Here is a 143,389-nt window from a genome sequence, read left to right as displayed (position 1 = left end):
CCTGTCACTCAGCCCAGGCCGGATGAGCTTCCCGGGTCCCCTGGCCGGCCGGCTGGCTCGTCGTTATTTACTTACATAGGGCTGGCACAAGGACGAAGCATTTTTATAGCCCTTCTGCGAGGTCGGAAGTCGAGCGGCCACCGGCGGAATCGGCCATTTTGATTCGGGTGTCGAGGGACAGTAAACCCCGGGAATGATGCGGCTGCGGACGGGCAGGGAAGTTAAACAAATGCCGAATATTTTGATTGACACTTGGCTGTCGCTGTCTCGCGGGGACGCAATTAGCAACCGGAACGGAACCGCCACCGGACAAAGAATTTTATGTTGCTTGGGCTGGGTTCGGAAAAAGGCATCAGCCGACCGTCGGCTTCGCTACCGGCGGCCATTTTCCAGTGTTCGGGGAGCCAGGACACGGGCACACGGTGAACCGATTCGTATGCTAATTAAAAATAATATTTTTATGATTATAATATCGGGTTAAATTGGCAATGCGTTGTTTGGTGAGTAAACAGTCTATTAGCAGAATGGCCACCCCGGACGGATCGGGTTCGGTGGCCGGCTTTCCGGCTGGCCTCATCTTCCACCGACACGGTGGCACAGGTGTCGTGCCCGGTCCGGGCAAGTATCCGTTTTCTTTATTTGTCTTCCTTAAGCAGTGCGCGCTTATCTCGGGCCGGCGTCTTGGCTCAATTCATACCCTTTCTCCGGTGAAGGGGGGGGGCAGCGCCAGGAAGGGGCGCCTACAGATCGCCATTGAGACATAATGTTGCTTGTGTTCTCAGCAAACATCAACGCCATGATTACCGGGCCAACGCAAATGCACACGGCGCCCGGTGTTGGCTTTCGATTAAGATTGTAAATATTTTCTGTTTAAACACCGCCCGAGACGTCAAACCCGCCCGACCACCGGCGTCTTGGCCCAGTGCCCGCGCCACTCTCTCTCTCTCTCTCTCTCTCTGTGTGTGCTCGTGTGAGGAAAATTTGCGGAACCGGCGCGCACTCCGGCGGGTCCCTGGAAGGAATCTCGGCCAGCGAATCCTTTCGGCCGGCGTCTCGGGTGGAGCATTTTTAAACCACAACCACAGAGGTTCCATCGCATAAATATTCAATGCCGCACTGTGTGATACCGCAAAGCTGACGGCAAGGTCCGTTGGTTTATTGATTCAATCCTTTGCCGAAGACGGTCTCCGTTTTGCTCGTTTTCTATCCAAAAAAAAAAACGATGCTCTCAAGACGTTACGACGCCGACGATTTGAGCACATTTTGCTCGTCCTTGCTCGAGAACAGGGAAACCAAATGAGTCGCTAGCGATTGGAAGCCGAATAGAAATGGTAAAGAACCCCCAGTCCGAAGGCCGAGCCCCCGACGAGACGCCGTGTCCTTCGAGGTTTTCCGGACCGAACCGAACATCGATATTGTTTCACCGGAAAAACACCGTCGGTTTGTTTACGGCCGCACTCGGACTGATTTGCTGCGGGGTGCGAGGAAAAGAACACATCACGGTGCCGCCACGCCACGGTGATGACGTGACTTCCGCTTTCGGCGCCCCGGTGAAACGGGATTTTCCGAACTCGAATGGAAACTCGATCGATAATCGACTGCGGAATCGCCAGGACACATACACCCAAGTTGGACCAGCTCGGTCTCTGACTGGTTGAGTATGAGTATTGAGGTCCTTCTTCTCTTTCTACGCCTAGCCCCAGGGACTAAGGAAAGAGCATCAGCATATGTCTGCCATGCGATGGACCCCCCCATGACTTGGATTTATTATTTTTTGCCAAACACATCCACAACGCTAGTGATTCATGTTTTCATGGGGACTGCCCGGGGGTTGAGGTGAGTTTCGGGTCTGTGGCCACCGCTTTGCTTCGGAGATTTGCGATGATTTCTTCAGCCGTTTTTTTGCATGTCAGACGCATAATTCGGTTTATGATTTGTAGGCTCATTTCTTTTCGAATTCAATTTTTCCCATCGTAGACTGATGCCGGTGCCTAAAAAGGTAACAGCACAGCCGAGTGATCGTTTCGTTGATTGAATTAGGTGCAACTAATCGCACTTCGTTTCGCAAGTTCACGGACCCAATCGGATTGCCCGTCTGTGTGGGAACGGACCGTGTGCCAATATCTCCATTCCGTGCCCGCAAAAGGCCATTCCGCCAAGAAAGGAGCGCCCGAAAAGAAAGATACGAAATAAATTGGAAGAAAATTCCTCGCGGCACAGAAAAGGACACCGGGGTTCGGGCCGGGTTCACGGATGAGCAACGGGACGGGAGATTATCCGTTGCGCCGCCGCCGCTGCCATCAGAGCTGGGCGCTGCCCCGGGAATGCCGATGTGTAAAACGAACCGATCTGTTTTCGCAACACGCAACCATTTTCTCGAAAACGGTTTCATCGAAACGCCACCGGGAAACAATAGTGCCAGACAGCAGAGAGGCAGAGCGACCGAACCATCCGGCGAACGTTCGCTTTATTGCGCTGTCAGATTAAACGCAAGAAGGTGGAAGGATTATCGATTAAATGTTGCGATTTTTTCATTCATTTTTCAGCCCAATCGCCGGCTCGCCGAGGGCGAAATAAAGCTTTGGCCGTTCGGTCGCTTTTTTGCCGAGACGATATTCCGATTGACAATCCGACGATCGAATCACCGGAACGGACACCCACAATGCTTTGGCAGGATGGGCAGCGGAGAAAAGAAGTGGCCACCGGCAGTGTGTCCGACCGACAGGACGAAATAATCCCCCGGCCCGGAACGGTGCGCCATGTTTACTCAGCGCGCACGTGGAATTGGCGAATTTTAATTACTTTGGACAACAAATCGATCCCGAACGATGAAGACCGGCCTCGAGGACATCGAACATCAGCGGGTTCCGGGCGCCCGGGCTGGGTTACTATGTTTCGAAAACATCCCGCCCCAATTTCATGCACGATCAGACGAATCTTCCCCCTTTTCGGATGCGTTGTTGTTCGCCGGAAATTGGTTCCGCTGCATTCGATTAGACTTTTGAATGGCTCAAACTTTCAGCTGAACTTTCGGATCTTTTATTTTATATGGTAAATATCGAGTACTATCTACCCTCGATAGTACTAAAACGAGATTTGGAACTTAAATTTAAATGAAGGCCTCACGAACGGGATCCGAGAAACTTTACACCAGTTCGTCATCTTATCACATCAGAGACAGACACACTCGAGCGGTGACTGTCACCGGCCGCGTTGAATCGGTTCCCGGGAAACCCAATCCCCGAAAACTCGAAAAAGTCCCACCGGCCTAACCGAACCCAACCCGGGATCGAAAGGGCCCATCTACAGTGGAAGGAACGAGAGCGCTCCGGAAAGTGGGAATTGCCCTTCCCGACTAGGGCTAGGGAAAATTGGCTGCCGCAAGAAATCGGTTTCACATTTTCGGTTCCGGCTGCCGACGCTGGAGGGCTCCGAAACCATCAGGGCAGGGCTCCGCACGCCGTGGAACGACGGGACACCCAGCCAGCCAGCCAGCCAGCCAGCCAGCCAGCCAGCCAGCCAGCCAGCCAGCCAGCCGGTGCCGTGACAGGAACCCGGCCCAGGCAGGGCCCGGCAGGTTCACCGTTCGCCGGGGCTCGGAACTAAGTTCCTTGGAATAACAAAAGCCACACAAAATTTCATCTAAAATAACAGAAACTTTTAAGTAGCAGAAATTGTTTTTACAGGCCGGCGTGCTATACGCCCAGCGCCCCTTCGGGCCGTGGGCCCTGCTTCCCCCGGGAGCCGTCTCTCTCCCCGGGGCCATGTACGATTCGTTTTTGCCAACAACTGCTGCTGCTGCCGCTGCTGCTCCTTGGAATGCTTTCTCGGTGTGGTTCCCAAAATGTTTGATCGGCGGAACGGCATTTTTCGCAAGAGCACGAGCCGGACTCGGGGGGTAGCAGCCGTCACCCGTCACGGCCCCGTTTGAGAGGCTGAGCGAGAAGAAGAAGAAAAAACGCCCTGTAAAGTGCGCAAGACACGCGCGCAAAGTAAAGCCCCGAAATGATCAGCCACTTGCGGAGAGCCGTTTGAGGTGGGCTTCGCACATCTCGGCCCAACAAAATTGTCCCAAACGGAATTGTCAAGCGGCAGCTGGTCAGCCATAATGTCGAATATAATTAGTCAGTGATCGGCCCGGTGATCCTAAGGGAAGCTATCCGATCCGATGCGCGAGTGTCCGAACAGGAGAGGCTCCAATCCGGTCCGTAGGAAAAAAAAGGGTGTTTTTGTCAACACTCGGGCCACTCGGTACTTGACAAATGTTGGAAGAAATCGACCGAACAACGAGTGTTCCGAGGGCCCCGCGGACACTCCGGTACTACTCCAGCGGCACTACGGCGACAGGCACTCCATCACCTTGCTGCTTGCTGGCTGACGTTGCGTTGGTTGCGATGATTGGCAACCGCTCGATGTTGATTGAAAAGAAAACACTACAACCATAATTACTTGGTGCTAGAAAGGCTGTCGAAAGTGGTCGAAAATGAGAGAGCGAGAGAGACCGGATGGGATGGTTCCTGGACGGTTCGCCAGATGGAAAGTCTGATGCGTGTGAAAAGAGAGATAAAAAGTCGACCAAGTGGCCGCGTCCGAGTGGATCGATTTTGAGGATAAGAATTTCACTCCCCACAAGACGATAAGGAAGTCGACAGAGGATTCGCTTGACTCCGGAAGACCGGATTCTGAAGATTATCTAGACCAAATCATTTAACTGACTGGCACTATTTTAACGAAGCAGAACAAACGATTATGATAACATTTAACATATGAACTTCGAGGTACCAATTAAGCTAATTAGTGTATTCGCCACTAACACGAGAGGTGGCTCCGATTCCGTCACATCCGCGCAGCTCAAAAGTCCACCCTAATAGGGGCATTAGTCAGTGACAGTCAGCGACGATGGCGACGGTGGACACATTTGAAGATAAACAATAAACAAACAGTAAATTACATCCCAAATCCGAAACAAGATGTTACCAGCGCACGGTGGACGAATCTCGCGCCCCTGTCCATCCATCAGCGTGGCAGTAAAACCTGGGCCTGGCCTGGGCCGGCCTGAACGGGAGTCGTCGTCGTGACTGATATTGCTGCCCGGCTGTCAAACACTGGCGGACTGGCGAGAACCTCCCGGATCAGGATCGTCGTCGTCGTCGTGAAACATGTGTTCTGCCTGGTTCGTGGGTTTTTTAGTGTCGCCCAGCGGCCGACTGAATTTTCTACATCGGGCCACTTTTTTCGTTCCCTCGGCCCCCGAAACTCCGTTCGGCTGTCAGAGGGAATGATCGGGATGGGAACTTCTTGGAACGGACCTCCAGCCGGCGTCGCCGTCATTAGCCACGGGGCCGAGATTTGGTCGGGCCACATCGAAGAATGCAACTCGGGTTGGGATTCTGGGATCTTGACAACCCCCGTGACAACCTACCAACCTACCGCAGCCGCGCCGAGTGCATTAAAATGCGCTCTCAGCCGGTGGTTGCAGTTTGATGGATGAACTCCACGGATCCAGGGGGCACGGTCGGTGATCACTTCCGACGTGCTGCTGCCGGCCTGTCTAGGTTGGGCTGGTCGGACACGATCCATACCGTGCCGTGTCGATCGGGGACTCCCGGCGATATCAGTTTCAATTACACGCGCAGTCGAAGGTTAAGTGAAAGTTTTATCCGCTACGTAAACCATTTGTCGTTTGTCACCGATGGCCCGCGAAGGTGCACCAAAATAGACACACCCGGCATTCCCGGACGGAACGCGATCATCAAAATGTGCTCCATATCGTCCCGGGTGTAAATGGTGGTTTTCTAAATTCACTACCCATCGACGACGCTCGGACTCGGGACGAGATTTCGGAATTGGCGTTGATGTCGTTTATCATGGCGCGCAGGAAGGCAGAGAAAATGGTCGGAAAAACCGTTCCCCGATCCGCGGGCGTGCACGGAAAATAAAACATGAATCAAAGTTCGGTAAAGATCAAACAGGGGCGGTCGGGCCGTGTCGGCAACTCTTTTAGCGACTTTTATTGCCACCATAAAAATCGCCCAGCCCCCCGGGGTCCATCGGGAAAATCGGCCGTGGCAAACATAAACATGGCCGCGTCGGATGGTGGAGCGCCGCCGCCGTGGAGAAATAACTTAGCTCGCAATGATGTTATCGCGAAACACGCGCTGTCCAGTTTGACACGCAGTCGCCGTGTGTCCTTTTCCAGAGGCCCCGGCATTGCGTTTGGCCCCGTTTTAGACGAGGGTCAGTTTTGCGTGTGGTCCTGTTGTTCAGTGGCCGGTCGATTGTTTGAAACAATAAAGTGAAACGACGGGGCCAGGCCTCCCACAAAACACACCGGGGCTGTCGCGTACTCTATTTTGTTTGTTTACGTACGCATCGATTTCGAGCAGTTTTATGGCTATTCAATACAAAACATGCCTCTCGTGGCCTGGCCTGGCTCAGCTCCCCAGTCGCGGTAAGAAACGGGCCAAAGAACGGACACCGGTGCAGATAGTGGTTTGAAATTTCAAAACAATTCAATTTAATGCTGGAATTGATGTTTCGGTTGCTTTCATTTCTCTGACCCATTCTCTGAGCCTCTTCTTGCGAAGAGTTTTTGCTGGATAAGTATTTGACAGGGAAACGCCAGCATCAGTTCACTAATCTTTTTCTAGTATCCTTTCCACTACACCAAAATTTGTATCAAAAACGACTTCGTTCACAAAGTTTCAATATTGCTTGCAGTTCCACCATCAAAATGATCGTGAATGATGCTCACCTCTGACGGATCATTCACTTCAAAGTGGATCATTTCCAGATCACGAACCTTGGCGGCCCTTACCGCCGAGTCATTTCGATACCGGTTATTAACACACTCGCCTCGGAAAATATACACGCTTTTCACGCTTCCACGGCCACTAACTTGCGGTGCATTCGCGTGCAGTCCACGGACGCAACAAAAATCCCGCCAGCAGCTCATTAAGGAAAACTATTTCCCAGCTCGGGCCGCGATCACCGGACGATCTTGGGCGATGAAAAGCGATGACACTCTGCCATTCTCTCTCTCTCTCTCTCTCTCCCGGGGCTGTGTTCTGGTTTTTCGCACATACGGACCCATTTAAGTAACTATTAAATTTAACAGCGCTTGGCGAAAGATCTTTCGCAACTGCGAACGCCGTCCGGCCGGCCTGCCGCTGAAAGTGTCTTCAGATGTCTTCACCGTCGTCGTCGTCGTCGTCGAGGGGCCCATAAATTAAGTGCCATCATTCGCGCGTATAATCGATCGACCCTCGAGCCGTTCGAAGCGAGATCGAAACCAAACCCAGGAGGGCCAGTGCAAAGGACCACTGAACCGCAGGCGCTGCATCGCTGCATCTGCAAAATTGCAAATCTAAACAAGACAAATGAGATTGTAAACGAACGTGCATTGCCGCGATCCGGTCCGATCGATTCCATCTGTGGCCGTAAATCCTGTGGCCGCCTGGTGCGAAGTGCATCCCGTGGCTGGCTGGCTCTGGGATCTGCTGCACCCCGAAAGTGAACGCAGCGAGGCTGCTGTAAACATTTGGTGCATTTTTGCCGACCGCTTGACGGTTGTCGAATGTTGCTGAATCGCATCAAAAGTCAATTCGGTGTGCACCGGATAACCGCAGCCGGCAGCATTCGTTGCGGGTTGAATCCGGGTAGAATCCGTGCGGATTTTGTTTTCGTCATGCGCGTCCGAGCGTTTGGGAAGGTTACGCAACGCTCCCGATGCATATGCTGTGCTGCAGTTTCAGCTGCAGCTCCATTTTTTTTTACACTCTGTCCTGGTGCACTTCCAAGTGGTCGGCCATTGCCACCGCAACGGCAATCCCCATCAATCTCGGTTCCCATGGGCCGCAGGGGCGAAGAAATAAAGTTTCCTGTTTACAAGACCGCAGCGAAGTGCAGCGCAGCGGCGGTGCAGTGAAACAATAAACAAAATCTCGTACGATTTTCTGCGTTTTCACGAACTTCCCGGGAAACACACTTGAGTGGATAAATTGTCTTCGTGCGTTTCACGGACGAGGATTTTTAAACTGTCCACCAACCGGCGGACCGGTGAGTTCCTGGAATTCGTTGATCGATTCCTCTTCCCGGAAACCGCCTCGCGGTTAAATTTGAATGTTGACCGCGCTGCTCCCACACGCTGCGTTTCAATTACTTTAAATTTAAATATCCCACTTTTTGCTATCTCCGGTGTCTCTCCCGTTTCTGTATTTACAAAGTCGAATGGCACCCGACAATGGAAAGAAAAAAAACTACAAATTGATTCATCAATAACTTTGGCACAATTTTCCGCCATCCTTAACCGAAGGGGGGAAACTGGCAACCCTTGAAAAACCACTTTCCCAACATTTACCCAGCAATTACGCCTTCACTCCGTTGCTCGGAAGCGAATAAAAAGCGCAGTTTAAACAGCAGCAGCAGCCATTGTTTCTGTTTGGCAAACAGTTTCAACCGCTGGCTTTCTATCGCGCCCCTCTCGGGACCGGTGCGCAGAGATGGATTAACTTTCTTGCGCCGCGGTGTGGAAGAGTGCCACTCGCAAGCATCGAGGGCACCGCGAGCTCTACGCTTCCCGGAGGCCAACCGAAGCGTGTCGCTTTCGGTGCCTGAAGGACTCCCGGGTCGAGCCGGACCGGGTCGATGGAAGTGAAAATGGCGAACGACGCGCGGGAATCGGGAATTTTCACCCTCGAAACGGAGGGTGTTTGAGAACATAAACAACCACCCAGGGGAGGTTTAGCTGCCGCTGGCGAGTGGCCGCCCTGTTTTTTTTACTTCACCCGGCCTTGCGAACGGAAATTCCGGGTTTTTTTGTGCAACTCTAGGACTCTGCGGAACATCCCTTCCCATCCTGACGGGGGCTGGCATTCCGTTTTGGGCGATACTAACGGCGATGGCGCGCAACTCCGCGGTTCCGAAGTTTGTCAATTACTCGGGGCGCAGCGCGTGGAAACGGCGGGAAACCCGATTTTCCGCCCGGGAATCGTATCGTCGGTGAGCCTCGAGCGCGAAAGTAGCCTGATAATGTAGCCCGCAGTAAGTGGCCCACCGGGGTGGGATTTTTCCAGGATTTGGACACAGAGTGCCGCAGATGAAGGCGAACAGAAACTCTCCATTAAAGACCGTCGCCTTCGTGTGAATAAAGCCCTTTTCGGCTTCGGGAGGAACGATGGAAAATGGGGTCGTCCTTTTTCCGGGTTTCCCCCGGGTCGGATTGGGCGCGTTCGAGTGGCAGCTGCACGGGAAAATGGTTTCCTGGAGCAAAAAAGAAAAAAGAATTTCCATCACGCGATTTTCCATTCGGTGTGTGTGGGATGATTTTTGGTTGTATTTAGAGAATTAGGCCTTTGTTCGACACTGAATAAATGTTTTGCTGCACTACACTTTTTACCGTAAGATTAATTTCTGTTCAACAAAACAGCACTTAGTAAATTATCAATATAGCAGCTTATAAAGTCTGTTTAAAATAGTCTTAGTCTGTTTTAAATAGCTATTGGTATTTAGCTATCTGACGGCTGATGGTTTGACGACTGGAACCTAAACTTTGGATGGCATTGAGTGTTCCGCTTCGTATTCATGAACGATTTGTGTTTAAAAAAGATTTCATTAAGCTTCGACTTCAATTGGAAAAACGATCGAGTATTTATAGGTGAAGTTGCTGGAAAATTAGAAGCACGATCGAAGTCTTTTGTAAGTGAAAAAAGATCTGCAAATTTATCTACATTGTCTCTTATTTTCAACGCAAAAATATTTTACGCTAAATGGGATCACTACTAAATAGTTTTTACTAAAAATACTAACGATACGGATCCTTTTGTAAATAATCAAAAGTGAATTCTGCGTTTTTCATAATGTCACAAACTGTTCAACAATGCAGATCCATTAAATCGCCCCAATAAAACAAGACGTCTACACATCAATAAAATCAACGAATTGGTGTTTCAAAATCGTCGAGTACCAGTCCGAGAACTTACTAACCTTGTTGGAATGTCGAAAAGATCAGAGGAAACCATTTTTAGTGACCGTTTGGCCCTTAGAAAACTGAAATGTCGGTTGGTCCCCGAAATCTGATGTATTTGTATCATATTTTCTTATCATCATAGACCCCGAAACAAAAAATGCATTGATGGCTATGCGGAAAGAAGACTTTGCGGCATGTTTGAAAAATCTGAAAACGTTGTCACTAGTTTGTTGCATCCGGGGGTGACTAATTTGAGCGCGATGAAAGGAATTTGGAAGAATGAATGAAAAGTTTTTGAGATGTAAGCAAATTCCTTTTACTTTTTGTGTCGTTACAGTATTAGAAAGATTAAGCAATTTATGATCCAAAGATTTCCAAAGATTGAATAAAAATGTGGAACAGACTTCCGTTATTAGCGTTCATACATGATGTACATGAGCCATAATATTCTTCTCAATTTTGCAGTTCCTTTCTTCTGTGGAAAAGAAATTTAGCTGTGGATTTGTGCCGAAAATCGACGTTCACCATGTCGTTCAGCAACCCTTAGCTGCTGCGCCCTTCGGTCTGGCAAGGCCTCTTCTCACCACCGCAACCGCTCTGGGGCGCTGTTCCGCACCTTAAACGGCCACAGGATCGACAAAATGAACGAAGGATCCGCCGTATTTGAGTAGCAATTAATTTTGCGCCGCCTTTTTACACGCCTCGCCACGGCCACTCTGTGGTGGGCACTTTTCCGAAAGGGGCGCCTTATTTGTCGAGAAATCGAAGGGGCGAACCGATTCCACCGCCAGCGGAATGGTGTCGGGAATCCTGGGAGCAAACTTTAATAACGGTTAATAATGCATGCGTTTCAGGCTCGGTTCCGAGCTACTCTGTCGGTTGTTTAAGAGGGCACGTCAAGATGGCGTACCACATTTTAATAGGCCAATAACCAATCATAACCCATCGCAAGGGAGAGCCAGTTTGGGGTTGATTGTGCCATTAGACAGACTCACGGGCACGGAAGACACATTTATGAGTGCGTACGTAAATAAAAGGCTGCTCGAAGCAACGATTCTTTATGATGCACGAACACTCATAAATGTGAGCGTTAAGACACGACACGGGAAGAGAAAGATACAGGCACGTCCCATCGTTACGATCAAGCGATCGAGATGAGTTCAAAAATGATCTATGGAAAATCGGTAACTGAATAGGCAGATGTGTTGGAACGCAGGGATCGCGCTTCAAAAAGGATTAGCGTTTTTGCTTGGGTCAATTTATGACAGACGCTTGCGTTCGACAGTTGCCTTTAGTTCAAATTGCCAACAATTAATCAGGTTCAAGTGAACTAAAGTTTATACTAAAAAAGGACGTTTTCACAAAAAAGGACGAATGTTGCTCGCTTAAAATGTTCCACTTTGAATGCTCATTTTTATGCTGACAATAAGGACCCTCCCTCCATGGGCCATGGACCTGACATTTGGAAAACCGCTACTCCATTCCCAGCGCTGTTGTGTTTGTTTTTTGTGAACTTTTAAATTTATGAAAAACTGCCTCAAAGTGCCCCCCGGGCGGGAGCCAGGTTTCAGTTTCGCAACGTTCGCCCAACAACAACGGACGCTTACCCCCCAAACGGAGCGCACTCGGGCGGTACACTCGAGGGTAGCAAAGTTTGCTTCCTAATTCCTCATTTCGACGTAATTAAAATGATAGAAAACACCTGCAAGGGTTTCGCTGGTGGCGCTGGCTAAGGTAAGCACACCGAGCAGCAACTTTGGCCACTCAACACGCCACGGTCCGGAGCCGGGGCTGAAGTGTGCTGAAAAGTGCACGAAAGTAAAGGTGAACGTCTAGCGCATGGCTGCGAGGCGCTGGGCGGCGTAAGCTAAACTTCTGCGGCCCCGCTCGGTTGCGGATGATAATTAGACTCCACGCAAGTGCATCCTAGGCGTAGGCTTGGACGCTACGGCTACGGTGGAATGGAACCTGTCAACGACGAGCTTGCCAACCGACTCCGACGGCCCACAGACAGTCACCTCAGCAAGTTGTGCAGATGGCTCGCTTCCCATGGAATAATGTTTTAAAATAACAATGGTGGCGCTCTCTGTGCGAGGATGAATTAAATACGGAGAAAGCCGGAGCGAGACGGGACATTTTGATGATGTAAACTTTCCGGAGGTGACGACATTTTGTAGCGGAAAACGGAGCGGATCCCAACCCAATCGATCATCAAACACGTGTGTCTCTTGGGTCCGTAAGATGCGCATCTTCAAACAAATCGCCAAAGTCAGAAGTCGAACCGCGGATAGTACCGTATTCCCCGGGGTTCGAGAAAGTAACGAACGCCTTCGCGTACGTCCTGCGCTTTGATGTTAACGTGCGCCATTAAAACCTCCGCAGCTGACCTGGACTCGTATCCGCACTTCCTGCACTGTAATGGGCACCCATTACAGCCCTTTTAGTTCGCTTTCTTCCGCTTTATGACTGGCCATTTTCTGTTTGCCAAACACGCCATTCCCGATCCCGGAAGGATCCCGGCTTCCGTCTCCGGAACTATAGCCGAAAGACGGGGTGAAAGTTTGCCGCCGATCCAGTTATCGATCGATGTAATCGTTTGTTTTTATTTTGATTACATTTCTGCGGGGAAGATATTGGGCCCAGGGCTTCCTGTGGCAGGCGTTGGACAGTCGACAAGGCCGCGGACAAAATTATAAACAATATCGTTATTCTTTTGGACAAATAAGGGAACCGTACTACATTAAAGACGTTTATACCACTATAGATGTCCCTCTGAAACTAATCTTTACAAATTGTTTTATCTTTCTTCGATGACATTGAAGGTCGCGACAACAGCAACACGCAAACAGTGCGTTGTTTTAACAAACTATTTTATAGCCATTGCTTCGTTTTCCGTTCCATTCGACCCACTTGCCGCATCGGAGAAGCATCGACATCGACCACTGTGGGCCACTCTGTGTACATTAGCGCGTAACGCTCTTTCGGGAAGATATTAAAACCGATTTCCGGCGTCCGCAGAACGCAGCCCGCCGTCCCGGATCCCAGGGCACAGTGCCACGATGGCTGCCACGGTCGGGCGGCTCGGAACTGGAACCACGGAAGACAGCGCGACTCCATCGCGCTAATGGAGCGCTAACTTATTTATAGTTAATCAATTAGTGCGCCGGAATGGAGTTGGAACAACGGCCGTCAGTACGTCCAGCACATCCGGCGGCGCACAGCGGAGGGAGTTCGCGCAGACGGCCAGGGTTTTCCTGAGCGCAGCCCTGCAGGGAGGTCTGGTTTTTCTTTCTCTTCTTTTTTCTCCTTTTGGGAACGGAAATTTCGTCAATGGATTGCCCGTTTCCCAACCGCGATCGGTCCGCAGCACGTGCCCAGCTCGGTGTCGAGGTCCCGCCTTGGACTTAGAGGGCTTAGAATGGGTGTAAATGAATATAAAAATAACTGTACCGCCGGCCAGAAACGCGATCAGAAATTCCATTTTTGATGGACAAATATGGCGATCGATACGTAAGTCGCTAAGCGTAGCGATTATTAGCAAAATTTCCCTGCACAACGCAAGCCCCATTTTGGGTTTTTGTTTGTGATTCAATGAACAGTACATATTCCGGGATCGAAGCCGTATCGAAACAAATCCTACCAAAGTACGATAAAAGTTCATTCTGATTTCAGACATTCCGTTTATTGCCCAATAAATTCAATAAGGTGTGGCTCGTCCTTAGATCATCCGTCTGCGCTGCACCCATTAATCGGTTTTTAAAGTGAAAGACTTTAGTTCGAACTGTGACAGAATATCAACTTGAATTGAAAACTTGAAACTGGTTGGTTGATGCTTAATACGGTTCTGCCCGTTCGAATAATAATAGATCAATAAATAATTAAAATAAACCTTCAATAAGCCCAAAACCGAGAGGACAAGGCCAAGGACCCCAAGACGGTTCACCAAGCCAGACAGTGAAATTGAAGCGGATTTGCTAACATATTGGCAGAACTTGTGCATATAGCGTGCATATGTTGACACTTACGGATAATGTTTATTGACCCCTAAACACCTCGCCTCATGCCATTATGTTACGGCCAACAATATTTCTCAACAAACAACCCCGATACTTCCAATAGAACCTCTAGTGAACAGCATCATCCACAAATAGAAACGGAACACCGTCTAATGGCAATTAAAAGATCCACATTCAGCAGTCTGGAACAGCAAACAAAACAACAAACCGAACCCGACAACAACAATAATACAACATCAAGCGATACTCCCAGTGCAGCGGCCACATCTTAGAGTCGAACTAGCCAGGGGCAAAGGTTATCCTGGAGTGGAGGAAATGCCACATGTCTCTTAAGCTAATCTTTTTAAATTACATTAAGTAAACTATTAAGCCACTTTTAACTAAATCAAATTTCATCAAAATCGTCTGGTCTTTTCTTCTAAGATTAAAAAAACTCAATACTTATTAATTTATTTTCTATTAATTTAACTAAATATTAGTTTGGGGAAAAAGAAATCCATTATTTTTGCACGAAATCCAAAACTGTCTTATGGTTAATCTTTAGCTCCTGGCCGATACTCTGACCACTAACAAGTCGATCAAATTTGATTATTTCTGTGATTTTACCGATATTTTCGACGACGGGTCTGCCCTTGTGAGGTGCATCTTTAAAATAAAAAATAGTTGAACCAGGTCAATGAAACCAAAATTCCATGTAACTAGCTGTTACAGTATCGGCATCATAAACACCATGTCTAACGGCCTAACTTGAACTTGTGCCTTTATCAAATAAAAAGAGTAAAATGTACCGAATTTTCTATCTGTTGACTTTGACCCTTTAACACATAAACGAGCGGAACAAACAAAAACAAAAAACAGTGAAAGTATATAAACTTGAAGCTGTACGCTCGATCGAAGACGAGGTATCGATCACTAAAGCCATCTACGACGAAAATGATAGATTTCTTTTTCCACAACTCAACATTTCACCCAAAACGTATGTTGTAGCAAGAATGGAGCGCATTTTCGTTTAAACAGATAACAACATAGTTTCCGACAAAAGTTCCGAACTCAAGGACATCCCGATCGACCCACTCTGTCGAGATTAGTGTTGCAGTTGTAATCGTAAGTGGTCTTACCTCAACCTTCGCTAGTTCTTTCGCTTCCCCCCGGGGGAAGGGTCCACAATAAATGAAACAACCATTGCTTTGGATTTGGATTACTTCATATCATCACGATTTGGGTTTCTTATTTTATTGTGTACTTAGTTACTCTCTCTCTCTCTCTCTTTCTCTCTCTTATGCTGCGTGTCGTCCGCAATTTGCTACCTCCGTTTCGACATCGGTTCCGCATAACTTAGTGACAAACCTTAAAGTCCTATATATCCTTCACTAAACACTTACTCCAATAAGCTGTACACGGGAGGGGGTTTCGGGGGCTCCAGAGGCCTCTCGGACACCGCACACCCTCTTCTCGTCCCCGGCGCTGCTACGAGAATGCTCCTAACAATTTTGGTTTAGGCTCTGTTCCTGCTTCTGTCTCTCTCTCTCTCTCTCTCTCTCTCTCTCTCTCTCTCTCTCTCTAGCAACTCCTAATCGGCCCGCATGATCGGCAGATTCGCGGTGCTAGAGGACGATCTTCAGACGCGTCTCAAGGTCGTAGAAAAAACGAAGCCACCGGTGGCCGGTCTTCGGGAGGCCCCTTGATGGCCTCGCCACTGAAAACGGGGGCCGCCTCTCGAAGGCCTCTCCGCGACTCTCGATTGCACTTCAGAGCCGGGCCCAAAACCCCTCTGCTGGGCGCGCTGACCTTGGATCGCGATCGATGTCTGCTTCGGCCCCTTACACTCCGTACTTCAAGCCGCAGTCCTGGTAGTAGCCGACGTGCGACCGATAGTGGCCAAGGTGATGGCTGCCGAGATTGCCGCCCAGGTGGTGGCCACTTCCGGTGCCGCTGGCGGCTGCAGCCGCCGCCGCTGCTGCTGCTGCCGCCGCCGCTGCGGCGGCCGAGTTCATGGGCGGGCTGGCGGACGTGAGGCTGTGGCCGCCGGGACTTCCGGCCGGTTCCACCATCTGACAGTTGACGGCGACGGCGGCGGCTGCGGCGGCCGCCACCGATCCGTGATTGTGGTGATCGAACACCATGTCCCGGAACCCACCACCACCGTTACTGCCGCCCGATCCTAGCCCACCGCCGACGCCGCCGTGCACCGAGAGACCTCCACCGCCGCCACCCAGTCCAAGTCCTCCACCACCGCCACCGCCCCCCAGTCCGCCCGTCGGGGTGACCGTCACCGAAGGCAGGGTGGTCGGGGTGGTGGTCGAGCTGCCGGACGTGTTGCCGATCGATTCGGGCGGCGTTTCCGGCGTGTACCAGCCGCCGTGCGGTGGCGGGTGATGCGTCGCGCTGTGGTGATGCCGCCCGACCAGCTGCCCCCCGGGCCCTCCGCCCACCGTCGTGCCCATCAGATTGTCGTCGTTGAAGTGGTACGGGTAGCTGGCGGCGTGATGGAGCCTCGGATTGTACACGTTCATCAGCGAGTCCACGGTGAATCCGTGGTCACTGCCGACGGCCGCAACGGCCGCCGCCGACGAAAGGTGATTCATCTGCGACGCGAACGAGTCGGCGTGGCAGGAGTTGAGCAGCGAGGACGTCAGCCCATCCTTCACCATACACTGGGCGGCGGCCGCCAACTCCAGCCCCGGTTCCCGCTTGAACGTCTGGTGGTGATGATGATGCCCCAGCGCCTGATGATGGTGGTGATGGTGGTGATGATGGTGGCCCACCATCTTCCCGTCCAGCGCCGGGTGGTGCGCCTGATGGTGGTGGTGCCCACCCCCACCACCCACTCCACCCCCCACTACGCCACCGCCCGCCATAATCTTGATCGGCTTCAGATCGCCCATCTTGTCCTCCAGCAGCAAACTTTGGCGCTTCATCAGCTCTTCCTTCTCCTTCAGCGCGTCCTTCTTCTTAAACCGACGGCGCCGTCGCAGGAACGACCCGTTGTCGAACATGTTGTACGAGTCCGGATCGAGCGTCCAGTAGCTACCCTTGCCCGGCTTCTTGTCATCCCGAGCGACCTTCACGAAGCACTCGTTCAGGCTGAGGTTGTGGCGGATCGAGTTCTGCCAGCCCTGCTTGTTGTCCCGATAGTACGGGAACCGGTCCATGATGTACTGGTAGATCCCGTTCAGTGTGATCTTCTTGTCCGACGAGTTCTGGATGGCCATCGCGATCAGGGCGATGTACGAGTACGGCGGCTTCACCATCTCCTTGCTCTGGTGTGGCGCGGCCAGGGCGTAAGCCGAACCGGCGTACGCGTACCGCGAGTACTGATCGTACGTGTAGTGGTGCGCCGCCGCCGCCGAGGCCATCGTCGGCCCGTTCGACGGGTATCCGGCCTGCCCATGGCCGTAATGGCGCTGGTCACTGAACAACGTGTGCATCCTGGGCACACCAACAAACGGCCGAACTTATCACACACTCTTATCCCAGGAGTCACCGATCAATCAATGTCCGTAATCCTGGCCGGACCGAACACCGTCGGAACAGAGAGTCCACCGGTCCAGTGTCCACCTTCGAAAGGCTTTCCCACAAACACAAGCACACACCGGGGATGGGGTCGCCCTTGGTAGTACACCTGCACCGCACCTCGATCGCCGATCTTTCACTCAAAAGACGTGTCAGCCCAAAGGACACCGCGAGAATGACGGGGCCACTGTAGCACTTGTTTTATTATTCTTTTCGATAAGCACACAACCGCACAGCACAGCACACGTCGCGAAAGTCCAGTCCGGGAAAGGCAACTTTTCCGACGGGGTCCGGGACCAACGACGCGGACGTTGATGACGGGTCGTCGTCAGTGCGGATCGGTTTTTCGAACGATACTGATTTAAGAAAAACAGGCCCCGGACCGTCGCGGCATCGAACCCGTACGTTCCGGCAGCTTGCCTCTCGCTCCGGCGCACTCTCTGGTGCGCTCTCGCTCACGCGCCCAGTCCTTGGGTCCTTTGGGCCGGGCCCAAGCACCGTTTGTCTTCTTCTGGCGCATCGGCGATCGCGTCATTCATACAATCGTCTGGGATAGGGTTTGGTCCGCACACGCACACATACGCAGTGCCAGTGTTTCCCGCACACATACACATGCAGGTGGGCGCAGGCGCGGTGCGATGGGAAATTCGAACTGTTTTCCGTTCGCAACGCAGGCTGCACTCGTCACGCACCCGCTTCCGCAACGGCCAGCCGGGAGGACACCTTCCGGTCGGTCTCGTTCACGCGCACCCGGATTCGGATCACCAGCGATGCGGCGGGGGGGCCGGAATTTGCTGCCGGCACCGGAAGTGCCCCAGAAGCGCTTCACAGTCACTTCCGTCATCGGCACAATTCCGTTTCCCTATTGCGATCGATTCGTACGGGAGATTCCTATTGCTTTATTGTGCAAGACAATGGCAATGGGGGACACGTTTTTCCGGGACGACTCCCGGGTGGCAGCTTTTCCGCAGCTTGGCCACCCCGGGGGGGGGGGGGGCTGGTGTGTTATGCTTTCTGTTCAACTTTCGCTCACATTGTTGCCGTACGTCCGAGCCCTTCGATCGAGGATCGATGGCTGGCATTCGGAAAACTCTCGTTGTTTTTCCTTCGTTCGTTTTCCTTTCCAGCACATTCAAACAAATGTTCAGCTCCGGTCTCTCTCCCTCTGTGCCTCGCTTTCCATTATATGATCGTGGTCCGCGATGCGATGCGATGATGATGACGCCTGATGACGACAGTCGAGTCGCGGGGATGAGTTTTTACTTCATTTTCCCAGCCCCAGCCCAGCCAGCGTCCAGCGACCATCCTCGCACGGCCAGCACCGCGACTATTTGTGTTTGCTTTAATGTTTATTTTCCAAATTGGTGCAAGACAAATATTTTCTCGTTTAATTAACTTTCGCTGATTGAACCTCGCCACGGCAGCGGCAGCGGCAGCAGCAGTGGCCATTGCTTCAGATATGGGCGATGATCACCGCGGCGAAGAAGATTGCATCGGAAGCCCACCACACGGAATGCGGCGGAGAGGAGCATACGTTTATATGCTCGGGCCGTTAGTTAGTTAGTTGCTGGCCGATGTTTCGCACTTCGCGCCGGGGAATTGTCAAGTTGTTTTAAATCTCGTTCTCGCGCGCTCCGCTGTTTTTGTGTGGTCTGCCATTCTGGCCGTTTGATGTTCGGGTCATCCTACGCGGTCCGCAGTCCGGTTTGTGATGGACGATTGTACGTTAGCCATTTAGCGCCATGAGCAGTCGAGCGGAATTTAGGTCTGATTAGATGGTGATAATGGATTGGTACATTGGTCTAGACCGGGTTATTGGTTCCCGAACCGAACGGTAAACATTGAGGTAGTAACTTGTGGTCACACCATCTAAGAAGGTTTTCACTAGCCGAAAAGTTCGCTCATTAAGTTCCTTATTGTGGGTTTGAAGCGGATAGTAAATTGTGAAATTAAATATTTATAATATTGTTTTTAAGGTCTTCCCAACTGAAATGATCCGGAATTGTTTAAAATGCTTCAATGTACATCGGAAGCATTGAAGGATCTTCAAGGCCGATTGGCGAAGTCACCTGAAATCAGCAGCAAGTTCATGACATGGCAGTAGATGTTTTGTTAATAAATTGTTTGTTAATAATAAAATAGTAATACTTTTTTCTAAAAATAGAAAACTATATTTAAAAAATTTGATCAAAAAGGATAACGAATTTTCACGTGACTTTTATAGTCGAATTTTCCAATTACCGTCGGGTAACATGCTGTCTTGTTCTCTTTCAAAGGACCTGTCGCTGGAACTGGTGTGTACTGGTTCGTGCCTCTAATGCCATCACATTCCCATGTTCGGCGCCGATTGATCTGGCTATCGCCATTTAACATCGCAAAGACCCCGCTTTCCGACAGACCGCGGACACATCGTTTCGTGGCGATCCAAAACATCGAGAGCCTCACGAGAGCACGGTCTGTTCATTAGACAACGGTCATTAGTGTCCTTGCATGCAGCCTGCCCGACGACGATCGGTGGCGAATGATGGACTAATTTTTGGTCAACGACGAGATTTAAGAAAAAGACAAATATTTACTCTCAAAGCTTTCTCGGCTGCCGGTGCGCGAAGGACTCGAAGATGGGCCCGTGTTTGATATCAGGAACAGTGGCTGGCTGTCGGGGTTCTTTTTCCAGTCCCAACCCACCTCGGAGGCCCGTGTCCACTTCTTTTCACACCTTCGCAAATGCACTTCGCCGACGGTGCGACGATGACACCCGGAAAGACACACGATCCGGTGAGCATCCGGTGCATCTCTGATGCACCTCGAAGGATGCGACCGAGGAGCGCTGTTTTTGTGGTTCCGTGTTCCAGACCGGAGGTCAGCTCGCCGCAGTTTTGATTGAATCGTGGAAAACTCTCGGCCCCCGTGACGGCCTGACGCCGGACGGACGGCATGTTGTGATAATCTTTGACAGGTGAATGCATCGCCTCGGAGGGTGGCAGACGAATGGAAAAAGGGAAAATGCATCTTTTCTGCTGGCGGCCGCAGAAGCACAACAACGCGTCTGATGAGCCCGACAGCGATACAACGGGGCTATGTTATCGTTCACAAGACGTGCTGCAACATTCTTTCGGACGCGCTCTGAAAATAGCCATTCGGTCGTCCGAAAGTAATCTGCAGCTTACGCCGATGGTACGCAAGGATTGGACCGTGCGTTCTCCGCGTCTTCCGGGTGTCCGGGTTGACTGGGAAAACCCGTTGTCGGTACAAGTGCCATCGGGCGTTTTTACTTGGCTGTCCGTGTCTGTCGCCGAGAAGAACACTTGTATCTCTGCTTAAAGATGTGTTAATTCAAAATGGAAACATTGTTAAGGTGACATTTGAAATGTAAAACATTTGTTCATTTGCTTTTTTAAACCCTAGCATATTTAAACCATACGGCATAAGTGATAAGAATTTCTGGTGAGTTTATCGTATCTGAATTATTTTAATTCCATTCTCTTGAATGGGCCCCACTTTCTAGGCTTGGAGAAGGGATTCTATAATTTCTACTGTTAAATCTATGATGATTACATAGCCTTCGACTGTGATCGAATGGATGGAATGGAATGGAATGGAATGGATAAGAGTTAAATAGATGGGCCTTCATCGTTCTCGTACAGCAGAAGAGTTTCGGCCGTAATCCGCAGAGCCCCCTGCCGAATGTAACAACAAACTTTGCCTTTTCTGCTTTCGAAGATCTAGACGAGCAGCTTAATCTTTCGATTGGCCCACACACGTTACCTAATACACCCTAATGTTCTGCATGCTCTGCCCGACACGACGGAAATCCCAAGTCCAAATTCATCTCCTCATAGCTCAACCTCAAGAAAAAGGGTTGAAGGAAGCGTTTCGGCAATAAAACCAAAAATAAAATCAAAAGACGTAACCTGCCCGGGTACCTGCTTCTGGTTCATTCATGAAAAGCGAGAAAAGTGCGCCCGAGCTTCATTCATAAGAAATGGCGAGCATTGAGGCCAGATCCCGAGCCAGCCAGCAGAAGGACGATGCGCTAGGAAGGGGCGCCCGGGTACACGGCGCTGACCACAGGTAGGCCAAGGCACGGGGGTGTGCATCGAAAGTGCGAACGGGTCCAGTTTTTACTGAGCCTTGGGCCCGGGAGCCAAAGCGGCGAGAGTTTCCCCGAATTAGTAAGGGAAACAGGAAACCGGGAAAATCCGTCGAATCCGTCTGGCAGGGTAAACGCAGTACGTTAATGGCCACACGATGGAGCATGTTGGAGTTGGTTCATACGCTTATCCTTACTGAAAGGGAATTTATCACTATCGCCGATTTTTTTAGCGCATCCCTTTTTGAAGTGGAGAATGTTTTCGCACCCAAAACACGACCCGGAACTGGGAAGCTGCGGTCACTGGTACGAACTGTCGGCCGGCCATCCGCCTTTTACGGCATCCGGACCGAGAGAGATCCTGCAACATCCTGTCTCGCGACCGCCAGGTTGGCTGGCACCTGTAGCCTGCGCCCAGTCGTTTGGCACCTACTCCGGGATGATGATGATTACTTTATGGCACCCTCTGTTACGCCGGTGCCCCATTCTAGTGCCGTCTCTCTACGTGTCCTCACTGGGTCGCGTTACCTGGGCCGGGTTGGTACACACTTTTCTACAACCCTTTCGAGCTACCCGCCGTGGAGGGATCCATTGAGCAGCAATTTAAAGGATTCACAAATTTGTTTTTCTGTACCTCACGAGTTATGGTCCCTTAAGGACAGGCCAACCGGCTCTCGGTTTTTTCTCGCCGTTTCAACAGCGCCGTGGGCTAGCTAGCGGTCGACCGGATGTGTCCGGGTATTTCCCGGCGTTAAGACCACAGTACTGTCGTCGCAGCCGGACCGGGGTACTGGGCCCAGGGTCTTTACGGTTCTGAATAGGCCACCACGAAAGCATCGGATCGGATTAATGACTTTCGTGGATTTGGTGGGATTTTTCACCACGATGGAACGAAACGCTGGCGGAAAAATTGGGAATCGATGCTGCCCGCCATCAGTTCTTGCTGAGAAGTGAGACGTCTCAGCAACCGATGCCAATGGCTGGTTTTTGGCGAAGAGGATGTAGAAGTAGTAAAATTTGAAAAGGCATCGGAAAAGGACATTGGGTCTCTGGTCGTCTTAGGACGACCTTTGGCAACTTTGCGTAGTAGACCTGCCCAACTACACAGGTTTCGTGCCTCTGATTGAATCCTTCGCAGCTTTACGCCAGTTACGTTTCGGGTTCTGCTCTTTAACTCTGCTCGAGATAATAACTGATTTTATTGAATTTCGATTGTCGCATTGCTGACGCAGCGACTTTGCCAGGCGGAAACTGCTTCCGCTTCCGCTTTGAGAGATGATTCAACGATTTAACGAAACTTTAACGAAAAATACGAAATTGAACGAAGTTCATTCATGAACTCATGAACTTTTGAACGAAAGAATGAATTTTTTAACGAAAAAAGTAGGCGTATCCAAAATGGCGGAACTGTCATACTGTTATACAAACTGTTATACTGCGCATGAAACCGAAACAGATGCTGTCTCGCTCTCTCTCCCGGTGCAGCATAAAAAAAAAAAATAAATTGTGCATAAATCAGCCTTTTTCGAGCATAAAACTTTAATATTTGCGTTTTATGTTGTTTCCGAGGTTGCCCTTTTTTCCTATCATTTCGATTTAGTTTCCAAGTAGTAGTTTTTACACCGGCCCAGGTTTTTAATGACTAATTAATTGGCTAATGTCCCGGTCAAACGTTCCAATAATGCTATATAAAATTTTGATGGTACTTCCCTTCTCAAGAGATACAAAGCCATTTCCCCTCCAGCATGTGAAGGACGCGATTGAGGAAAAGGACTCGTCAGAAACCAACACATCCACACCGGCGCACACGACCACTCGTACTCGCTATGTGTTGGGAGGCAAATACATAGCACGCTTTGTGTCACGAAATACATACTCTTATCAGGACGTAGCCACAAAGGCCCGGATTTGGAAACGGCTGTCACTTTGGCCGTCGGAAGGGGAGCAAAAAGCAGTCCGCAGGTCGTTAATCCGCATCGACACACACGTGGCTTTCTTGAGGGCAACATAGAATTCGCCAGCATTAAATTAACAGCATCACGTTGAATGGTGGCCGAGGAAGAGATGTCGTTACACATAAGGACGAGCGGGAAGTGGCCATATACAGCCATTCCCTTGCCATGCTCTGTTTTTGCTTCCTCACGGCGGGAAGCTGTTTTTTTTCGACAGACGCTGATCGACCGAGGGAAGTCGTTTTATTGATGTTCTATCTAATTGAGCCAATCGTTTTCGTATCTTGAGCCATCACTATCGGTGGCCATGTCCGCACACACGTCCACTATCTAACACACACTAGCACTCCGCCAAGCCGATCGGCTACTGATTTGGTGGTTGTGGCTTATCCTTCCTAGTTCCCGCTGGGCCTGGGATTCCATTCATCGTCTGAGGTTTGGTTCGCTCTCCGCGCCCGGCACCCCGTTGGATCAATCCGACCTCCGTCAGTGATTGCTCACGGCGCTAGTTGGCGGATATGAAATCGATGTTCAGCGCAGGGCGATGGATAGAGGAAATTGAATATTGGCCTTGCTGGCAGAGGCGCTGTGGTTCCAACAGGCAGAAGTATATAAGAATCGGGGGAGATGCCCACCGCGAGGGCTGTGCTTTAATATTGCTGACGGAAACACGATCGAACTTCACTGGCATAATTTAATGTGAATATTTATGGTTGAAGGGGAGACAGGCAGGTTTTAAGGTTAACAATGTTTTCACGTTGATTGTGCTGTGGTATTATTTATTTTTATCAGAAAGAGTCAACGGGTCACGTGGCCTGAATGACAACACCTAATCACAACTGACGATGACGAAAACCTGATCAATGACTAAAACGGTTTCTACGGCGGAATCAAAGGAAATACATTGCGACACTGACTCAAGGACCTATCAAAGACCTATGAAATAACGAGAAGTTAAACGAACAACGAAGCGCCATGACTTTTGCCTAAGAATGTATGGCTTCGATGCGATCAATCCAACAGAAATATTGGGGATACCACAGAAAGGAAATATACTCAAGGTTTTAAGTCACATAAGTTCCCGGAACTCAAAATTCATAGGAATCAAACGGATATCAAAACTCACACATTTTTGTAGGCACACATAATCATGTCCCAATAAAGCAACACCTTATGAATGTAAACTCGCCGGTCCTATTTCTAGTGGTATTCTCATTCTTCCCTCCAACAGACGACCGTAGAATGTGTTTTGAAACTACGCCATTCCAACGATTTCGACAAGTAATAAAATCAAATCGAAGCTAATTGTGGCCCCCCTTTCACCGCCTTCAGGTCCCTGACGAGCATCTTCAAAGAAACATTCTCCTATCATCCATCTGCCGGAGAGCTGAAACTCTCAAGCCCCACGGCCACCGCGCTTTCTTCGGCGATTGACCCAAATACTGCGGCCCATCGGACCGGATCAACTGGTGCCCCGTCTCCGTCGATTGGATCGTAAATATTTTCACGCCCAATCACACGGCCCATCGGGGCACCGGGCACGCGGCACGGGCAGGAAAATGCGTTTTCCGTGCAGCTCGCGGTCCGTGAGCGGTTTTTAATTGAGGAAATGTACGCCCGGGATGTGCGCTTTGAAAATATCATAATTAGCTCGTAAATAATGCATCGCAGCTGCGGAAGAGCGCCCCAATGGCCACGACGACGTGGGATTTATGGTGTTGAGCAATGGGACCGCAATAGGGAGCGAAATTCAACCGTCTTGCAGGGGCAGTGGAAGGTGTTTGATTACGTTCGGAGTACGCTATGGAGCATAGGGAGTTATCTATCGATAACGTTATCAATCGATAATGGTTGTGATCAATGCTTGGGCGAACTGTCCTGTATTCATTAAAAATTATTTGAAGACGACGATGAGGCATCGATGAATTTTGGAACCATCTACCAGCTTTGGAGTAATCTTATGAAGGAAGCAGAAAAAGCTAATCCTCACAGATCCTCCGAAATCCTTTAAAAAAGTCAACGGATTTACCGAAAAGCCCCTCTAAGGGAATAGAAAAAACGCAAAGGCAACAATTTGCTCGAATCTTAGCCACGAAAAAAAACTGCATCGCTGCCAGTGTCCGATGCACCTTAAAGTTTTGCACCCTCGGAATGTTTTCGAAGCTTCATTGCTTGATTTTAAATAATGTTTTCTTAGCCCGTCCATGTCCAGCAAAAAATCAGGATACTTAGAATGGCAGCCAGCCAAACGCGCACCAGCGGAGGTCATCAATTTGTGGTTGACAATTTTTTGAATTTTAGATGCAAGTGTTATTTTTGGCACCTCTCCCCGAAGTCCTGTTGCCTGTTTTGATAAGTCACCTTTCTTGCGCCCCGTTTTTTTGGCAGCAACCCGAGGCTGCCGATGTTTTCTTTCCATAAATGAAGGCTCTTGAGTAAACACTTATGTCACATGCTGCTCCGTGTGCATCCGTTCGTGTCCTTCGTGGCTACCTTCTGCTTCTGCGTCCCGCTGGCTCATTTGCCGATTGTGGCGTGGCTCTCGTTCTCGGCATTCCCTGGGCATGCTCGACGGCCAGAGCGAAAGGTTGTTTTTATTTGGCTCGCCTTTTTTGCATTTTCAACTATCCGTGTGGGAAGATGCAAAGCTGAAGTTAATTTCGGGGTTTGCGTTGCCCGTTGGCCGCTTTTTAGTATCCCCCACACGGGGAATTAACTTTAAAATCTTTTTAAATATTCCATTATCTTCCCCGGCCGGGCTGAGGGACACGGACTCCCTGCCCGTAAGCCGTGTGCGAAAAGAGCCGGAATGATGCCGGAACATGCCGGCGGATGGTGGAAAGTTGACCTTTCGCTTCTGGAAAATCCTTGACCAAACTTGGGAGTTTCCTCTAGCCATTACCCGGCAAATTGAATGGAGTTACGCTGCGGAAGGGTAAACGGGGACGCCCCCTCGGGGTAAGACCCCGTAAGGGCCTGCTGAAGATGATGAGCAATTAAGGATTCGCCAGCCCGCCTGCCCGACCACTTCCACGCTTCGCGGTTTAGGACACAGGTTGACAGGTTCTCAAGTGCCCTTCCCGGGGCCCTGTCAACCGAGCAGCGTCCAGGTGAGGCCGCCGAGGCCCGAATGAAAGAAAAACATTTCCCAGAGCAGAGCGGTGAAAAGCGAAAAAAATGCGTACAGTTCCTCCTTCGATTCCGTCGATGTCGATCGGTCGATTGTCTACCGGAGTGCCACTTGTGACGCTCGAAGATAAACATCCTTTTCGGAAGGGGGAAGCGACAACGTTCAGCGGCAGCCCTTCGAACAAAAGCTGCAAAATTACTAGTCGAAAGGTGAATGAATTTTCTTTGAATCACTCTGGACCGCCATCTTGGGAGAACAATGTGTTGGGAAATTGATTTTCACCTCCACGGGCGGGTCACTGGAAACGTTTAATCATTATTATTTTTAATATCAGCATCCTGGGGTCCGGTTTTCGGAAATCGCCAGACCCACCGGCGTTCGGAACGCTGGTGACGAATGTGGAACACAGTTTTATCATAGTTTGTACGATTTTAAATTTTGAACGCTGTTCGAAAAGTAAAGTAATGGTCCAATTATTTTGTAACCACTGAAAAACGGGATCAACATGAGGTAATAGCGAACGCAATGATAAAAATTAAAAGCCGCATCCTAAAGGGATACACAATTCTGAATGGGTGCCGCATTTGTGCTGCTCAGTATTTGGCCTAAGACGGATCTATGCTCTCTCGATTTTGTTACTGGAAAGGACATTCCAGAGGGTGGCGAAGACGACGACAGAAAGGACCCGGCACAGTGGACGACCACTTGTAACGAAAAGATAATATTTAGCTAGGATGTTGCATTTACGTCGGAGATGTTTTCGTTGCCAGCACCGGCTCCGTCTTCCAGGGGGCCCGTGTCCCAAGATCGGTGTTTCGGGTGTGGTACGGTTCGGTATTTTTTACTACTTATATTTCCAATCCCCCGAGCCGTGCCGTGGCTGCAGTGCGGGCTTTTTTGTTACTTAAAATGGTTCATTCACAGTTCGATTGGAAGAAATGTATGGTAGTAGAGAGTCTTGATGGAGTTTTGATTATCTACGTCTTTAACAATTAAATTCAATTGTCGAACATTTTTGAATAAATTTTTATCCAATGAAATGGTCTTTACAACTCGGGACACAAATAACGTGGTAACGTTCCCAGCATTTTCTCTCAACTTTGAAACCTCCACGGACAAATAGTAAACAACGGCTCATTACCTATCCCAAGCGGTTTCGGCGTACAGTTTCCAGCAGTGGATCACCCATGCAACCCCGTAAAGGCCACAAGCCACTCGAAAAACAGTCTGGCTAGCTCATCGTTACACCAGCGTCCCCATAAATATTCTGGGCTTTCGAACCCCTTCAGCGGTCCTGTCTGGCGCACTATGGAGCGGATTCGGAAAACTCCGACGACGACGAAAGTCATAAAAATGAATCCAACAAGTATGTCCGTGTCCGAAACCCCTTTGGTTTCCGTTGTCGGGGTTCTTCGTCCATCTGTTGTTTTCGTTGAGCCGGCTGGAAGCCACACTTTTCGGAGGCCCGAACCACCAAAGTCCCCCAAAACCGTTCCGTCCGTTCCGTGGCTGCAATGATTGTGTAGCTCGAAGTACGTTTGTTGAGAAAATACGGTACGTATTTATTTGTTTGCCAAGTGGAAGACATGTTTGAGGCTCTCGCTAGAACAATATTTTGTCTAGTGTCGATGTGGGCCACAGTGCACACCCGGGATGGTCAGCTTGAGGCGGCCACAATCGGTAGGTTTCACTTTCACGGCCACAGGCGCGCAAGTTCAGGGTCAGTGAATTTTGAAACACACCTTTCTTTTTGCTTTTTGCTCCAATTAGTAACAACATGGAGGGTTTTTTCGGGTTTGATAAATCGAAAATAGATACGCAAAGATCAGCTTTTTGTTTTCCCAAAACAACTTGAGGCACGAGCCGCGAGCCACGGAAGGCTACGTGGTCTGTGACCCTTTCGTGTGGCTGACTCTGAGGGGCAGACGGAGCGCGAGACGCCCGAAACGATCGAAGGGTTTGGCGAAGCCCATGGCTTCAACGGAACAGCAAATGTGTTTACCCTCACATCGTGCCGAGGAGTTGTTTAGTAAACATTCGAGTGGGGAATTGAATGTAAAAAACAGAATCTAAACAAATGCACCAAACTGCATCCACTCGAGCATTGTTAAACATTTGGCCGGCCAAATCTTGGCCAAAGAGGACTTTTTGTTACTCTCCGGAGGTCCCTTCGGCGTAATCCGATCCGAGGTCGTAAAGTTAATGAACCCGGCATCGGAAATGCACACTTCCGATCGTTCGGGCGATCGGGTAGGGCCTTCGTGTGGGGTTAAGCAATTTGCTGGTCGCGAAGGAAGCATGGGAACTGGAAGAGGAAAAGAATCGCACCAAAGGATTTGCCTCGGTCATTTAACGAACGTTGGCTCGTTCGCTACATTCGTTTGGTTTACTCGTTGTTGTGTGGGAATTACCCACTTCATTTGTTTGTAGCATTGTTTACGAACATGTAACTGTCCCTAAACGTACACTTGTTGTTTACATTTTTTGTTTACATTTTTTTCCCAATTTTTTGACAGCTGTCAATTTGAAATTAAGGAAATTAAGGAGAAGACGAAGCACAAGATTCAAACGTGACTTACAATTGCATACTTACAGGCGACATGAAACCGGTCGACATTGCGTCTAAAAAGTCGACATTAGCCGAGACACAACCCAATCTGTTCAAAATCTAGTTTCTTCGAATTTCGAATCTAGTTGAGTTTTGAATTTGACTTTTCACACTTAAAATTTCAGTTACAAAGCGTTGCAATTTTGTTTGAGTTTAATTTCGAATAGTGAAAAATGTTTCGTTCAAGAACACAAAAGATTTTACGAAATACGAGTAACCAATAAGAATTGTTCCTTCTTGAATGATTTTTGCTTTCGTGAAGTTTTTGCTTTGCTTTCACCATGAACCATGGAACTTTTGATACGTTCTTTCGTTTGCCATCGGCAGCAGTAATTCCGTACGCGCGGGTGTGCTTTCTGTGGACTTTATTAACGGATTTTTGTTTTTAAAACATACACGTGTTACTTTTACGAACGCCGATACAATGTTTTGTATGCTTTGCGCGAAAGCACTTGCGGCATCGCTCCCGCGAAAGGCTGGACCACCCGACTGAGGTTTTGTTGGTCGATCGCGACGGTAAAGCTGTGTGCTAAATATGTTGTATGCTACTTTAGTTTGCATGTTTTTAACAGAATTGTTCACAATTAAAGCAGCGCCATTGCTGCGGTAGTTACTGTAGAAGAGATATATTTACATCACACAATATGCTCGAAGAGAAAAAAAACTATAAACATCGTAAGGCATATCGTTCTACTTGCTTTCTCTCTTTCTCTCTCTCTCTCTATCTCCCGTTGGCTCGCGTTCTCATCTCGGCGAGGCACAGCCACCGGCCAGCGTGGCCTTTTCTAACGTTTCCTCTACTCCGAGTCGAGTAGCCGCGATCGCGCCCTCAACCTCAGCTAAATAATATATTTTACACTCATCCAACATCTCGCAGCGAAGCGCGAAACTAATCACAAGTCGATGTATACCAAAAAGTTACAGGAAACAACAAAACACAGTTAGTGGTGGTCAGCGTGTCACAAACAACGCACACCACAACCCTAGAGTACGATGCTAGTAGAGCGTGATCGTGATTGCCACTAAGGATAGGTCCTCTTCCTATCTCGGGCACAAATTTACATGCTAAGCGACTACTGTAGTGTTAAGTCAATGGCCCGGGATGGGTCCCTCAAAGCGTGCACTTAACTTAAATACAATCTTAACAAACCGTACGACGCTAGACGCGTCCAGAGATACTGCATACTGCGTGGATGGCAGGGCGAAGGACTAAGGACCGCTTGCGTCGGTTCCGGGAAATCCCTTTGGGTCGTGATGATGATGATGATGATGGTGATGATGATCGTTTCGTGTTCGCGTATTCGAGCTCGTCACATCTTCATGAGCGACTTCACCTTCTTCGCGACGTACCGCATCAACGGTTTCTGGGTCGGCTTCTTCGCCTCCTTCTCGCCGGACGCGCCGGATGTGGACGCGAGCGACGAGTGCGTCGAGTGGCCATCCTCTTCCTCGTCCGGCTCGTACTGTCGGGGCGTGCTGTCCACCGTGATGGTTTCCTTCTCGCACAGTGGCTCCTCTTCCGGCTCGTCGCGGACGAAGCGCCGGTTGAGGCAAATGTTTCCTCCACCGAGCGACGGCGGAGGACTGCCGGGTGATTCCGGCGGCGGGCTGTCCCGCTCACTCGCCCCGCCGGCGAGCAGCGTTTCCATGCTCTGCGTGTTGTCGAGGTACGAGTCGGCCCCACCCGGCTGTTCCTCCGCGTCGAACAGATCGTCCATGCTGCGTGACCTCCGGTTGGTGCTCTTCTTCGTGTCACTCGCTTCGGCCGTGCCTGCCACATCCGGCACCCGGCGGAAGCTTGACCGATCGTGATCGTGTTCATCGGCTGATGGTGCCCCATCGCCACCATCCACCAGTTCGTGTCCCTCGGCTGTCAGGGTGGCTGTTCCGGGAATCGGTTTCCGTGGGCGCCGTACCGCTGGCCGCGATGAGTCATCCAGCAGCCCATCGTAGCTGTGGCTCCGGAGCTCGATCTTCGGCGGCAGCGGGGGTCGTTGCGACACCACTACACCGGCCGCCGAGCTGCGCCGCCCGTCGCCTGCCCGCAGGTTCGCGGGCCGTGACAGGCCCGGTGTCCGGGTCGCCTTCGGGAAGCGCTGCCCAGCGGAGCGCTGCCCCACGGAGCCTGCCACTACCGGCCACTGGCGGCCCGGACTGGACGACTTCCGGTACAGCGGGGCCAGCGTCGAGTGGTACCGCGGGTGGTGCGGTAGCGCGTTCAGTGACCCGCACGACCCACCGCCACTGGCCGGACTGACAGCCGAAGGGGCATCTAGTCATTCGAGGTTCCGCCCTCCGTTCTCCTTGTCGCTGCTCTTGCCCGAGTCGTTGCTGTGCGTGCGGTGATAGATCACCGACGACGGCGTCACATCGCCGGCCTGTCGCAGCGGCAGATTGGAGCGCCCGTGCCCGTCGCCCCGGTTGTTCGCCTCCGTTCGCATGAACCTATGGAAACGGAAAGGACATTAGGTCCACGACGCTCCGGAAAGGTGTTGAAAGTGAAGGTAAGCGGCGAAGAAATGGCGATGCCGATAACGGAACGGAAACAGTGACCTTAAGGATGATAACGAAAGTAAAACGCACCAAAGAAAGGTGATCGCAACAGAAAAGGACGAAGAGGACAGAATCGAAACAATACGGTTAACCGAACATCAAATGATACTGTTAACAAAGAGAGTGTGCGTGCGGAGCGAAGGAACTACACGCAGGACTACGGGAAGAGGTAAACAGAAGTGAGGGGCGAATAGTGGGGTGCGTCGCGCGTGGATGGTTGATTAGGGAGTTATTTGCCAGCAAAAAAAACCTGCCTCACGACCCCCAGGTCCTGGTTCCGTTTCCGGTTCCGGTTTCGGGTGTGTCGCGTCGCGTCGATACTTTGCTCGATTCGGTTTTCTCGGTGGTGGTGGTGGTTCTGTTGTTTTGTGTTTCAGAGTTCTTAACGGCCCGAAGCAGAAGAAGAAGCGGAAGTCGAGACGAAAGGAGTGTTTCGCGAGCCAGCCACACACAGGATGATCCCTGCTGGTGTCCCTGCACACCGACATGTACACTTCACAAGCAGCGATAAGCAATAGTCAAAAGGGCTTCGTAAGCACCGCATCCCGTTTCGTTTGAAGTGTCCAGTTTCACACACAAACACACAAGCACGACCAACCTGCCCACGGGTGAGGAGGTCACACGGAGGTTTAGCACAACGCAACAACGGCCGTTTAGCTCTTAGCGCGCGGAGTTGGCTCGACTGTTATGATTAATGGTATTTCGAATGTACCTGAGAGAGAGAGAGAGAGAGGAAGGGAGAAAAGAGAGAAACGCGGGAACGTTTAGTGACACAAGTCTACTGAGGCTCTGGCATGCGGAACCCAACAACGTGCGTGAACAATCGTGAGGCAACAGGGGCCGGGAAGGATCGTGCTGACATGCAAGGGGAAGCCATCCTCGTGGAGTACTATTTACAGGGACGATCGGACAACAATCGGATGATGGGAGATGAGTCTCTCGGCCTTGGAAACTCTCGGTCTGCCCGACGTACCTCTCCAGTTTGTCCACGCACGCGTCCTGGTAGTCATGGATCCAGCGCACGCCATTGAAGTGGCACACGCCCCGCATATCCTCGGGCAGCTTCTCCGGTTCCGGCCACTGGAAGTTATCGATGATCGGAATGATGTTGCACTCGGAGTTGAGCGCCGCTACGATTTCCTACAACGAGCATCAAGGACCGGTTAGTGACGCTGTCACCCTGCCCTCCCCTTTGGCCCACTTACCCGGTGCACCCAGTCCTTGCCCTCGGCATCGTCCAGGCAGCGGTCAAGCGCCTCGGGGGTCAGCACCAACAGGAAGTGCTTCGCGTGCCGGATACTCTGCAGCAGATTGTTGTCGAACTTGCCCGCCTCCAGCCGCTCGACGTCGATGAACACGGAGAACCCGCGCAGCTCCAGGTGCACCTTCAACAGGCTCGCAAGCTGCGATCCGTTACTCCTCCGGTAGCTCACGAACACATCCAGGCTCTTCTCACTGCTCTGCTCCGACCGGAACGCCGGGATCGAATCGCTCAGCTTGATCACGTTCAGGATGCGTGCCCGGTGGATCGAGTTCCGGATGCCACAGGGCGAGATCAGCTGATCCTCGTCCAGATCGCGCAGCGACTCGAGATCAACGCCCGCGTTCAGCAGCGCGTACGTGTAGATCGTGTACTCCGGTCCGATCCGGTTCAGGAAGCTATGCAGTCCATCCGGGTCACGCGAACTGTAGTCGGCCATTTTCTTCAGGTTCTGCAGCTCCCGCTCGAACCGGATCCGCTGGATCCCGTTCTTGATGCCGATGTCGTCCCGCAGGTTCGGTTCCTGCAGCTGCAGCAGCAGATCTCCGTCGACCTTCGAGTCGTAGAAGTGCTGCTCGTACTCGCTGAACCCGATCTGCTTCACCCACTCGCGGACGTCCTCCGTCGACCAGAGCGGGACCTGTTGGGACAGCTTGTGGGGTACCTCTTCGCCGATCAGCCGCAGCGCTTGGGCCGCAAACTTCGAAGCGATCGCGTTCGGGGAGCTGGCCACCCGGATGAGCGGCTCGATCGCACCGATGTCCTTGAAGATGTTCGTGTTGCCCTGCTCCTTCTTGATGCCCGCCTCCATGCAGAAGTGGAACGCGGCCAGGTTGCGCGCTTCCTCGCGCTTCGAGCTCAGCACCGGCACCAGCCGCTGCAGCCAGTGTTTGCTCTGGCCGTGCGCGTGCGCCAGGTTCGACTTGGCAAAGTCCGACGGGTTGTGCGTCGTCACGAACGGCTCCACCAGGTTGAGGGTGCCCGATTTGATCACCTCCGCCTCGATCTCCTTGTTCGCGACCAGCACCACGATCGCCAGGCACGCGTAGTACTTGATGTTCTCGTCGTTGTGGAACGCCAGCGGGAACAGCCACGACGGCACCTTCCGGTTGATCATCGCCTCCTGGTTCTCGGCCCCACCATACAGCGAGAGGTTGGCCAGGGCTCCGGCACAATGCCGCAGCGTTTCCACGTCGTTCTTGCGGCACTCGAACAGCACGGCGTCGAGCCCACCGAGCCGGATCACGTTCGAGCACGTGTCCTCGCTGTGCTTGAACAGGTGCTCCAGGATGCCGGTGCCGACCCGCGAATGATCGGTCGCGTTGTTGCGCGTGCAAACGCACGCCACGTTCACCACCTTGTCCAGCCCGTTCTTCACCACGTGCGTCCGGTTCTCGGTGGTCAGACACTGCTCGAGTAGCCGGGCCGACGAGAACTGGACCTCCGAGTCGTTGTCGACACAGTTCCGCATCAGCAGATCGAGCCCGCCGGTGTTGCGCAGGGTGTCACAAAGGGTCGCCCCTAGCTCGTGGCCATGCGTTGGGACGGCCCAAGCCCGCCGGATGATCTCGTTCATCTGGTTCAACATGGTGGGCGCTCGCTTGAGGGGCTCCGTCTGCTGCAGACTCTGCACGTACCGTTCCAGGTGGGTCGAGTACTTGGAGATCGTGCCTTCGATCTCGTCCGGGCAGCTACCGAGCCGCTCGAGATCCTCGAACGCCAGCATACCATCCTGCTGGTCCTGCAGCAGCATACCGTTTCGCGTGGAGGACGAAGACAGGGTGCTCATCTGCGCCGACGACGCACTGATCGTGCTCGTGTTTGACATCGTGAACGAGGATTGCGTCGAGGACGAAATGTGCTTCTCCTGGTTGAAGATGCCGCCCGCCGTTACGGTTTGCTTCTGTTGTGCCTGTGATATCGCCTTGTTTTCCGCACTAAAACCGAGGGGCAGAGAGAGAGAGAGAGTTAGAACACGTGCGGAAACCAGACACCCGAAATACGCACCTGAAGTGATCGCTCTGCACCTTCCGACTGTGGGCCGCTATGTTGTTCGCTTCGGCCTGCTGGAAGTCACCCATCTTCATCGAGCGGGCCTCCTGAAATGGGGAAACCGTGCGTGAGGGCGATAAGCAGTATCAGCGGTCTTACGGTGATCCGTTACGGGGTAAACATCACTTCACGCCACGATTGTCAAGTCTGGCTCGCTGAAGTACGCCATTTCGCAATACGGCAAAAGGTGGCCGGGTGAGCTACGGCCATGTGGCTAGGCCTGGCCTGGATGGAGTCTAAACCGCCCCCTTTTCGTGACGTGACCCATTCCGATTCCGGTCCGATCCGGAACACACAGAGCACACAAAGTGGCGCCCTTTTGGCGCTCTCATTATCACACTTCACAGTCGGTGGCTTCAATGGTTGAGCTTACCAGTGGCCACTGTTCGAACCCATAAAATGAAAGTTCTAAGTTACATTAAAGTCTTCCCCTACATTAGAACCCCGAGTTCATGAGTTGAGTTCATGAGTTCTTTAACTGCAAGTTATGCGAAATTTGGAGGAGCTCAACAAGAGCACAAAAAAGTATTTTTTGAAGGACTAAAAAAACCTTTGGCACAAAGGTACATTATCCGATGGAGGTTACTCTTCAAAGGCGTCAAAATATTCAAAGGCGTCAGATATTCATAAATAAATAAATATTTTTTTAAGAAAACAAAAATTAGCGATACTTTTAGAACAGACCACGTTCATGGGCATGTTTACATGATTGCAGTTGTCGTTCGAGTCTCCGATCGAGTGACACTACACACGTCACGGCAGTCCCGACTAAAGATAACGATATCAACTTCGGGCGCCTCCCAGTCGGCATAGGAGTCAGCGTAATCATCGCTTGAGTGCCAAACTTCAAGCTGTGCTTAATACGACCAAACGAGAGCCGGTGAGGTGAGTTTACCATTTAATGCTCCGATACATTGGCGATCAATTTAATTTGCAAAAAAAAATCGCTTAATTCGGCATCGCACAGACATCAATGAAACTCGTTCATAATTTACTACAAAACCCGGGCCCGGGGGGCCCCGGTGTAATCGGGTCATACTTCATCCCGTGTAATAACTTTCGCTGTCACTGTTTATTGAACCCGCCTGATCGTGTGCACTCAATGCTCACACTCGATCACGGCGATCCATTACGGGAAACCGATACCGGGAAACATCTGGCAAACCTCGCGGTTCCGGCACTCCAAACAGCCAACCCCTGGTCTTTTGATGTCCTGGTTGGTGTGTAAACACCCGGCCCCGGGTTGGCCGGGTTGGCCGGGTTGGCCGAGCCCGATCGAAAATCGAACGAACACCCGTTACGGAGCGTTACTAGTGTCCGGCGTGTAATTGTTGGTCACCGCGATTAACTGCCAACACTTACGGACTCTGTTCGTATTTTTAGTTCGGCCACCATCATAACGGGTAGGCCGATCTCTAATCTAACGTTCTATTTGCGGCACGTCCCATCATCCGGCGGGATTCATTTTTCCTTTTCCGGTCCGGTACTCGGAAGGGGGTAGTAATTTTCTATTTTCGGCCACACCATTGTTTACCATCGGTCAAGGACGGCCGTACGTTACGTCGCTTGTCCTTCGTCCTTCGGGTGGCCCGCCCCCGACTGGACTCTCACCTGCGTAACGCCCTCGATCGGGACTTCGAACGTCGTGCGGATCGCACTGACCGTCGGATTGCCGAGTGGACTCTCGACGATCGTGACACGGGGACTGCCGGGCACTGGGCTGGTGGCCAAGTTCAGGGTGATCCCATTCCGGTGATGCGACACCGGGCTGCCCGACTTGGACGAGCCGGACAGCGAGGGAGACCTCGGTGGCGCTTGCCCCGGCCCACTGGCCAGTGGAGGGGGCGGCGACAGGGGAAACTCCACGATCGGGCTCGGGGTACGCGTCGGCACAAAGTCCGACTGGCCGGTCGACCGGAAGATACCCTTCCGGACGGGCCACGGTGCCTGATTGCTCATGGGGCCCGATTACTTAATTCGTGCGTCGGATTACACAACACGTTCGGGTTCGGGGGGGGGGGGATCGAGTTTTTCTTCCACCGCACCGCACGGAATTCATTCACAAATCCTTGTCACCGTCATCGTCAACGGGGTGCCGATCGCGACGCGAAAAACAACGTTACTTTCACTAGAGCAGCCTGTCACACCGCAGCACGTTGAGCTTGAACAGCGATCGATTTATTAACTAGACACCGTGCCATGCACAGGAGTGAGGTGTGGGGAAGCTAGCAGCTGCCGCGCCACGAGGATCGCGTTCATTCACCGTCACTCGAGACGATCGTTTCGCTCGATCGTTCGGCCGTCGACTAACGGGTGCGCCGCGAAAGGGCACCACGAACCACCTCTCGCCACAAGCACACCGACACTTGGCCGTCATCGCGGCGTAGTGTGTGTGTGCTGGTGGAAAATGTGGCCGCCTTTCGGAAAATTCTACGCATTCGGGGAAACCTGTAGCTGAGCGGTTCGTGTGAGCGGATCATTTTCGCACGGCAGCGCGACGGTCACGCAGGAACGACAGGAACGCACACGCCAGGCGGCGGGATTGACGTCTGTGACATAAATCAAACAACTCCCAAGGCCAGGATGGCTGGCTGGTCAGGTTTGTTTCGAAGGAAATCGATCAAAGGTCGACGTTTTCGGAACGGAATTTGCGTCACGACCTTCGCCCAGGGGCTGGATTCGCTTCGGATAACCTCTTGAAGTCGATCGATAAGAAATACGGTTACGGTCAAGGAGCCGATGCCGATGCCGTGCATTATTAAAACCCTGTTACTAGAGACCCATTAAATTACAGACGCAGTAGAGGAACTCCCAAAAGGGCTGCGTGTTGTGGGTTGGACACATCATCACAAAACCCAGCCTAAACTCCCTTAATGAGGGCCCATTTGCTCGCGAGGGAAATTATTCGTAAATTGCAGCCGTAAGTTTCAGGTTCCACTGGCTCTCCACTGTTTACGATGCGTAAAGCACCACGAACACACGCGCGTTTCGAAGCGTAAGCAGTTCGTGAAGGTCACACGTGTGCCCGCCACACTGTTGTTTGGGCGGCGAAATTCTCCCGAACTCGGGCATTACAAACACACAGACACACACGCAATGTTGTCACATTCCGTCACGATGTTCCCGCACGACCATGCGGTCGATGGGAACTCAACCCAGCAATCGATCGATTCTCTCCGGGCGGTTCTCCGTGGTTCCGATTCTACGTACCGTTCGCGTCGAGCGATCTCGTTTGCTGTCCCCCCGATGTCCCGATGTTGTCCCGCTCGTTCCGTCCGGTCCGTGGCACAGCTGGCGGCGACTGATTAGCGGTGCATCGCCACCGCACCAAAGTCGCCCACAGTCGACGAGTGTCGGCTTCTTCGCTGTCAAACCGACACGAATGACGTAACGGCCGAGCAGCATATTGTAGTGTGTCGCTCGGTCGCTTCCGGTTCCGGTCGCTACGCACGGCAAAGGATGCCCTGCATTCCGATAGGGCGGAGTGACAACGGTGTCTAGACAGGATTGCCCACCAAAAAAAAACAAAAAACGGGCCGTTGAACTGTCACCCTTTCGAGAGACGGCTCGTGCCCGCACTCCGAACCCACGGGAAGGAGGCCGAGAACTGAACCGGTGGCATTCGGTTGGTTTGCGTTCGGCGATGGGATTTGGCGAGTGCGCATGTCCAGGACTTGCCCCAAGGAATCGGGCGGACAGGTCGCCGGAGGATAATGGAAAGTTCGCGACCACATTGACCGAGTTCGAGTCTCTATGGATTTCCCTAAAAAATCGTTCGTTCGCGAAAAGTCAACAGAGGAACTCTTTGTCCTATAACCTTGCCGGCAATGTCATAGAACGCGACAAGGGGCCGCCGTATTACACGCAAACTGTCAATGAGGTGTCGAGTCTACGAATTACACTAGGAAGAGGGCAATGAAGTCCCAAGAATTCTTCGCATTCCCACGCAACTCAACCCATGGCCCACGGTGTCCCCGTTCTGTGTGATTCACCGAGACAAGCAATAGAGGGCCCGCAGAAACCACTAGAAGCCTGTTGGGGTGGCCAACATAATAAAATGATTCATCACGCCGAGACGCTCGCTGTCAGCTAGAGCTCGGATCCGAGCGGACAATAAATCAGTGGCGACGTGTCCGTTCCTTCTTGCTAAAGACCCACGACCCACACCCACCTTCAGTATGGCGCCCTTCTCCTCCGCCGTCACGCCGTCCACCTCCGTCCGGGTGCTCATGGCGGCGAGGGCCGCCTGCTCCTGATACTGCAGGTCGCCGGCGTGCAGCTTCTTCGATTCGGCCGACGCGAGCGTGGCCTGCTCGCTGCTGAACCCATCCTTGACCACCTTCGTCTTCGACTCGGACGTCGTTTTCTTCTCCTCGTACTTGACCGACTCGATCGTGCCGCAGCCGGCCCCTCCGTTCACCGCGAGGGCCCCCCCACCGTGACCGTTCGGTACGAGGGGCCCGGCAGCCCCGTTCGTGCCGCCGTTCATCGGCCGCAGGGCCGACGCCATGCTCGACAGATCGTCGTCCGTCTCCGAGTCGGGGAACGTCACCAGCGGGTCCTGGCCCTGCGGATCGTCGAGACTGTCCATGGACGAGCGTAACCTGTGGGAGAGAGCGGAGTTGAAGGACCTCTACTGTGCGGGTCAGAACCCCCTCTTACCGCTTCTGGAGATCGCTGATTTTGGACGAGGTGCTCGACAGGGCGTTCGAGAGCTTCCGCGACTGGTGGTTGTGGTTGGCGATTTTGGTGGACGACACGGAGGACGACGAGCTCTGCTGCGTGGAGGACGAAGACGTGGAGGTGGTGGTGGAGGACGAGCTGGTACTGTTGTGGCCCATCATGTTCTTCATCTCGGCGATCGAGTTCTGCATCTCGCCCAGGCCCTGCTTGACGGCGGCCGCCGACGACTTTAGTGAGGACATCCGCTGCGTGGAGGAGGACGTGCTCTGAGCCACATGGCTCGTGGTCGTGCTCGAGGAGGACGTGGAAGTCGACGACAGTTTGGAGCTTTTCGTGCTGCCGACGCTTCGGTTGAGTAGCTGCCGAGGAACGGTTCGAGAAAGGAAAGGTTCGTTACCAGAAGGATTTGCGGGCGTGACAAAAATCTCTCCAGATAATAAAGTCCCTAGTCTTGGGACCCCTGGGAAAGTGGGGTCTATAATTATCACTAATTGATAGCAGCCGTAGCCGTCACATGAATCGTACACCCTCTCGAGCGATTTGCCGGCCCCGATGGCAATTACGTGATAAACCAGCGAAGTGGTACTAAATTAGCGCCCGTGACTAATGCCGGGGGACGGTCATCGAATGGTCCCGGATTCGACGACGGGCAGGCCGCCCCGGCGATCTGCCCCCTTCGTAGTCTTATCAGCCGGGGGTAGGGTCCCGAGAACAACAATCGAACGGCAGATTTAGGAGCCTCGCATCATTGTCCGGCGAGTCATCAGCTGTTGAATGCCGGCGTGCGTAATTCCATGATATCATCGGGTGACGAATGGTGGAATTTGCGTTATCACTAAACAGCAGTTGGCGATCCTTTATCGAACGAGCCTTTAGGTCGAAAAAGCCCTAACCAGTTGTGGGCGATTATCGTGGTTTGGTCTATTATGAATTCCTTATGAGCCGACCAAACCGGTTGTTCATATTTCCCAAATAACGAAATTTGACGACGGATTGTCTCTATCTAATCACTTTCGGTAGTGTCACCGCGAATACTCCACCGGACCGGATCGGATTACAACATTAATTCACCAATGGCGGTTTCCAAAGAGAAACTTCTTGTATCGATTTGGAAACATTGACAATTCTTTTTAAGGTAAAGTGCTCTGAAAACATCGATGAGTCCCACAAAGTACTATGAAGACAGTGTGTCTCGTCGAATTTGCATTTGCAAATGCATTTTGCACACGAACGCCCACTAGTGTACTGTGAGAAGTATCACCATTAACCCACGCACTAGTCTCGGATTGCTGCACAGTGTGGAACTCGCCCAGAGTTTCCCCAGGATCCTGGACACTACAACCAAACCTGATCCATTAAACCGTTCTTTGTTGACCGCATTAGGTACTACTTGGATCAAGGTCATGTTTGAAGTTCCCGGAAAAGGCACTACCGTCTATTCTCGGAGTGTAGAATCCCGCGGTCAATAGGCCAGATCAGATTCCGAGTTTATATGCCATACCATACAGGGTAACAAACTACGAACGCTAGTCGTCGAATATGGCTGTTAGCTTTCATCGTCCAGTCGGCAGGATTAGGCGTGGGACGAAGCAGCGAGTTGTGGTCACCGAATGGTAACTCCCATTTGGCTTTCGAGATGGCAGACTACGTAATCCCAGCATTTTATTGCTTAATCAAGGGTCTGATGGTATAAAATAAGTATTTAAGTACAGGGAGAGAGTCTTCACAACTACTTTACTCTACGTTGCACTAGATACATTAAGAATTTGGAGAGAGCGTGAAAATTAACATCACAGTTATGGCAGTACCCGAAGAGAACCTGGGAATTCCCAGCACGCTGGACAATAAAGAGAGAATGGGAAACGAGCCGTGGCTCGTACGCAACGTACGATTGATGCCAACTTTATGGGCCCATATTAGCGAACCGGTTCAATAATCCGTTACTTTATGGATAGAGCGCAAACATTCCCGCACGATCCACGATCGGCAAGGAAGGCGTAACAGGCGCACCAGGCGGCAACCTAAATTGAACCGCTCACACTTTAAACGGGCCCGGGCCCGGGTGGGAAAAAACGCCCATAACCATCATCCCGCCAGCCAAATGGACGCTTCCGGGGAAGCCATTAAAACCGTGGCAACCACTACTGGCAGACGAAACTACCGTCTCTTCGCCGAAATGCAAATGCTTTTGGCCGCGAAACCGCGAACCGAAACCCGCGCCCGCGCTGGGGTCGGACTTGGGCGTAGTAGTAATATGTTGAGAAATTATTTTTAGCTGCGCACTTATTGACCTTCCCACTCGCGCGCTTCCCTGGCAGCCTGATGGTGGCGGCGGCGGCGAGGATGATGATGCTGTGCCGGTCGTTCCGATGACGATGTCACACTTAGCGCTTGTGGCTCACCTGCTGAAGATGGCGCGGTTTGGCCGGGCACTACACTCCAAAATGTTCGAGGTTTCGAGTTGTCGTTTTTTGTTTCGCGTTTAGGTCGATAACTATATTAATGCACTAGACCACAAACGTGGCGTTCGAATTGGCGTCACACGGTTCGGATAGGAAAGGAAGTTCGCTTCGCTTCGATCTCTTCTCCGTCGCTGATCGTGAAGGTCGATGTTGATCGTTCGTTCGTTCTGAGTAGACTGACTGCTCGACTCGACTCGGTCACCTAAGTGGGGCTGCTGCTGCTGCACCCTGTCCCGTGGTTTTATTTTATTTCTGCCTTTTCGCTGCCATCATCATTCAACCGTTAGGTTGACCGAAACGTTCGAGTGTGGGCTGAAGTGGAACGATTTGCATCATTAATCTTCTGAGCGATCACCACCCATCATTTAGTGCGAAACGCCGACTTGAAGAGCGACCCCGAGATAGAGCAACGAACTTTTTCATTCACCCAAAACACGGTGGACCCGATTTCGCATACAGGAGACGTCGCGGAAAATCTAATGCAATCTGTGGTCTTTGGCGCTGGCACGCTCACTGACTCAACTCTAGACCCGAACCATATACACAGGAGACACTCTGCGATCTTCAGCACCGTCGTAACGCAAACAAGTTTGTGCCATTCTAAAAACGGCAAGCACGCCGGCAGCGGAAGAAGACGAAGACAGCTTCACGCCGCTGGCAGCTGGTTTTTGGCGTGAAAAATAGATCGCGACCTGCACGCGACAAAATTCGGCGAACGGCGGCACCGAACCGCCGAAGGTGGGTTTTTACGCGGAATTTGTACGCGCCCTGAGGGGGAAACCGATCGGTTTGCCGTTCGGAGACAATTTATGGAAGTCTGTCAAGTCGGCGCGTCCGCCGTTGCTTTCCCCCGGAACATGTCAGACAGCGACGCCAGAGTTCATCGGAACCGTTGCTCGTACTTGGCGTCGTTGTTGTCGAGATTTCTAGCTGCGATCGTGGCAGTGTTTTAGCCCTTGCGTGACAATTTAATTTATTTCGATCATGTTCAATTTCCGCGATGGGTACCAGACAGCTGGAGATCGGTTTGGTTGCTTAGAGGCCAACGATCGGCTGGAGTCTGAAGATGCGGTGAAGATTGCTCTTGAACACCGTCCAACGCTATTTTAAGGCCGACAACAGATCCATTCCCTAATAGGCCACGATGTGGTTAGCCTTTTGCGGACATGCCGGCAATCTTCCGCCATGTCAAACATCTGTCAACGGTTTCCGCCGAAATCGGTTAGTTCGGCAAAACCTCGGCCCCCCTGACAGGCATCATTTTACAGTTTGAGTCTTGGCCAAGAACCGGGTCGTTCGGCCGGACCAAAATTGACCTTTGCAGCACCAGGCGGCTCCATGGAACCGAAAGTCGACGAGTGACGAAACAACATCGTGAGAGATAGAGACTCGGACCAAAGAGAGACTCGTTGAAAGTGCCTGTCATCAGCCGCCATCCGAGCGTCGTCACTTCGTCTTCGACTTTTCAATGAAGAGAGTTTCGCGGGCGATATGAGTTTATTATCAGCCGTCCCGAGCCCCGAGTCCATTCACCTGCGCCCGCACTAGTGGCAGGATTAAAGGCTAGTAGCAGTTACATAAGGACAACCCGTCATCGGAAGCCCTGCTCGATCTCGTCGCGGTCGAGCAGTTCCGAGAATCGTCCGAGACCGGCCGGTGAATCAGCTGACTTTCGCTCGGTCGCTCGAGGACGTCGAGAGATTACGAAAACGGACCAACGGGAGGGTACCAACCTTGCACTAGAAACCTCTCGCCGTTGACTTGGGCCGGCTGATTGAGCGTGAAGTGCTTTTATTTATATCACAATTAATACGCAAATCCGTTCGGGGGCTTTCCTGTGGCTCGCTCGAGGGTTAATGATTAAGACAAGCCCCGAGTAATTTATGGACTTTGAAGCACTGCTTTTGCGCTGAATCATTGGCGCCAGCATTGGCGCGGTGGCGCCGAAGTAAAAGGTGAGGTGACCGAACACGATCTCTCGTGGATGAGGTGTTCTTGTTGATTCCGGGTGAGCGGTTCCGGGAATCGCCGAAAACTTACCTCCTGGGCGGCCGACGACGACGACATCGAGCTGGAGGATGCTGCGCTGGAACCGGATGCGGAGCCCGACAGTGGCGCATTGGAGGTTGCGAACAGATTGTGTCTCGTTGAAGTCGGTGTGGGCGTGCCGGTGTCAGCAATGTCGGACATCTGAAGGTGGGCAAAAAAAAGCCCGGGTTGGGCAAAATATGGCCATGCATTAGTCGTGGAGTCGGAACGGAACTTGGCTTGTAAATATAACACGGGGTTACAGGGGGATTACGAAAAAGCGAAACGGAGGCAGTGCGAGATTGACGTTACTGAATGACAAATAGAGGGCTCTCGACCCCCCCACATTACTTCCTAATAATAATTCGATTGTTAACACATTTGTAGCTACGGTTACACAGAGACACGTACATTGTGATGGGATTGTAACTTATTTGAGAACAACATAAATGGGGAGTCGCTTGTTAATATTCCTGTTTGACGCAAACCAAGCGTTTGACATGCAAATTCGAGCCCTAACGAACCAACCCTAGTGCTATGAATAAACATGCGCTAAATGCTGCGTATCCACGCAAAAGGAAACAATAACCTCCCCGCCCGGTCGTGTTGGCGTCCCGCTTGAACACTTGAAACATTCGGAACGGAGATCAAAGTCGGGCTTGTCACTTGGTTGGAAGAGCCGTGCGGTGCGGTGTATAAATGATGAAGGCCGGACGTAATATCGGCGTTCTTATCGCACCAGCACCGGTGGACAAGTGTGGACGCCATTCTCTTCATCGCGTGTATGTTTGCCGAAGGAAACAGCGGACAACATCTTCCGACAAGTTCCCGGGGTTTCGTGGGTTCGCTCAGAGAGACCGAACGTTAACGCCTGTAAGTGTCACGAGAGTCTTGTTGGCGATGCTCGACCACGACACCTGCGGACCGGTAGCTTGTTGCTGTTCAAACAATAAATCGTAAAGCAAACAACCTGACTAATTTGTGGTGACAATGCAAAGTTACCGCACCGTGTCTTCTGGCACATTCTGGTGGTTTTTCGATCAATGCGTGATTTAAATTGATCATTTGTTGGCGATCCATACTAAGTCCCACACAACATTGTCTTTTTGCTGAATCGATCTGGCTTTGCAGTAGAAGTTGATGGTTGCCCCGGACTGATCCATGATTTTTCCGTTATAGGATTCTGAAAATAAATCCAATTTCGCCAGTCACGATCTGAAGGAGATCATCCTTTTGACTTCAAAGCATTGCGATCTTGTTAAGAGCAAGATCACCAAGATCAAGATAAGCTTCGCCAGCATTTGATGCCGTTTTTTAGCAATTATCTTGAGCTATAACTCAAACCCAAGTTGCCGACTAAAACATGTTTCATTTTAAGTTGAAATCCTTTGCCTGGATGTTCAAACAAGTTGCTGTTGGCAAAAAAGCATTATTGGGAAGACCAAATTAACAGTCATCTATTGACACAATCTCATTTAGGACTTTTAGACCTGGAGATTTACAGCCAGCCAGTCCTTTTTCGGGCCGCGCCAGAAGCAGTTGGCGGGATGATTTGTGGCTGGGATTTCCATAGACGCTATTTTTATCACCGGGGCCAAGAATAAAACGTGCATCTAATCGTGCTCTTATCAGCCGTTCCAGAAGGAAGAAAACAAACATTGCACCACCATTTCTCCGAACCCGTCCGTGCCAGATAGGGGTCCAGGCGAACACGCACACACGCGATGAGTAACGTTTGCGAAACGGGTCGACAGTCGAGCCGTTTCTAGCAAGGCCCTTCTTCTACTCGGCTAGCGGCTCGGCGGTTTTCTTGTTTTCTGCCGAGGAATTCCATATGCAAACATGCCAATGTAATGAGTTTGTCGCACCGTACTCCCCGAGGTAGTCAACGAGACGTTGAATGAATGTCGGTTTGTTGGACCGTTCCGCGGTTAGTATTTAAATTTCCTCACGTCAATTGCAGGGTTGTTGGGCACAACCCATTTGTTGAATTTTGGAACGACGTTGAATGGGTGAATGAGGTTTGTTTCTGTGTGGACAATGTGCGGACGTATTCACGGTAAGGTTATTCAAATTAGTAGTTAACGTAAGAGACGTACCACTCACATGGAGAAGGAAGCGAACGAAAGATTATGCGACACACAGAGAGAGAAGAGATGCTTTTGGGTTAGTTTGGAGGTCCCTAATGCTCTCGGGACTGGCCAGGCCGCGGATCATTCAGATTCCGATCCTCTCAAGCAGCAACAGAGCGCACAGATACACAGGCACAAGACGCAAGCACAAGCGGCAAGACAGAGCAACAGAGCATGGTTTCATCATAATTCATCGTGTGGATAGGAAACAAAAACCAGAAACGAACCGATATGAAAAAGTTCTTTCGTGCACTTTCGAGCGAATTTCTGTTCATCGTTTGGTGCGCGCGTTGCCGGACACTGCAACCGGAAGTGGCTTTCTTGCTTTTTAATGGATTATTTCACTTTCACTCCAACACACAACACACAAACCAAAAAGGGTCAATTTTGCAAACGGTTTGGTCCAAAACCATGCGGTCCAATTTTCTGCTCGCTTAGTGATAGCATTAGTATGTTGAGTTGTCGGTTCTCGATTCTCGTTCCCTTACCACTCGGGACCTAAATTACTACAGCACTCTGGCCACCGTCGATACCCCCGGATCTTCTGGCAGTGCGAGGTTCAAACACTAAAATCACAAGCGAACCGCCCTTTGACACACTTTGACACAACGCAATCGCACTCCTTATCGATCGATTACAGAAGTACCATGCGACTCCATCACCCGTGTGGGTCCCGAAAAAATCAAATTATCGCAACCAACGTCGATCACTGGTGTGGTCGATGTGATTGCCGAAAACGGTGCCAGCGGAGGGCATAAAATGAAAAAAATCCCCTGTCCCCGGGGAGGGCCCCGGGAACGGACCCAATCATCTTTCAATTACCAACCCCATTGGCCGGTAAAGTGCGATGTTTTTTGGACGCCTCGTCCAGCATTATCTTATCGTAATTGCCGTCCCGTTGAGTTGGGCAACACAAACCACAAAAAAGCAAAGCTGGAATGTTGGGAATTTTTGCGCGCCTCATCATCGTCGCGGTTCTCTTCTTCTTGGGATGGATTCGGGCCTAATCATAAGCCTCGCCTGTTGGCCTTCACACAAACCACGCTCGATCCGGCCGGTTGAAGCAATCACCACGAATTACCGCGAGCGGAGCCATTCAAACATGCAACAACCCCTCAGTCGTTTACAACCCCTTTCTGGGTTGGTTGTAACGCCAACTGGCGTGGTCCACACGTTTCGGTTCCGCGCTCTTACTATGGTGCGCGCGCGCACAAACACAGCAACAACGTCGATTTCCTTGTTGCGTTGTTTGGGTTGGCGGCTCGCGCGTGTGTTCGATTCCAATCACGTACGCAGTAACCCTACACGCGCGCTGAGGCTAGACAGAGAATTAAACCTCTCACCAATAAGCTAGGGCACCCCACAGACACCTAGACTAAGAGACGCGAAAAACTACAATAGGAAAAGGGGAAACAATAAATCGTCACACTCCACGCGGTTTGAGCTGCCGTCGTCGACCGTCGTGTCGCGCGGTGGTTGAACGAACACTGAGCGAGTCCGGCAAAATCACAACGCTTCGTGACGACGCCGGTCAAACATTACGGGTGCCATCGGATGAACGTCACGCCAGGCCGTAAGCAAATATATGCTCCCGATGGCGCGCAACCCCAGCACATGTCGCGGATTCGCGAAGTGGCCGTAAATCGCCAGCGTGTGGCTGTGTGTCTTTCCAAACACATACACATGCACAGGGGACACGGGTTTTCAGAACGGAGCCGAGTGGGTTGGTAAACAAACGCAATTGGCACACCACCACCACCGACTGGGACACGGATGCGACTCGCGGATTCTGCTCGCGGTTTGCCGCGAAACTATCGGTGCCGTGACGCGCTTTTGGCCGCGAGTATTGCGCGATCACGATCGTGAACTATTAACGCCCCGATCACTTGAATTAAAAGAAGAGTCTAAAGAGGGAACTGTGGTTCTTCGGAACCGAAACGAGTTCGTGTCCAGAAATCGGACAAGCAGGTGTTACCATCAATTTTTGGACTTGCAAACTGGTAAAACAATAAATCATCTAAAGGAGAAAATTCGTGTGAAAAGCCACGGTATGCAGAAGAAATGATCCTTTTTATTAGGACAATGCACCAAACCAGAAGAGCATTTTGACTGTGGCAAAAATCTATGAATTCATTAATTAAAAATCGGTTCAAATTGTTAGAGCATCCACCGTATTCACCAGATTGGGTCCCTGGCCTAGCGACTTCTATCTGTTTCCAGATCTTGAAAAAAATAATGTAAAGTGTTTTTCATAAAATGAATCGCATTTTGCAGCCCTTCCAAATTCTCATTTCAGGGCTTCTTCCAAATACTTCCATAACAAAGTATATTTCAAACAGTAAAATTGTGCTTTTCATATCGAAGCTCAAAATTTACTGAACATTTCAGTATCATATAATGGCTTTTGTGGTGAAAGGACATTTTGCGTAACCTTTCATTTACACAAGATCACCCAGTAGCCAGTTTCCACCGGTTCTCCGGGACAGTCTCCGCCGTGGCACATTTAGGTGACTATTCGAAACTATTCGTAAAAAACCGGAACACACTAATTGATGCAAATTGAAGAGCATTGAAAACGATCGAACCGGATCGTGTGTGCTGCAAAATCATTCCTCTGGTGCCACGGGTCACCGGATTCGTAGCACGCACATGATATTTCGACTTCGGCCGTACCTGTCCGGGGAACCATGCTTCGCGCTGTGTTCCCTCCCCAGAGACGTAAAAACCCGTTCGCACACCCACATCAAGTTGTGTGCCGAGACGAAGAATACCGGGAAGTAATTCGCAGCTTCACGAAGACAGCGGGCGAAAAAAACACCCGACGCCTTTGCCGGTTGGCACCATTCTCGGTGCCGCGAAACAAAGCGAAATTCGGCTTGATTTGCATAATAAAATGCGCCGTGCCGTGCACGACGCTGCCGCTTACGAATCTAATTGTAACCTAAAAAAATGGCACCTTTGCCGTTTAGAGATGCCGTTTGCCAATCGGAAGCTTAAACATTTTAATTAAACCCCACGGGCCGAGATGAAGCAATCGTATGGGGAATGGGGACAATCGTAATCTGTCGCGACGAGATGAGCGCCACCAGTAAGTAAAACCGGTCAATTGACCTGGACACAACACCGGTTAAGGTTATGTTTACACCGGTTTCCAGTTTTGTTTGGTTTGCCGACGAAACAAACAAATCGCGCGAAGAGTTTATAGCAACCAGGCGCGTTTATGGCACACGCGCGAGAGGAGAGACCTTTCGAGAACACGAAAAATATTCTCTCACCACCTCTCTTTTATGCTCTCTTCTCTCTCTTTGTGTTCGCTTAGTATAACAGTATATCAGTCTCAGTATAACAGCTTGTATGGAAAGCATCAGCAGAGCGAGAGAATCTCACTCCTCACCATATTAACATAAGAGATCATCATTTACTGCTCACGACAGGAAGAGAGAGAAGAACCATTCCTACATTGTTGTTGTGTGCGTGACACAACAAGTCCTTCCGATGGGTTTGAACCGACGGTTGGGCGCGCGAGAGCGGATCGCCCGCCTAGCACCACACTCCACAGCCCCATAACGATTCTGGGCCGCTTAAAACCCGTATCTGTTCGGCTGTTCGGCAACAACTTACCTTCCGATCCGGGAACAGAAACTGCGATCGCAGCAGCGAAATCGGCGTCGTGGGCTGACGATTGATGCCCATTTTTACGATAAACACTTTTTACGGCCACCAGACACACAATAAGCTTCTCGCACAATTAAACAGAATGTTTTTCCTTTTACTTTTGCTTGCTATTGCTTTCACTATACGAGTTTAACGGAACCTGCTGAGAAAGGAAACGTCAACTTCTAGCTGCCGCGGCCTACTGGGTGTCTGCATCCTTTTATGCCATATTTCATTCCTTTGCTTATGCGTTCTGCTTGCCTTTTTGCGCTGCACTGAAGGAGAGTGAAACATTCAATGCACAGCGCACCCTTCGCCGGGTAGTCGGGTGTGTCCCCGAGACGGGACCATCCGGAGCCGGAGCCCAGACAGGGGTGCGGACAGCAATAAACCGCCAGGAAGTTGGTCGCCAGATAAGACCCGTCTGCCGGGGCCAGGCCAGACACTGTCGGCGACGGTAACTTTTCAATGCAAATCATCGCAAGTACTTGCGTCAATTACGGCACCGTGTTGTCGTGGCTATCGGGGCAAGGTTCGAGCAGGCCCCTCGTCGCTTTGGCACTTGACCAAAAACCTGGGTGTGTGATGGATTGCTTTAAAATCGGCTTAACCTGCTGCTCCTAGCAAGACGAGAGTGGTTGAGTTCGGCGACAGTCGCCACGAATGGCACTGCAAATACGCAGCTCGGGAAACAATCGACGATCGCAAGCCTGTGGCCCACGAACCGCTCCGCAAATTCTGGGATCTTTGGGACGGAAATTAGCATTTTTATCGAAAAATACAATCTCCTAATACGCAACAGGAGGTGTGTCGGGAGGAAGGAAGCTGCCGAGGCAACACTGTCTCAGCTTTGTTTACGTTCACAAGAAACGCGGCGTGGCGTGCGTCAATGCAGTAAATTTAAGCCGCGGAATTTCGGCGGACGGCGGAAACACGAAAAAACATTAAACAGGCCTTTGATGCTCCCACACGGCCCAACCCATATGGTGGCAAGGTCAAGTGGGAGGTGGTTCGAGCACAACGCACTCGACTCGATATGTTTGCCGCGATCCCCAAAAAACTCAAGCAGATCTCGGCTGTTGATCTCCAACATGCTGATAGAACGCCCGGGAGGCATGATGTTCGGGGCTTTGCGTAAACACTGATCGAGAGCGCTCGGTAAATGTGTGGGACAGTCTTTAGGAGTGATTTGAAAAAAGGGAATTGATAATCTCAACAATCCCTTCATATGCTACTATTCTAGTGGGGCACTCGATCCGTTTGCCAGTGGAGCAGGATTTTTACCAGTCACTCGGAACAGGAATTTCATAAATATAAATACTAGTCGGGATTGAAAACACAAATTATGCAACGATGCCCAGCACTGTGAACGGATGCCACACCAGGATGATAACCGGGGCTGATTACTGCGAGCCCGACGATTTAGACTATTTGCGCCAAACTATAGTCACTTCTCATTCATTATTTCATTCCACGCGGAGCACTGAATATCACCGCTAAGCATCGCGTGCCGCCTTCAGTAATGATCATTGAGCGGCACGATCGTCAGATCGCGACAACACACAAACACAAACGCGCACAGGAACCAGAATGTGGCACATTGTCGCAGCTTCCATCTCTCGGTTCCAGGCTCGGGCTGGCCGTTTGATCGCGATTATCACTCACATTTGACTTCCTACGTTACTCGATGGCCAAACATGGCCCTCCCGAAAACGAGTTGCCCTTTGACCACAGTTTGCCCGGGGAGGCTAGAGAAAGCACGGCACGACAGGTTAACTGGGAGAACGGACCAGGAACGCGTTGTTTGCCTCTATACATTCGCTACTTTCACTACCGCGACTCGCGAACTGGCGAATCAGGCAAAACCATAATCTGGGTGGATTGCAGAAACCAGTTTCCGTCTCGCGTGGCGTTCGCTGAGTGACTGACCTGGCGACGGCGGCTTGCGCTGGGTTATCATTGCGCGGCCCAACACCGGCCGGCGTGTGCGTTGGTGTGCGCGAGTGTTGTGTCTCTCTGGGGTGTCGCTACATGGGGCGTGAAAACTAGCGTAACATTAATTTGTAATGTCAAACCGTTTACGCTTCGTGTGGCAGCAAAAATATAAAAACGTAACGTCAAACGTGTTTACGTTCGTATTTTTGGTCCGAGAAAATAGAAATAGCAGAGAAATCAATTGATTTCTGAATATTTTTTTCTGTTTTTTCCGATTTTGTTGCTATACCAGCAAATAAGAACTTAAATTATCTTCTGTTTGTAAGCAAAGCGAATGAAAAAAATAATTACGCTCGAGTTTACGCCCCGGCCGACCCGTAAACGTTTGGACAGCGGCGCAGCAGTTTGGCATTAATCTGTAATGTCAAAACCACTACGTTACGCCTCATGTAGCTCCCCAGTCTCGTGCCGTCTCGGTCTCGCCCTCGGTCCAATTGCGCCGGTGAGACAACATGACAACAGCGAAACATACCCCGATCCCGATGGGCGCGCGATGCTGGCCACGACACCACCACTAGCCTGTTTTCAAGTGGCCTGAACACAATCTGTGTTTCGATTCCTCTTCGAAGAACCGCCCGAATGAACCCCTTCGATCACTTTCACCGCGATCGTGTAGTAAACTGTGAAGTTTTGCCAAATTCTTAGCCCAGCTGGCGTTGGCGACAAACCGAAACCGAACGACCCACATGCGGGCGGGCACGTTTGGCGCGGAAAGTATTACGACTTCCGCTTTCCTGCTTGGGTGCGAACTTGTGCCAGCATCGTAAAACAGAGGTGTAAATCAAAGGTGCTAATAGTGTTTACCCATCCGGCGAGCGGATCGGCCCCCCCCACGACAGGTTGAGCTATTCCAGCTGAAGCACTGTGAAACCGTCCGTGCTGCAAAGGACCTCAAATAAATGTACTGAGTTGGGGTTGAACTGTGTCAAACATTCACGCAAATTGCGGGGAATCAGCTGGCGAGCGAAATTTGCCCGTCACACCGACACTCTGGTACGTCATTACTTCCCGTGGTTCATCCTTATCACGGGCACTGGGCACAGTGTGTTATCAACCATTACGTTTCCAGCTCAGGTTAGCTGTGATGTAAGCGTACTGTTGTGGAAATGCGTCACCTGGACGTAGCAAAAAAACACCCTTCACACCTACGAAAGCTGCGGAAATGAGCCATCCTCAAGCGCGATCGGAATTCTCGGAACTCGAGAGAATCGCAAAATGTGTGGCTTCGCGATGACCGATTATGCTGGCATCGGCTTGAAGCCCGATCCACAAGGAACACAATTAGGGGAACATCTGCGATTCCGGTTAAATGTTTTTCTTATTATGATGTTCAGTAAGTCGTTGAGACAGGTAACATACGTTCCAGTCCAGCAAGCACGGACAGCAGTTTCGTGAACGATCAATTCGAGAAGCGAACGCCTGTTTTCGACGATCCGAACCGGTGAGTCATCCAGCGTAATATCCAACCGCAACATTATGCTCAATTGGTGGATGGGAGACGCAGAAAGACGACAACCCAATTCCCGTTCAGCAAGTGGAGTACGAAAGTGGGAAGCAAAAGCTCCGGCTACATAGAACGCAGGCCGTGGGCCCGATGAGTAATACGAAGAGTTATGTCCGGCTTCTGCGTATGCGTGTTATGTTTTGGGTATCACCTTTTCGGTATCGTTTTCGTTTCATTTTTATTCCGTTTCACTTGTCTGCCATTGTTCCGCTTAAGTTGCGGGCCAAACGCATTTGCAGCGATCGCCAGTTTCAGATCACATTACAGACAGTTTGGTTGGGTTTGTACGCACCGAGAGTAGGTAACAGTCCGACTTTGACCCATTTTCCCTCGGTCTAAATGTGTCAAGAATTGTCCACAAAAATCGGGCGCAAAAGAAGCGCAGTTGTGGGGCGTTTAACTGGATCGCCCGATATGAGCCATGCACTTTTCTACGCAGAAAATGTTGATATCATAGCTCGGCACTCGACCGTCGACCAGCCGGCCATCGGTTCGTTGATTGAGGTTGATTACCCAAGTCACCGGAGTCAGATTTGGGGGTCACCTTTGGGGTGGTGTCGAAAAACAAGGCTCAATGGCGAACACTGAGTGATCCACATACACTGGACCGCGTGATCCGAAATGTCCTTAAGTCGAAATGTCCTTCAATCTTCGTTGTTAGCTGAAATCGATTATTGTTATCATTTATGATCAATTCTTCTCCTTTAACACATTAATTCGTTGGCCGCTGCGCTGTGTCAGATGAAATTGTATTCTTGGTTAAGCCGTTGAGAAAAGATGGAACTGGCTTACGATTCGTCATCTGGCCACAAACAAAAAGGAATAATTTATAATCCAAAAATTGACTGTGGTGAGGTGAGTCACTGGGCGCATCCATTCCAGACTGAGAAGGAAACAACGTGCTTGACAAGTCGGGAGCCGGATCGGATCGCTCCAACGTGAGGATTCTGCTGAACCTTTGCTCTGTGCATTCGACGAGCGATCGTAAGCTTTAGCGATTAAAAGCTAAGGGAGAAGATACCTGTATAATCGATAACACTTCCGTATGACTCGGCTGTCGATAATCCGTTTGCGGTGAATCGATTCTTCGATTTCTTTGCGAAAGTCGCCGCTTCGAATCCTGACAGTGCATCGGCTTGAGAGCAACACCTTAAGTTGGTCTTGATGTCCGGTCTAATAATAAAATAATAGCGCTTCGTCTGTGTCCGTTTTTGCAGATGGTTACAATGAACTGACTGCCTTCCCAATGATTGCTAACGTCCTTTCGTCTTAATGATCAATCAAGAGAGGTGGTGATCAGAGTTGACGCGTTGACACTATGCTCCTTCTTCATACCGGCGTGACGTGTGCCGGCTAGAGGCTGTTACTCCCGGACAAACCGACAAGTGTGTTTGCCTAATAAACAGTACTTCCGGTGGAGAAGCGGCCGCGAAGCGCACCCATACAACCACGGTTGCCTTACGTTCATTGATAAAATTGAATGAACCTTTCGTGAATGTGGAGAGCAAACCGGTGCGTGAATCATTCCGGCCCAACCGGTGCACCATTTTCGGTTGATTGTGATTAATTCGGGTTCACTTTCGAGTGGCTGGGTCGCTATAAATCATACCGGTTTTCTGCTCGCCACCTTTGGGTAACATTCGACGGTAACAAATTGGAACTGGAAATGGAAAGGAACCTTGCTACCGTGCTTCGGTAGCCGGGAATTGTAAGAAAAGAGTGCAAACCGTAACCGGGAGCGGTTTGGTCGGCCATGTTTGGACGCGAGACAATGAATTTATCGGGCTCATTGAAACCCGTTTTCGGGTGTGTCGTCTCAACATACGGGTGACCAATAATGATTCTAGAGGATCAGGATCTTAAGAGGGAACATAATATTCAATATCCGTTTCTGTATCCTCAAGGTGGGGTTTTCCAATTCGGTGCCTATCCATGGTTCAATCAACCAACACAACTGTGGGGTTTCCCGGGTCCGTTTTGCAACCGAATTGATGGTAAGTTTTGTTTGCGCTCGTGTCAATAAAGTCACGTACTGCAACCAACACCTATTCGGGCGCCGTGCCTCAGCTCAACGATGGTGGAGTAGTCACTTTGCATACTAAACCGTTCTTAGTCATTGACCAAACACCGTGCGCTAGTTAGAGGTTCGATCAATGAGATCCTCAGTCAATCGTACCCAAGAACAGAACGGTATTTCCCGCTGGCAATTCTACAATTGCTGTCACCATTTCCCCTCGTCATTTTTTTAAGGTTCTGAGGTGGCTCGTTTCCATTAATAAGATCCGATCATCATGCTGAAGGGGTGCGAAAAATAGCCATTGACTGGTCTGGGACAAGATAAAGCTCCCCAAGAGACAAACAAGGCTCCATCACGATGTTTTTGATTGATTATGATGAATGTGTCACAATAATGGGTCGTGGGCGGAGAATTCATGCGAATAATGTCGACACTGCACACTGCAGATGAAGATAGCCAAGGAGCCTAGTCGCTAAGATAAACGGCTTCCGAGGTGGTGAAAGATCTTTTCTGAAACCTGAAACTTTTCTTATTAATTGCTGTGGCGGTAGAAGTAGTTCAGTTTGGAGCAGTTCCGCCGTACCTACCTTTCTTGGCAACGTGAACTTGGGGCCATCGTGAAACGCGCCCTCCGACGAGCGCCGCAACCTGAACCGTTCCATTCGTGAGTTCTGAGCGACGGTCCGTCGATTTCTCTCTCGAGAGAGAGACTCGACCGATCAGACGATCGCACAAAAAACGCGCCAAACAAATATCTCAAACAACACGCGGACTACACAATTGCACAACGGAACACACACGAACGAAGGGAAACCCCTTTTTCAAGGTTGCGTACAACCTGGGCGCGGTAGGCCTTGAGCACACGGTTACACGACTGGCTCTCTCTCTCTCTCTCTCTCTCTCTCTGTCGTCACTCACCGTGGATCGTTCACAGATTAACCCTTTTGGTAGTGCTCGACTTGTGGATGCTGCGATCGACGGAGATTTAAATCTATCACCTTAAAGCACACTCTCTCTCTCTTTCTGACTCTCCCGTGGCGTGTCTGATCGCCAACTGCGTGGCGTTGTGTAATAACTCGCGACGCGCGGCGATTCACTTCTAGCACAGGGCTGCTGCGAGCGAGATGATTGATTGATTCGAGCAGCGCGACGCCAACTGCTCGAAACCGTCCCCCACGAAACTCGATGTCTCGGCCGAGCCAATCGAACAGATAAAAAGCAGTTCACTCTGTGCTGATCCCGACGCGCGCTTGTTCCCATCGGGATGCCCGAAGCGCGACTGCCGGCAGCGCTACGCAGTCAGGGTCCGGTGGCCCTCTTGGGGCCCCCGGACGAATCCGGGTGGGTTTCGTGCCCCAGACGACGGGGGGGGGGCACGAGGGTCGGGGTTCGTTCGCAGCGGCCCCAGGCCGGGTTCGGGGGATGCCCTGATTTGGAATGGCCATTCTTTTTTCCTTCTCTCGTTCTCGCTTTGCCATCAGCGTAAACAACGATCGCCACGGGGCAGAGTAAAACCCATTTCAAAAACTCCAGCAGCGTAAGAAGTTGCGATCCTCGGATCGCGCGGGTGTGCCGGGTGAAATCAAGTGTAGCGAGGCAATAAAGGCACACGAGTGAGCGAAAACTCAAACCGAACCCAGTGGGGGCTACGGAAAAGGAAACAGCTCCTTCGGGCGTCTTATTAAATGTCTTATTTCGGAGTACGCTTCCATTCAGTTTAGGAAGGTTCAAACTTTCACACCTAAACCCGCCGTAGAAGGACGATCGATTGTGAGGTTAGTGGGACATAAACCCAAGCTCTGGCCGCTTGTAAATGGAAGTGCAAAAAATGGTTCGCCGTTTGGGCTCATCATCTGAACGCAAATCCCTGTCACCCGAAATGGCCCGATCGCTGGGTGATTAATATCGACACATTTGGACGGTCGTGCCGTATTATTATCTTCCGGCCGCTTTATCTACCAATCTCCTGCTGCTTAATTGGTGATTAATGTCGACACATATGGTATCGGTGTTTGATACGAGGCCGTACGATGCGTTTTGGCAGCTCTGGAATTGTATAAAGAAATAAATATACCAGCAGCTACTTATCAGCTGCGTCAGCTTTATCGGCTTCAGGAAGCCATTACTAACACGCTGTCGGGCTCAGCTTCGTAATCTACTCCCCCACCTCGTATTTAAGTCTAAAAATATAGGCTCTTCTCAGGATTCGTGTTTGCAAACGACAGATTTGGAAGTCACTCTGCTCGTTAAAGTAATTCTTAGCCAGCCTCTGTTTGCTGGCACAAATAAGTACATCGACGCCTAATGCACTACAGGAGCACGTGGTTTACTCACCACTTAATGCACCGGTAAGTGTCGAAGCTTGTCCTAACTCGATAAAACATATTTGCATTCCATATGAGCGTCTTCGATCTGTCTAAAGGCTGCCCCAAGAACGCGCCGTTCTTTCTGTTTCCTTTCTTCTGCTTAGTTTCTTCACATTCAACCCGGCTCAAGTTGGCTGCGTCGCGTGGGCGGCTGGCGTGGGGTCAATTACAAGCCTTCGACGGGCGCACACATCGTTCAGCCGCTAAGTACGGCGCAACCCCATTCTGCCAGCCGCCGTGAAGCATGGCGCCCGACACTCGACATATTTCTCCAGCCATCCGGCGTCCCCGATACGTCGTTGTCGTCGTCATGGCGGCTCCAGCGCCACGTGAAGGGTGTGTGTGCTTGGAAACTGCATAATGCATCATTCACTCGTGGAGCCCTCGCCATCCGGTCCCGGCTAGGAAAACCTATTCCCTGCGCCGGACGGTGCTGCGGTCAATCAAACCAAATCGGGCACCCGACACAACCGCGTACATTGTACGTGCATTTTGAACTGAAGCTGTTGCGAAAGATCGACGACTTTAACTTTGCCAACCCTCTAGTGGAGTTGGCTAGGAGTTGTATAAACAGAATTTCATTCATTCAAAGAGACATGTTACAGTGCAGAGAAATTGGGTAATATCTCTATTGGAAGCCAGCGATGTTGTGATGCGATCTACATCATTTGACACCAAAGAATCATCTGTGGAACAATTAATAGGTCCATGGATAAACTGACTACCATGCCCGCTTGATTCGACGTTGTTGTATATTTAGTCTATTGAGATATGTCCAGTAACTTGTTGGCGATGATTAAGGAATCATTCACAATCTGGAAGGCTACCTCCGATGCATTATTGCCAAATATAAATTAGAATCTTATACATAAAAACAAAGTTGCGTTCCAATGATCGTTCATCAATCAAATCGTCTACCGAATGTTTATAAAGGTTCTCGGAGGCTCCACGTATTTCGAATAGTCATCGGATGAAATGGGTATTTAAAATGTTATTTATATCACGGTTAAATAATTCTGAATGTTGGTCGCTCGAAGAGCTACGCATCGTAGGTTTTCGAGCACTTTTTTCTGGGGTCAAGTTCAAGTACAAAATATTGAACAGTATGAAGAGATGATTCAACCATGTTCTATTAAAGGCTGTTGAGAGTTAATTTTCGAACTATACCACTTTCAGTGAGATAGTATGAAGCTTTCCGTATTTTATTCTCCATTCTCCGCGCAAAACAAAAGCCATTCCCAAGACGTATCCCCCAACAGTTGTTACATCAAATGGGTCTTCATAACCGAAGACTGTTTGCCATGTGCGTTTCCACCAAGTGCAAAACCTTTCGAATCGATGCGCAAAAGTCTACCTCCCCGATGGGCGGCCGTCTGCCAGCAAAGCTCGTCAATCACTCCCACTCGAGTCGCGGCCAATGTTGATGTACGACGAACGAGCCCCACGGTTGATGGGTTGAGGGGCGCTAAAAATAGTCCCCGGTCACGTTTGGGACGCACGACGCAACGACCGTGGTCTGCTGTGCGAATCGCGCAAAACTGCAACAATGCAAGACCACCGCCGGGAACGGAAACGAAGCGCATTCTCGATGCGACGTTTGTTTTTTTTTCTTTAATTTTAACTGCTTTTCACGATAATCGTTTCGCGGGCTGTGGGAAGCACGGCTTCCGAGTGCATACCGCTCGAAGTGCAGCACGGAAAGGCGAACCAAACCAAAACAGTTCAGCGATCGCCCAGCTCGAGCTTCGAACGGCGCTTTTAGCGCTGCTTTCGACACGCTGGCTTTTATGGGGACTGCCTGTGGTGATGGCCGGACATAATCTCCGCTTCCAACCCACAGCCAGGGTTGGGTTATTGGGCGATTTGGCCGCTTTTGGACGCGACGAGCCTCGTTACCAGGCGGCAGTAGTTACGAATTTTACGATGTTTACGATTTATGCCCACAGTTTCCTCTATATGGACCGCCGCCGTGAAGGCAGATAATGGTGGTTGCAGATAATTTACTAGTAGTTGCTTTGGCTACTCGACGATAAAACCGGAGAGTAATGAGATCCCAGCAAGTTAATAATCTTATTAAAACTTAACGCACACTTCAAGGATCCAATCGGCAAATAATAGGTATAAATGCAGCAACCCTCCGGGCATCGGCGCTACGGCACATAAACGGCACTTTAATTTTATTTGGCCATTTCCCACGGGGAGGCCACCCGGAGGCCCCTTAAACGGTCTATTGGTTTTGCAGTGCCACCACGCGCTTTCATTAGTATCATTTGCCAGCATTAAGCAAACATTCACCGGCTTCACGCACGCACGAAATGCCCGTTATCATTCGCCGCGAGCGAGCAAATGATATGGAATTTCCTAACGAAATTATGCTTAATTCCAGTGGCAATCGCGGCGACGCGCAATTATCCTGGCGACCGTGACCGTGGCGGCTACCGGTTGATCGTGAGCCGGCCAAACCAACGCGCACACTGTGGCGAAGGATATTGGTTCCCCTTCCCGCGGGGTATCCTTCCGAAGGATGTTGGCCCCCGCCGATCGATCGGAAGCGGATCGGTTCAAGATCGTTCGGGTGCGTGGAATCGATCCGGCCGACGCGACGACGACGACGACGACGGCGTGTGCAATTATTTGTCCATTAGAGTGAGTCCGCGAGTCCGTGGGAGTGGGCCGGCCCCCGGGGGTTGTAATTGAGAAATTATGTAAATGGTAATTAAATTCAAATTAATGTCAACAGTGTGCGGGCCGTACGAGGGTAGCGACGACGAGTGTGCCGGTTGATTGAAATAAGCGGAAAGGTGGCTTGGGCACTGGTTTTCTTACCTCGGACGGGAACGGGGAAATATTGCCACCCGCGTGATGGTAAAGGCCTGGGCTCAGGCGCATCAGGCGAGAGATGGAGGATGCGTTGCTTCCGTTGCTGCAGGTACTGCCCTGGCTGGCCGGGGTGCCCGGGCTGGTCACTTCCATCAGCTGCGTCAGGATGGGCGAGTGATCTGACAGGCAATAGAGAGATGGATCGATTCTACAGCCACTCAAATTTATTTGAAGCGTTTTTGGAAAACTTTTAGTTTTACCCCATTGTCTCCTGAGTTAGTTCCCCTGTTTATGTAGTATTTTAATTTCAATTTCAAAGTTTCTTAATTTTTAGTCTATTACACGCGTTCAAAGATTCTAAATTAGCCTTTTTCGATATTTTAAGGTATGTGAACGCCCGAAGTTATGCAATCGCCATTGCAACTGCTCGGATATCAGTTAAAGTTATGACTTTTGAATAGACAGTCATCTGCAAGTACCAACATTCTATTGTAACCAAATTCAATTGTAACCTATTGTAACCAATAAAAATTCTATTGTGTACCAAAATAATATTGATTAGTTAATATTATCTACTTCCTGATAAGTTAGGCCACACAATTGTCTTCTTTTCACACTATTTTCCTTGTCAAACCAATTACTTCTTTCTAACTGTTTTTATCTTTCGGCAAATTTTTCATTTCACTTATTCTGATCTTATTTCTCATTTTTGATGCTTGCTTGTGCTTCTCGAAGGACATCAGTGCTCTCATTGGTCCTGGATCAACATTTTCGATATTTTCAATCTCCAATCTTTTAAAGATCAGATAAAATCTATTAGTTCTCCAATGGTATACAATATGAAAATATTATCGTTTGAAGACAGTGCAAACGATCGCTTTAAATCAATAAAGGTGAAAAAGGTAAAGGTAAAGAGCAATTTTTATCTTTTTTTTATCTTTGACAGGAACATTAACAATTCAACTATACATTTTAAACCTACTTCATTCATCGAAGCACTTAAAATGAAAGAGATAGAGTGAAAAATACAACGTTCTTGTAGTAATTCGACTTACCGGGACTGTGGAGCTGCAGCATGGGCGACTCCATCGTGTCGAACTCCGGAAACGTCGAATGGTGCTGATGGAAATCGTTCATCCGAGGGCTACCGGAGGGCCCGAATCCGGTAGTAACCGGGGCCGTCGCTGCCTGAGGCATCTCTGGCGATGTAAGGCCCCCGAACGATGCCCGCGGACTCGGAATTGACAGCTTCAGTGGGGCTTGCCGTTTGCCAGGAGGTAGTTCCGAGTTGCGCCGCGGAATCAGTGGCAGAATGAGGACATCCTCCTCGGTCGGCATGTCGGCAGGGGGGGAAGTGCCAACCCTGGCGCTACCATTTGACAGCGTGGGTAGTCGAAGGTTCGAGAATGGACTCGCCATATTTTCACTTTCACTACGACCAGTCGCCGCGTGTCGGCAAATGCGCAACTCACGCAGTAACACTACCCGTAACACGGGCCACCAGAAACGAATTCTTCCGTCGGCTCTAGTTTATTCCCCTGCGGTGGGATTCAAACGGTAAACATGAAAACCATTTCGGAATGGATGCTGCGGGCCATGCTCGGTGGTGCCGTTTCGCGGAAAATCGACCTAGTGTTTACACGCCACCAAGAAACGATCGCGGTTGAGAGCGTTTCGTTTCGACCAGGAATCGGTTACTGTGCGTTTGTTTAAGAAGCGTCCGGTTTATAGGCGATTTCTAAAATAAGTCCTAATATTTTTTTGGAAAACGAACTTCAATTATTTGCATAAAAATTACAACACAAATGGACGCTGCTCAACGCTTAAACAACCCCGATTTTTAATAATGGCTAGCTTAAAAGCGGATTAACGATAGATTTAACGATAGCGGATTAAAAGCGAAGGACGACCGTCCGTTGGGTGCCGAATGTTCGAAGAACTTTACAAGATTGCTGACCCCACAAGGCAGCAGATGCAATATTTTAACCATGTCTTTCCAAACCGGCGCATTTCGGCACCGATATTTATTCCTTGATCGAGCTCAACCTTCGCTCGTCACGCTCGGGAGCTTCACCCGGGCCCCGGGAAATTCGCTCTCAAAACATGTCTCATGTTCGTTTCGCTATATTTTTGCTGAATAAAAAGATCGCGGCGGTAATAAAAAATTTATACACGACCCACCGGAACCATCAGTCGATGCGCCATCACATGCGCGGCCAATATTTTATGTTCGCCCGAAGCCAAACATTCTAATCCCGACCGATTGCTTGCCAGACGATGGAGGAAGCCGGTCGCGGATCGCACATTTTCGTGCGTATCCGTGCGTGGTTGCCCTTCGAAAATCTTCACTTCCTCTGACGGACCTGACAGACAGCTAAACCTCTCGACGACGACGACGTCGATGGTCCGCGTGACCTTTGGCTGGCCACGTTCCATCCCTTTTCCCGGCGCGGCCCGGACGGACCAACGGAGGGAGGACTCAGTTTGTTGTTTATTTTGGGGTCCAACATTCGGCGTGTGGGAACGCCGCACATTCTCACGCCGATTGACCGTCGTGCCGATTTTACTTTTGTTTGTTTTATGCTAAAAATAGCGGAAAAATTACCGCCCGACCGAGCGGTTCCCAATATGAATGGGTGTTTTCATTCTTTTTTTGCGATCCACGAAGGTTTGCATCTCGCAAAAGTCCAGGACCGCGTGCTCCAGCCGATCCAGTTGGGTGATCGTTGATTCAAACGGCAAACCGGCTAAACCCGAACCGAGAACCTATTTGGCAAAAACGAACCGCAAAAAAAACGCCATAAGATCGTCGAAAGAGTTGGCGCACGTGCGTCAAAAAACCGACCCAATTTCCCTTTCGATTCGGGGCTGACACTCCGCTTCATTGCGTTAATTGGACGATGGATGGCAGAACGGAAGGCGGCCAAAATAAATAGCATCAAACGAATGGTGCTCCGTCCGGTGCTGGCCAAGATAAATCAAAATTAAAATCAACCCCAACCCCGGGCGCAGTCCTTGGGCGGTTTTAAATTTGAATACAATGAACACCAGCCGCCAGCCGTTTGCTTCATTTTTCAACGGGCAGCCCCTGCAAACCGGAGGGTATTCCGCGTGTCTCGTTAATTAATGGCACAACATGCGTTTAGCGGTAGCCGCTGGGGAAAACCGGAAAGTCGAGCGAAAGCCCCGCTAGGCAACCTTCATCCGTGCCGCGGGGGGGAGACCATGAGCTTTAATTTAGCGACGGCGGCACAGGCCACCGGCGTAAAGTGAAACATCACCAAATGTCAGCGTGGGTGAGCACAGCGCCCAGAGGGGCTCTTGAGCATAACGATCGCTCGCCGACTGCACCGGAAGCGTGTGGGAGGTTGGCCAAAGTGGTTAAGCATTAGTAAAGTTCGAAGCACACACCGGCTGACATTTGCCTGCTTTTATCGCCCCCCCTCGGCAAGCCTCAAACAGGACCAAGCGGGGAGCGCACGCGCCCACCATAAAACCTTCGGTCGGTCGTCATCGGCGGTGGTGGCTCAGGCGGCGCACACGTTGGAGGCACGTGAAACTTCACGTTGCTCTCCAAAGAAAGGAATACGCAAGGCACGGAAAAGGGAGAAAAAACAAAGATCACACACGCGGGCAACACCACAAAGAAGAAAAAACGCAAAACAAACTCCGTTCGGTCGGGGAGGCGGCCTTCGGGACCCGTGGCTCGCTTTTGGACGCGACACGTGTCACGTTGACGACACGTGTCACGTTCGTTGTGAGACGCACCTTGCGCACGCACGGCGTATCGATCAATCGACGATCGTGCACTCATCCGCGGCGCCGCGATGTGAGAAACGATCAACAAACCCCGATATCGTCGGCCGAATTCGCGGAACAAATCACACGCAAACACTCAAACGCACGCAGGTCGCGATCGCGCCCGAAATGGTGTTTTATCGGCGAAGGAATGCGAGAAAGGGATCTCAGCCGCGCCGCGTTGACGTCCGATCGCGTTCATCGATGCCGACCGAATGCGCGAACGCGAGAGCCAGAACCGCGCGAAGCTGGCGACGAAAACGACGCCCGAAGCGCCAACGACGAGGACGGCGCGACGATCGTCGATCGATCAAATGTTGATCCAATAATTATTAAATAAAAATACTAAAAATTATCATTCTACCTCCATCATTTAAATGATGTACATTCTCCAGTGCGATAGAACTGTGTCCGATCAGAAGGATCTATCGATCAAAACTGCGCGATCAAACTGACGTACCCGAGCCGATCCGGCTCGATCGTGCAGCCGACCCGACTCTGTTCACTCTGTTTGGCGCCATCTGTTGCGGCAAAACAGGCACATGTGGGAAAATGAGAAAAACACGAACCCATTAAAGGAAACAGAAACATGTTTTTTTGAGACGTGCAAATTGCTTCAGAGGTGCCAAACCAGCATGCTTTTAGAACGGTTAGCGATCAAATCAACGGTTCAACTATCAAAGAATTGCCGGCCGGAGAATGATGTACGGTGTTGACCGCGCGCGGCCCCAAATTGAACGATAAATTAGCATTTCATTTGTCCTGACACACCACCATTGGATCGTCCGTGTTGGTCGCCTGACCGCCACCGGACCACCGGGATGAGTTTATTGATTTAATTTTTGTAGCGCATCGTTCGCTCTGGGGGCGCATACTGCGAATGCTATTTGTCACCGATCGTGTCAGCCCCGCGCGAAATGCCGCCGGAATGGCAATGGAGTGAAATTGATTGCAGAAATGGTTTAACCAGACCCCGCGAGCCGTGCATACTTTGTACTGCATAATTGGTTTGGTGCTCATAATTTTATGATCGGTAGCGGATCCGTTCATCTCATCCGCTGTGCTACGATCTGCTTTATCGGGGTTAAAATATTCAACCCTACGGCATGTTATAGGGACGCTAGAAACACAGCGGAATTTTGCCGCAATTGGAGACAATAAAAGTTATATTTCTCTCTCCCGATCATGCCAGAGTGGCGCCATCCGGGAAGCTAGGTTCCGACGAGCAATAAAATGGACGGTGCAACATCATTTGCTTCACTAGGCCAATTTAGTAATTTCTCTTTAATGCTACAAATGTTAACATCTCGCTCCACTTCAGTCCGTGCTTCAGTCTCACAATTCACAGCACAGCCCTGCGTGAAGCCTAGTTTTGTGATCGAGCGATCGTTGACGATCTGGTCGAACGTGACCTTACGAGGGAGCCCACCCGGGGAGGGGGGTCGGGTGGAGATCATAAATATGTATTTAGACAGCGGCGAGCGGGTGCTAAATTATTGGCGACACTCAAAAGTGCAACACGATCGCATAGCGAAACGGGTGGTGAACGAACGGAGCTATCATCATCCGCGACGAATTGATAATTGCTGTGCCCACCATCCACGGTGGCGGCCACGGCTATGGGAACGCATCACGCAAACATTGCGTTCGATTTCGGACCCCGTCCGATCGATCGAGTGGGGCTATGTTTACGCTCCAAGCGCTCCGGGCGCTTTACGCATTTCCATTTTAATTACCGCGTTCGCTGGTGGCGTTGCTGAAACGATTTATTAATTTCAAATGCCTTCGGCAACGCCAAGCCACGCCTGTGGATTTTTGCGCGTTGCGTCTATCGGGCGTTATTTCAGCTCTAAGGCCATTCACTAGTGTCTCGCCGCCGGGTGCGAGGTTTGTTGAGAGGAAGAGAAAAGGATCTCCTTCAACTCTGGACCGCAAGCTGGTGGTGGTAGAAAATCTGAAATGATCGATTGATCTGATGCCTGCATGCTCGGTGACGACAAGGCACAGGCACCGGGCTGATACCGGAGCCTCGTATTTCGATTGGACCGACAATTTGATTGTCACCGAAGGTTTCAGTACGCTAAGCCCTGGGCCATAATTAGCTGTCCTCGGAGATCACCGTCGTTAGCTGCAAAATTATATCGACATGCCCTCTCAATGCCACTTGCTTGGGTGCGATGCGATAAAAGTATTTGATAAAAACGAAAACGATAACTTCTTAAATTGAAGAAAAAAAACAGTTCAACATTGAATTATGTAGAAATAGTAAAAATTCGAAAGGCAGCGCAAGACTGCCTAGTCTACCTAGAACACCCGTTTCCCGCCAGCGTTAACCTTGCGCGTAAAGGTTTTATATTTATTTGCAAACACTTCGATACACATTTGGTTTTTATCGCATGCCGGACCGGGCGGGGCGTCCGTCCGGGGAGACCGACCTCGGATTCGCGAAATGAGGCCACTCACGGGGAAGTGCTTCGCGCCGATATTGAGGTCAAAGTTACGGGCGCGCGAGCGCGCAAAAAAACAGATCGTAAAGGGCCAATCCGTTTCGAAACTCGCTCGGGTGTAGCCTGATTTCCGGCTCGGCTCCGGGCTGGTTCGGTTGGGTGCCAAATATTTGAATTTTGCTGTCGGCACTTTTGGCGTTTGGCTTCCAAAATTTACGCTGCCGAAATGTTTACACGCAAAACCGTGAACCGTTTTTGGCGGCACATGGGGTTTTAATGCTTCGTGTTGTTTGGTTATAATTTGGAGTTTTCAGTTTGTGTCTTCTTTTCGTTCGCTTCGGTAGCTGGACTTCGGTGTTGCACGTGTTTCGGCATCAAATGATTTTTTCCCACGAGTGTCATGATCAGCGTAATGGAAAACTTTTTAAAACATTTTTGAAGTGGTATAATGAAATCAATGTATCCTTTCGAAGGTCCTTGAAATGTTCGTCTTCTCAATCGTTCAACACGCATCCTTACCATCACGTTCCATCACATATTCCCATGCTAGGATATCTGGCTTTCACCCAGAAGGCCCAGGTTCGATTCCCGGTATGGGAAGGAGAGATATACTTTTTCGTGTTATTTTGGACCCCAATCTTACGAATCTTTTTACCGAAATACCATCGTAATCGACTAAAGCTTTCGACGATCAATTGCTCTTTTCAGATAGATTAAAATTATACTTGCTATATATAGCATAGTGCAGCATTTCTTTCACGCTTGTATAGAAAAGTCGGTTTTTACATTTTGTACAATCACTGTCCTGTTTATGTATATATTTTCATGTGTATATACCCATTATACATATGCATGTGTTGTGATTCTCTTGAGTGGAGTGTTTCCACTTATTTTGTGTCCTCTTCCGTGTGTTTCGTGTCCGTGTTCCAAGAGTTCTCTGAACGTTGCTCTGAGTTGCTTTTTTATATGTGCTGTAATCCTTTTTCCCTCTTCCATCCTGAATTTACCCTTCACAGCTATCACCATGTGTGTCAAAATATACAAATATATACACGAGAGATTACTGGTTGCTTGTATGCCGGTCATAGATTTAACCCCGAAATCGTTAGCCCGTTTGACCAATCGGTTATCCGTTCGTTCGAAAATGCGCCTTTTGCTTTTAGGGATTAGCAACAAATTTTTAACAATTTATGTTCACAATATATTTTATTGTTGCAGTTTTCTAATACCCATGCCGGAGCGGATGTCGGACCGAGTGTGCCTGGACACAAGGTGCCATCCCCAAATCCGGTGCTTGTATTCGACCATCTTCTTCCAACGCGTGCGTCTGTAAAAAAATTCTTATCCTCCTTATATGGTTGGTTGAGTTCTACCAATAATGTATGACTATGTTTTCTTTTTAATTTTTCCCTGAACATACAGAAAGCATTGCTCGGTGCAGCCGCCGGAGCGTTCGAGCCGCATTGGCATTTTGCACGGTGCGTCCTCTCGGACTCTAATGTACCAAACGGTTCTTCACGTAAACGGCTCTACACTAAGGGATGATACGCCTTGGCGGTATGAACGAACGAGAACGCTGGAAACAATTTTAGGAAAGGACCAGATCGTTGTTCGTTAAATAAACCAACTCCAAAATCTATAACTCTATATGCACAGAAGCCAGAAGAATTTCGTTGGCGGTCAATTAAGCCTCCCCACGCTATTGTCACGATTTTGTCTTAAAATTGGTTGGGTATTGGTTGAGTTTGGTTCCATCTACGATAACTGTTTGCTATTTCCTAAAAAAGTGTTGTTCCTTTTTTGTCATAATTTACCGTTTGCCGCCTGGCCGCCCTGCTTCCGCTGGCGAGTGCAAACTTATCACTAGTGTTACGGTTTTATTTGCAAATTTCTTGCATCACTGCTTTGGTTGGTTGGTTGAAACCGAAAGTTTTCCTTACTGTGCGCTATGTGGTTCGTGAACGGAACGGAACGGCCGCTTTTCATCTTCCGCCGTCCGTCACAAGTGTATAACGTGCTGGCCTTAACGCGATCCCGTAGCAGTGTCAGTTTCGCTTACGGATTTCGCATTTTACAAAACGAGGATAGTTTGAGTGCTGGACTAGGATTAAGTACATTGGTTGCCTCCGGTGTACATCGGATGGGCAGGTATATGGGCAGTAAAAATGCAGGAAGATTGTTCCGTTGTGTTGTGTTGGTCAATGTGTGTCGGTCGGTAACGAAGCGGACTGGAAACGGAATTCTGTTGGAGGGTTGAAGGTGTAGAACAGAACGGCTTTCCCTGGTTCCACATTATCACATTGCCAAGTGGGAAAAACGTGCGACAGAATCAAACTGTAAGCTTCTACAAGGTTTCGAGATGTACAAGTCGTGGGCTCCACAGAGCACAATGAGTGATACAAACCGCGCCCAAGTACGCCTTGATGAAGGACTCGCTTCGTATTTATCGCTATATGTCGTTTAACCATATCATATCCGTGGCGTTGGCCCGTATTATATCGATAGTTGCAGTAGTTTATGCTAATACTCTTCGCTTTTGCTTCCATTGTAAGAACATAATGCTATGTCAATTTCATATGCTCCTACAGCGAATAGCAGCAATACAGTAAAATTGTGGCGACAACATCATCTACGACACGACTATACGGTGGCTCTGGCGTGCCTGTATGCTTCACAAGTACTACATTGCATATGTCCGGCTCTGGAACCTTGACTACCGTGGGTTAAAGACAATCAGTAGTTAACGCTTCAACCGTTGCTAGTGCATCATACAAGCAGAGTATATAATGGTTGTAAAGCTTCGGACTCTACGGTCTGACTTTAGACAGCAGCAGCAATGGCTTTCCTTTATATCATCGTAATGCTCTACTCGGAAACGCTATCTCCCGACCCTCTTTCTCGTTTAGAATAAAAATGTTCGTCCGCAATTTAGTGTACAACTTCAACCCACAACTTCATTTTAACGATAATTATTGTTTGTGCCGCGGCAAATTGTTTTCTTTTCAAACTTTGCGTGTGACTAAATGCATGTAGCTGGTACCTGGGGCCGCCCGTGGGCTCCCCGTTTACAATGTGTTTAATATCGATCATCCGCGTTTGCTTGAGTATGCATCTATCAATAAATAGTGCCCATTTGCACCGGAACTTGCGCCCCCTAATTTGATGCCTTCTTTGCTCTGCTGTGCCCATCATCCTCATTCGGGCGGCAGCCGGATGGTGGGTTTCAAATGACCCGCATTTTCAGTCAACCACCGGTCAGTGTGCCCCAAACCCGATCGACGACAACGGTTCAGCTGCTCGACAGTATTGGTGAGATAGACACTGTTGCCTATAACAGACATCGAAGATGAGTACATAAAAAACAACACCTTTTCCTCCCACATCCGGCACCTTTTCCTCCCCAGGTGGCAGAGTTTCTCCGATAGTGTTAGTGTTACAAGGATCAATTGCTGGATGTTTGGAGCTTCATTTCAACAAACTCATCGCCATATTTACTTGTTTCTGTGGGTTCTTGTGTTGCTTTTACCATAGCGTAGGAACGTTCCTAACAATTTTGAGTTCTAGGCTCTCGCGAGCCGAATTTTATACCAAAGTTTCAAACACACTCGGCAATACACTATGTACACTCGATTATATAATAACAATTGAATATATATAATTGTGTGTTGTTAATTTTGTGTTCAAATTCATCTCTTCATACCGCTTTGTGGCACCGCAGCTTTTCGAGCATTTCTGCTACAGTTTGCAAATGCTCATCCAGGGACACTACTAGTCACATTCGAGGTTCCAAAGAGGCACATCCTTGCGCGTGCCATTTGTCGCTTTTCTTTCCATTTGCACTCCTCTGATGGCTTATGTGTATGTGTATTTCATAAAAAAACGTAGAAAGCAAAAAGAGAAAGGCAAACAAAGGCAGAATACTTACATGAAACAGTAAAATTAACAGAAAAGAAGTCTACAAAAACAGCTAACAAAATGAAGACAAGGCACACAGAAGAAAACGTAACTGGGAATGGTAAAAAATGAAACCAATAGAAAACCGCAAATGTGTTTGTTTGTTGTTTGTATTTGTGTACGTGTCTCGCATTCTCTCTCTCCTCTCATCCGGTTCCACCTCATCCTTGACCGTTCCTCACTCTTCCGTAATCCTACACCGACTGCAGTCCTTTCTCTTATCAAATATACACATTCTTATAAAGCTACGGGGCCGCCGCTGGCATGTTCGATTACTAACCTCTCTCCTAACCGATCGCTATCGTTTACATCTAAATCAGTGCTTAAACTTTGTCCCGTTTGTGGGCGCAGTGTATGTGTGTGTCGGGAGAATAGTGCTTCAGCATTCGTGTCGCTGCGCTCAGTAGATCCAATTAGAGCTGCTGACAATGCGTTTGTCGATACTTTCTCCGCAGGTTTGCTTAAACATGCTGATGCTTTACACAAAGTAAACAGAAGAACACATAGTGTTACGTAATGAAGATGCGCCTCTGATGCACCTTCAAGTGGTTCGTTTCAGTTCTGTCCAACTAATGTATCAATATTTGTTCTAAACACTCTGCCCATCGTAACTAAAGCTATTCAGTTACACAGTTCTCGATTACACTACGGACAATGCATAGTCGACCTACGCGAACCATCGGCCAAACACCGGTAATGTTGGTGGTTCAGTACCGTGCGCTTTTTTGGGGCCTGATAAAGCCTTCATCGAGAGTAAAATTGACTAAAAATAAACACAGAACATAAAAAGAAAATCGCCAATCAAACCAAATAGAACCGAAAACTCAAAAAAGATACGCTAAATCGTTGTTTTCGTAGGATTACTCAAATTTTCCGTCGGAATCGTCGACGAACGACGATTCGGCGTGCAGCAGCGCCATCTAGCGACAGCTATACGGAAGAACGCAACCACACGCACGCAGCCATCGTTTGTGTCCGTGGCTAGTTTTAGCAAAGACATTAACCAGAAGGATTTCAATTTGCGATACATTTTTTACTGTGTTTATGCTGATCACTACGGTTTTCCTTTAATACCTCTAGCGGTTAGTCGTTAGTGCGGCGTAACGTTACTATCATTCCCTTTTCCCAAACTATAGCTGTACACACCCCGAATTGCTTTTTTCTTCTCATGATTTAATAGCAATAGCAACCATACAGTGTCACCATCCATTCCATGATCATTTGCTTTTCGTCATTTCGCTAATTATCTTTTAGCACGCATGCTTCCCTCATTTTAACAACATGTTGCGTGCATGTCGTCTAACATTACCCTAAAACATTTCGCTGCAGCTTCATTCCACGTGCTTGCTGATGTTCGAAGGAGAACTTATACAAAAGCATAAGACATACAAGATTTGTTTTTCTGTGTCGAAAAAAACAATAGTCTAACACGTCTAATTACGTCAATAAAACAGGAAGGAAGAAAACACTAATAATGAGATCTTACGAACATATTTGCGATTCGTCGGCGGCGCAATGACGCTGTGTGTATCCATTTGTAATTTGCTCTTCTCCGCAGTTGCACGTTTCGCACGGCAGCGATGGCTGTATCTTTTTAACTAAAACCCATGGTTGGTTGCAGAACGTCGTGAGGGGATGCCTTCATTGCCCTGTTTCATCAACCTGCGCCTGAATTGGAAGGCTTTCCGACCACCTCTCTCTTTCATTTTGACTGAACACAATTGTTGTAAACTGGCTTATTGATACGCATGTAATCTCCACTGACACTATGCTCGTTTAAAGGTATAGTAATGTATGCGTATTAGTCAACCGTACTATTCCTCCTTCACTCATACTCCCTTTTCCTGTTATGCTTAAACCAATCTTAAGAAATGTAGATACTTTTCTTTTAGAAGCTATAATGGGTAAAAGGATGAGCAGCAGCAGTTTGAGAAATGATTTTGCTAGTTCTGAAATCAATCATATGATGCTTAGAGCCTATTATTTACAATTGCGGGTCGAACGGATGAAATCGTTACATCCCCTTCGCTTGGGGCGTTCGGGATGATCCCCCAGAACACCAGCCTTTGCAAACCTCTGCGTAACTCATCTCATTGCAAATAACACTGCGAAACAGTCTGGTAAGTTGCTCCATTCGTATGTTATGGTTTGAGCGAGCAAGCAAAATACATTTGTAACTCTCTGCAAGAGCATCTTCGTCGCTCTGAACTAATTTGTATAACTAAAACGGTATTCGATAGTATCGTCAAAAGTCAATTTCTAAAGAAAGTATGATGGTGTTCAGCTATCTTGAGAGCCCGCCGCCACCAGACAAGCTACCAGAGTTCAGTAACGTCCATTCATGTCCAAAATTGTTTGTCAGATTTGCTACCGGCTAGGTAGAGATGAGCTATTTAAATTACTTTCCAATTCTTCTCGTGCGTCAGTAGTATTATACTTTGGTTCCGTTGGCGCTACATCACCGTGGTTCTTCCTATTCGCAGTGAAAAAGATGATGCAACTGGTGCTAGGAAGGGATACCGTTGTCACAGTGTTGCCGCTGCTGTTGTTGTTGCTGGCGTACAGTAGACCGTGCGATAGCGATTGTGGTGGGTCGTAACATAACAGCTGAGCCACTGGTTCTCCCACTCGAAGGCTACATCACAACCCCAACAGCGATCGGTCGTGAGCGTTGAATGAGATTAGCCACAGAGCTTCTCAATCGATTGTTGGTGCGATGATGATAGGTTTTCTTGTATCTTTCTTGGCGCCATTTCGATCATTGCTTGGCCTGAAAGGGAGGATGGTCGTTGTCATCGCTTTCGCACATCAATCCATTTTACGCGGCCATCGCTTCATTGTGTCATTCCCATTGGTGCGGCGACGGTGGCAGTTCGGATGGGTGTGCTACGGTGGAGCTATGGGTTTTGTAGTGCAGGGTTGTTGGGAAGAAAAGGTAAACAAGAATTTGCTTGAGTAAATACAATTCGGAGCTGAGGACTAAAATCAAAAAAACATGTGCACAATAAAAATAATGTCGTTATACGATTAGGGAGAGAAAACTCATTCCAATATTAGTGCATAGAGAGCATGCTCACGGGCAAACCGGGTACAGTATAAACAGAAACACACAACGCATACGAATACAGTATCCTATTGGTTGTTAGACACGTGGAAGTCATTGGTCGCATTCAATTGTACAACATTCTTCGGTAGACAGTTAAGCAAATCTAACGCCATTGGACAAAGGGAGCATCCAAATGCCATTATCAAAGAGTTTATAATTTCTGTTCGAATTAAATCAAACTGCTCTTTGAACCATGGTTTTTGGAAGGCGAATATCACATAAGCTTTGGCAGTTTGCAAGGTTAAACAGGCACCTTTTTCATTGCCTCTTCATTTTAGGGTTTAAAGTTATGATTCTGTTAATATTAAAAAGCTAGTTATCGGACAGCAGGCTCTGTTCTTAAATATACAACTTAAAATTATTGTTTTTTTTTTGCTAATAAGAGAAGTATGTGACGAATGTGGAATGTTAGCGGTACAGAGTAGAAGTAAATGTGGATATTTTGCTTCAAACCCGATGGTTCGTTTTGAGGTAGATACCCTGCGCGGGCTACCAGTTCTCCCTCGTGAGGACTGCCGACTGGCGGAAGCATGACTATTGCAAGGGCGCGTTTGGGGTGGAAGTTAGACAGGCAGGGCGGTCGCGTGGTGAGAGGATTGATTTGCCAAAACAGTATCAAACGGCATGTGGATGAAGGGGTAAGTGAAGCGCATACAAAGAAAGAAAGGTAGATAGAAAGAGCACTGAGCTTATGCCGAAGAGCAAGGCGTTGGTGTAAGGACACCAGACAGCGGTGAAGCGTTGGAGCATTTTGTTGTTGTTTCATTAAATGATTAGTAGAAATGTAATCAAAATTGCGAAATAAGTGGGACCATCTGTTGGTCTCTCTCAACCGTTTATGAATTCTGACTATACAGAAGTGACTACATAGAACGTTTATAGTACAATAGTGGAAAAATGTTAAATGTTGTATTTAAATAAACTTTACTTTACTATGTTTAGCCATTCATCATTTCGAGTGATCTGATGCTGAGCAATTTCCTTTCAAGTTTATAACAGAACGATAAATATTGTGCTGATAAAAACTCCAGGGACTTGAGGTTGAATACAATCAGTTCGAAACGAAAACGAGTTTACTAAAAGAATAATATCAAACAATGCAAAGTACAGGAACAGGATCAAACGAAAGTGAAAAACTCAACTTGGTGTAATTTTCATAGTTTTTCTAAGATTTGGGCTCGCTTGCAGTGTCGCATTCGCATTCGCAATCACAAAAGTAAACACAAGAGAAACGACATCCAGCAACAGTGTTGGGTAGGTGGTTAGGTTAGTGTGTCAGGCCAACCAAATGCACGAGATGAAATGGTTGGAAGGCGTTAATAAAATTGAAACACAAACAAACATATGAACAAATGCATCGCAATGAATAGAAACGAAAAGGCAAAAGAAAGAGAAAGCACGAGGGAACAGCACTGGCAAGGCGAGCGGTGAAGGGAAACAGAGACAGACAGAGAGAGAGAGGGAGAGACAGGTTACGCGATTAATGAATGAAGTGACTAATAAAATGGGACACGATGAAATGGGGAAAGCAAATAAAACAAAAGTAGACTTGAAACTGTTGGAAACAGACACACACCTATTGATGACGGTGTTTGAAGAATTGATCATCGGTTCCAATCAATTGCGCCATCCTCGTGGGCCCGTACCCCACTAGAGAAAAGGGGAGAGAGTGTGCGTCGTGCAGGAGAGTCGACATGGCCCGGTGTGGAGGGCCACCACACCAACACTTCTCTAAATAGCAAGGACCGTGAAGGTGCTAAGCCGTCATGTCACACGGCCTTAGCCCCACCGTCGTCCTTCGTCGGCAGTTTCGGGGGACGTAGTCGTTGTCGTCGTCGTCATCGTCATCGTTGGACGAGAAGAGAGGATTTAACAAAGTCGGGTGACCTCTTCCCGATCGAAAGGCTGAGTTCTCGGTTCTTTTAGAGCTATTCGGAGTGGGCGAAGTAGAGTAGGCGGAGTAGACCGAAAACCGGGTCGCGCCCTCAGTTGGTCGTCGCTCGGCTTACAGTCGCTGTTCGCAGATCGGTTCAGATATTGCTCTTAAGGCTAACCAGTAACAGTGAAGTGGTGCTGAAGACGGTGCCGGCAGTAGAGTGGTGACGATAGTAGAGGTGATGACGGCAGCCGTCACTGTCGTGGCAGTAGCGATGACTGGTGGGCGATGGTGGCAGAGTGGCGGTGGTGGTGGTGCATCGTGGGACAAAAAGTTGGTGGCCACAAGTGAGAGAGGTGCAAAGACTGTATTCACAAGAACCGCAGGGACTGCAGTCATTAAACAAGCCCACCGGAAACGGCGAACGGTCTCCGGGAAAATCCGGGAGTGCGCTCCGTTCCGTGCTGCTCCGTGTTTTTGCCAAACACATATTTAAAGGCCAGTTTGCTGTGTTTCTCGACCTTTTAGCATCGTTTTTCGAATTCACTCTTCTCACGTTCGTGTTACACTCGAAACAGTGCACTATGTGGTGCACTGGCGGTGGCGATGGAGGCGCCCAATGCCCGGTGCTACTCCGTGTTTTGTATTATCGTTGCGCTGTGTTGCTGAACGGTTGTCGGTTCGCACCGATCGTTCAGCATCCTTCTTCTTCCTTCCGGCACCACAAGAGCGCACCACCATTAAGCTACCCACAGGATTGACTTTGCCCACCTGCTTGCTACTGATGATGATTGGATGATGGTGATATGTGATGATTATTGCTGTTGTCAAACGAAACACAATGGCAAGAGTGAGTTTCGACAAGAACAGAAAAAGAAACGATCGGACAGAAGACGACAAAGCAAGAGGGAGTGTGAAACAGAGACAGTGAGAAAGAGAGGGAACATTTAGGAAGTGAAGTAAAAACACAAAACAAACACAGGAAGTGGTATTAAATGTCTGCGTCAGCAGGGCCCACGGAGGACAGGCCTTGTGCCGCAGTCCCGAAATTCCAATGGGAGTATTTAGTTCGGTTCTTAGTGTTTTCAGATTTTGTCCTTCTCTCGCAGGGAATTGTGAGGGGCTGTTGGGACTGTGAATTTTGACAACAAAAAAACAAAAGAAACCAATCGGGAAAAACAAAGAAAGAGAGAGCGAGACAGTGGAAAAACTAATTTCGGCTAGAGCAAAAACTGATTTCCCTAACCAGGAGCGATTCCTTGCTTCTCGATCTTGCATCCCGATCCGATCCGTATCTCTAAACATTCCACTTTCGTCACTACTCAAAAAGGGGTTTGCGGTAATAAAAAACAACGAAATCAACAGCAAAACAGTGCGCCGCGCAAAAACCACCACACATTTTCGATTCGCACTCAGCAAACTTCAGCGGGGACAGCTACGCACACGGCGGCTTCAGCTTCTAACTACAACGCGACCCTCTCCCTACTTCCGGGCGGCTAGTATTCCTAGAAATTCCTTGTTGCGTCGCCAGCCCGAGCCCGTACCGCGCAAAACAAACAACGATTTACCTCAACTGGAAGCTAATCTTTGTGCCAATCAATACAGCCACAACGAAAACCGCAACCCATCCCGTGTGGCAAGGATGAGCTGAGTGTTTGATCCGAAAATTAAGAAAAAGGACACATCATATACGGATAATTCGACACTACGTTTTTGGAACACGATGAAGATAACAAATCATAAAAGAACACACTTGGAGAGGGTCGGATGGCATGCACGCACAGACGCAAACACACACACACACGCACGTACACGTGGAGCCCGCGGTCCTGGCTCGGACCCACTTACCTGGCGAAGCTTTTGAATGCGGCGCTCTGGGGGTTTATGCACAGCGGCACCCGACCGGTTTGCAGCTGTTCGGCAATGAATTTGTGCATCTCCTCTGCGAAAGCGTATAGAGGGAATGAATGAGAGAGTTAAGAGACACTATTTAAGGATGACCACCGAGCAGGGTACGCTGCTCGGTCACACATAGGGTGGAGACGGCGGCGTACCTTTCACCTGCTGCACGGATGTCAGCTTGCGCTCCCAGAGATCATCGAACGCTTGGGTGGCGGATGGTTCGAACTCGCCCGTATACTGGCGCATCCCGGCGGAGGTAGTGTAGCAGCACTTGCACATACAGGAATGGTAACGCAGTCGACCCTCGTCGACGTATGGATGGGCCAGGGCATCGATCACGGATATTCTCTTGTCCTGCGCGAAAGAAGAGACGGTGAGAAATCAGGTTACTCTCGATCATACACATAATAACAGGAGCCAGTTGTTGTCGATTATCGTGGTTTGGTTTTTCATGAATTCCTTCCAGTCGGCCAAATTGTCAACAAAGAATACTTTTTGAGACTTCGTGCGTCGTGGAGTGATAATTCGTAATTTTCGCTTCGCTAGGAAGTTTTTGCATCACATTGTCGTGATCATTTCACCACAAGCTCGACCTAGATCGTTCTGACATAATCGTATTCGCCTGACTTAGCACCACGTGACATCGCTCAACTCAAGTGGCCGGTTCTATATGGTTTTAGCCCGATATTTTTTGGCCACAGTACTGTGGAAGACGTATTTTTCACTAGACACGTGATTTGGTTGAGGACTAATGTCGGACGGCTGTGCTTGTAAGGCGCCACCCACTCGGCATGGCCAGATGACTCAGATGAAGTGGGTTGAAAGCGGGTGACCTCCCGCTATGCTATTTGCTGTCAAATGCACGCAGTGTGCCATCGTGGCACGTGCTTTCGGTGGCGTTACGCACTCGCGCTGGAGAGAAGCAATCGATTGTGATTGATTAAACTCACAGTGCGAGCCCCACAACCGGAACACCCCGTTACCCAATGAAGCACACACAACACACATGGCGATTCACTTCGCCTCCCATTATGGCACCGGAAGGCGCCGGTGCGAATGTGTCGGATGCTAATTGAGTGCTTTCCTTGTTTGAAGAAATTAATTTTAGAAGCGCAAAGTATAAACCCGTTGGCCGTCGCCGTGGTACCTACCGGATCGAAGACAAGCATTTGGCAGAGCAGATGTACGGCTTCGTGTGTGGCATGGGTGCTGAGGGTGTAGAGCGCGGACAGGGACGGCGGTTTCGGTGCCCTCCGGAGCATGTGAGTCCGGGCGCCCTCGCACGCATGCCGCATATCCTCGAGCGACGGCGTTCCGAGCAGCTCGGTTATTAGTTCCAGCTACAAGAGAGAGAGAGAGAGAGAGAGAAAGTATAGTTCGCAAACAGATTAGCACCGGAAGTACGCTACGGTGGGTTTGCCAGGTTGTCCGCCTGGCAAACACACAGACAAACACAAAGACACACCTGCTGGACGGGGCTTTGCGCCTGAAATAGGATGCGGCGGCCGAGTAGCTCCCCGAAGATACACCCAACCGACCAGACGTCGACGGCGGCCGAGTAGTGACGGGCGCCCATCAGAATCTCGGGCGCCCGATAGTACTGGGTCACGACTTCCTGTGTCATGTGCTTCGATTGATCCGGTTCCTCGACGCGCGCCAGTCCGAAATCACATATCTACAAAGAGAGAACCAAAAAAACCGGACGGAAACACGTTAGACTGTCGGGTCGGGTCGAGTCGTGTCGGGCGGGCGAGACCCCTTTCGAGCGCACCACTTACCTTCAGGACACAGTTGCTGTTTACCAGCAGGTTGCCGGGCTTGATGTCACGGTGCAGGATGCGCGCCGAGTGTAGGTACTTCAGACCGCGCAGGATCTGATACAGGAACACTTTGATGTGGTCGGCGGACAGGTGCTGCGGCGAAACGATGATTTTGTGCAAATCCGACTGAAGCAGCTCCGTAATCACGTAGCTGTGGTTTCGAGGCGGGTGGGCGAGTTAAGGAAAATTTCATCGTCGAACAAGAGAAAACAATCGTGTAACTTATTATGCGGCCGCCGTTTGCTTTCTTAACCGAACTGTGGTGTGTAACGACTGGTGACCAGCAACGACCTTGTGGGAATCCCTGACGGTCTGGTCCTTCGAAAGACGTTGTCGGAGGAAAGTTTGGCAGAACCCTTCCAACTAAAGTAAAACTAAGGATTAAACAATGTCCATGCTTCACTCTATGCGCAGCGTGTAGTCGTCGGCCCTATAATGAGATCATAGTCTCGGTTGTTTATCGTCCAGTTTTTGCTTCTCTCTTTCTCTCTCTCTGGTCACCGATCTCTGCAGACGGGTGGAAGTGACATCAAGACGACGATTATTTTTCCAACTGAGCCACAATGTCTCGTCGATACCTCTTGGACCTTCGCCAGCCAGCCAGCCAGCCCAGCCCTTTCTGAGCCCACGTCAAACGTCACCACCGTCGCGCAGGAGACGGTGGCGGTGTCGAAAGCTAAACTACGCACCAGTATCGTGGCGGTGACGGTGTGACTGTGATTTGCGGTTGTTTAGCAGCAGAACGACAGTGTCGCCGGCCAAATCTCGCACATCTCGCTCGATTACGGCTCCCTGGTGTCGATGTCCTTGCGCGCCCTCGGACGCAGAGAAAGAGAGAGAGAGGAAAAAAGACCGCAAAAAAAGTTGCATCGTTTCCGTTCCGATGGCAAATCCTTCAGACAACAATGGCTTCACAGACGCCACCACCGGAGCGGGGACAAAGACATTTTCCAGACATTTTGATCCACCGGATGGGTGTGTGTGGCTGTTGTTCGCTCCCTTCTGGCTGGGCTGAGCACGGAAGCAGCGAAAAAAAGGGGTAATCGGTACGGCCATCGAGGGTATTACTCGCTAAATTCATCACCCGTCTGTGTTTATCGGGACAACGGGTCGCCGAGATGTGGGACCACAGACACACAGCGCGCTGGCTGGTAAATTGCATCCATTAATCAAATGAGAACTTGAGTAAGCCAACACCCGTAGCACCCCGGTCACGCCAATCCGTACAACTACTCCGGTGGCTCTTGTTAACTAAGTGGGGAGTTCTTAAGAAAGCAACTCTCGGTCGCCATCTAAAGTCCACAGAAAGTAAGCTCACGAAAGAGGAAGGCTTTCGGCCTCGAAAGAGCTGGACATTGAACTTCCTTCCCGGAAGTTCATAAATTTCTTTCCCGCATGTGTCCCGGGGCGCTCACAAACGAGTCAGGGCGACCACCGGAAGATGGTTCCACAAACCATTTTAGTAGCAAAGAAAAGAATCGAAATAATCGAAGACTAATTTCTGGTGCGTGGTCAAGTTTGGTCCGATTTTCCGACCCTGGTCTCAGTGAACGGACGGTGCGGTGCGCATTCCGTTATCTCCGTTCCGAGTCCGGGTGTCCTTGAACGGTTGTTACGAAGCCCTCGTGACCTCCCCCGGGGGGAGAGTCGTCTCAGCATGAAATCACCCCCGGGCGGGCTGAAATGAATTGTCCCCGGGAAGCTTCGATCGGCGATGTTAAATAGACACGATAGACGAATAATAAAAAAAAGGACACACAACGGACGACGACCGTTGAGGGCTGTCGGGCGCGCACGTCAGTGGAATATTATGCAAAGAAAAACAACTCTCGCGCATTTCGCCTTTTTCGAGGAATCACTCGCAGCACAATCTCCTCGCATGTTCGGAGGACATGGTTTTGACAATTTAAATATTGGAACAATATACTTCCCTCAAAGACATCCTTTTTGCAGTAATAAAGCGAACGGGAATCTTAATTTTGCGCGCGCCTTGCGATTTGTTTCTGGCCTTCCCTAGCACAACGCAAGCCAATATTTTTGAGGCAGTGCTGGCCAAAGCTACAAAAGTTGACCAACAATGCTCGGTAAGTTCGGCCGGCAAAACACCATGCTAAGTTCCACCAGGACACGACGGGGCTCATTAGCCGTAAGGCGTGACGTCGCATTGCCATGAATAATTCACAGAATCGGCACGGCAAGGAGACACAGTTCTCGGGCTCCTCCTTGTTGGCTGCGGATACACACGGCGGAGAAACTTTCTCCCCAAAGTCCCCGGGAATCTCCAGGTGAGAGAACCGGAACCCAGAGCGGCAAACGGTGGCAGTCGAGAGTCGCGTCGAGTTTCCGGCCCACGACGTTTGTTTTCCCATTGGTAGCGGTGGCGCAAACTTTTGCGACGGGCGTCTCAACCTCAGCTCTGAAGTGTTGGCGTTGGAAAGTTGGTGCCAGTTTGGGACATATTTTACCAAGATTTAACGGGCGCACGCTGACTGGTAAGCAAGTTACTTTGAGTAACTTACTGCAGGAGATTACATCTCGTCGCGCATGTTGTAGCTTTTTTTTCTAAACTCACTTAAATAATGGAAACATTTCAACGAATTGAATGAATGTGAATTGCGGTATTAAACGGACAGGAATGGAACACTTTGAAGAAAACTCCCCAAGGTGCACCGTAATCATACGAAGTCACGGACAGGACGTGGTGGTCCCGCGTCCGCCCGGGCGTTCGGAATGTTAATTTCCTGTCCAATAAAGGCTTGGTGAGTGTAACGCAGCGGGTGGTGGCCGCCACAGAAACCCACAATCATTTTCAGCTGCGAAACATTCTTCCATCCTTTCCGGTGTCTGGGAAGTGGTTAGACGATGATTAAATAATCCCACTGCAGAGAGAAGAAGCATGTTCTGCGGTGCGGCCTCTGTGTGGGGCTCATATACAAACACACCGAGCTCGGGTGGGTTCCGGAAAGCGGCTTGGCCAAAAATATAGGGAGCTTGAGTTTTTGTTGTTGAAAAGGATACATTTCCTGGAAGAAATCCAAGTGCGGCGGCTGTAGAATATCCAGTGCAGAGAGAACCTGAAAAGGAGAGCATGAGAAAAGAGTGTTAAAATATGCATTCAAAGCGCGAGAGGTAGTGACCGAGGCAACGGCCGCATAAGCTGCGAATCGCGGCTGTGGCACTGTTGATCCGGTTGCGGTCAGCAGTAATTTCATATCGAAGGAAGCCCGGATTCCGAAAGCGATCGATCGGGGGTCCCTGCCCGCCCGTCCGAGGGGGGTGTCACAGCATAACAATCGTGCCCGAATGGCTCTATTTCGTCGCCCATCGCCGATGACAGCGACCCCTGTTCCCATTCTCTAACCATCGCTACCGCGATCCGTCGTCAACTCGAGCGCGATTGCTTCGGAGCTTGACTCAGCAAATATCGAACGGCCTCGCATTAAGAGTGCCGACGACGACGACGATGATGATGATGCACCACGGAATGCGACGACAGTGCAGAAAAAACCGGGGAAGCGCCCGATACGAGACCGAAGAGGAACGGACCGGCGGATGAGTCAAACGAACGTCTCGAAGTGGCGTGGGAACTTTGACATTAGCTGATGGCAAAGGCGATGTCGAGGCGAATCGCATGCCACCCGTTAGTCGGCACACGGCGGGGGCTAGCCACAGGGGCGCGGTGCCGCGTTTGCGATTCGCCGACGACGCCGACGACACGGTTCCGAGAGGATTATTGGACCGCAAACAGTAGGGCCAGATAGAGGCCAGAGTGGGCGCAATGAAAGGGCGCGTCGTTATGATGTTTGATGCCACTTTGCCCATGTTTCGCGCCATATTGGCAGTGTACCCGCTCTGTTGGCCCCACAGTGCGCAGCACGGAAAGTGAAGTTAATCGTTTGTATAATGATTATCTTCCGGGAAAAGCCGATAAGTGCCGTAGTAGGATGACAGGACTTTCGAGATTAAGTTCCGTTAATGGAATAATTAAACAAAATAGGTAGCGCTCCATGCGGTTGAAGTTGGTGGGGAGCTAAAGAGATATGGTAGTGGGTCACAAAACAGTTCCGAATATAACTTGAAATAAGGTCATACATTTGTAGGCTTTTTAGAGCTATTCGTTTGCGTTATGAGTTGGGTGACGTAATAATTTCACCAAAGTTCACAAAAAAATAGTCCCAAACCCATTTCGAAAGCACAGTTTTCATCTCCCAAAAAAGCTCTATTATTTTCTAACTCCATTATTAAATAGAACGAACGGAGCCGTATTAAAGCCAAAACGATTCTGTTGTGTGCCAATATCGAAAAGAAGTGAAAGCAAACGGTGCAAGTGCAAACTGTGCACTGTCCGAATTGTGCAGTGTGTGCAGAAGGTTGCCTCAGGCAACGGTGCGGTTAGGTTTCGGATGGCGTATATGCTCATGTTGCAATCATGTAGCATACTCAAATGTGGAGGGGTTTTTTGGGTTGGCCAGCTGTTTCGAAATGATTGCAAACTGTCGCATGATTAACGACTTTTGAAATATTGGCTACCACCGTTTGATGCCGGATGCACTGTAGCGCAATCGACTGGCAACCGAGTTCATATGTTCAGAGTGAACAGAAATAACACTTCTACTCTGCTTCTATTGCATTCATTTTTCCTTATTTCTTTGCAAACCTTTTTAAAACATATTGTTGAATTATCATCCTGAACATTATTAGCCAGAAATGCAACATTTTTTTCAAAGGACCCTTGAAGACGTGATAGATTAAAATGGGTATTGGGCGAAATATGGAAGTCAACGGTGATTGATACTCTTCCTTCCGGATCTCTTCTAACGTCTACCTAATATTCTGCTAATATTAATATTTTATATTATGTAATAGAAGTGGAAAATAAATTCGACATTTTTGTGTAATGACACAAATCATTGGAAAATGATTATGGGGATCGTAATAACGTTGGTTTGGCTGGTAGGCAGATAATGCAACCACGACAGGGAATGCATTAGGCAACATTTGGCGCATTTTTGATAAACGACATGTAAATATATCGTATACAGCCCGGTGCACCACAATGCGGCGCGCTGCACACACGTGTGCGACCCCGAGAGCTCCTTTTGCATAATGTCGACATACTGTGGCGCACAGTTCACACTGCAAATGAAATGGCCAGCGCGCCAGAGGCCAACCCACGCTGCTCGCCAGTTGGCAATAGTGGCGCGTGTGATTTATCAAACGAGAAACACAAAAAGCTGGCCGGCAGCATAATAAATGCAAAAGATATGATCGAGCCACCAGAAGCGACACCTTCCGGGAAAGGGGCCACAAATCCGTAGCGCGCGGTTAGAATTTTGGCACACATTTCGGTGGTTCCAAAGTGCATTGCTAACCTCTCGCGCCGCGCGCCCACGTCGAATGCAATTAGTTCGTTCGGAAACGGAAACGAGAGCCCTCACGAAAATGCAACGGGAGAAGAAAAAAACCGTTTAACAATTCGCGATTCGCGCGGTCATAAACCAACCAACAACCCCCAACCGGGCGGTGTTTTCCCGGGCGGCCAGTCAACCAGTTGTTGTTGTGGCCAGCAGCGGCCGGTCGTTTAACACAATGTCCGCGCATTTCCATACACATTTTCACAACCCCGCGCGTTAACGTGCCACCCATTTTCGTGGCCGCCGTAGCCGCCCCACACAGATTTTCCACGTCCCGGGCGGAACTTTGAAATGGAATGCACGTCACACGCCGCATGCCAGCAGCACGTGGTGTGGTGATGCTGCAAAAAAGTGCAAACCGGCGCGCAGCGCCGAGGAACAATAGGCGATGAGAAAGGCACACAAAAGCACAACGGGCGCCGCTCGCCCTGCCTGTGACTATTCATTTGTCTCCCAGAGCCAGCTCAGCGCATAGAACCAGGCTCTGCTGTGGCAGGCTAGAACATTGCTGCATTTATGCTGCGCGCACGTGATATGGGGAAGGAAAAAAAAGGGAAATTGCTTTGCAGCCGAAAAAAAGAACGACCATAAGCGAAAAGAATGGCGCCCTCGCTCGCAGCCAATGGCAAGCAAAATAACGTTGCTTCCGGGCGGTGCCCCCTTTATGATTTATGTATCGTGGCCACCGGAGTTTATTAGGCAACTTTTCCGTTGCTGGATGGACTTGGCTTGGGTAGTGTGCGATGAACGATAAGGCAGAGATTGAGTTTCAGGTGGCGAGAAGACCGCTGACCGCACCCCGCAACCATGGCGTAGTGCCTTGTGACCAACACCAGCTCTCGGCAGTTCAACATCGACTGTGGCCTCCTCATGGTGAAGTGATTGTTTTGCGCCTTCGCAAGCAAATCTTACTGAGGGGCCTGGGCTTTACTTCTTCGCTCAGCCCCCGTCTGCGATGCAAATTTTTCACAATCACCAATGGCTGCTGGCCGGTTTGTTTTGCAATTACGCTCTCGGCTCCGGGGGTCTTCCGGCGACAGTTACTTGGCGAAGCCACCAAGTTTAGAGATTGGTGAGCGCATTCGAGGCGCACGCGTTGGGAGTGTGTAAACACAGCGCAACATTACATTTTCCGTAATTCGAAGGGCATAACTTTCCGTTTTATCTTGACGCCAGCAGCACGCGCGCACCCACACAATCACGGTCGTCGGATCAGGATGCTGGCTGACTGGCATTATTCATCATAGCACCGAAGACCGAGAGGCGTGCGATAGACGAGCCCGCGATGATGATGAGGCCGATGAGGCCCACTCACTCACGACTTTATTCTTCATTAATCATCGCGAGGTTTGCTCGCGAGCTGGAAACAGGTTTTCCGCTCTCCTGTGGCCGTGGCGATATGACTAGGCGGCGTCAGCAGGCGGCCAATTAATATTCCAAAAATCCCGCCACTGGTGGCTACATGAAGCTACACAAGGAAGTGCAGCCCGGGAAGCTATCCAGCTTCGCTTACCACAAAAAGAGGGCTTAGTTTAACGGGCGGGGGTTAATAAGTTGAACGGATCCTCGGCAACGATCCTCTCGTGGGCGCATTTAATGCGTTGGAAAGTGCATCGGTGGCTTAAATGCTAAGTCACGCGCAACGCCAGAGAGCCGAGGCGAAGAGGAGTTATTCCTCTGGTGACCCATCCAGTAACTATCAGGTGACACATTAAGCACGCCCGCTTCCGTTCCACAGGAAGCAGCCACTTAAGCCGCGCTCGCCGACCACAAAAGGGCTACCGGAAAGTGGGCGCGCGCTGGCGCCACGGCGAGGCGTGACTTGATGATTGGCTCACGCAGCTACGTAAGCTCTTTTTAGCACCACTGGGCTGAAAAGTCCCGAGTCTAAGAAAGAAAGTGCGTTTTTTGATGATCAAAATTCCAGCCTCATGGCCAAATGCTCCTGGCCTTGGTCAAAAGACTTTCTCATGGCCAAATGCTCCTTAAATAAGTTTTTTTCATAGCTTTACAATGTAAGCTAACTCACGCCACTTTACTTTTCGATCATTCAAAACGATGTTGTTGATTTTAAAAAAAATGTTTTCTGGTGTTACTTTCTCATTTGATTTCCCTTTGCATTCTACATCATAGATGTCTCTACGACCATTTTCGTCAGCAAATCAACATTTTATTATTGCCTCTGATGGAGCGGAGTCCTTATGAAATTTCTCCAGCCATTACTTCTGTTGGACGGTGTTTTTCCCATCCAGTAGAATATCATGAAATATTAACAGCTTTCTTTCTTTCAATAAGACTGGCCACCATCGTTGTGCTAGGCTCGAGATTTTTCAGCCGATGTGTTATCTATAGACCCTAACTTGGAGTACTGTGATGCGCCGCCGATTGTGGTCGCCCTCGAAAAACGTGGCATGTCCTTGAAAAGCGCACGGATTTTATCGCCCCCAATTTGTCTCGTTTTCGATAGCCAACTACGACCATCATCACCAGAGCATAAATATGTTACTCTCGGCATGTGTCACACCGGGAATCGATACGACCGGTGGCTTACACTACACATCACTCCGGCGGAAGGTGGCGCAATCGATACTTGATAGCCCAACGATGTGAGAGATCCCCGTCGTTTAAGCGCGGTCGGCGGGGCTCACCCGTTTCCCAACCGGACCTGCCTAATGATGCTCCATAATTACTACACCCATTAGGGGCGAGAACTCACTAGAGTTTCGGTTTTGGGAAATATCGTTGGGTTCTGGACATTTCGTGCCTCTTTGTGTCGGCTCGGTCTGTCGGATCATTTCCACCTTTCCACGACAGACTTGCGTACGGCACGCGGGCGCACGCCTGCCTTCAACCGTGACTCCCTGGGGGTGTGATCTCAATCGCTGGGTCTTTGTGTGGCCTGCGTTAAGGGACCCAGGAAGTTATTTTTGTATCACAATCACAATCACACGGTATCTGGCCAGAGCGAGAGAGCTTCTGGAATGTGTCATTTAATGGAAGGGTATAATTTATGGTTGCTTCTGTGCGCACACACGAAGCATAAACCATAATCGAGAGACGTCACGCCGTGTTGCGAGTTTTGAAACACACGGCAACCGGGGTTTCGATCGGTTCGAACACACGATCGATTGGCGGCGAATCGAATAAATCATTCCAACTTCCAGGCACGCTGCTGCTGTAACGCCAGCTCGATTCCGGGCGATCGGTGGAAAAGTTGTTACGAAATTGGATTATTCATCCCCACAGCAGGCAGGCAGGCAGGCAGCAGGAAACTTCTCTCCGTCGCTGGATGCAACCCTACCGCAACGGGGCAAAACACGTTAATCGATTGCAGGCTATTTTCAGATCCGCTTTCCAGATCTGACTTCTAGCCGAAGCTCCCCGCACAGCACTGCCGCTGCCCATTAACCCAATTCGGGATGCGCGCTGCCTCCGGAGCTTCGTTAGAATGCACCAGACCAGAGCGGTGTTCCCTTGCAGACGATGCACTTCCTCAGATACAGATGGAGGTGCCTCTTTTCGAGAGCCTCATCCATCAATCTGTGGGCAGCCACACAGTTTGCCAACGATTGATGGCCCGGCCACGATGCCATTATGGTTGAGGTGAAACAATAGACTCGAAAAAGAGCGTCCTTATAATAATGGCGAAAGAAAGTTCCCAGTAACTGGCGACCTTCGCGCGCAGCTTCCGGACCCCGTTTCTTCCGGGAAAATCCCTGTTTCTTGTTTCTGCCAGAGCTCAACGGTGTCACTGGCGGGCGGATTAAAATCATCTTCAGCGAAACGAAGCGAAAGGACACGCTCGTTGCGCAATACACACGCCACCACCGTCAGCCAAGTGACGACGCGGCGGAAAATGGACCGCCCCAAGCCCCAGCACCCTGGACACTTTTTAATTAAAAACTTTTTCCACTCGTAAGGGGCTCCCTCCTTCGTCCCCGGGGTGATGCTGGTCGTCGGGATACTTACGTTTTCGTGCTTGAAGAAACAGAGCATCTTCAGCTCGCGAAACACGCGCTTCGAGGAAACGAGCGACTGGAACACGTTGGGCAGCTTCTTGAGTGCGACCCGACGCCCATCGCGCGGATCGGTGACAGCCCTGCGGAGAGAGAGTAAAAAAAAGGGAAACCGGAAACCGGGTGGTTAGAAAAATTAGTGTAACCGGGGCGACGGATGAATAACGCGGGGAGCAGCAGTGTGAACGGGGGGGCCACCACTTTGTGCGAGTCCTTTTTTCCCACGACCGACCGGTAATCGATACGGCACTAGGGGCGATACTTGGAAGTAACTTAGCCGAACCACGGCCGATTGCTCTCCCGCGGAATGCTGTTGAATGCCCAAAAACGGCACGATAAGAGCCAGCAAGATATCAACGAAATTCTTAGCTACTAAAAATAGAACTCATCTTTGATATTACTGAAGAAAACTGTCATCTCGTAAAGGTGTAAAGCCCAAGTCGCAACGTAAAATGACAATGCCTTCGGGATTTCTAGCACACTTTTCCGTACCGCGCCGATGACGTATTGGTGTTGATTGAATATTTATCGAACAGGTCATCAGTCGTTTGCAGTATTGTGGACCCTCGCTACACCAAAGTTTATAGATAAATTTTGATCACTTCGACGTAGAGTCCGGCTCAGTGATGTTGCGAAAAACTATGTAACCACACCATGATCCCACCCACAAACTGAGCAAATGTTGCAACGCAACCAAATTCCACTAACTTTGCGGGTGCGACTTTTAAGAAATTCCAACGCAAATGAAGCAATGGCAATCAAATTGTTAATTGGATTGGAAGACACGGTCCCCGGCACTTGGTGGTGGTGGCAGGCACGGCTTGTTAGTTGCCGTGTCGGCCCGAATTGACCATTCAGCATTCCATTGGGGACGTGGACGACGCGGGCACGACCGGTCAATCAGCAGCAGTGACTTAGAATGGGAGCACGCCAAATAGCTTCACGACATCAGCCAGCCAGCCATTGGGCGAGATGGTTGGTGGGTCATTGAATGACTCTTCCCAGCAGCAGTCGCGCAGCAGAACAGTTGAATTGCAGGTTGGAATGTAAATTTCTTGGCTGCATTTTACTTATGCTCGATGTTGAGCCCTCCTTCTTTTAACGGAGCTATCGTCGATCGGGCGGGCAGGGTCGACATTCTCTCACGGAGCAGTGGCGAACTTGTCCGAATTAGTGTTATTGGAAGATCTTCGAGTCCCAACAACATTGCCATTTAGTTCCCTCTAAAGATGTGCGAGGTGGTGTTGCCTAACTCCAGCGGCTCACTGTGCGCGTCTCGAACACGTGACACGGTGAACGGGGCCGAAGTTTAATTCAATTCAAATCTTGATGCACGTCAGTGTCGTGCCCGTTACGGAGACGTGCGCAGGCCGGGGTATGGTGTACGTTCGGCGGCGGCGGCGACTCCGCGTCATCGTTGACGTCGACGAATCCCCACAGACATCGTCAACACTGGCCGGATGTACCCACCGGCACCAGGAGAGAGCTGCTGACGGGCTGCTGACTCGAAGGCCGTCCCCACGAGGAATAAGCTCCTCTTACCAACTATTAAGCGCACTGTTTCCTCCGGAGGAGGCGTGACGAACCGAATAAGCTGCCAGTCAGTCAGTCAGTCGCCCACTGGAGGGACACCGCGAGCGAGCCTGGCAGGACTACGCGAAGGATATTCGAATCACTTCAGTGCGATGGACGACCACCGACCGAAGGTGAAGCCCAAAATAGAACCGGCTGGATCAGAGCCTTGGACTGACTAACACAGAACCGTCATCGTCCTGCGTGCCGCTGACGGTGGCTAATTTCATTTACACCTTTAATTTTCCTACAAATAGCACCCCGGCGGTGCACGGACGAAACTAGAGCGCGTCTGATGGGCAACGGTTTTCACCGAGAGTTCACCATGGCGCTAGGGGCCTTGGTTGTAGCCTTTTTTTCTGCGTCGTTCCCAACTGGAATCCAACCGGGGACGACACGATGTGGTTGCAAGCGCTCTTCGAAGCAAGTTCCGGTAGCTTTTCCGGTCGGTAGGAAATTAGAATAAACAGCGCCACTCTCGCACTCACCATCTCTCTGGTGGTGGCGGTAAGGGCCTTATTTAGCTCGCCAGGCGCAATAATAAATGATGACGCAAATGGCGGTGTAATGAAATATTTTTCGTTCTCTTCCTCTTTTTTCTTCGTTGGCGGGTAGTTCACGAAGGTCCTTAAATAGACGGACACAACGATACACACAAGTGGGACGCCTTTTCTGATGAGTATCTAACATGACAACGAGCGACCATCACCATCATGCGACCACAAACATCATGTAAGCGTCACTCCGCAGAGGACGTCTTCGAACGAAATGGAAGACAGGTTACTAAATAATAAATTCGATTGCCACCGTTGGAATGAGCCCCACTGGGAATGAGACGCATAAACATCACCTCCATGACGAATCCAGATACCGGAGGATTACGTGCCGTGTATGTGCTGCCCCCCATTGAAGGGCAGCGTTTAAACCCAGTCACTTAGCTAAGAACTCTGAGAACGAGGAATTAGTTCGACAAAGTTTTCCGAAGCTAGACTTGTTTACCCTGGACCGAAATGGTAACATTTAAAGTGCACTAAAGCGGTGCGTAGTTACGCTTTAAACTCATGACAAGAAAGATTAAAATAACTTTACCACAAAAATGACCTCACCAATTATCACCCCGCGGTTACCTCGCGGTGGGCTGCAGTTAGCTAGACACATGGTGCGGTGGATGGCCCGGCCCGGTAATTGATGGTCGAAGCTTCGCCCTCTTTACGCAACACACTTGTGCCAACGTGCTCCCAGCAGCATAACGGTGCCATAAACGTGACAACACCTATTACGCGCCACGCTACGTGGACGGTGGACAATTAAAAACAAAAGTAAAACCCTTGGTCGGGAGGCTTCTTCAAAACGCTGCCGGACGGATGGACACGACCGTACAAGGTCCCACCGCAAAAATGCCACACAGATTCCCACCACCAATCGTGGGGAGCCTGAAAAAGGATGCGATCTCGGACTGCTCTCAGGAATTTGCTGACGCCAACGATGAAGAGACGACCTCCCCGTCGGTGGCTGCTGTCGTTCGGCCATCGTTGGTTGCGAGCGCATAAAAACGCTCTTTTAATCTCCTTAAGCTCCCTGCTGTACCTGCTGAGCGACCGAGGAATGCACCAGAAGTCGTCACCATAAAACAGCGCAACACTCCCCGCCGGGCAGCCCCCAACGATGCATCGTTTCGCACAGGAAACGGCACGGATGCCGGGTCATGATCGGGCTAGATCCTGCTGGCGCTGCGAACCACTACGGCGCGTCGTTACCCACCACTTTGATGTTGCGCTTTGCTTTGTGTGCGCCCGCCACAGTTCGGAGCCTCTCGGAGAGTGGGTGAAAAAAGTCGTACTTCAAAGATTCTTCAAAGAAAAGCCACAAAAGCACCGAGAAGCAACCCCGTCGACTCTCGACTTCGATTCTCGTCGTGACGCGCGCACAGCCGGAGAGGGGTATTAGAGTTTGTTTCAGGCACTTCTCGGGCGTCGGGAGGGGTTTTTGTAAATAAAACACAAAATGACCAACTTTGAAAAGTTAATCGGAGCAAGAGTTGTGGATGCTGGCGCGGGAGCGCGCATTAGCGGTGTGATAATCGTGAAAAACACTTCAACAATCAGGCGGCGGGCGCGCGCCCGCGGATACGAAGGATAAGTTTAAAACGGTACTTCACTTCGGAAAAGAAAGCAAACCGGGCAAAGACCGGGCTTCTGGCGCGAACAGGGAAGCAGGAAAAGTGATTGCGTTTTATTGGCCGGGCGGCAGCTATTTTCGCTTGCAGTTTTGCAACGGTTCCAAACTTCACGACCGACTCTTAAGGATAACTTGCAAAAGCGCGGAACTTTCGCCTTCATTCACGCGTCCTCAACCCTGGGAGACGATCTTTTGTTCGATGTTTGTCCGAAGTAACGTGACGTCACGTACCAACAAGGCAACTCAAATAGCACCATTACATAAGCCTTTAAGATTATTACCGTAACTGCAATACTTTCTTGGGTGCCATAACATACATTTAATTTGATGTGGATGAAAACTTGCCAGATGCGCCAAAAATATTGGGTCTTTCGTAAGGTCTTCGACTGCTGATCGGTACATTCTGCTTTGATTTTAGTCATTTGATTTATTCTATCATGACCAGCAGCTGTTTGGGTAACAATAGGTGGAATCCTTAGAATTATTTATTTTTAAGGCACTTCAGAAAAAAATGCTCATGGAATTCAGAAGATGCACGTTTAATAATTATTCGATTGATTGATTTAAGAAATAAAATTAATAAACAGAAGCTAAAAATTCTGCCCTTACTATGGTTTTATGGTTTAGATGATTTAAAATTTATGGTTTATGGTTGGTAATTTATGGTTAGTAAATTTTATGGTTTAGATGATTTAAATCATCCGGTTACTCGCACATCAGATCCGCAGCCTATCAAGTCAATAATTTTGCCCTAAAAAGCTAAAAACATCATAAAGCCCGATATTATGAGGTCACCAAATAGTGGAACTAAATGAACATTATTGTGAAAATGAAAATGAACTTTGAACATTGTTTTAAAAAAGCACGGACACTAACCTCAGAGTACAATGGAACGATTACAAGGAGGACTCGGACAGGCATCCTTTTTTCAATTAAAAACCGTTTCAACGCTTAGACCAACATATTGCCCGAGGCGAATGAACTGTGCGCACTCTCCGCAGCGAGCACGCAACATTCGCATAAAACCCACGCCACGCGGTAAACCGCAATTGAACGAGAGCCATTTACCCAACACGCCGCCCGAACCGAAACGATATTCCGATCCGTGCGTCATCAACGTCGGTCGGTCGTTAAGGAAGTCGATCCTGGCGCGAAGACAGGAAGGTTGTTGCGGGCTGCCACCTACAACCGTGCCGGAGAAAAATCAGCGCCATGCCCTTTGTGCCGATTGTCGTTGATTGCTGGAAACTGAATCATCACGATGCCACCGCAACGGCCACAACAACCACCTCGACCAACACATCCAAAAGAGATCCACATTCCGATAGCGGAAAGGGCACCAACCAGCAGAGGCAGAGCTGGAATCCTTCACCTTGGCCAAACATGTTTCGGACGTCGGACTATCGATCTGCACCACCGTGTGGGCCGCCCGGTGAGTTTTGCGCCTATATGACCGGCGTCGCGCCAGCAACAGCTGGTCCGCGGGTGTTGTAAGTGCGAAAAAAGGGTTTCCCGTAAAATCACCGGTCGTTGCCCACCGAAAAGCTCTTTGGGCGGCCACATAATTAGATTCCGTGCTTGTGGTGTCGACAGAAAGTGGTCGCGAGCACCCCGTCAATAAATAAACTTTCGACACCGTGTCTGTAAACGAGGATCCGGAAAGGAAGCGAATGGCAAGCTGGCTAGCTGGTGGAGACGTTCCAAAGGCATCAAGGGGTCGACACATAATCCTACGTGTTGCCAAACCGAGTGTTCGCGTCTCCGATAGGGTTGATGTGATGATGAAGGGATCATAGTCGACGACAGCCTTCTATAGGTCCGAAACTTCCCGTGGCGACGACATCAGTTCCGGAGGGTTTCACTCTTAAATTCATCCCAAAAACTTTCGACAGGTTTCGAAGCATAGTTTATGACCCCACATACACCCGCTCTACGATTGGTTGAATAGGGGGACGTTGGGGTCATTGATAGCTCCCAACGCAATTCATTTGCCTAATATCTTCATCGCAGCACAAAGGAGAGATTCCTTTCCATTGTTCTAACACGCAAAGTTCACTGGTCGTGTTGGTGGTCTCCACCATGGGAAGCACCGGAAAAAGGACCACAGACTGTGCACCGCCCGTAAGGACGACGACAGGCCACATAATAACAAAGTTGTACCGGAGTCAAGGAAATTCAGTTACCTCCGCGAGACACCAGACAATGATTCCAGATATTCCAGTTCAACGTTTGAACTACTCCAAGACTCCCAGGAAGCTATCGGGACATCAGCACGAATCGAGAGAGAGGTGTAATGACCAAGTTCGATGGCCAAAATCACCGGGCCTCAAAAAGCACAGTATGTTCGATGAATAACGAGATTTCATTTATAACTAATATTAATAACCAATCAATAACTTTTAATTCGTCAAATGCATAAAATGGGATTCGTTTGAAAGAGGAAGAACGTACCCTCCCAAACTATGTTCCTAACATTTAAATATAGCTTAATTTTACACATTTTTAAATGAAATCTCGTTATTTATCGAACATAGTAGTTAATCGAACCAACGCTCCGGTGGAATGCTGCGCCTGTGTCTACCTGCCTGAAGTAATTTGCCCTTCATAACACCCCCAACACGTGTCATTTGTCGTGACACTTTATGACTACCGATCGACGATCCGCCCCTCCCCGGAGTAGAAGCGAGTAGCGGACAAAGGCCGGCGAAGAAGACGTCAGCCCCACCCGGCACCATCCCATGAAGGAGGTCCCGCTGCGCTGTGTTCTTATGCGCCAGAAAGACTGGTTGGCTGATGAAGTAAAGTAGTGATGGCCTGAAAAGTGCTAGTTGGCACAGGGAATACTTTCTGCGGTCGCAAAACTATGTCTGGCAATGATTCACAATGATTTTGTCTCGGTGGCCGGTGGGACAAAGCTGGGCACGGAAGAGTGTCACGATGGCCGAGGTGAGAGCGTGGTCTAATGAATTGCCACTTCGTGGAGTACTGCGCGTCAGCCTTGGGACTGGTGCTGTTTACTTACACCGGACCCGCACACCAAAAGACCTTGATGAGCGCATAAAGGAAAATCTGGTCCGCCTTTGTTGGTTGTCTTCCTCTTCTTGAGTATCACCGTCGTGCGTCATCGCAGTTCGCTGGCGACGAAGACGACGCACGATTTCTTCGATGAAATTTTCACGGATTATCCGCCCGGCCGGTATGCAATAAAACCTTCCGGGGGCGGTGATGGGCCCCCAGCCGGCATCATCCCCCACCGGGGGGCCATTTGCTTTCTTGTGTCTCAAAGAAACCGCATCGGATGGTTGTACGAAATATGGCACCCGAAGGCCGAAGCTGTCGGACGATGAATGTCCCGGCCGAAGGGCATCCTTTGGAACTTCCGGTTGCTGGGTGGATTGGTTTGGGCAGGGTCCTTTGTGTTGTAACTTAATCAGAGCAAACCCCCGAAGATGGTGCTCGTCCAAGACACAAGCTGACCATCACGGCCGCCTGTCCGCCGTCGTCTTCTGGTCTCTGGTGCTCCACCAGTGCGACCTTGATGGGGGAGAGCACACGAAAAGCAAAAACGCAAGCCACGTGCGCTTCCGGTGTCCACGGGAGGAGGAAGAACTCGGTTTCGGTCGGGGAGCGAACCATAAACTAATCGGACGCGTTGTCCCACGGAAACAGGCGACTGGCCGAATTGAATTAGACGGCCGAGGGGTCGTGGTGTCATGATGGTGTGTCTGAGGATGAAGACAGTGGCGCCATCTGTCGCCCACAACAACCAACGGAGCGGTGCATGGAGAGTCGAAATACGCTAAAGCGTTGATACACTCATTTACATTCGGACCTTTGGGTGGGCCACCTCCACCCAGCGGAAAATCAAGACATTTTTTTGTAAAAAAATCAATTTAACGCCCCAAAGAGGCGCGGCACCCCCCGGGAGCAACCTGGTAAATTTATATCCTTCGGCCGGAGTGGACTGGATGTGACGGCATTATCGACTTACAAGAAACACCAAGCGCCAGAGCATGAGCGCTGTGACCAGACTCCGGACCAGCAGACCACCACTCTCGTCCGGTCTTCACCCGGCCACGAGACCACTCGAGACCGTCCACATTCCCCCCCTGTCCCGGGTGCGGAATAATTTGAATTGCAAATCGGTGTAAAATTTCAAAGAGCTTGCGATTTTCACGAAACCACACTCTCCGCGAGAGCGAGCGCCATCGACGCCAGTGACTCCACGCCACTTCTCGCAACTAACGCAGCTCGCTGACTCGCCACTTTAGGAAGAAGTGGTGGAGAACCTTTTAGCCTTCCTCCAATTCGACACAGCCAGCCAGCAAACGGCCCCGAGAGACCGAAACACGGAAAATCTTACTCCCGGGCGAGAATTATTCGAGCAATTAATTTTCGCTCGATTTTAATTTGCGCACCACCCTCACCGCGCGGAGAGAAACTCTAAAGCGACGGCGGAAATCGTCTCGCTTTTTAGGTCTCCACGAGTTCACAGCACCTCGGACCGGACTCGAGGAAATCAACATTAATTATGATTTTTAATGCACTCGAGACAGACAGAGTCCACCCGGGTGAGGGAGCCGAAAGAATCACACCCGAGAAATTGACCGAAGAGAACTTCTCGTTGTCAGGGGCTATGATGTGTCTCGGGTATGTGTTTGATTGATAAAACCGACTGCGAATCGACGGTTCACGGATACGCGCCATAAACAATCGAGCAGTGCAGGGGCGCATCTATCATACCCCACGAGCAACAACAACAAGAACGCGGAAACCGTTTCTCGGCCCTTCGGCTGGTGCCGGCTATAAATAAATGATCGATCCCGCCCGACGAAGCGCATCTTGCACAACGGATGCAGCTTCTCTCTTTCCGAGCCGATGACAGAATTATTGTGGCCCCAGAAATAATTCGAGCTGTGCTCGGCTCGCGTGTGTTTACGTAAGGCGCCAGAATCCCGGTGGCGCGCGCTACATTTAACACATTGAGCACCCAGCGCCGGCTCCGGCGGGATGAAAGAATGCTGCTGGAAATCGAGCACATGGAGGTTGCAATCGATTCCGGGGTTTCCATCCTCATCAGAACACGCCGTTCCAGAAATCCCAAGTTTGGGAAAGCATTAATTAAATTCCCGGGCCGCCGGCAAAAGGATTTGGAACGAGATTCATGCACCGTCGGTGGAACAATTCGAGTTGCGAATCCCGTGGCGGGTATCTTGGGCATAGTTCGGCGCTTGGTTTGAGCGGTGAAATCAATTACGCACCGATGGCGAGAGGACGGCACATGATCGACATAAAAACGTGCATTTCACTATCGACACTTTCGCACATATCGGTGGCCCTGGTGCTCGGGACGCTCTACGGCTCTCGACAACGAAACGCGCATCTCGGGCGGCTCGTTTTCATGTTTCTTTTTTCTGACTGTGCGTGGAGCATGGAACATCGTATGCTTGGCCTCGTGAAACATGAGTTCCACCCCGCGATCGATCGGCTCTCGGATCCTACATGAACAAGCAATACACGAGGGAGAGTTGAAAAATTTCCTAACAAAGATGCAGGACACTTTTTTGAGTTTTATTTTTACGTTAAATATAGAGTTATGCTCCAACAATGCTACTGTCTCTGTAACTTGTCCAAAAGAGAAAAAGTAATACTTTTCTCTTCGGCATGATTGTTCACGAAGGTGATTGCCTCTTCATTTGACGAATATCTTTGTTCTCCGGGCGCAATTTTCCGATATAAAAAAAAGTCGCGTACAGAGTCCTAACACACAGAACCCAACTCATCTGATTTTGCGTTAGCATAAGGCCTTTGAAAAACAAATATTTAATGCCACTCCAATACTCGATTTTGTCTGGCAAACTGGCTGAAATTTTGATGAGCAATTGTCAGAAGATTAGCAGCCAAATCCACTACCTTTCATTTACTGGTGCCATCGTCATGTTCAGGTCGGAAACATATCTGACCACCCTCGTGCACAGATACGTATAGATTACACCGTGTTGGAAAGCATAAATGTTACCCAGTCCGTGTTTAATTACAATTTCGATAAGCAATTTATTAAGCGGAAAGTCTTTTACGTTACCCGAGAACAGCGCAGACTTGACGTGGACTCTCTGCTGATGATGGTTTCTCTCTGCTCATGGGATGATGGTTTCCGTAAACATATTTCGAGGATGTGTCACCGGAACGGTGGCGCATTTCGTTCCATTTTATGCTCCCATCGCTCGGAGGAAGCCGGTACCTAACCGGGGAGTTATGGTAATTCTGCACTGGTGGCATGATGCAGCGATTTCGGGCAACCCGAAATACGTTTCCGCACCGCAAAAGTGCACAGCAAACAGCACCCGACGACGGTCGAGCACCGAAAGCTCTCTCCACATGTGTGCTCGACTCCCTGGTGTGACCTTGCGAGCCGAGGGAAAATTGCTACCGGAGAGCGAGAGTTGCCCAGAGAGTAAGGCCTTCCACGGGAAATTATTTCATTTCCCGGATGAGACCATCGGGACAAATTCCCCCGGGGTGTAGTGGCCGGCCCTGACCCCCCGTGGGGGCGTGTGCAAGATTTGGTATGGAGCAATCAACCGCACAACCGCCGATTGGCCGTGAGCGGTGGCGGCATTCGGTCGTCGGTGGTAATCGATTTTTCACGTCCTTGCGGCGGGCCGCATGTCTCGTCACAGTAGCGTACCGCGCAGCCGATGAGCCGCCACCTCACGGAACAATAAACCACGCGCGTAAGCCGCCGCCCTACCCATCACAGGTCCGTTAGGCTGGCGAAAGTGTCTGAGAAGGTGGTCCCCGACTCGGGTGTGGGCCGATCGACCGGAAAAAGCTTGGGAAAATATTTGTCAAATTCGGTTTTTATTTGCGCTGCGTAAATATTTTATCGGGAAATCCGGAGGAAACGGTAGCAGCTACTAAGGCGATGTTTGGTTTGCCCGGGATTTCTGTGAGTTTTTCATTTTTATTACTCTTAAATCCGTTTCACATTTCACAAACCGTGTATTTGTTTAACTCTTGGTACACTCGTAGCGACTCGCGAAACAAAGTTTATCGTGCGAACGTTTGACTAAATTGGAAAAAGATTACGGCTATTTAGTGGTTTCAGCGTTTTTAAAAGGATTTCGAAAGTTTATGTACGAATCGAAGGACAGTCTAATCTCATAGCAAAGCCATTTGCAATAATCAAATGTGTGCAAAACAATACTTATTTGGAACGCAAGAGTTCATAATTTTTCATATTCAAAATGCAAAAATGAAGAAATGAGAGAAAGAAAAGTGTGGTGACGAATTCACAAGGCATTGGTCGATTTAGCTTAGCTGGGAAGATTGCAAAAAAAAACCCCAAACATCGTAAACTATTCAAACGAAGAGCCTTTTTCCAATAAGCGTGCCAATACAACATTAACCACCAAATGAGGAAACCATTATGGTCTTGGGGATGCATTTTTGACATGTAAATAAAACGTAAATAACCTTACGTGAATGATCGTTGTAACTCGAAAGCCTACCAAAACTTGAAGTAATCAGTTCCGAAAGAAAACGTGTTATTGGTCACGATGTCTTCAACCCACAATACCTCGAGGTTGGAAATAAACTTGTGCGGCGCCACTAATGACGGTTCCTTTGGCCCCAAATTGGTAATTTAATATGCGGCCTGTGTGAGTTTTTTCTTTCCAAAATTAACATTATTACTGTGGCGCGGTTAGGATCATCGTGCGGACATCCGGCAAGGTTTCCGTTTCCATTTTACACATACATACATTAATAACTACATTAAATTCGAAACGTTTTCCATTTCCAAAGAGCGAACATATTTAATTCGGCCAACCGCAAAACAGTTGCACCGCAGCATAAACTGAAGGAAAATAATAACCACATGACGCTGCTGCGCTGCCCGTCGCTGGTTGGCCATCTCGGCAAGGCTTTTCAAGGGTCGCCGTTGCCCCACCACACATATGTTGCGTAAAAAACCAACCGGCACATCGTTCTGTGCTCAGCGACCACATCGAGAGACCGGAGGGGTGTCTCGACCGGTCTCAGGATCAGGACCTGCCGAAGTCGACGAAGACGACGCCGTTCGCAAACGCTGTCAATAACCTCCGCCGTGTCACTTCGGGGGCTTCAAAAAAGGGCTCCACCAGGGCGGTCGTTAATCGCCTGGGATACATATTTATGAGCCTGCCGAAGATTCCAGCCGTTGATTTGGTCCGGGGGCCGGACCACTTTGCTCGAAGGCACAGAAGCTTCATCGAGAGCGTTAGAACGGAGCAGCGCAACTGACCGACCGGGCACCGACTTCCACAAGGCAGCACAGAAAGGTTCTTCGGCACGTTCAAAACGCCCCTCTCCTTGGCCAGCCAGCGCGCAATCCATCCCGGGCCCAAATTGGCACGCTCATCGGCCGCGCATAGTGCGCTCTTGGCAACATAATGATGATTGTGCGATTTCGGGGTGCGAGAGTGTTTTGCTGTTTTAAATTTCAATGCCATCTTTCCCGGCACATTTCGTGGGCTCCTTCTTCTTCGTTCGGCTATCGTTTGCGGTGGTCGACGAGCAGGCCAGCGCACACAGCTGCCCTCAAGCCGTTTCAGAGTGGTCCGACCAAGCGAGTCTTGCTTGGTTGGCCAATTATTCAAACACCACAACTCGCCTCACTTTCATCACCAACCATCCTCGAGAGGGATCGCTAATGAAAATGCAAATTAGGGATAACGCTTTAACAAACGCACAGCCAAAAGGTATCAGGCTTATTGGTGCTTTATACAGGCCAAACCAAGATTTATTTCGGTTTGCTAAATATCGACAAATCCGTACGCCACGGAGCGCACAAACTTGCCGGGTGGACGTTGATGGCGACGTCCTAAGGCCAAATCCCGCCGCAAAAAAGGCAACCGTCTGTCTGGGGTTATGCTCTCGACGGGGAGCTGCACCGAGCGTGCCCTCTCATCCGTATCCGTCGTTGTGTCTCGTTGTCTTTAGCCCAGCGGAGCGACGACATCGAACAGGACGAGGTGGTGCTGCTGCAACAGCTGTCTTGCGTCTTTTGTGTGTTTCGTTCCACTTTTTTTTTGTCGGTTTTGCAACACAACCGCAACGCAAGAACAATCCGTTCGTCCCCTTTGGTTTCCCGCCATATGTCGGGCCGCCCGTACCAGATTGGGGCGCCCCAGGAACGCCACAGCTTTGGTGGCGATTTTCTGAAGCAAATCCGAAACCCGGTCGAAGGAGTTCGGGGTCAATGGCCGGTCGCTTCCTGTCGTTGCTCTTTCTCGGGCGCACCTGCACGGCAAAAGCCCGCACCTAAAAGAAGGATACGAAGGAAGGATTGGTACGCGGAAAGCGCCCCAATAGAAGTCCTTGTTGAGTGAGCGAAAGCTTTGGCCATAAATTCGACGCTCTCTCTCTCTCTCTCGCTCTTTCTGGGTGCAACCGGAACCGGAAGTAAGCCCGGCCCAACCTAATCAGGACGGCAAACGACTTCGGACGGCGGACCGAGACCCGTTGGTTTGTGTGCTGTGAATTAGTTAGTGAACTTCGTAATCACATTTTATGGGAAAGGACACGACGCCGCCGTCGTCGTCGGCTCATAGGCGGACCCCACCCAATGAGGCGGCGATGAGATGAGTTTCGCTGGATTACATGATGACGATGATTTATCGAATGGGCAGCACATTAACTGGGTAAAGTTAGGCAAACCCGGGTTGCCCGGACATGATGATATGTCATCACGAAGCCGGCCCCGTTTCGGGGGGCTTTGGTGACCCGCCATCGAGCTAAGGTAAACAAGGCCACGCTCTGCCCTACACGGCGGGGAACTACTATTAGTTTACGGCACGGAGCACTTGGTGTGTACCCTCTGCATTCTGCCAAGCAAATAAAATAATTCGTTCAAAAGTTGTCACCGGCCATGTTTATATGCTGCTGCATAATCAACTGTGCGCCGGTTAATTGCATTTCGCTCACGATCAACACTCTGGAGCCCGTTGGTGAAACTTACCCTTAGGGATCTCCCCGCCCGATTTGAGGTAAATAAAATTAAAACAAACCAAACAAAATCCGCAATTTAACTTCCTACATTCGCTCCACTTGCCAAGCTGCAAACGGAGCGCAATTTTACTCGGAAACTATATTTCGCCAAGCCAAACTCGACCAGCGTTGGTGGGCCCACAGCTTGCCTGACTCTTTTATCGAAAAGCCCCGGGAACGGCAAATTGATTTTCCACACCCGATCGGGGTAGTCAATATTGGCCGCCACCCATCCAGCGGCGAAGGAAATGCTGCAGTTGGTTTGGTGGTTCACAGCGGGCGGCGACCCTCGGGACCCGGGACTCGGGTTAGATGGTCGCGCGCGCGCCTGCGAAGACAGTAAATTTCGCCCAAACCCGCCGGTGGTGGCGCAATTCCACCGTGAGAAGCACAGAGTAATCAAGAGAGCCCACCGCTGGGCTTATCGGCAAAACCCACGCAGCAGTAGCACCAGGCTCCCGCTACGCAAAAAGGAGTCACGGGGTCGGCAAATTTGGCAAAATTTAGCGCCTCACGGCACAGAAGACGCAGTGCGCAGTGCGGGGTCGACGGAGACCGTTTTCTTATGAACCTTTCATCAGGGGCTCACCACGCTGGCAGCGACGCCCTCAGGAGGCCGAAAATCGATTTGTAATTACGGTGCAAACGAGCGCGAACGATCCACTGGGAACACGTTCCGGTTAGGGCCGGAAAACGCTGCTCTATGCCACGTTTCCACCAAAATGGTAGCGAACCGAAGGATGGGGCGCAGGTTATTTCCATCCGAGCCACAGCGCAAGGTGGTGTGGTTCCCCACAAAACGACACGCGTGACGCGCCAGGGTTTACGATAATTTAATTGAGAATCTCTAAGTATAGCAGCAATTGAAAAAGCTGCTCAATAAAATGCTGCCATAAAATGGGAGGTTTAAAAAACACACACAAGTGCCCCCGTTCACCAGCCAGACAGACCTACACCACACAGCACAGCACAAAAATATATCCTTCAAAGCCGTGAAAAACCGGTCACAACAGCTGCGCGCCCGGACGTCACCACCGCACACACCGCCGAAGGACACGGGGAACCGATGCGGATGCGCGATGTCTCGTCTCGAAATAAAGAAACGAGGCATCGACAGGTGATCCGACGACTCGCAGCTGCCGCCCGCTTGGCGATAATGTTGTAAAAGCATCGCCCGCGGACAGAGCGTGCCACGTGCCTTCGGCCACCAACAACAACGGCAAGGACAAAAACGACGAACGAGAAATCCTTCCCGACGCACGATAAGGTGAAAAGTTTCGTTTCGATTTCGATTATAAGCCCTCCAGCGGCCGTAAAGGCACGCGCCGAGCCAGGGAACGCGGCTCCTCGCAGCATGAAATGGACTTCCACGAAAATGGAGCACGCGCACCTGGCGAACCTCATGAACTGGTTTCGATGATCTTATGTTTTTATTTTTTTTCGGTCAGCAAAAGATCCAACAGGAGCTATAGCTCGCGGCGCAGGTGTGCCTGGCTCCGGCTGGACGATATCAAACCAACAGAGCACAATTCGTGTCTCCTAAGCACACGCCCTTGTGACACGTGGACGTGACGTCTCGCGCTAGAAATTTTAAAACGTTTCGAGACGGTCAAATAAAATCGAGCAAACAACCCATTTACTGGACATTTACTGGCACGTAGAGGGTAGTTTGTACAAATTGAAAGCGAACGATGAGAACAATTCAAGAAAGCAGAGTGCAGCTGCCTCGCTCGCGCGCCTTTGGCCTTTCGGTGATTTTCCCCTTTCTCGCGCGTGAATCTTAAACCCCAAATCTGCCTCCGTGCGCTCATTTGGGGGGCACAATGCTTTCCCATCTCTCGAGGGGTCCACCACGGCGTTCGGCGTTAAAGAGTACGCGCGGTGCGGCACTCAACATATAATCATCATGGAAGGTATATTTGCGACGGCACAGCAACTGGTTTGGTGAGTCTCAAACCTGCCGATTGTCCCTAAGATTGGAGCATGAGTCCTTTTCGGGGTGGCGATCCCAGTTGACCCGTAGATTATGTGGCATAGCATTTTTAATTAACAGCGCCATTCCGTGGGTCGCTATCAAGTGTCGAATCTTAATTCTGGCAAACAAACGGCGGCCCAGTTCGTCCTTAAGCATACATGCGGCAGTGGTTCACCGGCAGGATGATCGTCCTTTTATTTATTTTTAGTGAAAAGGTATCATACTACCCAGTGTACGAATATTTAAACGATACTTTACCACCAGCAGGTTCCCTGTTATCCAACCTAACATCGTGCAACTTGTTGGGTAACGTTTTGCTTCGAGAAGGACAAGAATCAACTCACCTGAAACGATAAGAAAGCGAGATGGTCCATTAATAACGATCGAAATGAAAACGTTGCTAGAACGGGCAGACTCAATCGTAATTGTACCGAAGTCGAGAAGAACTCGGGGCGAAGACAGTGGCACCTTTTTGGATGTTGCAAGCGGAGCAAAAGTTTGCATCAAAACGACGACGACGACAGACAGGCGGCCGACTCGGCCCGGGCCTTGGCCAGCTACGGTCCAAACCAAGAAGCTACGGCACGGTACGCGGTTGAGCAACGCGGATCAGCACCGGCGTGGCCCAGCACGAAACGAGCAAACGGTAGCAAAAATGTCAAGGCGCAGGGCCGTCCCCGACCCCGGTCCGTGGTGCAATGTTGCACCGATGCAGACACCCCATTTTTCCGCTGCTTTCGTCAGAATCGCGAAGTCGCCGACGGACAACGCGGTAAGGTCTCTTACTGTCTATTTTTTCTCCCTTTTTCTGTTAGCTTCGTTTGGTAGTAATAGTGAATATTCTGGCGAAGAGTGGTTGGTAACCTGAAGACTTCTCGGCAGCAGCAGAGTGGTGCAACCCCGTGAAGCAAGCACCACCACCAGACGCGCACCAAGGCAGCGTGTAATAGAAACGTTGGGGTTCTCCGTTTTCGAGAACACGTCGGCGGCATTGTGGCAGAAGGTTAAGTAAATGATACGCTCTCCATTGAGTTGTCTCGGACGGGTTGTTGTTGTTGTTACTAGAGGGCTCTTAGGGTATCTAGCGCGCTCGATAGACTTTCAGAGCACATCTCAAGCCACTGGCCCTGAATCGTACTTTATTTTTACTGCGCCATTATGAAGCCCAAAAAATCTAAAACGATTGCGGAAATTCAAAGTCAGCTACAAGAGCCTCGAAATGATTGATTTTTTTCTCTTTAAGACACGGACAAACTAAATATGGGTCGCGTTATGACTTTACACCACATAGGCCCTTTTATTCAGATCTCGGCTACACCAACAATAGATCTCATAAAGAATAAATAACACTGAACAGCGCAATTTGAAAACATAGTTCACTCTTCAACTGGTGATGGTTTCCCATTGCTCTAATGGTTTTCTATTTATTTTTAGGTTAAGCACCTATGGACAAATAAAAATTACTTAGAATATTCGTGGTTGCTTCCGTTTAGTTTAAGTTCACTGAGAACAGACAGACTGGCTTCTCGAAATAATGCCACTTCAAAGCACATTTCGTACCAACAGCATTTGGAACTTGCAAAAACCTTAGTGCATTTTTATTTGTATGAAAATTTCTACGAATTTTTCATTAAGAAAGTGTTCTTATAATCCAAGAATTGCCCTTGAAAGCCTTTGTATAAGTTGCAGTTCAATTTTCTGCCCCGAAAAGAGTGCGACTTGATAAGAAATGGTAGTTTAACGAAGAATTAGTCAGATGCTAAAGCACAGTCTAGTTTAAAAACTATTCAGATTTTGAAATATGCATTGACAAAATGTTAAAGTTTAGCGAATGTTTTTTAATATTATGTACAGCGTGCGTTCAGTATGAACGGAGAATCATATCGAAGTGTTGGAAATAGAAAGGAAAACCACGTACATCGCTACACATCAAAAACAATGTTTCTCCAAGCTAATTCGTTCATTTCTGCCATTTCAACGTGGCTTGTCCGTAGATCATCGATTAATCGGGTTTTAAGCTATAGACGTCAGAGTGCGAACCCTGATAATTACAACAAATTCTTCTTCCGATGTCCAGAGTTGCTAGCTTCACGCCACTCGAAATCAGAGTAAGAAATCTTGTGTACGGCTGGCCGTTCCAGTAGGAGAGCATATCGAAAGCGCGCAGGTCACCGACCTAGGACAATCCCGCACCGATTTGGCGGATCGTGTCCACTCTCCACCATACATGGAGAGCCTGGTTTCAAAAGACCCACCCCACTCTGGCCCGAGGTGGTTCTGGGTTGATATCCCCCAAACGACCTTTCCGGTCGCTGGTGGCGGCGCTCGATGATGATGATGTGCGCTGTTGTTGTTCCATCGTAGCCCGGTGTCTTCTTACGTTGGACTGACTTCCGAGCGAAGGGATCGCCCGCTTATGGTCTCTGGCACTCTGTGCCAACAGAGGCCAATTACTTGATTACTCTACCGAACTAGCGCAGACTGTGGCAGACTGGCAGTGAAGCGTGCGAACGGCGGGACGAGCCAACGATGGTGGGCGAGAAGCATAATGTTCGCACCACCCTTTTGTTGACTACACCACGGAGAGAGAGAGAACGAGACGGATCGCAAAATGGACAGGAGAACAGACCGGGTTCTCCACCGGGTTCTCGACCGGGATTTAATTCAACCAACCTTCCCGACTCCGCGATGACGACGATGATGATGACGATGATCAACCTCCGATGAACGAGAAGGTGACGTTGATTGCACCAATCGCACAACCCCCTAAGAAGAACCGTATGCGGCAGAGTAGAGTTGTTGGCGATGACTTCACTCTGTGCTCGGTTCCGGAGGTACGTGCTGAAGGCACTCGTCAAGAGGACCTCGGATTTTACAACTATTGTCTTGCTCCCCACAAAAGCGGTTCTTCCGGACGTGACTCGGCTGTGAGTTGGCGGCGGCACGGTGCGTAGCAAGTTAATGATTCAGTTGGCCGTTGGCCCTTCGAGGGTCGCGGCACCGCAAAGAGGTGTAGGTACCCCGAAAAGCACCGAACGATGTAATAGAGACCCCTAGCGGCATGTGTCTGTGTGCGGGCCCGTTGTTAACACTACGGCGGGAATCATGATCTATGCTGGGGGGAGAGGGGTACCATAAAAGTGGATCCATTCCAGCCAGGGGGCCGCGCAAGTGCAACGACCGTCGCTTGTTTTGTTTGTGCCCGGGGAGCATAACTCATTCATCGGCAGCTCCTTCGCGCGCGTGGAGGCCAAGTCGGGGTGTCGTATGTTGTGAAGCTACACCAGCACGCCTCCGTCAGCTCTCCAAAGTGGCTCATATTGACATTCGCTTTGTAATGCCCCAACATGTTACAACAATTTCACCGAACGAAGAACATTCTTTTCACATACTATTGTCAAAAAAATTGAAGTTCCCTCGATTGGGCCCTTCTGGATCGCAACCTCCACAACCTTAAGGGGGGGCCACTCAAGCCCTACAGGACAAAAAGTAGAACCGAGCTGAGAAAATCATTGGCAAACATGCGGCCCTAACCAGGAAGCCCTACAAGAGATCGCCCGGCCGTGCGCCGCCTCAAATCCCAGAACAGAAAAAGTAGCACAGAACCGCGCGGTAAGGCATCACAGTACTTAATCTCTCGGTCTCTCTCTTTCTCTCTCTCGCTGTTGCAACAAACATTCAACGGTAACGACCTGCACGGTGGCCCCATTTGTTAAGCTACGAGCGGTGGGTTTAAACTGAAACATCCTATTGACTGGGTCCCAGTAGCAACAACAACAAACAAATCTGTCTTATGGCCACCGAAAGACGACCATAGCGCGGAAAAAAGGTTGCCACACACTGGGCTGTCACAAGGATGTGCGGAATAATCTGTCCCACTCGTGATCCTTGGAGTGGGATCCGAGGTCTACCAAGGAGTCGAGGATGCATCCAGTGCGTCCGGAGAGCGAGGTCGCCGGATGCAGGCACATCCTTGCGGTCTGGTGCGCCCTTCCGGGAAGTGTCGGCGAACCACGCTCCAGGGACCGACCGCCGAGTGCCGATACTCGCGAAGCCTCTTAAAAATGGCTGATGCACCGAGCTACGCCCGGCCCATCGGTAGGTGCAGGGCGGTGCATTAGGGGGCTCCACGCACCCAGAAGTAGGCCGCCATTGCTGCGTCGGTCGTCGGTTGAAATGAATCATTTTCTTCACTTCTTCTCGGGCGCTCGGCCGCCGGGTTCTTGTTCTCCATAATCCATCTTTCTGGCGAGCACAAAACCTGCTTCAGCAAACCTGTGCGCCTCGAGAGCCCCAGAGCCCTAAGCCGTGCGTGTTTGTGTGTGCACGTCTATTCACCGGTACTGCACTCTCGGTTGACCCTTCTCTGCCCTGCACCTCCCTTCCCTGACGGTGCACACAATCCGTAAAGAAGAGACCTGTGATGAAGGCGCTCCATTTCTTCTCGCGCCGGCGGGTCGGCTTCTTGTGCCTTCTACCTATGCATCCTTCTCGACACAGTTCCTTAGGCTCAGCGGCAGCAACAAGCGAAGCATAGCGTGCACATAAACAGGCAGGCAGGCAGTAGAAGCCTCATCCCGAGACAATTGGAACCGACTGGAACAAAGCAGTGCGCAGGTTGTCTAACCGGTTCTCCGAAGGCAACCGGACCGCCAGTCGTCTTCCAGACGTAGACGTCTTAGAAGAAACCGGACCCAGAGCGGCAAGCCCCGCGAGCGCAAGCAAAGCAAGTAAGGGATTTGCTGCTGCTTTGCTTTTTGTTGTCGATTGTTTCCTTTCGCCGCTCTACCGCAACCGCACGCGGCGCACGAGGACCGCACCGCGGCCCAGAGAGGGAGAACATGTTAATTCGAACGGAGCGAAAGCTAACGACAGATTGACGGATTGATGGCGAAGTGTGCATCAACAAGATCTCGTCTCCCGTCGCCGGCCGTGCGACATCATGTCGCCCGTCTGTAATCGAATCGGGCCAGGCAAACAGCGGACTAACCGGAACCGGGGAGTTCTCCCGGGGGGGGAGGGGTAGTACTTTTTTCGGGGGGTTTTTGTTTGATTAAATCCACACAAAACCACCACACTAACGTTGCGTGTTACGAGGTTGCGAACATAAAGATGGATGAAGTAACTTCCTGAATGATTTTCGCGCGAATCGTCAGGATCAGTTAGAAGAAGAATCAAGAAGTTAGAATCATTGTCTACCTAAATATATTTCTAGAAGCGAAGATCGTTTGGATGCCACTCGGCAAGATTTTAGTATCTTTGGTATGCAGGTGCAGGAGGTTCCAATTCAAAATTTATTCATTTACTTATTTGGGCACACTCATTTAACTCTTAGAATAATAGATAGATATACTACCTAACTATCTGCTGGCGACTTTATCCTCACTAGAAAATATTTACTGTTCCTTCTAATACACCAGAAACGTGTTTCTCATAGTAAAAAAAGGTTACTACAGCCCATATGGAATACAAAAAATACAGCACAATGTGGAATTCCGTCCACAGCGGAAGCTTTTCTGAAGTCCCTCTGGATCAATTCTTGGTACGACTCGATGTCTATCTAAACCCCTAAAAGATTTTTGGCCGCTTCTTACTTCATTCTTGTAATTTGCCATTCATTCAAATAAGTGTCTTTTTGATTAAATCGAATCACCTTTGCTCTTAAACAATATTTCGAATTAAAATGCGTACCACTTTGAAACTCTGGTGAACCGTATTTGCGATGTCACTTGTCGCTTCAAAGGTGTCCCGAAGCATAGCAAAAATGTTCGCTAAGCGAGTTTTGCCGGTTAAAAGCAACACCTCCCGGCAAAACATCCTGGCCCCACCACATCGGAGGTGACAGATCGAATTGACGTGCGAGGCGTGCGGTTTTTACTGGCAGCCGGGTGTTGTTAATCAAGGTTAGCCTTCACACGAAAGGTGAACGATTGATACGCTTCCGTTCAGCTTTATTGAATCAAGCCATTAATCAGGGTGCGCCAATAAGGCGCACCTTGCCGGGGCGGGCCACGCTCGGTAAAGAGCCCCGTAACCCGACCGCCAGGGACAAGGGAACGGCTCACCCACCAGCCAGATAGCGCGGCGGGCGAAGAACCGGCCGGCGGCACGGCGAACTCATAGTCCACTCACGTCGAAAGGCGGAAGGAAAACCGTGCGTGTCTTCTGCCTCCAAACGAGCGCGAACATTTTGCGGATAATGAACCTTTACGATCGGCGACGAGACGACGCTGACTCACGACGCGAGTGGTGCTTCTCCTCTGGTCCGTTCGTGCTCCGCTGGTGGTGGGCCCACTTTTTGCACGCCCATTTTGGCCCAAACTCATCACAGAACTCGGCGCGCGCTTGCGGTTTTTGTTGCGTGCCCCGCGGCAAAGCGCCCCTCCTAGCATAGATGGGGTTGGCTCTACACGGCTACACAGCTGTTTCTTTCTTTTGCTGCTCATGTTTGAGGTATTCGAAACACCTTCGTACCGATCCCCGGACCAATGCACCAACCGAACCGCAGTGAAACATCGCTCCAACTCTCTAACGTGTTTAAAAGGCGGCCACGCCTTGGCGGGTTTGCAAATTTTCACTCCCTGGCGCGGATTTTCGCGAGCTCCAAGAGACCTCCTCGGGTACTGGAGACAACCCGCCACCGGCATGGATCCCCACCAAAACAAACACCCCATGCGCCGGTCGTCCGGCTCCATCAGGGCATTCCCGGGCTCCCTCTCACTAGAGGCACTTCTTCCCCAAAAAGGCAAAACTGGGGAAAGGAATGCAAGAAAGAATGGCCGCTATCCGCCAAGACATGATGATGGTGGTGCTGCGGTGGCAGACTGAACTTGATTGAACTCGGGCTCAAGGCTAGACGATGCGAACTGCCACCATTCGAAAATAAAGAAAAGAAACACTTATATTACGATAAAGTACCGTCGCCGCGATCGGGTCCAGTTGATCGGCGGGGCAAAGGAGGAACAGCATCAATCGAGGTGGTGGTGGCTACCCCGCTTAATGTTCCGCATTTTTCACATGGCCGCGGCCGGACCTTGCGGTCCTGGGCCGCTGGCGCTATTTTTAGCCCGAACCCGATCACAGTGCCATTTTTCTTCAACTTCATCCGGCCGGCCAGCCACGAGGTCTGAGCGCGGTTTTAGCCTCTTTCACCGGGGGACCGGCAGGCAGCGTATGATGGATGACCGACCGGCCCAGCGAAGTGGGAGTGCTAAAGCGTTGCACCCTCGGTGAGGTGAATGTGTTAAGTAATTCGTCACAAAACAGCAAAACCTGTTTCTAGTCCGCTCTAGAGACGTGAGTAATTTTGCGACCACAGAGGCATATCTTTGCGAAGGGACCTTTCGCAATTCGAGTTTTCCAATGTTTCCAAACCGTGAGAATGGGGTAATGGAGGAGCACACCTTCTTCGGTTTCACGAAGGTCATAGCCGATTTCCGTTAACACGCATTAGTAACCGTTGATGAGTTAGCAATCGGCTCGACAAGGTTGCGAACTCTCCCCGACTTGACCCGGCGTGGCCGGCGGCCTTACTGAACCCTGATCCTTGCTCTACGTTGTTTGTAATATCATTTGGGGACCTACAACCCGGCCTAGATACGTTCCTATCGGTTGCTTTGGAGAGGAATTTTTCTGCTTTCTGAATTTCTATTTTTTTCCATATTCTGTAAAAAATTACCTTTCAAAAGAAACAATTTTTAATTTTTTAATAAAATGTTTGGCTGATAAACACATTTTTTGTTTGAACTATTTTGGACAGTAACACACTTTAGCCTCATCCATAGATGCGGTTCGGCTCAGTGCTGATCCGTCGCAGGACGCATATTTGTTCCTATTGATTATCGGAGTTTGGCCAGTTGAACATTAGTGAAGTAAACATAAATTTACATACTGTCTACGATTTCGATTCCTAGTTCCGAGCCGCGTTGAACACACTCTCGCCATTCCGACATTTCTCACTCGAAGAGACCTGCTTCGTCGGTAAAAAACAAAGGCAAAAATCCTCGCGGCCTCTTACAAGGATGCCAAGGTCCCTCTCGCCACACGGACTGCCAAAGACCCCAACGAAAGTCGGACGTCACGGCACGTGGAGCCTCTCTCACGTAGAGCGTGGTGGCCCCCCGAGGGGGTCGTCGAAATGGAAAACAAATGCGCTGCCCGCCCGATGCGTGCCCAACACAAAACAACAACACGTTCGACTACGACGACGACTGCGGCGAGAACGTTGACCCAAAACGGTGGCGGGCGTGGCGGGCGGGCATCGTCCGCGAACCGGAATCCCGCGCGCCGCCCGCGGAATGCGCGTATTTCGAATGGCGCGTCAAATTCAGGAGCGCGAAGCGCAATAAGCTGACGAACGGCCAAAAGGGCAACGACACCCAGAGGGGCCTGGGCCCGGGCTCGGGCGGCCAGAGTCAGTGGTCGCGACGGTGCTGCGAGCGCGCATATACGTTATGCTTCCTTTGGCCGACCGGTTCTCGCGTCGGTCATTCGGCTAGAGACTCCTCCCAACAGCAACATCGCGGAAGACGCCGGCAATCCTCCCGTCGGACCGCTACCGGCTACTAAATGCAAACACCACGCGCCCCGGCCCGGGGTCAGTCATCCTAACACCAAACGAGGAAAACGGAGAACATCCACAAGATTCATTTCACGATGCGATTAGTCAGGGAAAATTGCTCTCCCGCTTTCTGCGACGAGAGATACGGTCCGAATGAAGAAGGTGCCCCAGAAGTCGTTCAGTACCTTTTTAGGTTTGGATTTTTGGTGGATGGATTTTTTATGTTGATGATTATGAAGCGTTGAAAAGCTACGGCATATCGCCAGCTCCGATTCGACAAAGTTTAGTTTGCACCCAGGAAACATCCCACATTTGCGGTAGCATCTAACTGGGTCTCTGGGCTACCCAACACCAAGGCCCGTGACTGTCCCGACGACACGTTCATTGATGACTATCGATCCGACCGCAAAACACGATCGTCGTCGGCCACTTCGTGCGTCACTATCATCAGGCCGGCGGGTAACCGTTAAAGCGACGCGATTTACATCCAACTAATCACATCCTAATGCCTACCTTCAACGAGACCGCAACTAATGGCAGCTCTCGCGCTAAGCATGCACACATCAAACACCGCGCATAAACTGCGCCCTGACGCCAGAGCATTTTCCCCCCTTTTATTCGAAGCCTCCCAGGCGGAGCTGAGAGCTCCTCTAACCACACCAGACTGTGCGCGGGAAAGTAAACAAAATGGCTGCACAAAAAACTGCATCTCACTGCCGGCAGCGTCCGGCGTGGTGTACGTAACCTACATTTTTTTCCACGGCCCGTCACTTCAGAACGGTTCGTATGTATGCAGACCACCCCGCCATCGACACATATCGTGCATAATCTTCGATTGATGGCGCTGAAAGTGTTAAATGAATGTATCCATAAATCAGTATGACCGCGGCCCACAAAATGGCACATACAAATACATAAAAAATGCCCTTTTTTATTTTATTTTTCCATAAATCATCGCCAAGCCCATAAAGAGAAGAAACATCGGTCACCCGCAAGTGGAGCAAAACTTCCCTCTCACAAACACAGCAACAAAAATGGCAAACAAACCGTAAAATGTATGCTCGGCCACCTGCAAGGAGCCGCCACAGTGCACCGCAAAATAATGTTGTTTATTTTACATCCCCACACATCTCGCTTTGATTTAAATTGCCTTGCGCCAATAATGCGCGATGCTCCCCGTCGGGCGGCGCGCCACCCGATTTCGCGATCCGATCGCGATCGAGAGAGCTAGTCAACGTGTCGACGAGCTGGAGCTGGAGCTGGAGCTGGACCTGGCCTGGAAGCCTTGAGGGCCGCGCGCGCCGCTACCAACAAAACGCAAAAGCAACGAAAAACAGTAAACAAACTGTGCACGACGCAGACACTAGAAGGGCGCGCGGTACGCGAAAAGAAAACACATAATAATGCACTCCGTAAACACAACCGTTGCACAAACCGCGGGAGCGACCGGGAGGTAAGAAGTGAAGCCGGGGGGGGGCGAAGAAGCAACATCGACAAAAAAACTGCAACCTGCATCAAGAGGCGCCACCCATCGGAAAGGGAAACTCGAAAACGCATCCAAGCGAACAAATATATTAATTTAATGATAACCTTCTTTCGCTCTCTTTCTTCTCTCCGTCTCTGTCTTCGGGGTGTTTATGCTCGTGATAATGTGCGTTTGCGTACTACGCAAGCTAGGCCCCCGGACGGCCCCCGTGTCTACTAACTACTCCGGGCCAGAATTCGGAGCATAAATCTGTGCGGAGAAATCGGTGGCCCAACTTTCTGCCACAGCACCGCCGCCGCCACCGCCGCATGGGATGCATGATCCACCCGTCAGTCTGCCAGTTTGCCTGCCTGTTGCACTTATTTCACGGTCGCATTGGCTCGCAACAACCACCACCCATCGGGGCCCTTTTGCTGCTGGCCAGAGTAAAATGTATGACGCTGGGCGCACGTGCAGCGCCGCGGCACACTCTGTTAACTGGCTAATGATGAATCGCTTTAACATACATTCCAAATGGTCGTCACCCAGAAACGGAGCCGAGATATTATGCTGGCCCTTCGGTGACTAACAAACTACCACCGATCCTACGTTGGGCGGGTTTGCGGAATAAAAAAAATATGGCTGAGGACTGGAAAGAGCGCGCATATTCCTAGCTTTTAAATGTTTCATTAGCCTCAGTATGCTACTTCAATTGATAAAATCCATAATCAGAGGCGAAATTGAAAGCGTAAAATATTTTTCGTTAAATAATGAATGCATTGTGAAGAGTTCTCTGAAAAGATTTAAAAATATAATGTACATTTTGAAACCGCAATGAAGTGTCAAAAATGAGCATAAAAATACATAGGATACGCATGAACGCCGGAAAAAGGATCACAAGCAGTAATGTAAGGGCTAGTCATTTAGCGAGTAACATAGTAATTTAGATCTTTGTCACTCGCGTCCGAAGATCTATGCGAAAGGCATCACTTCAAACCCTGACAGTGCACCAATATGAACTCAAAAACTTATATTGACCATCACATGGCAATGTCGGTTCAAATGGATATAAAACATAAATAAAAACAAGAGTAGTTAAACCCATGGTTTTTGGTTAATTATACATTAATTATATTATAGGCAAAGAATTAAACCTAAGGTGAAACCCTTTGAAAAGATGTCAATTCAAGGTAATCTTGCCAAAAGAGCATAATGATGAGGGCTAATTTTATAGCTAGAACCTTCGGTTAACAAACCAGGCTCTGTTTTCAATAATAATGACACTGATCAATGATCAATGTACAATTATTCATAAGAAATGAAAACTATATTTAAGAACTATAAAGTTAGAACAGCAACATGATACATAGGTTTTTGGGTTAATTTGGTCAATAGCATTAGGGAGCAGTATTAAAAATCCACTCTTTAAAATGGCAAAAACATGATGCTGCCAGCAATTCGGCAAACTTATGCTTATGCTGTGACAAATCTCGCTTCACAGTTAAGCATGCGGCCCCCGGTTTCGTGCCGCTTTTCTGGACTCCTAACAAGCGATAAGCAGATAAGGGCTGTACCAACACGGTCCAGGGAAGGCTGAGACAATATATCGGCACTCATGTAAAATCGGCTCTCTATGTATTCGACACACGATAAGACACCACCCCGGCTTGTGAGCTCATTAGAGAGCGCCCCCGCACTGGGGGAGGGCCTGCATTCCGGGAGGGCTGTGTGGCGTTGGCTGCGGGATGTCCAACGGTGGTCCCCGCCCCGCCGTCAAACTTCTAGCTCCGCACCGTCAGTGAAGCACATCAAACATATGCACACGATCGTCGACCGTCGAGCATAGGCTGAGCAAAAAAGGAATCGCACGCACATGCACGCACGCACGGGCGAAAGGAAAATTGGCCCACATTGGCCCCCCTCGCGCCCCAATCGAAAAGTGAAAAATGTGAAAATAAGGAGCCGATTTTCTTTCGCTTTTCCTTCGGTGCACCCCGATGAAAGCCAAGCGGCGGAAAAGTGTAGCAGCAGCAAAAAGGCGGCAGCGGCGACGGCGACGGCGACGGTCCGCCGGACGGACAACGAAAATGAAAATGGTCCGCTAGCCCGCAGGGTGGGGCTGGTTGCAGGAAGATCCGTTGCAGCAGTACATAGGAGGCGGATGACGTACGCCACCCACCGCCCGCCCGCTCACCCACAATTTTCGCAGACTAACCAGAGCGTGCCCTTGGGCTGGGGCTGGCGGGTTTAAAAGCGGACGCATATCAATCGCTCCAGTCAGTATCAGTCTTCACAGCGATCGATAAACAGCAGCAGTGCACAGGAGCTCGGAGCAGCAGCAGCAGCAGCAACAGCGGGTCCGGAAGTGATCCTCTCCTCCAGATTCCAGCGCGATTGTCGAGTGTCCGCGTGTGCGTGTGTGGGTGTGTGTGCGAGTGGGTCAAGTTTTGAGTAAAGTAGCAACCTCCAAGAGCGGAACCAGGGAACCATGGCCACCAGCCGAAGCATCGTGGTAAAGTGCCTGACACTTGCCTCAGTCATCGCCTTGACCGCAGCCGCCAGCGCCGGAGTTCGCGGAGTGCGATCGACGCAGCAGCAGCAGCCGCAGCGCGGCGCCGAGCTGAACGTGGTCCAGAAGGTGTACGATGACTGCCAGGACAAGCAGGACTTTGCCGGTTGCCTGAAGGGCAAGGCACTGACCGCCATCTCCCGCGCTATCGATATGGTGAGTGTGTTGAAGGATGCGTGAGAGAGAGAGACCGGAGACTCACCACGCGGTCCTATTTGGGGGATGCAATCTGCACACAGGAGTCTATCCCGCTGCTCGACGGAATCGCGCTGGTGAAACAGGAGCAACCCGACAACGTGACGGTGCCGCTGCTGAGCGAAGCCCGGGCCCTGAGCGGGCTGACCGCGATCGACCGATCGCTGCTGGACAAGGTGGAGCAGTTCCTGCGCACGCACGTCGTGCGCTTCGATATGCGCCAGGACGAGGCGGCCGCCCGTGGCAACAAGCAGAACAAGCACCACCGCTACCTGATCGCGGCCTTCCTCACCGCGATGGGTATCGCCGGGCCGATCGGACTGAAGGCGCTGGCCGCCATCGCCGGTAAGGCGCTGGTCATCTCGAAGGTGGCCCTCACCATCGCCGGCATCCTGGCGCTGAAGAAAATCTTCGCCCACGACCACCACGAGGAGACGAGCTTCCAGGTGCACGCGTCCGGACATGACAACCGGTAAGTGACGGCACGGCGTCCCGACCGGACCACATCCCCTTTTTCTTACTTGCCGCTGGTGTGCCTTTCCGTCCGTCCCCCCGCAGACGAACTGCCTACGTGATGCGTCCCTCGAAGGTGGCGGCCGCGGCCGGCGTCGACCCGTACCGGTACTACTACGAGCAGCAGCAACAGCAACAGCAGCCCCAGTACGCCCCCCAGATGTAAGAAATTCGTGCCACCCCACACGGACCGAGCGAACTCCCTTCCCCAAATAGCCCCCCGAAAGGACCCGCGGACCACGAGAGGATGCTGGCGCGCGACGCATGCTGTAACGTGTTAATATTTATTTTAATTTATTCGCTAAACTTAATGTTCGACGTTTACATATTTGTGCTACCCAACTCCCACAAGCCCAAACTGTGCACACATTACATTATTTGTTTGTTTGTTGTTGTGTGTTGTTGTGTGTGGTGGGACCGCGACCGGCCCCGCACACCACAACACGCCACTAGTGGTTAGTTAGGATAGCGCAACAGCCGCAAGATGATCGCCATCTTGCGGAAATACAGCAAAATTGCCAAAGGTTTACTAAGCGAGCTGCCTAGGTCCCGCGCTCTTTTTCCCGCCCCGGGAGCCAAAGGACACTCCCACTCCCGTTCGCGCGTGTCTCAAGAGGGCTGCAGAGGGAAATGGCGATCGGAAAACAGGAACAACAAGAACCCGAACACCTTTTAGTCGAATGGGCTCTGGCTGACGAAGCGACCAAACGGCGGCGCTTCGGCAGGCGGCAGGAGAACGGAGAACACAAGAGGTGCAATAAAAAACCCCCCTTCGTAACATAAACGTCAAACGTCTCAACATTGCAACCCAGAACCCGTGACGCGGATTTACATACCGTGTGTGTCTTTTTTTTCTTTCCGATCCGATCTGTGGGCCCGAGGCCTCAAGCGCTCTGAACTGCCGCAGAGCGAGGTGTACTGTAAGTAGACCCGCTGCGATTACGAGCCTCTCTATTAACACTCAGCTTTATGGTTTCTTCTTTTTTTAGGCAAATATAACGGCCCTCGAAGTAGTGAAGTTAATCAGCAGCACGAGAATCGGGAAATCGCGTCACGCACGGCTCAGGCGGCCACATATGCTGCACTTCGCTCACGGAGCATGATCTCCCGGGCGCCATCAGCAACAGCAGTGCAAACAAAAACGTGTAAACTCCCTGCGCCGATGCACGCCGCAGCGGATGCCCCGACGGCTGTTGGCAAAACATCGGCAGCACGAGCCCCGGACCGAGGGTACGTGTGTCCGAGAGCATCGCTGGAACTTCTGGTGGCGGCCATTTTTGAACCTAGTGTTTATATAGCCAACACATGCCCGCGAGCCGTGACACTCATCTTCGCACGCCGACGACGGCCAGACGACGACCACCAGCAGCAGCAGCCTCATCGTCGACCACGGCACGCACGTGTCCAAGAGCGTGCTAATTGCCAACGGCTGGTGGTGTAAGTACTTCAAGTGCATCAATCCACAAACAGTAGATGCACCGCACTGCACAACGCTCTGCTTGTCTCACTCCGGGCCACCAGCCGCGGACGATTAATATTCGAAACACGAGTTCGATTTCGCAACTTTTCTCGCAGTCCCACACGTCCACGCGGGGTGGTTGGCACCTTATTATGTCCGCCACAAATCCTTCAATCCGCTGGAAGGTTGGCCACTGAACCGTCCCCCCATCGGGCCCTCGAAGGGTGTTTAGGTTGGAAGGAACAAAAAACACTCGCTCCCTTAAACATGTAATTTTAACTTTAAGTGCATCCAACGCCGGTACAAGCGTGACGCGACTGGCCCGGGATTCGATCGAAAAATGGGGATCTATACTTTAACAAGTCGAACCCCAGCCAAATCGGGGCGGAACCCGAACCGGTTGGTGTGTCAGCTGTTGTAGGGGGCAAAGTTTTCATCCTTTCTTTTTGCTGCTCTCGGGGAACTATCCGTCGCAGGATGTTCGATACTTCCTGTTCCTGTCCCGTACACCACACCACATACCATCATGCCAGGCGCAGTGATTCTCTAATGGGGCTTTAGATTAAATTTCATTCGAATCACATCTTTTTCGAAGAGGGGTTCGATTTATTTTTGATGACACAATATATCGGGGCCAAACAAGAGGTCTACATTTGTTGTATGAAATTAGCAATAAATTAGCAAAAAAAACGATACCTCTAGTAGAATACAGAGATAAAGATTACTGAGCGGCCATCTGTTAGCATGAAGAGGTGTTTTGTGTTCCATCAGGACATCGAAAGGCCACACACGTCTATAGTGACTGGCAAGAAACTCCGCGGGAGCTTGGTTGGGAAGTTTTAATACATATGATAGTCCGGACCTGGCTACACCTTATGGTCGAATTGCAAAACATTCCGACTGATATAAAATAGGTCTCAAGAGAAAGTTGTGAAAATTGATTACCAGAGTAATGATGTGAGTAATAATTTTCCTATTTACTTAACTTGCCTTTAAAATAGTTTATTATCGGCGCAAATGTTCGTTCACTAGTAGCTGGATATTAATCGTACGACATAAACAGCAGAACATATTGATTCCAATGAACATTTACTGTTAATTCCGGAAATCTACTTTGGGTGGAACGTTGACTAGTAATTAAACGCAGCGCCGAGGACAGTGGAACCATCACACGCCTCACGCACACTTACAGATCCCCCTAATTGATGTGCGAACCGTACCGCGGCGAGGGCATTGACACACTCCCTCGGCGATCGCCCGGATAGGTTGAGTATCGCTGCCATCCACAAACCCACCGAAAACATTGCGTCCCGTAACGCACGCGAGAGACGGCCCCGGAAGTATCGATGACAAGCATTACACGGCCTAGAGCTACGCTTCATCGTCATCTGGTAGCGGCCACGCATCGAAATTGGTTTTTAAAGTGGTTTCCGTAAGAGGAGCGAGTGTTTATGTTGCTCTGTGGACGGAGTTTCATATTGCCCCGAATCTCCTGCGGCCCCGGGTTCAACTGTCAAATTGAGATCTTTTTTACTGGGGCCAAAGAAGTTGTGAGGAATGCACGCCTGACCGGGAAAGTATTGTATTTCCCATTTCCCAGTGCGTAAGAACACTTGCGAAGGGCGTTCATGAAACAAACTGACGAAGAAGCCATTCCGTGGGGGCCGTGGTTAATCCACCAGAAGTTGGCGAACGTGCAAAACGACAGCTTAAGGGTTAATCGCCGCGGAGACCCCTCTCGAGAGAAGGTCTTGCACTTCCAGTGGAAATACTCACAAAGTTCTCCTACGTCATACACCGAGCCGGCCCTGGGGCTCAGGGATCTGGTCCCACAGTTTCCAAGCCGGCCACAAGAGATTAAGCTCCAGCAACAGTACCGTGTCTCGCGCGCGCAGTCATCATCATCCTTCATCGTTCGATGCGCTTCACAGTAGAGCCTCGAGTCGGACTCCTAACCATTTTGTAACCCCCGCGGGAATCGCAGACCGCTTCATGATTACTCCCGGGCTGTCCGGCACGAAGGATCGAAGAGCACCAGCAGGCAACCAGGCAGTCAGGGCAGGCGAATAATATGCGACCATGGGCGGGTAAGAAGCAGACGCGGTTGAAGCCTTCGAAAAGACAGGTTATGTACCCACGGCGGACGGGCAGGCGTTCCAGCATCTTCCAACTCGGAGCTGAACCCGGGACACGACGAAGGAAAACAAAAACAGAGCGAGAAACTCCAAAGGCCGGCCGGTTTTCGGTCCGGCTCCGCTCCTCACTCTATGCGCGAACTATGCTGCGGATGTGTCTCTCTCTCTCTCGCTGGGGCTTCCCATGGTTCGGGCGAAGCGCATCCCGATCCTGGGTAGAAGACCGCCGGTGGCCACGGGTATAGACATGCCGCATCCGTCCGTGACCTTCTCTCCTGCGGGTATGACGGAGCGCAAAAGAGCTGTTGTTCGAGCTCTCAGGCCATCAAAATCAAGCCATCTTCACAGTTTTATGCTTCACTGTGGGAAACCTCGAAACCTTCCCACACCGACCGGCCAGAGCGCGCGTTCGGACAGCCAGAAGACGCTCTACTTCGAACTGAATCGATCCGAAGACATATGGTGTGCCCGACAGGGCAGACTGAAGGCGACGATTTTTGATGGCTTTCGGGGGGGAATGGAAAATTCCCCACATTTCCACGGCCAAGTCCTCACTACGCCCGGCGGGGGGCTATAATTAGGAGCGGCGTTGTGTATGAGTGGCTCTGACAAGATTTTTGAGACAAAGCCTCCAAAGCAATCCCCAGACCCAGATCTTCGTTACGACCCCGGCCGCACAGGAAATGGGAAAACTTTTTCGCCCGATCAATTCCGTTCCCCACTTGATTTTGATGGCCATATAAAGTTCGGTTGCGGCCCGGCGCACACCGATAAACATTGATTCTATTGGTCCTTTGGCGGTGGTGGCGACAGGAAGGAACCGATTCTTGGACGAGAGAACATCCGAAAGCGCGGTAAAGTAATTTAATGCTCGAATAAAAATGATTAATCAACCACCTCCGGCTCCGGCTGCGGCTTTCCATTTGTAGCGGGGACCATAGATGGATTAACGCATAGACGAGAGCGAAAGAGGATTCAAAGAATTTATTAAACAATTTACAGTTTATCTTTCTCCCCCGTCGGCTGTCGTACCGCCGGCCTCGCCCGGGTCGATAGGTCATCCCCAACGTCAGAGAGCACGACAAAAGCAAGTCGAACTAACCCTTTCGTCCTGTGCAGCGTATGCCGTTCCGGCTTGGCTTTTCGGGAAAACCTCGAATCAACGCCTCGGCGGAAAACGGTTGACAAAAACATTATAATCACTGGAAAAATGCGCTGCTTTCTCCCTCTCTAGCTCTCTCGTTGGCAGCTCGTCCCTCACAACGGATCCTTCTCCCGGGGACCAGCTGGCTTTACGTCGCTCGAAGGGACGAAAAACCCGCACGATCACCACCCTCTCGGTTTTCCACGGGCACCACACGCGCAGGGAAACTCGCTACAACTCGATTGCGCCGCACCCGCCACTAACCCACCCCACACCCCCGGGGGCCACAATCCCGCGCGGAACATTACCAGCCACCGGTGGCAGCATGGACAGCGAGAGACATTCTTTATGCTTACGCAGGGGGAGAGAGAGAGAGTTCACGGCCCATAGCCTTCCCCCCGTCGCCGGTGCAATGTAATGAACCGTCGTCGTCGTCAGGCAACGGCCGCCGTGTGGCAGTGAAAAATGCCGACTTTCCGGAGGGTTCCTCGCTTCGAGCGATTCGCCCCTAATGTAGAGCCGCACGAGAGAGGGCGGCGGTGGCCACCAGAAGAGAACCGGGCCGTTAGAGTACGTATACACAACACACACATACACGCACGTAGGCCAGTACATGTGTTGGGAACCCAGAACCCAAGCGACCACCGCGACAACAACGCAACGCTCTGCCAGCCAACCACTCGGTCACGGATTTAGGGGGTTTCGATTCGGGCCCTTCCATTCTCGCTGTTTCCCGGCGGCGCGTTGTTCGCTCTCACTCTCGCGCTCTATCGCTCTCTCGCTCTGTCGCTCTGTCACCGAGATCCCTGTTCTCGCTCCGCGCGTTTATATGCTGGGCCCACAATCGGTGTTCATCTTCCGGCGGTCCGGCCGCGGCTATGTTGCCTGGGCCGGGTCGAGCCGCCTGCCGCCGCCGCATAAGTGCGCAGTGAACAACTGCACACTCGTCACAGAGTGGGATAAAGAGGAGGCAACATAATGGAAGAGAGCAGGAAAGCGAACAAGCTGGGCCCCGAAGGAAGAGGCTAAAAGTGGCCGCACAAAAAAAAAAACCAACCCCAACCAAACCTCGGCCCGGGTTCAATACACCGTGTTCTGCCGTCCTTGTCGCGGCGCCACCACCGAGTGGGGTTCGCGCTCTCGTTCTCGCGCGCGTTTCAAATTCTGAACGCATCCGTCGTCGGGCCGGGCCGATGCGTAAAAGGAACCGAACCGGGCTTCCCGTGAGCTCCCCAGCGCGTCCGCGTGTGTGCGTAGAGAGAAAACTTCATCCGCATCCTAATCAGCCAGCACCATCTCCGGGGGCGCTGGCTGCTGCTGCTGCTCCGTTACTCATTACTACCTGACCCGGAGGACACTCCACGCGAGCCCGGGCTTTCCGATGATGAGGATCAGCGAATCTCGGTCTCGGTCTCGGTCCTTTCTCCCCGGTTTTCGGCACGGCCCTGACCAACCAGGGCTGCCTGCTGCAAGTTCGACGAGACGCACACAAGCGCGAGCCGAGACAGAAGCCAATCAAAACAAACGGCGTGCAAATTATCTGTCGAAATCGTGGAGCATTTTGGACCGCAACTCCTGAAACCCAACGACAGGACTATGCACCGACTGAACCATAAAAAGGCTACGGGTTTCGCGGAAAATCCCGTCGTTTCGTCTTTTATAAATATTTCTTCTTTTTCAAGGCCTATTAGTATTCCCATTGTTGCAGACATTTCTAGTTCCGCCATTTCGATCCTGATCCGATCCTGATCCGATCCCTGGTGAAGAAGTTTTTTCGCTTAATTTGGGCGATTATACAGAACCTTCAAAATAGCAGTCCTCACAAACGCATGTGGGGCACGGGCTCTTAGCGAGAGGAAGGTAGATGCTCAGCATGATTTATGCCCCGACTAGGCTCCGGTGCACTGGGTCTGTCATGAATGCGACGAAACAGCCCGAAGTCTTCTCTTAGCCCACCCAGGGGACGTTCACCACTCGGCAGTTGTAATTGCCAGATAAATGAGGTACTAAGATTCCAGAACAAGACATTATGCGTCCTCCCCAGGAATAATGCCAAAATATGGAAGTAGTTCAAGAAAATACCTTGCTGGATATTTGAAAGGAATACTAATGGAAGATAGAATGGTAAAACTTATCCAAAGCCTTAACGGGAAATTTTATGTAAGATTAGACCTATAGCAGTTGATTTGAAGCGTCCGCGGTATGAATCCTTTTCTCTCAAAAATCCCTATTGATGCTGGAGATCCCTTGATATCTTCCCAAAAGAGGGTAGTCAGCGGAGCATGTCAACCCTCGGATGGGCGCCCTGAGCCGCAAATGCTGCGTTCCGATGAGGAAAAGACCTTCCTTATATCGTCAAGAGATTCCTGGACAGAAAACGTTTCATTTTTGTGCATGGAAAGAAGTCCCGTCTCGACGTACCCAGTTAAGTCATTTAATACCGGCTGATGCTGGGGCGAATCAATAAACATGATTGTGTTCGTAGTCATCAGACTGCCAACTGCAAACTGAATGACGAAAATTGATTCAACAACGCCGATAGCATAATCTGGATTCCTCCTGATCTGGGGCCCAATTCGTTTCCTTCGTAACGCCACTCTGCGGCTTCTTCAAAGAAAAGCTTAAGAAGCCGAGCGAAGACCGAGCGGACCACCATTAACAGCTCGTGAAGATCGCGAATCGCGCCACGGGCTGCAGTTGACAAATTAAAGGTTTAATTGTGGCCGACACATTCTGGCGGTGGCCGACGACGGAGCACATTCATTATGAAAATGGTGAACGGCACAAGGCGAGGCGGTGCGCTGTGTTGTGGTCCCTTTGCCCCATTCCTGATTTATGCGCGGCTCAGAGAGAGTGTGAAGAGAGAGCGACCTGCCCTGTGGAAATCCTTTCCATTTACGTAGGGATTTTCCTCCTTCGTAGCTTTGTTGAAAAGGTAATGGCTATCCCGTTGTGCTGAGCCCTGAAGGCGTGGCCACGAAAGTTCAAACATGCCCAAATGTAGCTTCTTACTTTGGAGAACTTTTTTTAATGCTTAAACTGGCGAGATAATCGCTCTTCTCTTGAGAATGGCGCGTCACGGATTACCACCACCGACCGGTGATTTATTTATAACGGATTCCGCTCCGTTTTTCTAACGTCTTTTGCTCTGTAACTTGAGAAGTGCCATCTCTTCGCCATAACCTCCCTCTAAGAACCTTTGGGGATGCCAGCCATCGCAGGACGTCGCGCCGTAATAATGTATTGATTTGTTCTCCCAGTTCCCATTCCGGTGCGACCTGCCACACATGGCCCATGGCTTCCGTTTCCGTTTATGCAAAGCAGCACGCGTTTCCATCCTTGGCAGCTGTCGCATCCCATAACCACATCTCCTCTCTCGCGCACGCCACACGCTTCCTCGGCTTCCGAAAACCGGAGGGCTGGGGTCAACAGCGTCTCGGAACCTAAGAGGAACCGCGCCGTCACCGCCTGCCGGTCGCCATCATTTCCAATTCCGGCCATAAAACCGGGGGACTGTTCTGGGAACAGTTCGACGCATATGTCTGGGGTGGGTGAGGCACAGCCGACACGGCCGAGCTCACCGTGGGGCCCGAGGAAGAACTGCCGACCTACCCATGGGCTACGTGCAGCATAATAATAAGCCAAACGACACCAGAGAGAGCAGCAGCGGCCACCACCGCCGCAGACACCAGTTCTTCCCCCCATCATTTACCGGAACTGCTACGTTGCCCGTTTTTGGCTATCGATTTGTAGCCTGGGGTAGCGCGATCGAACCCCAATCTGCATCGCTTTCGAAAATTCGGCAGAGGGCAAAATAATAGGAACCCGGGTCGGGTTGTCATCGGGCTGGCTGGGATGCCGCTATTTCGGAAGTATTTGACGGTGGAGGTCACAACATGCTTCTGGGCCTGGAAGCGATATCCACCACACTACATCAGGCGCAGGAAGATCGGTATTGGACTTCATATCGATACACACAGCATCAAGGGGCTTGTCCGGTCAAGAGAGTGTCCCTTCACAGACGGGTTGTGCAGTAAAAGTGAATGATAATTTCTACTTTCCGTAAAAAACCAACCAAGCCAACGTAGAAAGGATAGATGGCAATGCATGCCAAAGCATAAATTCCTTCGTCTAATGCTTTGGAACGATAAATTTTCGTTACGACCGTGCGTGGGTTCCACTCGGGTCCGGTTTTAATGAACGACGACGGCGGTGGACTTGGTTCAAGTGTACCTCTTTTTTTTTTAAGAGTCAACCCTTTAAAAGGGTGGAATAAGTGATGAAGACAACCTTTGAGGAGACGACGTAATGGTTTCCGAAACTATTTCTGCACGTGACCACCACTGAGGAAATGGCCACCTGGACAGGGGAGAGGAAATGATTTACTGGGTTGTAGTTTGCGCTCCACGAGTATGAGACACATCAATGGGCCGAGGAAAACAAATATTTAAAGGCACTTTTTGGCCGCTCTAACTTTCGAGTCAGTTGCCCAGAAGGCACTTTGACGCAACAACCCTTATTCGGGGGTCTGGATGAATTGTGGAAAACCCCGGCCTTAAAAAGAAAATTGAAAACTCAACAACAACAACCCCTAGACGGATCTGAATTGACAGCAAAAAGAGGAAGATCAAACCATGATCAAGCTCAAGAATACGAAAAAGGATACGAGAAACGCCCATCGGGACACAATTTCGTCAGTAACATATCCAGCCCATGACCCGACAACCTCAGACGTCAGTCGACCGACCAGTATTTGCATGCTGACGCCATTCATTTTATTGCCATTTCGCTCCCAGGACCTTTTGGTCGCATTTTAAAAATAGCACCCATTCTTTGATCGTCCTCTTTCCGAGACAGGGGGACCTGGCCACTCCACTTTTGCAAACGATGACGAGGACGATGAGCCCCATCTATTGTGAACTGCAAATAAAGGCCGCCTGGGCTAACTTTACGATCGACATCTTGAAGGGTTCAGACCCATGCTCTGCTGGGTCTTCGGGAGAGGCTAGGTTCCATTTTATTATTGAAAGCCAGATGACTGTCGCAGAAGCAACAAAGTGCCACCCAGTGCATTGTCGTGCAGTTCCTCATTTTTTGTTTGCAAGTTGTGAACCTTCCCTTTTTGCAGGATGACCACTGGTCCAAGCAGCTACTGAACGAACCGTACCGCACCGGTTTATGTGGCACTGTCAGCATTATTAAGTCATCGGTTGCGGGTGTGTGTTTACGTGTAGGTTGTTAGCGCTTTTAATAGAACGTCGACACGAGTCGACTTGACATACGCAAAAGGGGTTTATTTTAGGATTGCCAGGAACAATGCTACCGAAGGCCTGTTTCAGGATCCGCCGAAGAGTATCGGGTTGCGGGAAAGAGGCAGGACATTAATAATAATAGCATGCACAAGGACTTCCATTCTAGAACCTTCAGAAAGGGCATGAGATTCACACGTACGAGCAAACGCTCGATATTAAGGATTCCGCGCTAAACTTCCTATTATTCGACAAGAATTCAATTATTGAAATAGTCATTGCTATCGATTAGGATTTCAGGCTAGCACTTTGGAACGAGCGCGCTAAATCCTTGTGAATTGCAGCAGACTACAAAGCAGTCAGGTTCAACCAATCATACATAGTTAACCAGCTCCAAAAAGCGATCGAAACGTTCCGGAACCAACCGGAAATCGCAACTCTACAATAAGCCACGTCAAGCATCGCTGTCAAGAGCTACTCTCGTTAATAATGGCGAAAAACGTCTGCACAAGACCATTGGATCTTCAACCGTCACGGTATCGACCACCGACCGGAGAGGGCCCCATCCGGAGAACCCTAGAGAATACATTCATATTGTATATTATCATATTCCGGGGGATTCTCTGCTTGCGCGTGTGGTCTGGGAATTGTCAAGCGCATTGTCAAAAAGTAAACGCTTGTTACATTCTTATTGTTGCTGCGCTCAAATCTGACAGGGATCTGGTGAACCCGGAACACGATACACGATGTGTCCTTTTCGCTCCGCCATTGGATTAAATTTTCAATTACGTACCAATTTGTCCGGAAAACGAGCTTACACCACATGCCGCGCATTCCGTCTGTAACACGTTGTGTCAGAGGAATCCCTGGGCGTGGCTGCCCGACCGGCCACAGCAGCACAAACTCCAAACCAAACGTCCTTCCTGGGGCGGCCAGTTGGACACGTGGACTCGCTTTTAATCAACCTACCCATTAGCTTTACTTGAGCGAACTCATCCAACTATCCGAGCGCCGAGAGGCCGAAGGATAATATTTTGTGAAGGAAGACGCTAAAGCTAATTATGATACGGATACGCATCGTCGCACGAACCCCGGGTTATCTGGATCGCTTTTGCAGACCCCCCGTCGGCACCGTGTATGGGGCGGCCAGCAGCCACCGTGTTTCGTTTGCTTAGGTAACATCGTGCACCACACAGTAGAGCAAACATAACCCCAAGAACCGACGACGTGGTAATTACTTTTCTGCGAAACGAGCAGTATAAGTTGGTCGAAATTAAATCCGTCTTAGCGTCTCCCGGGTGCGGAGCTAGAGCCCCGCACCTCGTAAACAGGTTATCAAACTATGTGTGTCATAATGAGTTCGACCTAACACTATTTTATTTGATGTTCAATTAGCCCACAGTAAACTCAGTCATCTGAAAGCAAAAAATTTAAGTTCACCAACAAACGGACGTCAAATTTGTGCCCGACATTACCACCCAACTCCCAAACTAGATGGGCAAACCGAAGCCATCAATGTCGGCTTGCGAGCCGGGACTTTTGAAAACTTCCTTCTTCCTTCTTGCCGGGTCCGTGCGTCCGAGTGGTATCGCAGGTTCCTTTCCCAGAGGTTCCCCCATCGTGTTCCCGAGCGAACAAACGGTGCGAGAAGCATCCGCGTAAATGATTAACGATTGCATTAATTAGTTGCAGCGCGCTAGGGCCGGAGCTGCAATTTTGTTAAATCGCACTTTGTAATTATGCTTCTGGCGCTGCTCGCCGAAAACCACCCGCCGTCCTGCAGCAGCAGCCGCGCGTACCTCCGCCGCCGGAACTTGAGTCCGACGCGAGGAGAGCTGCTTCCCGTGCTTGCACTTCATTTATCATTCAGTGCGCTGCTGGAACCCGGTTAGTACAGGTAGAGAGAAAAGCATTACTGCGCCGTTGTTTTTTGTAACTTTTTGTTTTAGAACATTGGTGCGCACGTTAGTTAAATTTTAAACTTATTAAAGAAATTGCAGCAACTGCTTCAAAACGCAGCAGAGGATGTCCTTTCCTGAGCACGCTCCTGCTATCCGGCCGTTCTGGGCACAGGCCTTGGCATCTCATCGTTCACTCCAACGACGATGGCGTGTGCCATTTTCCCATGGCACTTGGCAGCCATGTCTAAAAATACCTCCTAAACGCTACACGTGTTGTAGCCTGTACTGGCCACCATCCTTGGGCCCGGAAGAAGTAGAAAGAAGGAACCTTGACAGGATGCGAAGGACACCCCGAGTTTCCGTTGCGTAAGATGACGCGCGCGGTAAACCCGCCGATCCTTTGCTGACGCGAGACAGTATTGATCATGTTGCGGTGTCATCCAGCCACCCTTTGCTTGGCCTGTGGCCCGGCCCCCCCTCCGGGTGGCCTTGCGTGGACGATGGCCCAATTAGGTCGCTGCCAAATTAGTGTTAGATAATTGATCACAGTCGGGTGTCCGCGCGCACATACATTCGTCACGCTACGGCCGTCGACGTCGTCGAAGGAAGCGCGGTCCAGCAGTGTGTGAAGCAATTTCGCATATTGGACAGCTCTCGGATGATAGGGTACGAAGCGGAGTGATTGTTGCCTGTGCTGTGCTGTGTGCGCGAAGCGAGAAGGAGCTACTGGAGAAAAAAGAAACCAACCCAACCGAGCGATCATTAATATTGACACGAGATGATGGAGTTGGGTTCACGCAACGATGCCCCCCGGGGGCCTAGGGATGCTCTTGTGGTAACGCCAGAAAACACTAGCTGTGCTTTGTGCAAACACAGCTCAACGGAAAGGGGACGAAACATGTGAACCACGAGCAGAAAACCGTAGAATTGGAGTAACGGGCACCATTAAACAATTTTAAATGGCTCTGTATCAAACGGATGGCTCAGTGTTGGCCACTTTTATCACAAACTCCGGCACATTTGGTGGGACCTACCCTGCAGATCGATCACCCCTCAAGCCCGGATCTCATGCTCCACTTCCCACTCGTAACCCCTTACTTAATATGTTGACTGATGGCCACGCCGCGCACAGCACATAAGCCACTGTGTCCTCGAGAGCCCCCACGGCAGCGTGGCGTTATCACGATTAGGTGTTCACGCCGTTCCCCGAAGCATTGATAGCAACCAGACACCAGTGTGCTGCGACATGAGAGGCGAACGACGCACCTTCGCTCGTGCGAACCCCGCTTAGCCTCGCACGATTTTATCATAACGCTTGTCACCACCGAAGCCACCCCTTTATCACCTCGGGACGAGCAAAAAATTCGCGATAACTTTCACTGGCACCGAGCTAGCGGCAGTAATGCGTCATCGCTTTCGGTGCGACAATTCGTATGTTTCTCTCTGGCCAGGCGAAGCACCGGTGACCGATATAATTCAGTTGGTTTTCGTTGGCTCTTTTTCTTCCTCGCGCTATCTCTCTCTCTCTCTCGTACCATATCATTTATCAAACAGCGTGTCCGGGTGTTGTTTCACACACCCCAAACGGCCAGCCGCCATATTGCTTGGACTCTTTATCACTTGGGTAATGCACTTTTCGGAGCATCACTGTCCGGCAGAGAATTGACAGTGGAATCCTGGTCAATTGATTTCCATTAGGACCGTAGATTCAAACCAATGTTACCGAGCGTCCGACAGAGCGCTTGGTAGAAACAGCCTGGTCTCAAAACTGCAGCAAAAATCTATTAGAGCACATGTTTGCCATACATTTCACACCCTTGACGTATGTTTGCTTACCCCGAACCCGTTCAGCGAACGCGCACTTTACGATGTGAATTGATATCGCTCCACAAGACGGCGGCATCGAAACGACAGCGATCCACATAACGCCGTGCGGAAGCAGCTCCCCGGGGGGTCGAGGGAGATCGGCGACATTTCACACCCTGGTCCACCGGTTGTGACAATTTGTGAAACCTCCGCGCTGTGTCAGGGGGCGCCACATAGCCGTGAATTGCCCCGTTCAGGAAAGTGTTTCAAGGTCCACTTGGCCTAGCGATCTGGTTGGAAGACGTTCAAGGGGAAGAAATCGACACGAGCCCCCCCCCCCCAAGGGGGGTAGGCGAGTACCATCTTGTAACCTCATTCTTGGACGTTCTCGGGCGCCAGCCATTGAGGAAGCCGGCGGTTCCACCGATTCTCGCCGCTTCGTTCCGCGTGTTATTGTCGAGCCGTGGCGACGTTGCTCCAGTTTCTCGCGAAGTACAACTTCGTCGAGTGCCACTGTCTGGTGGCCTTATCAATGGCCCTCCAGGCGTTTGCCACCGGCCGGCGTTTCGGCCTCGCTCCCCTCGCCATTGGTTTGTTTCCGCAAAACGGCGAACAAATCGATCCCCGGCGCTCCGGGACGGATATTTTAAAAATTCGTGTTCTCCACGCGATAGACATTATCCCGCGCGCAAGTTGGAGGCCACTTGATTTGGCACACTTCTCGCTCGCCGGTAATTCCGCCGGTTTTTAGGTCACCGCTGTTTGCTGGCGATGACGTCGCGAACAAATGGCTGGCGCAGCTGCATGCGATCTCACCAAGACGCCGTACCTTCTCGCGCTGTCAAAGAAAGGGAGATCCGAGGCAAAATAAAGCACAATTTTTTTGCACAAGAAGAACTCACTCACGAAAACGTCCGCGCCGTGGGCCATTTAAAGACGCAACCACCAATCGCGCACGAGAGATAATGGAACACGGAGAAGCCTCCGATTGGACGGTGAAGCACGTCGTTCCTTATCGATTCCAGCCGTCAGCTGGTTCCGATTGGTTTTCTCGACCGTAAATAAACGGGATGACTTTTGTGGCGCAGGTAGAGCTGCCCTCCCCGCCCCGGGGGCCCGTGACGGAATGTTTGTGGAAAAATGAATTAATTATCAGCAGTCCATAGGAAGAACTAGGACGTGGCTCAGTTGCTGGTGCTAGGCGATACGGCGGAATATGCCACGGTGCTGCTTGAGAATGAATGATGATGAATTATCAATTATCCGTTCAAATCTAGGGGCCTCATTCCGTGACTTCAGGAAGTCGTAATAGTGAGCTAGCGGTCGTTGTGCGGTGTGCTACTGAAATGATTCCTCAAGGCAAACGCAATGTGCCCCGCGCAATTTCGAAGCGCAAATAATCAAAACTGCGTTCATCGCTCATCCTGATTTCAAGGCGATGACTGGATCCGCGACCGAAAGAGCGCACGATTTTCGTGTTCTTTTTTTCTGACGGAACCAGAAACGATGCCAATGGCGATCCAAACACTACTTCTCGATGATGAGGCTCTGCCATTACCAAATAATGGTGATTCATCAGCGGGTGATGAAATTTATTCAATGGGATGCGCAATCAGGCGTCTTAGCGAACGACAAAGGCGAACGCATTTTTTTAGAAATATTTTACAGCTTTTCAAGCATTTAGTGATAAAAAAGCATGTGAGCTTGCAGATAACTATTTATATCAGTATTCGAAGTTCAGACACTTTAAGGACGCCAAACTCTACTCTGCAACGTTACACTATAAATTACTATTTACGAAAGAAACTAACTAGAAACTAGGAAACGAAAGGGATGCGATATCAGGATGTCTTTGGAACTTACCATACAACCCCGAAAGCTCCGTAGCCGATCGGTCGATCCGGTTGCACGTCCTGCGGAACGGCTGGTGGTTGGAAGAATGGGGCCGCCGCCGCCAGGATGGCACCTTGCGGGGCACCGGCCGCACCACCCTGTACCAGTGACATCGAGACACTCATGGACACCCCCCGTGATTGCCTGGCCGGCCCACCGACAGCCGCCATTCAGACGAAGCGCATAACCCGAAGACGGGAGCGGGGAGCCGAAACGGAGCGCCTGATCCTGCCACAGTCGAAGTGTTCCGTGGGAAAGCCGTGAGATGGAATTGGGCAGGGCAGGTCAGGGAGCGCCAGACACGCTTCTTCCCCGGAAGGTCGCCGTGGGAAACCGGAAACGGTTGGCCCGACAACGCGCGCTGGCCACTTAACATAAACCTACACACGTAGCACAGAAACACACGACCAAAAGCACTCTCACTCTCTCTCTTTCCTGCCTGCTCTTTTTTTGCCGATCAGCCAGAGAACACATGCACCGGCAACTCGCGCGTTAGAGACATTCGCACACTGTAACTTTCATTCGCTTGCTTCCGGAATGCACAACACTGGCACAATGCAAAACACTATTGCGCGCACTGCACCGTGGCGCATTCGCTGCAGGAACAATTAACGGAACCGCTTAGTCGAGGTCCGTGGAGTTTGGGACTCGTGGGCCAACACACTCTCTCTCTCTCGAACAAACTCGACGATGATTGGGGTAATCTGGAACCGGAAACAATCTACGCACCGTGGACAGGAAGATGGCGAGATTCCAAACCAAGGATCGTCCGGTGCCGTGTTCGTGCTGCGCCGATCATCGGTCGGTTGAAGGTTTGCTGGCGTTCCGGTCTTCTTTTGCACCGAAACGATACGTAGCCGTCGCTTGCTTGAGTCGGAGTCGCGGGGTATTCAAGGTTAGGGTTTCCAAGCGGAACACACAATGGTAAGAAGAACGCAGTAAACCGTGGAAAGAAATGAGGAAAACGAATCGCGCACACATACACAAGCACGCACGATCGAAACGATCAGCCCTTCCAGTAGCCGCCACCAGCGGCAGTGTGCTGGAAAACCTCTTTTCGCTTTTCTCGGAAAATGCCGCGCACGATTGTGTTGTTGCACGCAACGTGAGTGAGTTGAATCTGCGATTGAGTAACGCACGAGGACGATGCTGCAATCGACGGATAGGGACCGATTCGGAACTTTTGCTCGACCGTGGTACACTTGATACTGCTTAGCGGGTGGATTTACTTTTCCGCCGATTTTCAAATCGAGTTGCCTTGGTCACGCACAAGCACGAACGTCGTTTCCATGGACACCGGGTTTCGTTTTTCTCTCGCCGGACTCGAGTTCGGATGTTGTTGAAGATGCGCCAAACTAGGGGGTTGGTTCGGAAGTTTTTCCAGCGTTGGCCGAAGCTTTCACTTCCGGTTCGTTTGACAACAGTCAAGCAGAGCCCATCTGATCGCCACTTAAACGGACGCGTTACCGGAACTTGGCCGTTTGTCCGCCTGTCAGCTGTTCGGACTCCGGGACGGCTTTTTAACGACGTGCCCTTTTTTTGCACACGCTCGTACGGAATCCGGACGCCCTTGGCTGAAGGTTGCTGACGCGAGGAAACGTCGCTTCGACGCTACGGCCTCCAAGAGCAGCAATCAGGGAGTGCAATAAGCAGTGGCTGGAGGAACTCGGGGCACTGTTCCCAACGGTGCACTTAAATTCCCACACCAGCGCCAGGTGTGGAGTTGCGTAAAATTAGAAGATGACACAAGGCCGTTGTTGTGGCAGTGTTGCAACTTGGCAGCTTCGCGGACCAGCAGCAAGCAAACAGCTTTGGGGCGCCTTTGACAGCTGCACTATTGTTTACACCAGCAACCACCGCACACTCTGACAGGGAAAAACAATGGGGAACTTTGATTAGTCAGCGGCAGGTGGGCTACTTCGAGAGGAATAGGCAGCAGTGACAACTGACTACTCGTATTTACTACCGTAGTAAGCGCGTGACGGAGCTCGAGGCCTGCAGCCACGGCAACTGTCAGATCGGTACGCACTGTGAGCCGTTCGCTCTATCGTTGTTTCATTCGCTGCCGTGCCCGTAATCGATGCCCTTTTTGAAGGGTTCGTCCGGTCCGTACGCTACCCCGGGGATCGGTAAAAAAAGGCTTCGGTTCCTCGACGCACGAACGCTAGGCTAGTTCATCCGCCGTTCTTGTTGGTGTTTCCCTTTTACCTTTTCTTCACACTCACACACACACAGACACAGGCACACACTGGCGCGGAAGCGAGGATGCACTTCGGAAGATAGGACCCGGAGAGGAATCACAAAACTTCACCAATGTCCTCGCAAGTCCAGCGCTAGCCGGTGTTGGGAAAACGAGTTTCCTTTCACTCGTCCCTGTGCGACTTCTCCGCTGTTCCGACGGACGTCGTCGTCACGGTTCGAGGGATGGCGACCACTTCCTGCGTTGCTGCCGTGTTTTCCCCGAACTCGCACGCACGACGTTTTCCGTCACGCACATCCGAACTCGAGTGAATTTTCTCGTTGACTGAGTCCGGAATGAACGCCGCAACCCAAACGCGACCGAACAAAGGAACCCCAAGACGCATTTGACGTTTGGGACTGTCACATTTGACAGTTCGTGATTCAAATTTCGAGGCATGGAAAAGACCATACCAAACGAAACAAACGATCAACGGCTATGAATTTGGGTTTCATTTTTTGGCTTTTACGAACTTCTACGATAAGAGATTAATGTAACGTACGCGGAGACATTTCACTATGTTTATTGACTGCCATTTAGGTTCCGTGCCCACGAGACACGTTTCGTGACTTTATGTGTTGTACGTGATGATATTTTATAACATAGTCCCCGTTTTTACCGCCCAACCCTATGTCGGAAGTCTAGGCAAGTTCGGTCGGAAGTCTACTCTGGCGTAGACAATAGAACACAATTTTTACGCCCACAGGAAGGAACCAAGGTTTAAATGAACTATTTTCCGTTCGCTAGTACGGTAAACGCGTGTTTGCCTCGCCGCCCTTAGATAATTTCCAAAAATATGCATTTTCTGATTATAGGACCATATAAATATTGGATTATCATTTTACACCTACCACTGACTACTACATGACTACTGGAGTACCATACAAAAAATACAAAACTCTTCAATTCGAATACGGGTTTGTCTTCGTTTCGATCGCCGCCGCTTACATATGGTACGTTTCTCTGTTTGCCTTTCTCATCCCTAATCTCATAGCGATTGCATCGAGCAAATGTTTCGTTTGTTGCACATAAGATACACTGGATTAATACATTGCCCCCTCATTTTCGTCACACGACACCTTCAGCGTAGATAAGATACTAACGTTGGAACAGAAAATGTAAAACAAATTTAAATAAAACAAGTTTGCGAATGTTTGCTCCGCGCAGTGCCAATTACTGTCCTCTACCAGCGTAATCGCAGTTTCTACCAAAAAGCCTCTTCCGGGGCTTCTTCCGGGGATTGTTTCAATTGCGCGTCCACCTGATCCGACTCAATCCCTTCCACGTCGCGGTAGCTGTTTGCTCGACGATTGCTAGTTGCCCGATTGAAAATCTTACACTTACTATCACAGTTAATATAAATTCCGCCTCCTTCCGCTTCCCGATCGAATCAGAAGCACGCCCTGTTGCTTTCGCTCTTTCCCTACCTTGCCCTCTAAACCAATCCCCTCTCTGGAAGCCGATTCCGACGCAGGTGTGTCTGGTGCCTTAAGAAAGCTCGAATCCTGTGTTGCTGGATATCGCGTACCGTAGCTTATCGCGAAGCATACTCTTTTTCTGGTAGTTTGGAAGCTTGAGCAGATTAAAGCACGTCGACGAAGTCGGTAGCCGGTTCAGAGGGTCCTTCTTGCGTATGGTGAAAAATCCGCGTATCACCGAGCCAACCGTATCGCCGATGTCTTCATCGTCGCCAACCTCTACGCAACGTATCGAAAACGGCGGCTCGAGGTGAGCAAAACCCAGCAGCGGTGGCTTCGAGCAACTGGTTACAAACTGAAAAGATAGGACGAAACACATAACAATCACCAATCGGAACGGGTATGATGTTAGTGAAGGCTCCGGCAGCGTTTCTTCACCTTCAAGAAGAGCTTCTTTTCCTCCTCCGTAAAATCTTTGGCAAGAATGTCCCACAGCCAACCGACAACTCGATGACCATCGTGGAAGCCACCGTAGTATTGCGTGTGTTTTCGCAAATCCTTCAAATCCAGTGGCGAGGTATCACCCGAAATTAATCGTTGCAACTGCGACAAAAGATGGAAAAGATCAGTCAGAATGTGGCCCTTACAACCTCATAAACGGCATACTTCTGGCGTGGAGAACAGTGCCAACCAGTCCGGATTGACTATGCTGCGGAAACCTCGGATGAACGCCGCAGTTTGGTCGCGTATTTGTGTATGCATCCGAAAGTACGCCATATAGTGGATGTAATTGATTCTGAAAAGTAATCGAAACAATCAACAACAGAAATAAAAAACTAATCGAAACGAATCGAGACATGCTGCAGCAAACTTACTTATTATCGTTGTTAACAGCACGAGCCTTTCCGCCCGGGTGCAGCTCGTGGGTAACGATTTTGCCCATCACATCCTCGTCGACGCTGAACGTTAAATCGAGATCGGCCACATCGCCCTGATAATGTTTGATGAACGTTAAGCTACGGTAAAGCTCCTTGTCCAGCGACGGTAGCTCGTCCATGCAACTGTACAGTGCTTGTTGCGTTTGGCCGAGCACCTGCGACAGAAAGAACGACGCAAACGGAACGTCCACCACGATCCCCTCGTACACTGCCTTCCCGAGCATGCGACCGACAAACTCGAACAGCGCCAAATGGTTCTCCTGCATGTGGGATGTCGGCGAAGGGTACAGGCGCTGTTCGGTGGTCGTTTTGAACAGATTCAGCGAAGGATCAAACACCCGCTTGATAGTCTCTTCCAGAAACTCCTTGAACACGCCATCCTGATCGATGCCGGCCTCATCCAGGCCCTGCTGGTTGATGAAACGCACCCGTATGACTCCCTTCAGCCCGTGCGGAGGCAGAGCGGCCAGTTGCCGGTAGCCGTCCTCGACGATTCGGTCACGATGCACCGTCACAAGGGCGGAGCTGGGTGACGCGCAGGCCGACTCCGTCAGGCCAAGGACCGCTTTTTCATTTTGCACAAACTTGCGAAACAGCTGCACTCGATCCTCGTGCGGTATGACGTGGGGCATCTTTTGAAGCAAGATTTGCGTGTGCTTTTTGCCCTTCTCCAGATCGGCAAGAAAATGCGACGGACGAATGTCGCGGATGAGCCAGTGGTTTGCCGGAGCAAACTGTCGCCGGCAGTCGCGACGGTACAGGCAAAGGAGGAGTGTGTGCGTAGCGACAAACAGCGGCGCACTGGTGGCCGTCTTCGCATCCAGTATCTGATCTTGGATGGTGCGATACAGGAACGTGTTGAGAAAGTGCGACAGCACAATGTAGTCGTTCAGCGTGAACGGATTCTGCTGTTCGTACATTTCCAAGTCGTCCAAAATACTGCAAGCGAAGAGAATGCGAAGAAAGTTGATGGACCAAAGCCGGAGGGAATAGAATGTGACACTTACGTAACATAGTGGGTCATACAGTCACAAAACAAGGAAAGCAGTAAAAGCGGTGGTGCGTAGTTCGTTTGGCTCGCTTGCAGCAGCTCGATGAAACCCTTTAGGCCACAGTTCGGTCCAATCGAGCCGAGCAACAGCCACAGATCGTGCAGTACCGTGTCGTTATAACAGAGTCCTGTAACAGAAGGAACAAGCGCACGTAAATACGCAAACCGCAGTGCACGGAACCACCGAGACCCATTAGGATTGGCAATCTTACCGGAAAGTATATCCAATCGCAATTGCGACAGGGCACTGAGTGCGGCATGATACATCGAACAAGTCAACGCGACGCGGGAAACTTCGGCACCGCCAAGTTTCCGATTGGCTCGCGTAGCTTTGCTTGGCTGGCCCTTGAGCGAACCTCGCTCGAATGTAAGAGCCCGCTTGAGTAGATTTCCGGTACTGTTCCCGCTCGGTATGGGATAATCAATCGTTTCGTACCCAACGGCCAGTTCTTTCAGATTGTCTCCCAGTAGAAGCTTCACCAACCGATGGTTCCACAGCAGGTGGATCTGTTTCTTGATGAGTGGCAAGTTTTCGTGCTGCAACCGATCCTTCCCGGGGGAAAACCAACCCAGCAGCTCGTGCCATTGCGTGAATGCACCTCCGGCTTGACTCAGACTGTTGAGGATACCGTTCAGCAGCTGTGTTACTACGAACGTAAACGCCGGAAAGGCAAGGTTGGCCGCCAGCTCCGGAGGTTCCAGATAGTACAGGTGCACAATGTTCGATAGCAGTGCCAACAGGTGACTGTTCTGCAAACTTGCGAGCACGAACTTCATCGACTGGTCGCCGCTCAACATGGTCAGCGTTTTCTCCAACAGCCCGTGGCCCTGCACACTGACCAGACACTCCGGTGTATACTGCTCGAGTTGCATGATCATGCCCGGAACGGAAAGGATCTGCACTAAAAACTGACTAAGTAGGTTTTCGCTGAAATTGGACGATATGAGCGGACGCAACGCGAGCGTGACCAGTGCGGTCAGCGAGATTGGTTTCAGGTTTACCACCGGCCGGCACGTTCCCTTCACCAGCACATTGCGCAGCGTAAGGTAGAATCCTTTCTGCACAAGATCACCCATCACGTTCGCGCATAGCTGAGTCATGCCCGGCTTCAGACCGGCCAGTGATTTGTTGCGCAACAGCGCCCAACTGTTGATGGAGGTAAACGCTACCAGCGTGTGGAGGTACAAAGCCAACGAGATGCTGTCACTGTGCACTTCCGGTCGCAACAGTTCCACGGCGGTGCAGCAGCGATAGAGCAGCTTTTTGATATGGCGAATCCAGGCCAGGCTAAGGTCTTTGTTGAACGCCACACCGATATAGCTGGTTTTGGGTGAATCCGATTCCAGGCTGGCTACCAGATAGCGACACAAACGCTCGAGCCGCTCCCGATGTGGGGCAGCTTCAGGTGCTCCGGTATCACCTTTCCATTGCAGCAGAAAATGTGTTGCCGCCCGGTACACGGCTGTACTCGGTTGCAGGTCGATGGGTTTACCCACGTTCGTAACTGGCGGCAGCAGCTGATCGAATTCGTCGCTGAAAATCGAAAGAGTGGGATTGAAGATTCCGAAAGTAATGTGTGTGGCGCACTTTGTGGGTACTTACAGAATCAATCGCCGGAACTTGGTTCTCGCCAGCCAACCGCGGATGTTACGCTGAAGCAGCAGCACCGCCCGATCGCGCCGCTCTTCCTGCGCCCGCTCGTTGGCTCGCTCTTCGCGGGCCGCCTTCGTCTGGACCAGAAAGCTGTCCTTGTTGGTTTCGGTGCGGCCAAACATTTTCGTTTTCGCGCGAAGAAGAAACGGCAGTGGCGACAAACCCACGCGGTACACTCCGCGTTCACTGGGAAGGACGATTCAATTAGGCTGCTCCTAATTGGCCTTACGGATGTTGTTATGTACAGATAGATCTGCTGTCATCGTCATCATCATCATATTCACTTTCACAACACACGACGATGCTTTATCGATGGGTTGTTGACTATTCATTGTCCTGCAGCAAGCAAAACGGCAACCAGCACCAGCACGGGGGACACCCCTTTGTTACGCGACCACAATCCCGAAACAGGAGGAACGTTTGCGCTCCAGTCGCAAAGATTTATGTCACTCGCATCTCGGGCATTCCGCCGTAACGAAATCACCTCTTTTGGCCACCACTTATCACTTCGTGACGACCACTTGTGTATGTGTTTGTACGTGGCCGTGCCGCGCGAACCCGCCGAGAAGAGTTAATCGCGGATGCTGATGAACAAAATACAGATTTTCGTTGCTGCTTCCTCAGCTGCTGTTGTGTGTTTTTCTTTTCTCCTGTGTTTTTCGCTTCGCTGTCGAAAGTGACAGCAGGCGAATGGCGTAACGGCGTAAAAGGTGTAACGTTACGTGATAAACACTGCAAATGCAAAAGGTGTAACCGCAGGGCACAATCCATTGCATACATTTAGGGGTTTTGTTAGGGGTGCTTTACGTTTTAAAATGAAACGTTAAATGAAACGAATTCGAATGAAATTTAAAACTAGTTTTGGTTTATTAATGTTTGCGTTTAATTGATACCTGGTGTAGAATCATAGCAGCCTAAAAAAGAGGAACATTGTAAATTATATATGGCAAAGAGTATGTTAAGTATAAGTGGTAGAAAGTAGCAGGATCATGTTTCTAATAAACAAATAATTGAGTGATCTTATTAATTAGTTTCTGTTGATAGCAACACAATCGCTCTTGCCTTTATTCGTCTTATAAAAAAAAGATCCTTTTAGCATCAATTGAATAGTTTGATGGTCATCGCTCTATTTATTCAGTTTCTACGATGAAAGAGTAAGAACGATTCGCCCCTCGGCCTCGATTGAATCGATTGAGACATCGGTTTGCAATTCAATCAAAGCTTAAACTCCCGGCATTCGTGGTATTTCCTAGCGATACACATTTGCTTTCGCATCACATCTACTCAATCGATCTGCCTCCAAAAAACTGTGGCCAGTCGTCGTAAAAAGGAGATGTTCCGACACAGAACCGAATCTGCAGGAGTCTGTCTCCTAAACCCACTCGAAACTAAACCACATTCACCATTGTTCCGGCTCAAGTGTAATCCTTTTGCCGTTCGGGAGTTTCAATGTCGCTGCCGATCCGTGTTCGGAAAAGGATCTTTTGACTGCCATTCCATCCCATCGGTCGGCAACAAACAGCAACACAAAAAGCCCGACCATTCACTGTCGGCACGGATTACGCTATTAGTGCTCGATGATCCTTTCGGTTTCCCCGGTTGCTTCTTCTTCTCCGAGGCCTGCCGATCTGCCCTGCCAGGTTGCCTGATGGCAAGTGGAACATGTTTTCATTTCTAATTACCAAACTGCTCCGCTCATTATCGGTCGGTCTGCCCGTTGCTGCACGCGTTGTGAACTTGTCGTCCATCTTTCAAAGCTCCTAGCCGGTCCTAATATGGGATTAAGGAAGACACACCGGAGAAACGAGTTCCGAGGCGGCCTGGTAGAAAAAAGCCCACCGGTACCGGTGGTGGTACTGATGCTCCGTGGTGTCCTTTTAATGATATGCTGCTGGGAGTGGAACACGGCCACCGAGCCGTGTCGGCGTTGGGCCTCCTTCACCCTGCCGCCACCAGATAGCATTAAAATAATAGCCATAATCTCGTTCTGCATCCGGGGGACACACTCGAGGGGACAATGTGGTTCTTTTTCCCGTTCTCTCTGTTTCGTCAACTGTTTTTGTCAAACAAGGCGTAATATTCAGCAGGATCTGCTCTCCGGGTCGGATGCATGGACGCGCTTGTTTGTGGACGCATCGGAGCGCATCCGGTACGGCGGGATCCTGTCGAAGCGCCCAACGCAGATTATCTGCCCTCAGACAAACAACTACTGTCTACCGGGCTCCGATTGTTTTCTAGTTACACTACCGTGAACTAATTTTCTCGGGCCACCGAAGGATCGTTTTGCCACAACCTCGCACATATGTCACC

General features: G+C 50.3%; 6 protein-coding genes across 7 annotated transcripts; 1 reads left to right on the top strand and 5 right to left on the bottom strand.

The window, feature by feature from the left end:
• Positions 1 to 15,803: 15,803 nt before the first annotated feature.
• LOC131216633 (fork head domain-containing protein crocodile-like) lies at positions 15,804 to 17,411 on the bottom strand. Its single transcript, XM_058211174.1, has 2 exons — positions 16,827 to 17,411; positions 15,804 to 16,751 (listed from the first exon to the last, which is right to left on the bottom strand). Exons 1-2 carry the CDS (start codon positions 17,409 to 17,411, stop codon positions 15,804 to 15,806), a joined length of 1,533 nt encoding a protein of 510 aa, XP_058067157.1.
• Positions 17,412 to 29,878: 12,467 nt separating this feature from the next.
• On the bottom strand, positions 29,879 to 31,552 carry LOC131215786 (uncharacterized; the record flags this gene model as incomplete). The annotated part of the gene is made up of 1 exon (XM_058210183.1): positions 29,879 to 31,552. A coding segment is annotated over one exon (966 nt), but the record flags the coding sequence as incomplete, so codon positions are not given.
• Positions 31,414 to 42,431, bottom strand: LOC131206389 (NAD(+) hydrolase sarm1). 2 transcript variants are annotated; one of them, XM_058198924.1, is made up of 7 exons: positions 42,228 to 42,431; positions 39,805 to 40,184; positions 39,314 to 39,746; positions 35,098 to 35,189; positions 33,035 to 35,027; positions 32,803 to 32,969; positions 31,414 to 31,721 (listed from the first exon to the last, which is right to left on the bottom strand). In XM_058198924.1, exons 2-7 carry the CDS (start codon positions 40,065 to 40,067, stop codon positions 31,553 to 31,555), a joined length of 3,117 nt encoding a protein of 1,038 aa, XP_058054907.1. In that variant the 5' UTR covers positions 40,068 to 40,184; positions 42,228 to 42,431; the 3' UTR covers positions 31,414 to 31,552. The 2 variants fall into 2 exon arrangements, with proteins under 2 accessions (XP_058054907.1, XP_058054908.1); XM_058198925.1 differs by lacking the exon at positions 31,414 to 31,721 and adding an exon at positions 32,098 to 32,541.
• A 28,704-nt stretch (positions 42,432 to 71,135) lies between these two features.
• On the bottom strand, positions 71,136 to 134,114 carry LOC131206134 (serine/threonine-protein kinase NLK). Its single transcript, XM_058198555.1, has 9 exons — positions 133,750 to 134,114; positions 89,090 to 89,219; positions 82,725 to 82,780; positions 79,665 to 79,857; positions 79,352 to 79,561; positions 79,038 to 79,226; positions 78,039 to 78,240; positions 77,833 to 77,926; positions 71,136 to 73,899 (listed from the first exon to the last, which is right to left on the bottom strand). The coding sequence occupies exons 1-9, from the start codon at positions 133,947 to 133,949 to the stop codon at positions 73,845 to 73,847; spliced, it is 1,329 nt and encodes a 442-aa protein (XP_058054538.1). The 5' UTR covers positions 133,950 to 134,114; the 3' UTR covers positions 71,136 to 73,844.
• On the top strand, positions 117,404 to 118,358 carry LOC131206390 (uncharacterized). Its single transcript, XM_058198926.1, has 3 exons — positions 117,404 to 117,640; positions 117,724 to 118,151; positions 118,238 to 118,358. Exons 1-3 carry the CDS (start codon positions 117,404 to 117,406, stop codon positions 118,356 to 118,358), a joined length of 786 nt encoding a protein of 261 aa, XP_058054909.1.
• Positions 134,115 to 136,573: 2,459 nt separating the features above from the next.
• On the bottom strand, positions 136,574 to 141,201 carry LOC131214948 (ubiquitin-protein ligase E3B). The gene is made up of 7 exons (XM_058209297.1): positions 141,029 to 141,201; positions 139,638 to 140,959; positions 139,382 to 139,553; positions 138,312 to 139,313; positions 138,103 to 138,232; positions 137,875 to 138,039; positions 136,574 to 137,791 (listed from the first exon to the last, which is right to left on the bottom strand). Exons 1-7 carry the CDS (start codon positions 141,199 to 141,201, stop codon positions 137,507 to 137,509), a joined length of 3,249 nt encoding a protein of 1,082 aa, XP_058065280.1. The 3' UTR covers positions 136,574 to 137,506.
• Between the last annotated feature and the right edge of the window lie 2,188 nt (positions 141,202 to 143,389).

This window comes from Anopheles bellator, chromosome 1, assembly GCF_943735745.2.
Source record: "Anopheles bellator chromosome 1, idAnoBellAS_SP24_06.2, whole genome shotgun sequence".
Taxonomy (NCBI): Eukaryota; Metazoa; Arthropoda; class Insecta; order Diptera; family Culicidae; genus Anopheles; species Anopheles bellator.
This window is presented reverse-complemented; position numbering and strand designations above follow the sequence as displayed.

Excerpts from the sequence above, each read along its gene's own strand:
- LOC131206390 (XM_058198926.1), top strand. The coding sequence starts at position 117,404 with ATGGCCACCAGCCGAAGCATCGTGGTAAAGTGCCTGACACTTGCCTCA. Across the intron at positions 117,641-117,723 it reads TCTCCCGCGCTATCGATATG|GAGTCTATCCCGCTGCTCGA; the intron begins GTGAGTGTGTTG and ends ATCTGCACACAG. Across the intron at positions 118,152-118,237 it reads GCGTCCGGACATGACAACCG|ACGAACTGCCTACGTGATGC; the intron begins GTAAGTGACGGC and ends GTCCCCCCGCAG.
- LOC131206389 (XM_058198924.1), bottom strand. The coding sequence starts at position 40,067 with ATGTCCTCACTAAAGTCGTCGGCGGCCGCCGTCAAGCAGGGCCTGGGC. Across the intron at positions 35,190-39,313 it reads AGAAGGGCGCCATACTGAAG|GAGGCCCGCTCGATGAAGAT; the intron begins GTGGGTGTGGGT and ends TCCCCATTTCAG. Across the intron at positions 32,970-33,034 it reads GCAAGGACTGGGTGCACCGG|GAAATCGTAGCGGCGCTCAA; the intron begins GTAAGTGGGCCA and ends TGCTCGTTGTAG.
- LOC131214948 (XM_058209297.1), bottom strand. The coding sequence starts at position 141,201 with ATGTTTGGCCGCACCGAAACCAACAAGGACAGCTTTCTGGTCCAGACG. Across the intron at positions 139,554-139,637 it reads GCGATTGGATATACTTTCCG|GACTCTGTTATAACGACACG; the intron begins GTAAGATTGCCA and ends CTTCTGTTACAG. Across the intron at positions 139,314-139,381 it reads TGTATGACCCACTATGTTAC|TATTTTGGACGACTTGGAAA; the intron begins GTAAGTGTCACA and ends CTTCGCTTGCAG.
- LOC131216633 (XM_058211174.1), bottom strand. The coding sequence starts at position 17,411 with ATGCACACGTTGTTCAGTGACCAGCGCCATTACGGCCATGGGCAGGCC. Across the intron at positions 16,752-16,826 it reads AGATTATGGCGGGCGGTGGC|ATGGTGGGCCACCATCATCA; the intron begins GTAGTGGGGGGT and ends CTGGACGGGAAG.
- LOC131206134 (XM_058198555.1), bottom strand. The coding sequence starts at position 133,949 with ATGGCGGCTGTCGGTGGGCCGGCCAGGCAATCACGGGGGGTGTCCATG. Across the intron at positions 89,220-133,749 it reads GGAGCTTTCGGGGTTGTATG|GGCTGTCACCGATCCGCGCG; the intron begins GTAAGTTCCAAA and ends CTCTCTCCGCAG. Across the intron at positions 79,858-82,724 it reads TTGGATTTCTTCCAGGAAAT|CTACGTGATTACGGAGCTGC; the intron begins GTATCCTTTTCA and ends TCGAAACCACAG.